Source organism: Homo sapiens, chromosome 10 (assembly GCF_000001405.40).
Source record: "Homo sapiens chromosome 10, GRCh38.p14 Primary Assembly".
In the NCBI taxonomy this organism is placed as follows: Eukaryota; Metazoa; Chordata; class Mammalia; order Primates; family Hominidae; genus Homo; species Homo sapiens.
The window spans coordinates 45,093,111-45,237,289 of record NC_000010.11 but is presented as its reverse complement, the minus strand read 5'-3'; the positions used below and the strand labels follow the sequence as shown (position 1 = coordinate 45,237,289).

The following is a 144,179-nucleotide window of genomic DNA, read 5'->3' as shown; positions in this document are numbered from 1 at the left end:
TGGTTCTATTAAGATAATCGTGGGTAATGGAATTTTGGCACCCAAAGGAAGACAAAGATGACTTCCAATGCTCAAATTTTATCGACGAGGAAATAAAACACCAAGATTAGGCTGGGTGTGGTGTCTCACGCCTATAATCCCTGGGAGGCCAAGGCAGCTGGATCACCTGAAGTCAGGAGTTCCACACCAGCCTAGACCACATGGTGAAACCCTGTCTCCACTAAAAATACAAAAATTAACTGGACATGGTAGTGCATGCCTATAATCCCAGCTACTTGGGAGGCTGAGACTGGAGAATCACTTGAACCTGGGAGATGGAGGCCGTAGTGACCTGAGATCACACCACAGCACTCCAGCCTGCGTGACAGAGCAAGATTCTATCTCAAAAAAACCCACCAAGATTAATGAGTTGCCCAAAATGCTCTGCTAGACTGAGGTGGAGATGGGACTAGACCTCGGTGGTCAAAGGCCCAGCCAGGTGCTCCGTAACTATGACAGCCAGCTTCTTCCTGTCCTGGAGGCGATCTGGATCTCCACAGATATGTAGTCTATATGTAGTCTAAATCATGACAGCCTTCATATACAGATTAACAAATTGAACAAATTAACACCAAAACTTGAAGTATTCGACCTTAAGTATGTCAGTTATTAGGGTGGTAAAGTTACTTTTATAATGAAGTCATTCCTGCCACCACCTACAATCACACACTTCCTCTTGGTTTAGTGCTGAATTTTCCTTCTAATTTTACTTCACTCACATCATTGGCATCAACTCAGGGTAAGCAAAGATCTCCGCACCATCGAAAGCACAGAGGCAACAACTTGATTTTCTCCCACAGTTACTTTATTAAGTTTTTGTTTGTTTGTTTTGTTTTGTTTTTGTTTGTTTGATTGTTTTCCATTCTGCTGTCAACCCCCGATTTTCAAAGTACAGTCCTGGAGGAAGTTGTCCTTGGATCGTGATATGCAGGCAAAGGCATGTGTGTTGAGGATGGAAGAGGTGGTGGTGGCGATGGGAAGAGAGGGGAAGTGAGGAGAAAGGGTGTAGCCCAAAGAAGAGGAACAGGAAAAGCGGTTTCTGCCTCTATTATTCTTGCAGAGTCTCAGCACCTTAAGAAAATGAAGTCTTATTGCCTAACAAGCCAGACTGGATGGCTTATACATTGTTGAATCAAACTTCCTGTCCTGTTTTCCTTGCAGGATGTGGTGGAACTCTTTATGGAGACAGAGGCTCATTCACCAGCCCTGGCTATCCAGGCACCTATCCAAACAACACGAACTGCGAGTGGGCACTGGTAGCTCCTGCTGGAAGGCTTCTCACTGTCAACTTTTACTTCATCAGCATTGACGATCCAGGAGACTGTGTCCAGAACTATCTCACACTCTACGATGGGCCCAACGTCAGCTCTCCATCCTATGGACCATACTGCAGAGGCGTGAGTAGAACAAACATTTTATATTCCCATTTGTTATGTTTAGACAATGAGTCACTTAATGTAGACTTTTTTTTTTTTTTTTGAGACAGAGTCTCGCTCTTGTCACCCAGGCTGGAGTGCAGGGGCACAACCTCAGCTCACTGCAACCTCCGCCTCCCAGGTTCAAGCAATTCTCCTGCCTCAGCCTCGTGAGTAGCTGGGATTACAGGGGCCTGCCACCACGCCCGGCTAATTTTTGTACTTTTAGTAGAGACGGGATTTCGCCATGTTGCCCAGGCTGGTCTTGAACTCCTGACCTCAGGTGATCCGCCCACCTTGGCTTCCCAAAGTGCTGGGATTACAGGCGTGAGCCACTGCGCCCGGCCTGGTGTAGGCTTTTAAAGGCAGACACATGCAGAGTACAAAGCACAGCCTTTAACAAATTGAGCAGTTTTCCGACTTGCCTTTCTATTCTCGGAGCATGAGTGCCATCTGGTGGGCATTGCATTAAATTACTATTAATAGTTACCAAAATCAGCTCTGCTTCAGAATCACCTGTGGAGTTACTTACATTAGACTTCCAGTTCCCACTGAAACCTATTGAATCAGGATTTCCCGGGGAGGAGCCACAGCATGCTGTTTTTTAAAAGCTCCCTCTGTGACGTCAGTGCACCGCCTAGGGTTGAATACCCATGTTTATTTCTGCATAAATAAAACTATAGAACATTTGGACACCTGGCTCTATTTTATCTACTTCTTGCTGAAAATTGCAGGAATTCTTTGAAGAAATGGTGACTGATAGTTTGTTTTTGTAAAGCTCATATCAGGGCTTTACAAACAACAACTCAGAATCTGATGTTGATTCAATATTGCAGGCATCTGTGCTTACGGTCCTCTCATTTTATGTGCAAGTAGATACTTAAAGAGAGTATGGGCTCACACCTGTAATCCCAACACTTTGGGAGGCCCAGGCAGTTGGATCACTTGAGGTCAGGAGTTTAAGATCAGCCTGGCCAACATAGGGAAACCCCATCTCTACTAAAAATACAAAAATTAGCCAGCATAGTGGCACACGCCTATAATCCCAGCTACTCAGTAGGCTGAGGCAGGAGAATCGCTTGAGCCCAGAAGGTGGAGGTTGCAGTGACCCGAGATTGCGCCACTGCACTCCAGCCTGGGCGACAGAGCCAGACTCTGTCTCAAAAAACAAGAGAGTAAGTAAGGGAAAAGTGGCTGCTGGCAAGTGGGTATCTGTTTCTAATTTTTCTGCTCTTTAATCACTTAGGCTTTGTAATCAAACTAGACAGAGAATTATATCAGCTGGAAATCTAGATGGTTTTTTAAAATATATTATTTATAAAATTGATAAATGCTATTTTCAGAAGTATCAGAAAATAGACTAATTTTTCTAACACCCTAGCATTCTCATATATTCTTAACACCTTTCTTTGAATATCTTTGCATATATTTTACATGCATATTTTTTACTGTTTGATGTTGTGTTTTTTCCACTTACCAATACATCATTAATATCTTATCTTAATAAAAACACTGGTGCATCGTATTTAGTTTTTGGAGAGTATTCCATTGCATAAGTGCAGCCTAATTTATTTAACGAAGCCCCTCTAAGTGGACATTTAGGTCTCTTGAACTTTTTGCAACTACAGACAACACTTAATAAACTTTTTGTTAGTGATATCTTTATACACGGAGTTACATTACTTGGTGAGAAATGGTGATCGCAGGACCAGCAGATACTGTATTACGGGGTTGCACAGAAGGCCCACAGACAGAGACCCCAGTAAATGTGCCACACATCAGATTTAGAAGCTAACCAGCTCTTAGACATTGAATTGAAATTTACAAACATTTCAAAAGGGAGGAAAAGAGACAATTTTAACAATATCATGACTTTATATTGACAGGTTTTTTTTTTTTTGTGGGCATGGTTTTCAGTGGCTTGCAAACATATAACCCCATTTGATCCCCACAGTGACAATCCCGTAAGGTGGAAAGAACAAGTATATCCTGGACTTTGCAGATAAAAGAAAACTGAGTCACTGAGAGAAGTGATTGCCATTTAATCCAGTGCCGCGTTAAGCTGTAATATATAGCGAGATACATCAATTTTTAAACTGTTGGTGTTTACAGTATTTTCCCAGTTTTACATTTTCTTTTATAAATGTAGATATAATTTCATGTGTAATTGTTTTTTTCCTTAAAGGTACCACTGATTTAACACTTTATAAATGTTAAACATAAATTTAAAAAAGTAAAACATAAGTATAAAATAGTCAATTTACATAGAGAGGTAGCTCTTATTTTGCTAATATTTACATACTTACAACTTTTTGTAAGTATGTAACTTTTTGTAAGTTGTAATATTTTGCTAATATTTACATACATACAACTTTTACATTTTACATACATACATATTTACATGCATATTCACATACAAAAGTCATATACTTTTTTATATATACTCCTTAAGTATACAATTCAACTTTTGTATGTATGTAAATATGCATGTAAATATGTATGTAAAATGTAAACTTACATTTATATACATACAATTTACATACAGAGGTGGCTCCTTATTTTGCTAATATAAATACAAACCATCCCCTGATTTGGGAGATATTTTGTGTTATGGTAAATACCATTGTTCACAGGGAAATCCTCTATCCCTTGCAACTACAGAATATGAACATCAAGCAAATGAAAGAATAATGGGAAAAACAAGGAGAATCAAAGGAGATTCTAAAACTTCTGTTGACTGTCCATACTAGTTTGTCAATATAAAAGAAGTTGTTGAAATTTGGAAGCAGATTAAAGTGGAGGTAAAAAGTAGACATGCATAGGAATAAAAATATTGCATATACCTTGATATATCTCTTACAGAAAAAAATCTATACTCACTTGAATTAGTGAGTATCTTGGAAATAAGTCTGTGTTTTGATGACTTGGGGTGGGGCTGAGGCAGGAAAACCCAGTAATGTGGGCATCATGAGAGCAGGGCTTTTTGCCTGTTTTGCTCATTTTTTAATATCCCTAGTACTAAAAACAATACCTGCAGTGTGGCAGTGACTTGATCAATATTTGCCAAATGAATGAACAGAAAGTGAGAGAAAACGGGGACCCATCTATTCCCCTCAACACACAGACAAACACACACTGTTCCACAGAAGTATATGAAAATAAATCCCAAGAGGAAGCTATAAACATTGAGGATGAAAATAGCATATTTTACTTAGTGTGATCATTTCACTTACATATGTTTCTTTAAGAAAAATTAAATTTGCAGTAAGAACTTGAATAAGAAGTTCAAATTTTTCGATAACAGTTTTATTGAGGTATAATTTACATACCATACATTTCCATACATACAATTTACATACCATGCAATTCACCTCCTTAAAGTATACAATTCAGTGGTCTTTAGTAGATTCACAGAGTTGTGTGGCCATTATCAGCACAGCCAATTTTGGGACACTTTCATTACTCCCCAAAAGAAACCCTGTACCCACTAGCAGTCCTTCCCCATTTTCCCTTAACTCCCCATGCCCAGAAATATTTCTTTGTAAAGCATTTGCATTCATTCTTTGCAAGGTTACTTCAAGAAATATATGCAGGTTCACTGTAAATTCTATAAAATTTCTTTATGTGGTACTTTGTTACTAGGTTAACATTTCTAGAAAAAGTTTCAAATATGTGAAGTATATAATTTGATACTTTTTTTTCAACTTTAGGATACCAGCATAGCTCCCTTCGTGGCTTCCTCAAATCAGGTCTTCATAAAATTTCATGCTGCTTATGCATGGCATCCATCCACATTGCAATTAACTTGGGACTGCTAAGTGGGTAACTCAGCATGTTCACTCAGCACTTTCCCTCTGCAGCATGCTAGACAGGACTTTGTCATCTTTATACACGACCCCTGCCAATGCCATGGAGAATAAGCTGTACTTTTATGGTTTTCACCAAACCATGGATAGAATCAATATTTGTAGGTTGGGCATGGTGGCTCATGCCTGTAATCTCACCACTCTGGGAGGCTGAGGTGGATGGATCACCTGAGGTCAGGAGTTTGAGACCAGCCTGGCCAACATGGCGAAACCCCGTCTCTACTAAAAATACAAAAATCAGCTGGGTGTGGTGGCAGGCACCTGTAATCCAAGCTACTTGAGAGGATGAACCAGGAGAATTGCTTGAACCTGGGAGGCGGAGGTTGCAGTGAGCCAAGATCACACCACTGCACTCCAGCCTGGGTGACAGAGCAAGACTCCATCACAAAAAGAAAAAAAAATCAATATTTGTACATTTTCTTGAGCATAGAATATACCTTCTTTAGTCTTGAGTGTGCATTTCATTCTAATATTTTCAGCTGAAATTTAAAAAAATATCTTTGAAAGACTTGGAAATGATTATGGCATATGTGACATACATTTTTCAAAGTTAATAACAATAGCCAGGGACAGTGGCTCATACCTGTAATCCCAGCATTTTGGAAGGCCATGGCAGGAGGATTGCTTGAACCTAGGAGTTCGAGACCAGCCTGGGCAACCCAAAGTGAGACCTCATTTGTACCAAAAATACAAAAATTAGCCGGGCATGGTGGCATGGACCTGTGGTACCAGCTACACAGGAAGCTGAAGCAGGAGGATCACTTGAGCCCAGTACGTTAAGGCTGCAGTGAAACCCTGTGAACCACTTTATTCCAGCTTGGGCAACAGACTGAGACCCTGTCTCAAAAACGACAACAACAACAAAAGTTAATGATAATATAGAAGTATAAATTTCATGTGAATGTTCAATTAGGGATAATAAATATTATTGAATTGTACACAATTATGCTGCATTAATTTTTGACATATTAAAACTCTGTCTTTCACTATGGGGCATAAATTTTCAAGTTTAATTTTTACATTTTGGAAAAGAATTTAATATACATATGAATCTTCCAGAGAATCAATTCTGGAGACAAGCTGCCTGAGTTTGAATTTTAACTTTACTAGTTAAGTGCTTACTTAATCTCTCGGTGCTCAGTTTCTTCATTTGTATGAGGGGATTATTTTACCTGTCCCACAGGGTTGCAATAATTATGTACATGTGTAAAGACTCAGAACAATACCTGGAACATATTAAGTAATCAGTAAATGCTAGCTTCTATGTCAATTAGTAGTAGTATGGCTCACCTCCCTAACATACCGATGTACCTGCTTTTCCCCTACTCCAAAGCCAGGCCCAAGTCTCACCTATGTTTAACTTTTGCCATGCCCCTAAGTCAATCTGAGCTTCTCCAAAGACCTTGCCTTGACTACGGAGAAATTTGCTGTAACCTCTGATTCTCTATTTCCCTCCCATTTGCCTCAAACTTCTGTTTCTCCTGGCCACGCTGAACCTTTTCTCCATTTATCCCCAGGACCCTGTGCTCTCCTGGTTATTTAATCTCTCTGAGTATTCTCCACTCTCTTGTAAAATGGTGGCCCTCTTCATACAGCTCCACTAAGCAGTGCCCCAGTGGGAACTCAGTGTGGGGCCTCCAACTCCACATTTCCCTGCTACACTGCCCTAGTAGAGGTTGTCTGCAAGGATTCTGCCCCTGCAGAAGGCTTCTTCCTGGAAACCCAGGCTTTCCCATACTGCCTCTGAAATCTAGGTAGAGGCTGCCAAGAATCTACCACTGTTGTACTCTGTGTGCCTGTAGGTTTAAAACCATGTGGAAGCTGCCAAGGCTTATAGCTCTCATTCTCCAAAATTGCAGCCCAAGCTGTGCCTAGGCCCCTTTGAGACACAGCTGGAGCTGGAGTGACCAGGATGTGGGGAGCAGTGTCTTGAGGCTGTGCAGGGAAGCAGGGCCCTGGGCCTGGCCCATGAAATCATTCTTTCCTCCTAGGCCTCTGGGCCTGTGATGGGAGGGGTTTCAGCAAAGTTTTCTGAAATGCCTTTGGGGCCTTTTCTCCGTTATCTTGGATATTAGCACTTGACTCCCTTTTAGTTATACAACTATCTCTAGCAAGAGGATGCTCCACAGTCTGCTTGAATCCCTCTCCTGAAAAAGCTTTTTCTTTCTCTGCCATATGGCAGAGAATTTTCCATGTACACAAAATTTACATATGGCTGTAAATTTTCCAAAATTTTACTCTCTACTTTCCTTTTTAATATATGTTCCAACTTGAAGTCATTTCTTTGCTCCCACATCTGAGCATATGCTTTTAGAAGCAGCCAGGCCAAATCTTGAACATTTCGCTGCTTAGAAATTTTTTCCACCAGATACCCCGGGTTGCCACTCTTTAGTTCAAACTTCCACAGATCCCTAGGGCATGGACAGAATGCAGCCAAGCTCTTTGCTAATGCATAATATGTGTCACCTTTGCTCCAGTTCCCACTAAGTTCCTCATTACCATCCAAGACCTTGGCAGCCTGGACTTCATTATCCATATCACTATCAGATTTTTAGTCACAACTATTAACCAGTCTGTAAGAAGTTCCAAATTTCCCTCATCTTTCTGTCTTCTGAGCCCTCCAAACTCTTCCAACTTCTCTACCCATTACTTTGTTCCAAAGTCAGTTCCACATTTTCAGGTATCTTTATAACAAAACGCCACTCCTGGTACCAATTTTCTGTATTAGATCATTCTTGCATTGCTATAAATAAATACCTGAGACTGGGTAATTTATAAGGAAAAGAGGTTTAATCTGCTCACAGTTCTGTAGGCTTTATAGGAAACATGGTGCTGATATCTGCTTGGCTTCTGGGGAGGCCTTGGGAAGCTTATAATCATGGAAGAAGGTGAAGGGGAAACGAGCATGTCACATGGTGAAAGCAGGAGCAAGACAGCGAGAGTAGGGGGCAGGTGCCAACACTTTTAAGTAACCAGAACTCATTTGAACTCAGAGTGAGAGCTCACTTATCACCAAGGGGATGGCCCAAGCCATTCATGAGGGATCCACCCTCATGATCTAAACACCTCCCACCAGGCCCACCTCCAACATTGGGTATTACAACTCAACATGAGATTTGGGCGGGGATAAATATCCAAACTATATTATATATTTACTCTCAAGAGTACAAAGTTTCCATAAGCAGCACCACTGCCTATTCCTTAACACAATATATTAAGTTATAAATAAACAATATAGTTTGCCATTTAACAACAAGTAGAAAGTTCAATAGCACATCCTTATCTCCAGTGCTGCCAGACATGTAACTTAGTGAGGTAGTTATCAGCTTCCTTTTTATAAGAACATCCAATGCTTTTATAAAGTTTTTCACTGCCTCTAGAAAAGCAGAAGCCTTTACAAAGGAAATTTGCTTTATGTTAATTATGCAAAATCAAGGGTTATTAAGAACATGAGACCAAGTGAATGAAAGAAGCTGTGGAATATATTACTTCATCTTACTCTAATACTCAAATTTCAGAGAAATTATTCCTGGACAGAGTATGGAGGTACATAAAGAAAATACTCTCACCTTAAAAATTCAGCTACTTGGGAGGCTGAGGCAGGAGAATCGCTTGAACTCAGGGAGGTGGAGGTTTCAGTGAGCCAACACCACGCCACTGCACTCCAGCCTGGGTGACAGAGTGAGACTCCATCTCAAGAAAACAAACAACAAAAAAAATTCCTGCTCCCTTTTTGTATTATGGATAGATATATCAACTTTATGGATGACATTTCTATTGGAAAGGACAGCAAATGCAATGAGTAACACCATCAAATCCAAAGGGTCTTGATAAGCTAGAAAAATGGGCCAATAGTAACAGATGAAATGTGATAGATATAAAATCTTCCTCTTTTATCTAATAAATGAATTGCAAAGGTACAGAATACAGGGAAAGTTTAATAATAACATGAAATGACACAGTACTTTTCTGAAAGCAAGATTAACATGATGTAGCTGTCAAAAAAATGATGCTTGGATCATGGATTGCATCATTAGAGTAATGGTATCATTTCCACTCAGAAGGGCATGCTTTTCTAGGAGGCATATTGGAATATCTGGGAGGGGTGTACATGAAATTGAGGAAAGCATAATCAATATTATTATGTAATTTTAAAATTAAAAATACAGAAAAAAGAGACAAAATGAAGCTTTACAAAATCTTCCAGGCTAACCATCTAGGAAATAAACAGTGATTTTTTAGTGGGTTAGGGGATTGACAGGCTTGGAAGCATGACATTTTCATGTACAGCAAAGGGAAGTAGTTATTGAGCAATTCAGTTTTTGAGTAATTCAGCTGGAAGAAGGAGAAAAGAGTCGACTCTACTCTCATTAGTAAGACCCATCATATATCCTCTGGTTTTGCTTTACATTTAATTCACTCATTTCCAAATGTTTATTGAGCATCAGCTATGTGACATATACTAAGTGCACTGAGGATAAAGCAGAGAACAGACAGCCATACAAGACTATCAGCTGATTTCTCCCAACTTCACAAAGCACACTTCCCAGGTCCATCTTGCTTGATTTCCTGAGCCAGTCCCAAGGCAAAAACCTTAATATTCTTATCTGGTGAAACACACATTGAGTCAACTTCCCAGATCTAGTGGCCAAGGGATGTTTCCTGATTCCACGTTGTGTCACCATGAAGTCTCACTGCTAGCAATCAGGACCCTGGACAGGCTAACCATCACCCTAGCAAATTAATCAAACCCGAGAAGGGGGTGTGGGAATACTGATTTATAGGTGGTCAGAAGTATAGGTGACAGTCAACCTAAAGTAGGGGACAGTCTTGTGGAAATGCACCCTTAACTTGTGGGATTTGACTGTAAGTTGAGGTAGTATCAGAATTAAGTTAAACTGTAGGACACTTAGCTGGTGTCTGCTGGAGAACTGTTTCATGTGTGGGGGAATCTCTGGTGTCAGAAGTGTTGAGCGTGTAAGAGTAGCAAAAACAGTTTGGTTTTTACTATCTCAAACAGGAGTGAAAACAAATTCCTGTGAAGCAGGAGTGAATGGAGGCATGCAGCCCAAAATAACTTTGAGAGAGAAATGCAGGAGGTTTGGGACTCTCTGTTCCAGGTGTTATCTGGATGTGGGGCTGGCAGGTGCAGTGTGAGGAGCTAAAACCAAAGTCATGGAGTTGCCTTAACTGGCACTGACAATCCATCATTTCCCTCCACCAGCAAAGGTAGCCTGGTGATGACCTGCAGGCATAACACTGGGTTCTTGCCTCTAAAGAAATTCAACAATCAGCCCAAGGATCTAGGAGGAAAACAATACACACAAACGAGAGGAAAGAAACCACTCCAGCTATCTAGAAAAACCATTTCAGATCTTCACACTTGAACTCAAAAGGACAACAAAGAATAAACCACCAGAGAGGGGAAGAATTTTTCTTTTCTAGGGGAAAGACTAGATAAACACACATAAGAATGGAGCCTTGAAGAAACATAATTTAGTGAACAGAAGAGAGGTTTAAAAACTATTATCCTCAGTGATACTTGAGAAGAGAGTACATTTATGAAACAAAAACAGGGTGTTATTATAGAGAAACAAGAGTGGGGCTGTCCAATAGGACTGGTGTCCTTATAACAGGAAGAGACACCAAGGGTGTGATTGCACAGAGAAAAATACCCTGGAAGGACACCAAGAGAAGACAGTCATCCACAAGCCAAGGGGAGAGTCCACAGGATAAATCAAATCTGCTGGCACCTTGATCTTGAACTTCCAGAACTGTGAGAAATTTCTGTCGTTTAAGCCATCCGGTCTGTGGTATATTGTAACGACAGCACTAGCCGATTAATACAGGTACTACTGTCTTCAGCCTACACAGTCAAGATTCACTATTAGAAACTGATGGAACAAGAACAATTCTAATTTTTTCAAGAAAGTTCTTTTGCTTTAGAAGAGTTAGTGATTCAAGAAATAAATGTATTAGGAGATTACCAACTAATACATACAGATGAAATTATGAAGTTAGAAAATCATCAGTGGATGCTAAAACTACTAGGTAAAAATTAGATGAGAAAAGGGACGTAATCCAATAGCACCTCCCCCCAGCATTATTTTTAATCATAAAGAAAAAATAGTAACTTTATGGTGAAGAAACCTCGCAGACACCACCTTAACCAAGTGAACATCATCAATACTGGGAGAAACCGATGTTATCTCTACCTTGATAACATGCACTGGAAAAGACACATCACTTAGTGGTGTTTCTCCAAAAATTCATAACCTGAAAGGGAACATCAGACAAACTCACTTTAAAGGATATTCCACACAATACCTGGTCTGTACTCTTAAATAACGTCATTTCAATAAATATAAAAGCCAAGGAACGGTTCCAGATCAAAGAAGACTAATGCAGGAATAACCCTTTCATCTGGAATGTTTTTTAAGCAATAAGTTTCTGCTTTCGAATTTAAGAGTGCAGATCCTTTTTTAATCCAATTGGTTCAGGGCTAGAATTACATTATTTTACATCTCCTTAAAGCTTTGATCCCCGCTACAATCTACAATATATAAATGCATGTGTGGTATCCGTCTATCATCAATTTAGGTGACAATAGGAGAAAAGTGCCTGGTGCCAATCTTTATTCCATAGTATGAAATTGTCTCTCAGGACAGGGTTTTTGGTGAGAGAAGCACAGGATATTGCTGGGTAACAGACTGGGTCAGGAAAGAGGGAGGCAGAGGGCAGCAGTTTTGCTAGAATTTAAAATTTGGTTGCTTTTGGAAGAGAAAGCGGGAGGTTCCTGGGAGCCAGAATGTTATGTTTCACAGATGTAAAAGTCATAGTCGGGAAAGACATCGCTTTAGTGGTGTTTTCAAATGACCTTTAAATGGTAGGGTTTTACTTGTAGCTTCCAGCCCTGAGGGTGGTTCTTGTTGCTTAAGGGCAAAAGGGTCAGGGGTAAAAGCCAGCCTTAGAAACCTGTCAAAAAAGATTTCCAGCGGGGCGCTGGAGAAACGTAGACCACGCCAGAATTCCTGTCTGGAGAAGCTCTTCATAGGGCGAGAGGCTGCGTGCCCCACAAGGTCCTTCAGAGGCACATTGTGGGACTCAGGGTAGCAACTTCTGGCGAGTGGAGCCGCAGTTACAGAAGCGAAACATTCGAAGGCAATTTACTTCCAGCTTTCGCAACACCCACCCTCAGCCATTACCCTCCCTTGCGCAGTCGCGCCATAAACTTCTCTGCTTTCCCCCACAGCCCTCTGGGCTTCGACCCATCAACTGAACACGCGCCAAACATCGCGCGCACGCGCCAAGCTCGGCCCAATCAGAGTTCCAAACCGCGGAGTGTTCGCCACGGCGATAAATTAACCTCAGCGTGGCGCGGGGTCTCGAAGCCGAATAACGTACGTGATTGGCCAGCCTCTTCCATATTCTTTTAAGGGCGGAACCTGGCCCTGGAGCCACGCCTAGCGAGCTGTTCTCTTAATATGGGTAGGTTCGGGCGTGGAGCTGGCAGCTGCGCGGTGTGCCGAGACAGGGCGTGTTAGTTATTTAGTGCAGGTGTAGCAGGGAACGAGGGCATCTGTCGCAGCCGGAGTGCGTCCTGCCGAAGCCTGTGGTTGCACGCCCACCCTCTTAGGGGCTGCCCTCTGCGGTGAGTGTGTGCGGCGTCGCACTTGGGGTTGCTTCTCTCTGCGTGGCCGGACCGGGGCTGGACCCTTCCCAGTCCCCTGCCCTGCCCCATCCCCTCCCTGCACCCGGACGCCCTTCAGGCTGACGTGGCTTTGGTTTAAACCCTCTCCACACTTTTCCAGGTTGTCCGTTACCGACTGTAATGCTCCAGGTTTCTAGGCGTGATGCACAAGGCCTTTCCGAATCTGAACACTACCTTACCCTTCCATGCAGTTGGCATTTCAGCCATTCTGAATTTATTGTCCTTTCTGGACCGGAGCCTACTTGTTCAGATCTTGGTGCTTTTACGAATTCTGTTTTCTCTCACCCTCAGTCTTTTTCACCTGAAATCGTTTTACTTCTAAGAGTCAGCTTAGACATCACCACCTGTGTAAAATCTTCTCTGTCTGCACCAAGCTAACATAGCCACTCCCTGCCCTGTGAAGTTGGACGTGTGCCTTGTTTTGTGACTTCTGTCACGTAGGATTGTAATGATTTTTTTTTTTTTTAATCTAGAAGTCTCCCTTCTCCACTGGGACATTGGGAAGACAAAAGCAGTGCAATGTTCATGCTTGCATTTTTTTTTTTTATAATAGTGCCTGGAGCACAGTAGATGCTCAAAAATAGTTTGAGGAATGAAAAAAAATGAAAGAATGATGGATTAGGCCCATGAGTGTGTGAGATCACGTCCAGGATGTGACGAGAGAAGAAGGGAGATGTTCAGGAGACCCTGAAAGGTGATGGAAAGCCATTGAGACATGGAAAGAATGGCAGAGTCAGGTTTACTGTGAAGCCATGCTTTTCCCGGTTTGAAAACCTGCCTGGGATAGAGATTGGAGTTGATGCCATTAATACGTCTTGGCAGAAGGAAAAGGGAGGAAATGTAGTTGATTTGCGTTTCATAGCCTTTATGAAAATACGTGCCATTAAACTTAGGTTGTGTACTAGTTAGCTTCTCAGCCTTGGTGTGTGTTGGTCTCTTGCATTCCGTAAGGGTCCTCGCTGTCAGCAACAGAACAGATGCCTCTGGAACTGAAGATCTAGGTGTGTCCCTTGCTGCCCCTGCCCAGCTCTGCCATGATCATGGTCATTATTGGGAGCACTGTTGATACAGAGGAGAAAGAGAAGGGGATAGGGAAGATGATGCCTGGCATAGCGGGACCCTTGGCCCCCATGGCTTTCCTCCCTCCAGCACTCGTTCTCACTGGGTAGAAGAGAGAGGCTGCTTTCAGCAGAGGAGCTTTATACCCTTCAGCTTTTGAAGAGGAGACTTTATGTGATATTTATAAATGGGGAGAATGGCTTAGCTATTTCGGTTGAGCTCTATTATCTCTTTGAAGCCATTGCTTTTATTAGGGAAGAAAAGATAGCCACTTGCTTCCTGAAGTAAATTTCAGTATTGGGTACTGAAAAGCAAGATCATTCTTAAATTTTCCTAAAGAAGAAGCTAATGAAGAATAATAGTGCTTTTTGGGAAGCTGGGTGGAAGTGAATTTGGAGATGTCAAGAGTCCACTTCCTCTGGCTTCTGTAACATTGACCCAAGGCTGCTCTCTGCAAACTCCCTGACCTCGGGACTCCTCGGAGCCTACGGGGTTCCAGGATGCTCTTCGGAGCCTCCACTAGGGCTCAGTTCTCAGCAGTGCACACACAGTGACACAGTGCTTAATATATACAAGTATTAAAATATTTCACTTGGCTACATTAATTATAAGTGTAATTTTTTTTTTTTCCTGAAAACAGGGTCTCGCTCTGTCACCCTGGCTGGAATGCAATGGTGCATTCACAGCTCACTGTGGCCTCAACCTCCCAGGCTCAAGTGATCCTCCCACCTCAGCCTCCTGAGTAGCTGGGACTGTAGGTACACACCACCACGCCTGGCTAATGGTTTTATTTTTTTGTAGAGATGGGGTCTTGCTATGCTGCCCAGGCTAGGCCTCAAACTCCTGGGCTCAAGGAGTCCTCCCATCTTGGCCTTCCAACGTGCTGGCATTACAGACTTGAGCCACCACACCTTCCTCCATATTTCTTTACTGATAACATTTTAGCTGTTACCAGGAAGTTTTATATATTAGTATCCAGATTAAACACAGGGAACAATTAACTGGCATGTACAGAGAATAGTTCTTGCATCTCAAGCTTTCCGTTCATTATTTTAATTTATCAAAAGGTAAGAATTAAGCTTTGAAGATAACAGTAAGGTATTGTACTACTAAGCATATGAGATGCCTGTCTTTCTTCTTGGGAGAGTTGTATCTTCTAACGCAGCACTTCCTTAGAGACAGCAAATTACCTTTGAAAGCTGTTTTGAGGAGTTTAGGTACCAAGAGCTTTCTGATGGGGAAAACTTCTTAGGCTGGAGACAGATATTAGACAGGTTCTACAGTTTTCTTATAGTCCAGCCAGATTCTTGAAATGCTCAGTTCCTACCGTAAGAGGCAGAGGAATACAGGGAGCATATGAGGGGAACTTGGATTTGGATAGATGTGGGTTCAAATTCTGCTACTTAGTACTATGTAACCTTAGAGAAGCTACTTAACCTCCCTGATCCTCAAGTTCCTTAACCAATGGTAACCTAAGTAACCACTTCATAAGACTGGTTTAATGGTTCACTTTAAAGGCAATAATGCACATTAAATGTTAGTTATTAACTAGTTAGTGTTAGATGCAATAATGTACATTAAATGTTAACTATTAATGTGAATATCCAGCTACAGGCCCAAATGCCTCAGACATACCCAGTTCCAACATAGTCAATGGCCTGAACTAAGAATTTCGCTTCATTAACTAGACTGGGTAAGGCATTTGTAATGGTGTTGGGATTTTTTGTGTGGCTTATTAGAACCTGTAGTGTTTGGTACTTTTGCCTAGGGTTCTAATTGATATAGATAGCTATTTATTTAAAATTTGTCCTGATTTATTTCTTTTCCTTCTTTTTGTTTTAACATGACATGTAATTTGCACACACATTCTCAAAGCTTCCAAGAAGATCAGTGTGGGCAATAGAGTGAGACCCCATGTCTACAAAAATTTAAAAAAACAAGCTGAGGGTGGTGTGCAAGTCTGCAGTCCTAGCTGTTAGGGAGGCTACAGTGGGAGGATTGCTTGAGCCCAGGAGTTTGAGTTTGTAGTGAGCTATGATCCTGTTACTAGGCAACAGGACAAGACCTTGTCTCTTTAAAAAAAAAAAAAAAAAAGCTTCCAGGCATAATTGTAATGCTGCTGATTTTGTGTATTAAAGAGATTTCACTGTAGAAACTCTTTCCCAAGCAGCAACTGTCTTCAGCTGGTTGATGAAGCTGATTTTTTTTTGAAGGGCCCTGTAATCAGCTTCCATTTCCATAGAGACAGAATCCCAGCTGCAGCCAGAGGAACTTTCTTTCATTTCTCTTGTTTGTTTCCTAATTTTTTAATCTCTTCAAGTTTATTGCCCTCTCTGGGTGGTCAAGCCTTTATTATTTTTTTTCCAGGTTAGACTGACACTTTTCAGATAAATCTTGGAAAACAACCTGCTTTCAAGGAAGTGGTCTTTCTAAAGGACCAGGCAAAATAATAAACAAATATGATCATGGGTTATCTGGAAGAGCTGTCTCAAAATCTTGTTAAGCCTGGAACACATGCCATCCATGTAGACCTTCTTTGGGGGAAAGATAAAAGAGCTGGGGAGAACCTGTAATTTTAGCTATAATCTTTATTAAAATCATTTATTTTTTATTTATTTAGTTTTTTGAGACAGAATCTCGCTCTGTTGCCCAGGCTGGAGTGCAGTGGCATGATCTTGGCTCACTGCAGCCTCCATCCACCTCTTGGGTTCAAGCTATTCTCCTGCCTCAGCCTCCTGAGTAGCTGGGATTACAAGTGTGCACCACCACAGCCAGCTAATTTTTGTATTTTTAGTAGAGACGGGGTTTCACCATGTTGGCCAGGCTGGTCTCGAACTCCTGACCTCAAGTGATCCACCCATCTCGGCCTCCCAAAGTGCTGGGACTACAGGCGTGAGCCACCGTGCCTGGCCTTAAAATCATTTATGTTTTCACTCCTCTAAGTTGTGTGTATGTGCTCACCTTTGTGTTTTTAAACATGCCACATCTTGGCCTGAGAAGCTCTTTTCCTTTTTCTGTCTCCAGCTAGCCCTTGTCCCCTTGTCAGTTAGTGCTTGTTGAAAGAAGGAAGGACTTATTTATTCACATGACTCCATTTCACGTCACCTCTTCTAGGAAGCCCCTTGAGTATACTCAGTTCTGACCCACCATCCCATCCAACCTAACTGAAGTGTCTCTCTACTTGGCGTAGTACTTGGGAAAAATTTATTGAAGAAAGAATGTTACTGCTTTTAGTAAAGAGATTCAGGTTAGTTAATGAAGAAAGCATAGCTCTGGAGGAAGAGCATGTACTCTGTCTCCTTCCTGCAGGCTTCTTCCCGGTTTCCAGAGTGAAGTAGTTTCCAGCTATCAGGAACAAGATGGAACTGACAACTTCTATTTTTGATTGTAGGATAGGGTTAAAACTGGAAATGTTTCACTGAAACAAAAGTTGTAGCCTCTTTGGTATAACTGAGCCAGTAATGACATTTGACTGTTTTTCAGTCCTCTGACATTCCGGCCCCAGTGGCCACGGTGGCTTTTTTGTAAGCATCTTTTTTGTTTGTTACTAGCTGTGTAACCTTGGGCAAGTTGCTTAACCTCTCTGTGCCTCAGGTGCCTCATCTATAAATTGGGAATAATAAGAGCACCTCATAGGGTCGTTGTGAGTTAATATCTATAAGGGCCTAGCATACCACCTGGTACCTATTGGTCTTAATAATACTCGCTATTAGTACAGCCATGCATCACTTAATGATGGGGATATGTTATGAGAAATGCTTAATATGATTTTGTCATTGTGTGATCATCATATAGTGTCCCTAAACACACCTAGCTGGTGTAGCCTACTACACCCCTGGGCTAGATGGTATGCTTGTGACTAAGGCTTTTGCTTTTAGGCTACAAATCTGCACAGCATGTGACTGTACTGAATATCACAGGGAATTGTAACACAGTGGTATTTGTGTCTTTATAGAAAAGATACAGCAAAAATACAGTACCTTATTGTACTCTCATGGGAACACTGTCATATTTGTGGTCTATTGTTTGTTTGTTTGTTTGTTTGAGACAAGGTCTCACTCTGTTGCCCAGGCTGGACTACAGTGGCATGATCTTGCCTCACTGTAGCCTCAGCTTCCTAGGCTCAAGTGATCCTCCCACCTCAGCCTCCCAAGTTGAGACTACAGGCACTTGCCACCACTCCCGGATAATTTTTGTAGAGACTTGGTTTCACTGTGTCTCCCAGGCTGGTCTTGAACTCCTGGACTCAAGCGATCTGCTTGCGCTGGCCTCCCAGGTGGTCCATTGTTGAGTGAAACATAATTAAGCGGTGCATAACTATTTTAAAAACCGTTTTATCTGTGATGATATAACCAATGCAAAACAATATCTCTTTATTTCTAGGAAATCTTAGTGATGGTACTTCTCAGTGGTCTTTGCCCACCTGTCTCATGGTCTCATTGTACCCGCACACCCACTGCCTCATTCTTCATCTAATTCAGAATTCCCAGGAGAAGTTGGGTGGCTGGGCCCAGTGTGCTGGGGTCAAGAGGAACAGCTATGGCCACACACTGGTGAGTTCAGAGCTGTGGATAGCCCAGGGGGTGGCTGGGGGAACAGCAGCAGGATTTTTGTTGGGATGTGCTTGTGGCCAAGTTTCTGTTGAGAATGAAAGACATGCTTTGGAAACTGGTAATTTTTCCAGTAATAATTAAAATACTCTATGTCCTGCAATAACAATTTATTGAATGTATTTTTTATGATAGGCATTATGTAAGCAGAGCCTGGCAGTTTATATTGAATTTTATTATTTCTATTTTTTCAATTTTTTTATTTTTTGAGACAGTCTCTGTTGCCCAGGCTGGAGTACAGTGGTGCGATCTTGGCTCACTGCAACCTCTGTCTCCCGGGTTCAAGTGATTCTCCTGCCTCGGCCTCCCAAGTAGTTGGGATTACAGGTGCCCACCACCATGCCCGGCTAATTTTTGTATTTTTAGTAGAGACGAGGTTTTCCCATGTTGGCCAGGCTGGTCTTGAACTCCTGACCTCAAGTGATCTGCCCACCTTGGCCTCCTGAAGTGCTGGGATTACAGGCATGAACCACTGCACCCAGCCTTATATTGAATTTTAAGATTATCTAGTGACAAAGTATTATTTGCTGTGTTAAGATGACGATAAGGTGTTTATTAGATGTGAAGTAGTTATATTTTCACCATAAGAAACCATAACACCCACTGCTTTGCCATTATAACCAGTGCTACAGTTGGTATGGATAATAATTGAAAACCCTGCCAGCTTGGAAACTTGGATTTACAGGATGGTTGCAGAGCTTCAACTATTGAGGAAAACATAAGAAGCAACTTAATCTCCATCTGATCAGTATTAGCAGAACCCTCCCCACTTTCTTCATGGTTTCCTAAAAAACTATTAATCTTAACAGAATGGAATGAACAGATGTGAGATCTTTTTATACCATATATTAATTCATTTTCTTCTGTCTTCAAACTTAGAACATTAGCTTAAAACAGTACCAAGTATGGTGCTGGAAAAGATTGTGTTGGGGAAATATTGGTTCATGTATCAAACAGAATAAACGCGAATTACATTAAATGGTAGTTTTAGTTATAGTACCCATACCTCATAAATATCCTTTTTATTTCATCTATTTCTCTGCATATACATTAATTATTCCTTTGGACTCTGTGTAGCTTATAATTTTAAGGGTGAGGTCAAATGAAAGGCACACATCAGAACGGGCAATTACTTGCAACGGGGGTTTGGCCTCATGGTTTTTCAGGACATAGTGCAGACCAGAGAATGGTAATATGGTTTGCAATCTCAATATTTGAATGGTAGTCTATGTAACTTGGTTTTCTTAACAGCTGTAAGTGAGGCCGGGTGCAGTGGCTCACACCTGCAATCCCAGCCCTTTGGGAGGCCAAGGTGGGTGGATCACCTGAGGTCAGGAGTTTGAGACCACCCTGACCAACATGGTGAAACCCCGTCTCTACTAATAATATGAGAATTAGCTGTGCATGATGGCCCATGCCTGTAATCCGAGCTGCTTGGGAGGCTGAGACAGGAGAATCACTTGAACCCGAGAGATGGAGGCTACAGTGAGCTAAGATCACGCCATTTCACTCCAACCTGGGTGACAAGAGTGAGACTCTGTTTCAAAATAAATGAACAAATAATAAAACAGCTGTAAGTGCTTAAGTCTTTAGGCCGTGTCAAAGATACCTATATGATTTATTATATATTTGTATTCTATAAAGTTGTTCACCCTTTGTTAGGAGGATGAAAATAATAGATAATATGATCGAAATAACATGCCATATATGCATGGGGTGTATTAATACACACACACATTTACTATGTCCCAGGCATTGTGCTAAGCCCTCTGTATGGATTAATCTTTCAAACCTCACAGTTTAATTGTTATTATCTAATAGGTAAGGAAACAGATTTAGAGAGCTTCATTAACTTGCTCAAAGTCACCCAGAAAATAAGTGGTAGAGCCCAGATTTGAACCCACACCAGCAGACTTCAGAAGCAGTGTTCTTAGCTTATCCTGTTTCGCCTTACTCATTTCTGACAGTCATATACACATACCCTGTGGAAGAGAAGAAGATGAACAGCTAATTCAGCGAGCACGCTGAGTGCCTGTGGCCATCTGGTCATGTTCTAGAAGCTATGGTAGCTACCCTGTCTGGGCTAATGATTCTGTATCAATTTAGGAATGCATTCAGGGACGCAACCTACCTATCTTGATACCATTTGAACCAAGGAAACAGGAACCTTCATCTTCTGAAAATACTTACACATAGTTTTTAAAAAATCCTACTCCAAAAAGCTTTACTGAAGTATTCACATAGATAAGTGCATATATGACAGTACAAGTTGACAGATTTTCAAAGCAAGAAACGTTAGTAGGTTGGGAGCTCCTGCTCTTCCCAATCACTCTCCCTTTAAGTCATGAGACTGCCAGCATCGTGAGCTTATACTGGTAGTTCCAATGGAAATACATAACAGACTGCAAAGCTTTTATTTAACTCCTTCTATGCCTCATCTGGGCCTTCTCCCTTCCTCTCAGAACCCTGCCTCTCACAGATTTTGGTGATGATAGAATTAGAACATCTCACAATCACGTGTTTGGTACCCAACACACAATTAACAATACTAATTTTACTAATGTCAGTATTGCTAAAAACAATTGTTTTATGCATATGCTATCTTCATTCTCCCTCTTTGAAAAAAAATAGGCTTTTTTTTTAAGAGCACTTTTTGATTTACAGAGAACTGGAGCAGGAAGTACAGATTCACATCTCTCCTCCATCTCCCCTTCCTAGTTTTCCATATTAACATCTTGCATTGGTGTGTTACATTTGCTATGATTGCTGAACCAATATTGATGCATTATTGTTTTTATTTTTATTTTTGAAACAGCGTCTCGCTCTGTCACCCAGGCTGGAGCGCAATGGTGCGATCTCGGCTCACTACAACTTCTGCCTCCCAGGTTCCAGTGATTCTCCTGCCTCAGCCTCCCAAGTAGCTGGGATTACAGGTATGCGCTATCACGCCCAGCTCATTTTTTTTTTTGATTTTTAGTAGAGACGGGGTTTCACCATGTTGGCCTGGCTGTTGATGCATTATTATTAACTAAAGTTTATAGCTAACATCAAGATTCACTCTATATAGTATAGTTTTATGGGTTTTGACAAATTAACATCATGTATTCACCATTACAGTATCATATGGAACAGTTTCACTGCCCTAAAAATCCTCTCAGCTCTACCTCTTCATCCCCTCTCCCTCATTATCTACCTCCTAAATCTCAGACAACCACTGAAATATTACAGTTTGCCTTTGTCTCTATAATTTTACCCTTTCCAGAATGTCATATAGTTGGAATCATACAGTATAAGGTCTTTACAGATTGGCTACTTTTGCTTAGCAATATGCATTTAAGATTCCTCCATGCCTTTTGTGGTTTGATAACTCATTTCTTTTTAGCAGTGAATAATACTCAGTTGTCTGGATGTACCACACTGTGCTTATCCATTCACCTGTTGGATGACATTTTGGCAGCTTTTAAATTTGGACAATTATGAATAAAGCTGTTGTAAACATTCTTGTGCAGATTTTGGGTGAATACCTAGGAATGTGATTACTGGATCATGTGATAAGACTATGTTTAGCTTTGGAAGAAACTATCAAACTGTCATCTCAAGTGGCTGTACTATTTTGCATTCTACCAATAAAGAATGAGATTTTCTGTTGTTCCACATCCTCACCAGCATTTGGTGGTGGTGGTGTTTTGGATTTTAGCCATTCTAGTGGGTATGCAGTAGTATCTCATTGTTTCCATTTGCAATTCCCTAGTGACTATATGATGCTGAGCATCTTTTCATATGCTTATTTGCCATATGTATATCTTCTCTGGTGAGATGTTCATTCAGATCTTTTATGTACTTTTTAATTGGGTTCTTTGTTGTTGAGTTTTAAGTCGTCTTTACATATTTTGGATACCAGTTCTTTATCAGGTATGTGTGTTGCGAATATTTTCTCCTTGTTTGAGTTGGTCTTTCTTTTCCCTAATGATATCTTTCACAGAGCAGAAATTTTTAAATATAATGAAGTCCCACTTATCAAGTTTTTCCTTCATAAGTTGTGCCTTTGGTATTGTATCTAAGAAGTCATTGCCAAATCTCAGGTCAACTAGATTTTCTCCTTTGTTATATCTAGAAATTTTGATAGCTTTGTGTTTTATATAATAGGTCTGTGATTTGAGTTTATTTTTGTGAAAGGTGTTAGGTCTTTGTCTAGATTGATTTTTGTGTGTGTTGATGTCCATCTGTTTCAGCATCATTTGTTGAAAAGACTCCTTTTCCCACTGAATTGCCTTTGCACTTCTGCTAAAGATTAGTTGATTGTATTAGTGTGGTCTATTTCTGGGCTATTTTATTCCAGTGATCTATTTGTCTATTGTTTCACCAATACCATACTCTAAGTTTTGAAGTTGGGCAGTGTCAATGCTGCAATTGTATTTTCTTCAATATTGCATTGGCTGTTCTGCCTTTCCATGTAAATTTTAGGATCAGTTTGTTGATATCCATAAACTTTCCGGTATTTTGACTGGAATTGATATGTAGATCAACTTGGGAAGAACTGACATTGTAACAATGTTGGGTCTTCCTATTCATGAACATGGGCTATCTCACAGTTTATTTAGGTCTTTGATTTGTTTCATACTAGTTTTGAAACTTTTCTCATATAGATCTTGTACATATTTTGTTAGCTATATATCTTACTATTTCATTTGTTTGGTGTTAATGTAAATGATATGTTTTTAATTTAAAATTCTAATTATATAGAAAAGCAGTTGTCTTTGTATATAACCTTGTATCCTGCAACCTTGCTGTAGTTGTTTATTAGTTTCAGTTCTTTTTTGTTGATGATTTGGGATTTTCTATGTAGACATCATATTATCTGTGGATAAAGACAGTTTTAATTCATCCTTCCCTATCTGCATACATTTTTCTGCTTTTTCTTACTGCATTAACTAAGACTTCCAATATGATTTTGGCTAAAAGTTGTGACAGGTGACATCCTTGCTTTGTTCCCAACCATAGTAGGAAAGAAACTAGTTCCTTACCATTAAGTATCGTATTAATTGTAGGTTTTTTGTAGATTTTTTTATTAAGTTGAGAAAATTTTCCTCTATTCCTAGTTGGCTAAGAGTTTTTATGGGTGTTGGATTTTGTCCAGTGCTTTTTCTGCATCTATAGATATAATCATATGGATTTTCTTCTTTCGCCTGTTTGAAGTGATGGATTGCTTTTATTTTTGAATTTGAACCACCTTTGCATACCTGGAGTAAGTTCCATTTGGTCATTGTGTATACTCTTAATACATTTTTGAATTAATTTCAAATGCTTTGTTGAGAATTTTTGTATCTATGTTCATGAGAGATGTTCCTCTGTAGTTTCTCCTTTTTGTAATGTCTTTGACTTAATGCTGACCTCATAGAATGAGTTAGGAATTGTTCTCTCTGCTTCTGTTTTCTGAAAGGCATTGTAGAGAATTGGTATAGTTTCTTCCTTAAATGTTTGATAGAATTCATGAGTAAACCTATCTGGGCATGGTGCTTTCTATTTTAGAAGGTTATTAATATTTCTGATTCAATTTATTTAATAGACGTAGGCCTACTAAAAGGATCTATTTCTCCCTGTGTGAGTTTTGGTAGATTATGCCTTTCCAGCAGTTGGTCCATTTTATCTAAGTTATAACATTTTTGGACATAGAGTTGTTCATAATGTTACTTTATTATCCCTTTAACATCCATGAAATCAGTAGTAATGGCCCTTCTTTCATTTCTGTTGTTAGTAATTAGTTCTTTTTTTTTTTTTTTTGGCTAGCCTCCCTAGAGGATTACCAGTTTTACTGATCTTTTCCAAAAACCAGATTTTGGACTCAGACATTTTCTCTATTGATTTCCCCTTTTAAGTATCATTGATTTCTGCCCTAATATTTATTAATTTTTTTTCTGTTTACTTGTAGTTCAATTCATTCTCATTTTTCTTGTTTCCTAGGGTAGAAGTTTGGATTATTGATTTTATAAGGTTGGTGCAGAAGTAATTGCCGTTTAGCCATTACTTTTGCACCAACCTAATAGAACTTTCTTGTTTTGTAATACATGCATTTAATGCTATAAATTTCCTTTACCATTGATTTTGCTGCACTTCACAATTTTTTCTTTTTTTTTTTGAGTCGGAGTCTCCCTCTGTCGCCCAGGCTGGAGTCCAGTGGCGTGATCTCCGCTTACTGCAAGCTCCGCCTGCCGGGTTCATGCCATTCTCCTGCCTCAGCCTCCCAGGTAGCTGGGACTACAGGCGCCCGCCACCATGCCCAGCTAATTTTTTGTATTTTTAGTAGAGATGGGGTTTCACTGTGTTAGCCAGGATGGTCTTGATCTCCTGACCTCGCGATCTGCCTGCCTTGGCCTCCTAAAGTGCTAGGATTACAGGCTTGAGCCACTGCGCCCAGCCCCTGCACTTCACAAATTCTGATAAGTAGTATATTCATTTAATTAAAATATTTTAAAAAATTTTTTGAGATTTCTTTGACGTGTTATTTAGAAATACATTGTTAATGACCAGATGTTTTGGGATTTTTCAGCTATCTTTCTGTTTGATTTCTAGTTTAATTCCAGTGTGGACTGAGAGCTTATATAATTTCTATTCTCTTTAAGGGGTGTTTTATGGCCCAGAATGTGGTCTATGTTGATGAATGTTCTGTGCAAGCTTCAGAAGAATGTGTTTTTTTGTGTTGGATGGAGTAGTCTATAGATGCCAGTTATATCCAGTTGATTGATGGTGGTGTTGTGTTTTTAACTCTGCCCTTACTGATTTTCTGCCTGCTGGATCTGTCAGTTACTAACAGAATGGAGTGTTGAAGTCTCCAAGTATAATAGTGGGTTTGTTTCTTTCTCTTTGCATTTCTGTAAGCTTTTGTCTTGCTATTTTGACACTGTTGTTGGATGCATACACATTAAGGATTACTGTGTCTTCTTGGAAAGTTTACCTTTTAATCATTATATAATATCCCCTTTTATTTCTGATAATCTTCCTTGCTTTGAAGTCAGCTTTGTCTGAAATTAACATGACTACTCCAGCTTTCTTTTGCTTAGTGTTCAGTGTCATGTATCTTTCTCCATCCCTTTACTTTTAATTTGTTTCTATATTTTATATTTAAAGTGGATATCTCATAGATAACATATCGTTAGATCCTGTTTTTTTTCTTTTAGAAAAATCCACCCTGATAGTCTTTTATAGTCTTTTAATTGATATGTTTGGTTATCAACATATAATGTGATCATTGATATTGCTTAGATTAATACCTACATAATAAGTGTTTTCTATTCTTGCCCTTGTTCTTTTTTTTTTTGTCTTCTGCTCTTTTTCTGCTTTCCATGGCTTTAATTGAGCATGTTGTATGATTTCATTTTCTCTACTCAAAACATATTCCATTTTCTCTCCTCTCAGCAAACTTACATGTAAAAATGTATGTATGTATTTATTTATTTATATATATTTTTGAGACAGCGTCTCGCTCTGTCACCCAGGCTGGAGTGCAGTGGTGTGATCTCAGCTCACTGCAAGCTCCGCCTCCCAGGTTCACACCATTCTCCTGCCTCAACCTCCTGAGTAGCTGGGACTACAGGCGCCCACCATGATGCGTGGCTAATTTTTTTTGTATTTTTAGTAGAGACGGGGTTTCACCGTATTAGCCAGGATGGTCTCGATCTCCTGACCTCGTGATCCACCCATCTTGGCCTCCCAAAGTGCTGGGATTACAGGCGTGAACCACTGCGCCCAGCCAAAAATTTATTTTTTTTAGAAGGAGGATAAGGCAAGGAATAAAAACTTCTTAATGATAGCCCTAGAGTTTGCAATATACATTTACAATGAATGTCAACTCACTTTTAAATAACACTGTGCCACTTCAGAGCCAGTGCAGATGCCTTAAAATCAAACATTTCCAGTTCCTTCCTGTTGTCCTTTATAGAACTGCTAACATTCATTTCACTTATCCGTAAACTATAATCAACCAACACATTGCTGCTGTTACTATTTTGAACAATCTGTTATCTGTTAGATTAAGAATAAGAACAATACACCATTTTATATTACTTTTATTCATTCTTTAACACTCTTCCTTTATGTAGACACTATTTTCTGCTGTATTGTTTTTATTCTCTGTGACGAGCTTGTTTTTAGCACATTTTATGTCTCTTCAATTTTTATTTTGGTGAGAAAGTATTTCTTTATATTTGATAGATAATTTCATTGAATACAGGATTCTAGATTGGAGGGTGTTTTTCCCTTCAGCACTTTATATTTTACCCCATTGCTGGCATGGTTTCTTAAGAAAAATCCAATGTGATTTTTATTCTGGTTTCTTTATAGGTAAGGTTTTTTTTTTGTTGTTGTTTTGTTTTTTTCCTCTGACTTCCTTCAATATTTTGTCTTTGTCTTTGACTTTCTACAGTTTGAATGTCATATGTGTAGGTGTAGATTTTTTGGTAATTATCCTTTTTTGTGTTCCCTGAGCTTCTTGGATATGTGGTTTGGTCTCTGTCATTAATTTTGGAATATTCTGAGTTATTTAAATATTTTTTTCTGTTCTTTCTCTCGTTATATTCCCTTTATGTGCATGTTATGCCTTTTGTAATTTTCCCATTTTCTTAGATATTCTGTTTCACTTTTCCACTCTTCTTTTTTCTCTTTGCTTTTCAGTTCAGGAAGTTTCTGTTGACATGTCTTCACGATCACTGATTCTTTCCTTGGCTGTATCCATTCTACTAATGAGCCAGTCAGAGGCTCTCTTTATTTCTGTTACAGTGTTTGTAATCTCTAGTATTTCAGTTCTCTCTTAGGGCTTTTGTCTTTGCTGACATTACCCATCTTTTCTTGCATTTTGTCTACCTTTTCTATTAGAGCTCTTAGCATATCAATCATAGTAATTTTAAAGTACCAGTCAGATAACTTTAAAATATCTGCTATATCCAAGTGTACTTCTTTTGCTTTATTTCTCTCTTCAGCCTGTATTTTTTTCTTTTTAGAGTAGCTTGTAATTTTGTTGTAAGCCAGACATGATGCATTGGGTAAAATGAACTGAGGTAAACAGGCTTTTAGTGTGAGTTCTCACATTTTTGTAGCTGTGGGTGTCAGAGGGTAACATTTTCTCTTTTGTCTTCCTTGTTTTTTCCTCCCCTTTTGTCTTAGAGTTTCCCTGTTGAATCCTTAAATACTGTGTGAGCATTGAAGTTCTGCCATAATTCCATGTTATTTTATAGGAGCCCTTCTGACAAGACAGGATCGGGAAAAGGGAAATGCTCTGTAATCCTGTGCTTAGATCTCTGTCCTTTAGTGAGCCTTGGCTGTGACCTTCACAGCTGTTTCTCAGCTTCCCTGCATGTCCCCCAAGTGAGACAGGAAGGTGTGAGCGGGCTGGAGTTGGGTATTTCCATTACTTCCTATTGGTCAGGCTCTGGTAAAACCCAGGTAGCCTAGGCTCTGCTAAAATCATTTCTCCTTTGTTAAGGAGAGCAGAATACTTTGGCCTTATTTCACAGTGGTTGCTCTTCTCCCCTTCCATGAAGCACAAAGGGATTTTTTTTTCCTATCTAATTTTTTCACCCTGAGAAACCGATAGGGCTCTTGGAGGTAAAACTCAGCAAAGTACAGGAGACCCCTTAAGACCAGGCTCCCAGAAGTTGTTTTTTGTTGTTGTTTTTAATCTCTCAAACTAGTCTACCACTCAGTCTCTGGCAATTAGGCAGTTATCCTTGAAGCATCCTTACCAGTTGCTGGCTCCAGCAGGTATTTCTGCTCCTAGTATGCTGTGATTCTCTGTGTTTGCCTGTCTCTAGTTTTCAGTATGGTGGCTTGCCCTGTGACCTCAATTTTCTGATGAATCTACGGAATAGTTTTTTGTTTTGTTTGCTCAGCCTTTTTCTTACTGTGAGCATGGTAGTGACAACTTCCAGACTCTATTTGCTAACCAGAAATGCGATACATCTCTAATCTGTTTTTAACTGTGGAAATATGGCTCCCTGCTCCTTGGAACTCGAACTGTATCTAGATTTTCAGCACATATAGCCATTTCCTATGATACTTTCTCTCCTTTAGCCCTCACGTAGTCTTAGTTCTACAGGCACCTCTATCTTTTATGCACATCAAGAGTCCTTAGGTCAGTGTATCTCTATTTATTTTGATTGTCTGAAGCTTGTACTCTGAAATATTCCTCAGAAAGGTATCAAGAGAATAATATTCCCAGTTTTTCCTGTGGATAGTACATAAAAATTTGTGTTCTTTTTACATGAAAATCAATTTTACAGGTATACAGACTCAAAGTTTCTTTTCTGGAGTGTTGTCGATGTGTTACTTTATTGCTTCTGGCATAAATTGTCTGAAAGCCTGTTGATACAATTTTATGTCCTGTAATTTTACTGGAGTATGACTTGGTGTAGGGTATAGGTCATTCTGGTCTGATTATTTCCCAGGTATGTAGTATGTTCTTTAAATTTGTAGTTTGAAAATTGTATTAGTCCATTTTCACACTGCTATAAAGAACTGCTCAAGACTGGGTAATTTATGAAGGAAAGAGGTTTAATTGACTCACAGTTCAGCATGGCTGGGGAGGCCTCAGGAAACTTAAAATCATGGCAGAAGGGGAATCAAGGCACCTTTTTCACAAGGCAGCAGGAAGGAGAAGTGCTGAGCAAAGGGGGAAGAGCCCCTTATAAAACCATCCTGTCTCATGAGAGCTCACTAACAGGAGTTATTATTTCTTGAATTTCCTATTTTTCCCAGGATGTCTTTATTATTTTCTTACCGTCCTGTCTATGTTTAGTCACATGGCCCTTTGAGGTGACTTGTCTGCAAAATGAGGAATTCATCACTGTTCTTTTGTCAAGGTAGAGGGAGTTATGTAATTCCATAAACTGTTCATATCTGATGACAGAAATCAAAAAAGAACTGAACAGATGGAGGAGTTATATACATGAATAGAAAAACTCAGTATCATCAGGATGCCAGTTCTCCCCAATGTGTAGATTCAAAGCACTTCTAATCAAAATGGAAGCAAATTATTTTATGGATATAGAAAAGTGAATTCTAAAGCTTATATGGAGAAGAAAAAGACCTTGAATAGCTAACACGATATTGAAGGAGAACAAAGTTGGAGGAAAGACAGGCACTACTCAACTTCAAGAATTACTGTAAAGCTATGGTAATCAAGGCTGTATCATGTTGATGAAAGAAGAGACAGTTTAGTGAAACAAGACAGTTTAGAAATAGAGACATATCAATGTATTTAATCTTTGATGAAAAAGTAAAGGCAACATGATGAAACAAAAATTGGTTTGTTCAGAAAGTGCTGCTGGAACAACTGAATATCTACATGTAAAAAAAAAAATGAATCAGATCTTACCCCCTCACCAAAGTTAAAATGAATCACAGACGTAAATGTCAAATAGACAACTGCAAAACTTCTGGAAAGTAACGGGAGAAAATCTAGACTCTCTTGGGTTTGATGATCTCTAGAGAAAAACGCAAAAGTTACAATACATAAAAGAAATAATATGACAAGCTGGACTTGATTTAAATGCCACATTTTTGTTCTCTTAAAGCCATTGAAAGAGAAGACAAGCCACAGACTGGAAGAAAATATTTGAAAAACATATTTGATTAATGAATTTTATCCAAATTATACCAATCTTATTAAAACTAAACAAACAACCCAATTAAAAAATGAACTAAAGAGTGTAACAGGCATTTCGCCAAATAAAATATAAGCATATGTAATGACGTTCCACATAATATTTTCTTAAATGCAGTAATGAGCTACTACTGCACATCTATGGGAATGACCAAAAGCAAGAACATGGTCACCCACTCTAATCACATGGTCCCTATCACATAATTAGAGGGCGCTGGGGGCTTTAACTCTACAAGTTGATGTGTAAAGAATTCGACTTAGATATGATATAGTGACTAGAATTCTTTTATGTATGTGTGTATGTATGTATGTATGTATGTATTTATTTGTTTTGAAAGAGATTCTCTGTTGCCCAGGCTTGGAGTACAGGGGCATAAATAACCAAACAATAAGCAAAATCCAGAAGAATGAAGACGTCAAATGCTGTCAAGGATGTGGAGCAAAAGGACCTCTCGCCACTTGTTTGTGGCACAATCACAGTTTACTGTACCCACGAACTCCCAGGCCCCAGTGATCCTCCCACAATCAATCTCCCAAGTAGCTGGGGCCACAGGCATGCACCACCATGCCTGGCTGATTTGCTTTATTTTTGTAGAGATGAAGTCTCCCTGTGTTGTCTAATCTGGTCTGAAACTCCTGGGATCAAGTGATCCTCTTATCTTGGTCTCCCAAAGCGCTGGAAGTACAGGCATGAGGCACTGCACCCAGCCTGCAAGTCTTTAAGCAGGATGAGTTCAATCTAACTTTTTCTCCATCTGCTCTACTCAGCTAAGTCTCCTTCTCAGCCCGAGGGAGAGAACCGCAGCTCAGCCCTATCCAGGATGGGGGCAGATTACCCAGCACCACCGCCATACTCCAGATGCGGGTCAACGAGGAAGGGACCCTGAGGCCTGGCAGCAGGTGCAGTCAACAACCTTGAAGCCGTCCAAACGGGACCCGCCATCCGTGCCTGTCTGAGTTGTAGGGGCTGCCTGCATTTGGCGCACAGGCAAAATGGCCAAGCAACCTCAAACTCCCCACTTCCCCTCTGGGCCCAGGCAGCGCGGACTAGAGACAGGTGCCGCTGCTGCACAGAAATCTGTGGATCAACTCTATGTCTGCACCAGGGCAGGAACCGGCTCCTCAGCCCCATCCTGGCGGCTGCACAGTGCCCAGACCCCTCAACCCAGTGCCCTGGGCGCGAGCCAAGGAAGAGCAGGGCTTAGAGAGGGAGGGTGTGTTCCACACGGCGACCCTCTGGCCTTCTGGGTCCAGCCCTGCAGCCACCACCGTGGGCTCAGCTGCAGCTGGCATTTGAAGGTGGCAGCAGCGGTGCCAACCCTAGAACCTGTCCGTGCCACCAGCTGCGGTGAACCCTAGGGTCGGACGCCGCCACTGCGCCTAAGTCAGGCTTTGGGCCCTGGGCTGCAGGAGGGCGGGAACCTGCAGCAAAGCCTCATCCCTGCAGCTGTACAGGGCCCAGAGGTCGCGAGCCTGAGCTGCCAGCATTGGCAAAGGTAGAGCAGATCCCAGGGTGAAAGGCTCATGCACTCGACGGCCCTTAGCTGTCTGGGCCCAACCCTGCAGCCTCCAGTGTGGACTTATCTGTAGCTGCTGCCTGAACATGGCACGCGGCAGCAGGGGCTGCATCCCTGACCCTGCCAATACCACCAGCAGTGCGGATCCTTGGCCAGAAGCCTCCAGGGCGCCCAAGTCACTGGATGGGTTCCCAGCTGCAGGAGGGAGGGAACTGACTGTCAGCGTCATCCAGGATCCTGCAGGGTGCCCAGCTCCAGGGCCCAGCTCCTGGATCGCGGGTCCAGGAAGAGCCGGGGTGGCTCTGTCAAGCGTGCGGTGTGGAAGGGCGCCCCTCACTTTCAAATTATACTAGAGAACCTTCAGAAACCTTTTTTTTTTCTTTTTCTGATATGGAGTCTTGCACTGTTGCCCAGCCTGCCAAGCTGGAGTGCAATGGCGTGATCTCGGCTCACCACAACCTCTGCCTCCCCGGTTCACGGGATTCTCCTGCCTCAGCCTCCTGAGTAGCTTGGAATACAGGCGCACACCACCACACATGGCTAACTTTTTGTATTTTTAGTAGAGACGGGGTTTTACTATGTTGACCAGAGTGTTCTCCAACTCCTGACCTCATACTCTACCAGCCTCTGCCTCCCAAATTGTTGGGATTACAGGCTTGAGCCACAGCGCCCAGAAAACAAATTTTATGGCTTCATACATCAAAATTCAACAATGATGAACAGTGAGAATGACATACAATTAATTTAGGAACACTTACGGATTGATTTATGGTCTTGGACATCCATTATTTCTCCAAAAGTTAAGCTCACGACTCAGTAATTATTTCCTTTTTCATGCGTGGATTTGGTCCTGGTCAGTTTGTGACCCAGAAATTTTTTTTTTCAAGAAAAGAGCACGTATTCTGTCTATTGATCCACAGACAATAGACTCTGCTTACAGATTGAAATATAAACTACTCACCTGATTTCTTTCTGCTGCTGGGACAATGGGCTCAGGTTTATGTTCACAACAGCCATTGAGCGCATAGACGCTGGGATAGGGGCTTGTGATCCTATGAGTTTACTTCCCCAGAGAACTACAATTGTCATCTCACCTGTAGATAAAAGGACAGTACATATTTGATGAGTTATAGTGATTTTTGAATAACTTTGTCTTAGTTTCCAATTACCAAAAAAATGACAACGTTATACCCAAGCACCTTCAAAGACATGAAAATGGGAGAGGCTCTGTTTTTCCGTAATCCCTGGAGGCAGACAGGGGCTCACATGGAGAGAACTGGAAATGCTGAGTCTGAGACATGAAAGACTGACAGCAAAGCACATGTGTCTTACCAGATTCCGTGCTTCCCTGAGATCTGCCTCTGCTGAAAATCTGATTTTCAGTTAACCCCGAAATTCCTGAGCCGAAGTATTAGTGAATTGTAAACAGATGGGACCACACAAAGAGCTTGAAAAGGAGGTGTCAACAGGTTTCCGTGCAGAGAAGAATTTAAAGTCATATATTAAAATGAAAAACAGGAACAAAATTGTGTGATTCAATGCAAATGAGTATTAAAATGTGGCTCATATATAGTCTAGGAATATATAGTTTAAGGTCATTTACCTCATAGAGATAGAGGTGCTAAATTAAGTAGTATTCATAGAAGAAACGGAACGTTTATTTAAGATTAGTTTTGCACAAAAGAAAGCACCATATTTATATTGTCCAGAAGAAAATTTTACTCATGAACTAATTAATATACCAATACTGCTTAAACTATTTAAAAGTTATAAGGTAACCAACATTCCCAATAGTTTTTAGAAAGGATATATAAAAGTGATACAACTTTACTTGTTTGATGCTGTATAGAATATTATAGATAATAAGAACATATTATATGAAAGTAAAATTTTTAAATGTTAAAAAGCATTGTGTCAACCCATTAAAATATTAGATCATTAGGAATTCCATTTATGCCTGAAATGCAAGTGAGAGTCATCGAATTAGGAAATTCATTAACACAATAAATTATGTTAATTGAATTAATGAGACTGTCTTGTGTTCATGTTCATAGATGGAAAACAGATAATGCCAAAATTTCCTGAACAATTATTTTAAATCAATTTGTATGGAATTGTTGCAAAATATTTCTTGAAAACATCAAAATAGATTTGTATAAATGAAAATTATGACATTACATGATTAGGCAGGGTCAACATTATTAAGACATCAAAGGTACTTTAATTAATAAGCTGATTTTTTGGTTGCATAGTATTCCATGGTGTATATGTACCTTTGCAAGGACATGGATGAAGGTGGAGACCAGTATCCTTAGTAAAGGAATGCATTAACAGAAAACCATCTATGGCATGTTCTCACATATAAGTGGGAACTAGATGATGAGAACACATGGGCACATAGAGGGAAACAACACATACTGGGGTCTACTGGAGGGTGGAAGGTGGGGAGAAAGAGAGGATCAGGAAAAATAACTAATGGACACTTGGCTTAATATCTGGGTGGTGAAATAATCTGTGCAACAACCCTTACCCCTGACAGACATTTACCTATGTAACAAACCTGCACATCCTGCACATGTACCCCTAAGGTTAAAATAAAATTTAAATAAATAACGAAAATTAAATAAGTTGAGTTTAACTCCAATGTAGATACCATCTGTGTTCTGAATATAGAAATTTTATTGTATAGAAGAGCAAACAAAATATCCATGAAAAGTCTGAAAATTGAGAGAGTGACTTCCCCTGTAAAATATTGTAGAGACTTGGAAATTAAAATTGTGTCATATTGTTTCATCATTAGTCTGAGAGACCAATGGAATACAACATTCAAAAATGGAATAAAACATATATGAAAATATACTGTGCAATAAAAGCAGGAGTGTAGAAAGAAGAGATGAACAGCTTGCCGAGTCTCATTGGGCACTGAAGCTCACAGATAGGCAGCAGGCTTTGTCTCTCACCACGTGTGCTTTCTGTAAGTCTGGTATTGCCACGTGTGCAGGAAGAACATTTAATATTTGAGCAAGAGGATTTTGGGGCGAATATCTGATTAAAGTGAATTTTTCTTCCTCAATATTTATTGTAACCTGTTCTCATAGCCCACAGTATGTTTCCTGCTGGGTTGAGATGTTACTGCCTTTAATAAAGCTTTATTACCTGCAACTGTCCCCCTCTGTATGTTTGGGAACCTTGAGAACAGTCACACATAATTGTGGTAATTCTTTAGTTGGTCACTTGCCTGGTGAAACACTATCTGGGGGGGCTCCTTTCCACACTGGTCACACAGGGCAAAAGCTTGTGAAGAGTTCTGGGATAGAACACTGCATGGGGCCACTGAGATGGGTCACTTCAAGGTACAGTGCTCTTAACCTATACCTTAAACTGAGGCAGACAGAAAGTTCCACATGGCGTCAGAAAAAGAAAAATAAAAAAACAAGTTTGAAATGTTGAATCATCTTTGGTTGTTAAAAACACTATCTTCTTCAGAGGATGTGCTGAAATAAAAACTAACAGATGATCTTTGCCTGAAATATATAAATATTTGTTAACAAATGCTGGCGAGGCTGCAGACAATAGAAAACTCCTATTCACTGTCACTGGGAATGTAAATCAGGTTAGCCACTATGGAAAGCAGTTTGGAGATTCCTCAAAAAATGTAATATAGAGCTACTAATTGAACTATCAACCTCATTACTGGGTATATACCGAAAGAAAATACAACACTGTACCAAAAAGACACATGCAAACCTGCACACGCAGCACCTCTAATATAAAAGTTGACATTATTTTAAAAAGTGTTTATTTGCGAAAATATTTCACCCATGGTAGGGATAAAGAACTACATTCTCGCTAAGGTCAAGAGGCACACACCCGAAGGTAGCCCTGGGGGCAGGGCCGGGAAAGCCAGGAGCACCAGCATCCTCGGCTACACCAGCAGGTATTGGCTGAAGCAACAGGTGCACTGGGGATATGGAAAGGAGTTACTTAGACACAGTTGCTGATTCATGAATTTCCTATGTTTCCCAGGATCTCTTTATCATTTTCTTACCCACATGTCTATGTTTAGACACATGGCTCTCACAGGTGACTTGTTGGCTGCAGAATGAGGAATTCATCACTGTTCTTTGGTCAAGGTAGAGGAAGTTATGTAATTTCATAAACTGTCCGTATCTGATGACAGAAATCAAAAAAGAACTGAACAGATGGAGAAGATACATTATATTAATGAATAGAAAAACTCAATATTGTCAAGATGTCAGCTCTTCCCAATGTACGGATTCAATGCACTTCTACTCAACATGGAAGTAAATTATTTTATAGATATAGAAAAGCTAATTCTAAAGCTTATATGGAGAAGAAAAAGACCTTGAATAGCTAACACAATATTGAAGGAGAGAACAAAGTTGGAGGAAAGACAGGCACTACCCAACTTCAAGACTTAACTGTAAAGCTATGGTAATCAAGGCTGTATCATGTTGATGAAAGAATAGACAGATTAATGAAACAAGACAGTTTAGAAATAGAGACAAATCAATATATTTAATCTTTGATGGAAAAGTAAAGGCAATATGATGAAACAAAGATTGGTTTCTTCTGAAATTGGTGCTGGAACAACTGAATATCCACAAGTGAAAAAAAATCAGATCTTACCCCCTCACCAAAATTAACTCAAAATGAATCACAGACATAAATGTCGAATACAAAACTATAAAACTTCTGGAAAATAACAGGAGAAAATCTAGACTCTCTTGGGTTTGATGATCTCTAGAAAAACGCCAAAGTTACAGTACCTAAAAGAAATAATATGATAAGTTGGACTTGATTAAAATGTCACTTTTTTGTGTGTGTGAAAGCCATTGAAAGGGAAGACAAGCCACAGACTGGAAGAAAATATTTGCAAAACATATTTGAATAATGAATTTTCTCCAAAATTTACCAATATTCTTAAAATTGAATAATAATAAACAAACAACCCAATTAAAAAGTGAACTAAAGACTGTAACAGGCATCTCACCAAATAAAATATACAAATAAAAAATAAGCATATGTAATGATGGGCCACATAATATTTCCTTAGGGAAATGCAGTAATGAACTACCACTGCATACCTATTGGAATGACCAAAAGCAAGAACGTGGTCACCCACTTTAATCACATGGTCCCTATCACATAATTAGAGGGTGCTGGGAGTTTCAACTCTGCAAGCTTCGTGTGTAAAGAATTCAACATAGATATGATACAGTGACTAGAAGTTATTTATTTATTTATTTAGAGAGCGAGTCTGTGTTGCCTAGGCTTAAAATGCAGGGGCAGAAATAACCAAATAATAACGGAAATCCAGAAGACTGCAAATGTCAAATCTGTCTAGGATGTGGAGCAACAAGGCCTCTCATTGCTTGTTTGTGACACAATCACAGATCACTGTACCCACAAACCTCCGGAACCAAGTGATCCTCCCACAATCAATCTCCCAAGTAGCTGGGGTCACAGGCATGTACCACCATGCCTGGCTGATTCGTTTTATTTTTGTAGAGATGAAGTCTCCCTGTGTTGTCTAATCTGGTCTGAAACTCCCAGGATCAAGTGATCCTCTTATCTCAGTCTCCCAAAGCGCTGGAAGTACAGGCATGAGGCACTGCACCCAGCCTGCAAGTCTTTAAGCAGGATGAGTTCAATCTAACTTTTTCTCCATCTGCTCTACTCAACTAAGTCTCCCTTTCAGCCCAAGGGAGAGAACCGCAGCTCAGCCACATCCAGGATGACTGCAGATTACCCAGCGCCACCGCCATATTCCAGATGCGGGTGAACGAGGAAGGGACTCTGGGGCCGAGCAGGGGGCACACTCAGCAACCTGAAGCCGTCAAACGGACCCGCCATCCGTGCCGCTGTCTGAGCTTTAGCCTCTACCTGCACTTGGGGAACAGGCAAATATGGCCGAGCAACCCTAAACTTCCTTCTTCTCCATGGGCCCAGTCAGCGCGGACCAGGGACAGATGCTGCTACAGCGTTGATGTCAGTCGGTCCGCCCCATATCTGCACCAGGACAGGAACCCGCCGCTCTGCCCCATCCTGGCGTCTGCAGTGTCCAGAGCCCGCAACCCAGTGCTCTGGGCGCGAGCCAAGGAAGTGCAGGGCCTGGAGAGGGAGGGCGTGTGCCACACGGCGACCCTCAGGCCCTCTGGGCCCAGCCGTGCAGCCTCCGCCTTGGGCTCAGCTGCAGCTGGTATTCGAACGTGGCAGCAGCAGTGGCAACCCCAGAACCTGTCCTTGTCACCAGCAGCGGCACACCCTAGGGTCGGACGGCGTCACTGCGCCTAAGTCAGGCGGTGGGACGTCAGCTGCAGGAGGGCGGGAATCTGCCTCAGTGCCTCATCTCGGCAGCTGTACGGGGCTCAGAGGTCGTGAGCCTGAGCTGCCAGCGCCGGCCAAGAAAGAGCAGAGCCCAGGGTGGTAGGGCGGTTCACTCGACGACCCTCAGCGGTCTGGGCCCAGCCCTGCAGCCTCCACCGTGGACTCAGGTGCAGCTCTCATCTGAACATGGCACGCGGCAGCAGGGGCTCCAACCCGGACCCTGTCAGCGCCACCAGCAGCGCGGATCCCTGGGCCAGAAGCGTCCAGGGATTCTAAGTCAGGGGTGGGTCCCCAGCTGCAGGAGGGCGGGAACCGCCACTCAGCGCCATCGAGGAGGCTGCACGGTGCCCAGCGCCAGGGCCCAGCTCCTGGATCGCGGGTCGAGGAGGGGCCAGGGGCGGCTATGTCAAGCGGACCGTGTGGCAGGGTGTCTCCCACGTTCTGCTCCAGGGAGGCCAGCCCGACAGCGCCTCAGCGGCAGGTGCCACCTGCATGCGGTGCCCGGGGGAGGGCGGCCAGGGCGCGTGTCTCCTCAGCCTGCTGAGCTGCGCATGCACTGCTGCCTAATGGCTTTGCTCAGCGAATTTCTCCCAGGAGAAGCCGTAGTGTCCAAGAGCTTGGCCAGACAGCAAGTTTTACTGGTGTTGGAGCGGGTGTGGGGACTCAAGAAGGGCGAGGGCGAGCGGCGGGGGCTGGGGAAGGGCGAGCGGGAGGCACAGGCTCTCTCTAGGAGGTGGCCGCAGCCATGAAGAAGCTCTCTGCCGCAGCTGGCAAGGGCGTGAAGGGCCCGGAGCGCCGGAGCCCCTTCAGTCAGCTGGTCTATACCAACAAGGACTCTTGCGTGATCCACTATGGGGATCTCAGGAAGATCCACAAAGTTGTCTCCCTGGGCCAAGCCTGGAATCTGGAGGGGATAACCATGAGGAAGACCATCGACCTGAACAAAAGAGATGTGACGAAGAGATACCAGGCCCTGCCTGAGCCGGGGCTGCAGGAGGAGGAGGCGGCTGTAGGAGGATCGCCCCTTAAGAATGAGGTGCTGGGAGGCCTGGGGACGAGGGGAGCAGGTGGAGGAGTGGCGAGCGGTAGGTCGGCCGTCCTGGGCCCTGGGGTCTAGGCCTTCTTCCCGGGTAGGCCCCCCAGGCCTGGGATGGGGGCGTCCTGCAGGTCAGAGGGCCCAGGCCACCTTAAAATCAACCCCAAACTTTCGCTGCTTTCTCCTTCACTTCCACTTCCTCTCACAGAGCACTGTGTAGAAAATTTTAAAGTGATTTAACTCACAAAATTAAGTACATACAGGGTTTTACTTTTAATGTACAGGTTTTAAAAGATAATGTTAGATACATTATGAAATGGTGCATAATGAAATAATTCCTATAATATATGGACTTCTTGGCTAAAAGTTCTTTGGATGAAGTCCAATATCCATTTTGATATCAATGAATGTCTATGTAAATATGTTCTTTGCTGAGGGGTCTTAGAAAGGAAACTTTGAGGTGGGAAGATGGTTTATATTCTTGAATTTAAGAAGACTCATTTTTCTCAAGATGCGAGTTCTTTATCAGTTTTACATAAACCAAATAAAGTTATCAACGTTTTAACATTTTTTTAAAAAATTACACAGGCTGTCTTTTACTACTGTGATGACATTTTAAATATTTTGTAATTGAGTAGAAAAGTCTTGCCCTTCTAGATGTCAAAATGTGCTATCAATTTGCACAAGATGGGCCAGCAGCAGTGGCTCACGTCTGTAGTTCCAGCGCTTTGGGCGGCCGAGGCAGATGGATCACCTGAGGTCAGGGGTTTAAGACCAGCCTGGCCAATATGGTGAAACACCGTCTCTACAAAAATACAAAAATTAGCCGGGCATGATGTCGGGTGCCTGTAATCCCAGCTACTCGGGAGGCTGAGGCGGGAGAATTGCTTGAACCCGGTGGGCAGAGGTTGCAGTGAGCCGAGATCCCACCACTGCAATCCAGCCTAGGCGACAGAGTGAGACTCTGTCTCAAAAAATAAATAAATGAGATAAATAAAATCACAAACTGTTTGCTAACAGGTAAATGGATACAATAGAATAGAAAATCCAGAAACACCCAAATATATGTAAGAATTTAGATCTTGATAATGGTCACACTTTGTACTAGTAGGAAAATAACTAATTTCATAAGTGAAATGCCTGCTTTTTGGAGAAAACTAGATTTTTATGCCACAAAATTCCAAAGTTTTTAATATACAAAATGATAAAAATACCAGAAGAAAACAAAATGCCTGTTCACACAGATACATTTTTATGTTGACAAAACCTTTCTAAGAAGCTCAGAAGCAAGCATTCTGAAGGTTAATTTAGTAAAACAAAAATTAAATCACCGTGCACATGAGAAAAAATAAAAGGCAGCATACTTGTAAAATATTTACTACATATGTATATGCGTGTGTGTATACATATTAGATTTAAAAATCTTCATTTTATAGAGAATTCACTCAAATCAACAAAAAAACCCTCTAATTTAAAATTGGGCAACATAAATTAGAGGTCTAAATTGCAGATCTAAAAAAACTACTTGACCTCTAATTTAAAATTGGGCAAAGTCCTTTTTTAAGATCTGTAAGTGGCCTATGCACACAGGAAACAATATTTAGTGTTCCTGGTTAGAGAAGGCATTTAAGTTAAAAGAGGACTCAAATACTGTTTCCTGTCCACAAAGTTTGTGAGGATAAAAAGCAGTGATATTTATAGTGCTCCTTAAAGTTTAAGTTGCAGATGACTTTTCAATAGACAATTTGATGGTAAGTACCATATTTAAAAACTGTTTATGCCTGTTAGTGATCAATTCTATTATACTAAAATGTTTTTACAAAATAATGAAACATACACACAATTTCTTTTCTGAGCACTGCTTAAAATATCAATGTATTAAGAAGAATCGATATAATGGCTTTTATAAATACACTTCAGTGAGTTTACAGCATGGGATAATATGTGACCACTCAAGGTAGAAATATATACAGAAGTATGTTGACATTTGAAAATATATTTTGGTGTATCAAGTGAAGGTAAAGTTCAGTTTGATTACACATACAGACTATGGTCTTGTGTTATCTGAAATTATGTATGAAATATGATAAAATTTATTATTTGAGGGCATTTGTTTAAATTTAAATGTTTTTCCTTTTTATTATCTTTGATTTCTGCATTGAGCATGTACAATGCTGTTAGTAAAAGTTTGTTATTAATGAAATAATTTTTGAGAAGTGCAGGAATATGAATTTTTCACAGATAAAAATAATTTCTCATGTTCTATAATTTTTTTATGGATTAGTATATTCTGTGAACTTTTAGCATCTTCAGAAGAGAATCTTTTATCTGTGGTTATTGATTTACATATACATTTTATTAGACACATATATAGACTTATGTATGTGCCAATAATTATAGATTAATCATTTTAGTGTAATTATTAGAAAAATAAAATAGCAAATATAAGTGCTTTATTTATAGCAGTTTTTTAAGATATTGAACTTCCCAACTGTATTGATCCATTCTTTTAATCCATTTATCACATGTAAGCTGAATGCCTATTATGTAGAAGAGACATCCTATTAACTCTGAAGACCTTTTCATCCTTAAAAATTTCACATTTACCTGCTCAGCCTGAGGAAAGTGAGAGATTTAAAATTGGAGTATTAGGACTGAATCTCAGTTGAAGCTTTCCCTCTCATCTTTAAAACAAAAACAATTCTGAAGTGGGAAACTAGTAAGTGATAACTACCACCCACGATGTTGGACATTTATAACAGCTTTAAAGAGTAATATTAATCATTGGAAATATCTAATTTACATGGGTTCTATAAATTTAAATATGAATTTACATAGTCTGTAAATCTAAATACAGAATAAAATGAGCCATACCTATTTATTTGAATCCCAAGTTTTCTTTGGCTTGAAGTTTTTAAAATATTAAAGAAGTTATTAAATATTAATTTAATTTAATATTAAATATTAAACAGTTGTTTTTATTTCAACTCTCTTTTTGCGTAGTACTCTTAAAAGTTAAAATTTCTTTCAGTGTTAATCCTGCGACTGGGACTGCCATCGTCCTGTTGTATATACCGTATTCCACTTCTTGGAAGGCACTGTGAATTGTGTGATGCTTCCTTATTTTATGCACCAATAAAAGATTGTTTAAATTTCTGCTAAATATAGTTGTAATAAATAATGAATTATAAGTGGCATTTCAATGTCAGAAATGTTAAAATATGAGAAATTGAGCATCTTAGAATCATTAAAATACCGTGTTATCTCTAACCTTTAAAGCACACCACAAAACAGGCATAATTGCACCTTTTACTTAAAATGTTGCCTTTGTTAAGTAGTAGTCATAATTATATCTAACAACTACTGAGCTGTTACATGTGCTAAGAACTCTCCAAAATACTTTGCATAGATTCTCATTGAGGCATCACAGTGATGTCCTGTGAGATAACTGCTGTATTCATCTTCATTTTATTGATGAGAAAATCGAGGTGCAGAAAGTTTAAGTGACAGCTAGAAAGTGAAACTTCTTAAAGTAATATTCAAGCCCAAGTTGAACTGAATCCAAAGGCCAAACTCTTTCTATTCAAATAGGCCACTCTTTCATTAATGCAGTGAGTAATAAGAGTGAACAAATGTTGTACTTTCTTCAGGAGAATATTAAATATTTCTTTTGAAGGCAGAGAAAGAGCATGGTATTTAATGTTTACAATTACATAAATCGTTGTATGTTTTGAGACAGTGGACTATACTTTGCCTAAAAGTCCTCTCACTCTCGTAGGACTGCTCTACACTGGGCCTGTGTCAACGGCCATGCGGAAGTAGTAACATTTCTGGTAGACAGAAAGTGCCAGCTTGACGTCCTGATGGCGAAAACTGGACACCTCTGATGAAGGTAAATCGTAGCCAGTTTTTTCAGCAGGAGATGGATTTGGTTTAAATACATAGAATAAAAATGAATTTATCTCATTGAAATACAACTAGTTTGTGAAACCTGTGGAATATTTATTTTGATTTCCTATAATTTATAATTTACTTCTTGTTTTAATACTGACAGGCTCTACAATGCCAGAGGGAGGCTTGTGCAAATATTCTCACAGATTCTGGTGCCGATCTAAATATTGTAGATGTGTATGGCAACACGGCTCTCCATTATACTGTTTATAGTGAGAATTTGTCAATGGTGGCAAAACTGCTGTCCCATGGTGCAGTCATCAAAGTGCAAAACAAGGTGGACGTTAACCAAGGTTATTTTCAAAATATTTGAAATCCATTTGTTTTAACATTAACATATGTAAGGTTTTTTATATTTGGAAGCTCAAACATTCCTTGAATGAAAATGGTTTGAAAGAACTTAATTTTCTAAGATTTTACTTTAAATATTAATATTTTTACAAGAATTACCAGAGAGTGTGGCTTTTCTATGCATTTATGATAAATATTTGAATTTGTTAAAGGTAAAACTTTTTCAAATATTCTTTCCTACCCAAGTTTTTTTTCTTTCCAATTAGTGTGAAACTACAGGAAAGCAAAATTTGCCTGCATAAATTGAGTCAACATGTAAAATGTAGGAGACATGCAGAAATCTGGATTTCCTCTTAAAGGATTGAATCTGGTGTCTCTTGAGCCCATATGACTGTTTGGTATGCTATGAAGACGTTCTAACTTTACACAAAGCATATGTTTCCAGTTTGCTACTGTGCCCACCTAGTTACATCACTTCCTCAACTTACCTCTTTTGCCTCTGTAAATATTTCAGTTATCAATTCCTCTCTCATAGTATATTTTGGTAGAGATTTCAAGGTATTCAAGACAGTTGATAGCTGTTTATAATATATAGTTTATATTTTACATTAATTCATTAATAATGGGCTACTTCTAGAATTTAGATTTTTTAAACAATGATTTTTCTGTATATAAACCATAAATAATCATCTTCTATTAGAATGACTTTAAGCCTTTTTGTATTAATCATGGTTGTATTTGAATAGGTTGTGCATATTGTAGAAAATATTATATCCTTCTCCTCAGAATCGTCCCTTAAAATTCAAGTGATTTAGTGGCTTATATTATGCTAATCCACATAGATGAGTTAGAACTTTAATTAATAAGCCATTTTATTAATATTGTTGATATTTTGTCAAAAATTAAGTAGCAGCTAATAGAAATCAGAATAAAAATGGATTATTGCATTTTAAAAAGATATGCATTAGGATCCTAGGATGATTATTATAATTGAGAATAAAGTTTTATACTGAATTTCTAATAGCTGAGATAAAATTCTGTTGTCTTGTAATAGGAGAAACCCCATTATTATTTAATAATAAGCAATCAAAGTTCATTTGAAGCCAAACTCTTTTAATTTAGAGCCACTTCCTTAGTGACCCATTTAGAGCAGGTGTGCCTGACATTGGCATCTGGGATCTTGGGATTATTGGTAGAAGAGAATCAAGTGAGTTTGTATCACCCAGAGGAAACCTCCATTTTTCTTGCAAAGCTTTCAAAACTGTATCCCTGAAATTCTAATTTGTCAAATGTTAATGTCTGCCACAAAAATATATTGTCAAATAAGGATTAGGCAAAGTTCAAGTCATTTATTGAATAATGGACATTTAATTCACAGTTTTATAATATTTCTTCAACATAGATAATGGTGGAATCTGTTGGGGTACATTACTTCTGGTAAGGTAATTATCTTTTAGAATATAGTTTAAGAAACACTGCTCTAGAGGTAATAATTTAGATTACTAATTTAGTCAAAAACAAAATATTTACTACTATGTCTTAGGGTTTAAGGATATAGAGATAAAGGATACAGCCCTTGCCCTCAAGAAGCTCTTGGTTTAGAAGAGAAACCATAAAATCATTACAATATAATGATTTTTGGAGATAACCAGAGTTAATTTGGTGATGCAGAGGCTGAAACAAGGTAAGGTGCAGTGCATGAGAAAGCACAGAAAAGGGAGAAGGAAGGGATTGCTATTGATTGACTTTATATTTTATGTGTTTAAGTTCATAGGATATTATATAAAGTATTCAGTTCAGCTGAGAAATATGTAATTTCATGAATTATAAATCGTTTTACTGTTTTACAGGCTAGCCTCACACCACTTTTACTGGCCATAATGAAAAGACGTGAGCAAATTGTGGAATTTTTACAGACAAAAAAAATGCAAATGCAGTTAATAAGTTTAAATGGTATAGTAGTTCTTTTTTTTTATTAAAAAACACTTGAGTAGTGTTCTAGAGAAATAAGACTCAAGTCAGAAATATTAAATTAATATTTACTTAAAATTATTAGATTATAGTGAAACATATCAACACAAATTATCAGAAGTAAAGCAATTATTTGGACTGATCAACATAAAGAGCAGTATGTAGTAGGACTTCTCTTATTATATTGATTGATTCTTATGTGTAATCTGATGTTTTTGGTTGCATTATCTTCCATAAGCTAAAGTGGTTCTGTATTAGTTTTAAGAAGTATGATTTTTTAGTTTACTTTGTAATTCAATATTGAATGATTAACACTTTTATAGTATTTTTCTAACTTCCGTTTTTTTATACACTTTTAAAAAAATGCAATATTTGCTGGACACGGTAGCTGTTGCCTGTTATCCCAGCACTTCGGGAGGCCAAGGTGGTTGGATCACTTGAGGCCAGGAGTTTGAGACTAGCCTAGCCAACATGGTGAAACCCCATCTCTACTAAAAATACAAAAATTAGCCGGGAATGGTGGCACATGCCTGTAGTCCCAGCTACTTGGGGGGCTGAGGCACAAGAATCGCTTGAACCCGGGAGGCAGAGGTTGCAGTGAGCTGAGATCGTGCCACCACACTCTAGCCTGGGTAACAGAGTGAGATAGATTCTGTCTCATAGAAAAAGCAATATTAAATAGAAATAGGAGTTTAAAATCATTTTGTCTTTAGGATGATTGTTTGCTTTGTTTTCTTTGAAGAGTATTAATTTTAGGTTATCCCTACGTGACTATTAATTGCTATCACCAGATACTGTGAATTTATTATTTTTTTCTTTTTTATTCATAGTGTATTTTTATTTTTAATTTGTATGGGTAGAGGGAAGAAAGACATCTTTAATTGGATTAACATTTTAGTTAATTAAGATAAGCCATAGGTGAGTGATAAAGAGAAAAGAGATAGGCTTTTGATTCACACAATACTAAATTTAATTTCTAGCTTCCTCACTTGATAGGTGTGACCTTGCAAACATTAGTTAATACCAACTATGATTTTCTATATGAAAAGGAGAATAATAATATGTCCTTTAAGGACGATTGTGTTGAAGTAACATTATAAATATCAACAGCATTTAATTCAGTGTTTCATACATTCTTATCAGCATCATTAAGTAAACTTACTGTAACTACTACTAATATCATTATTCCTAATACTGTTTTAAGCCTTCAGATTGCTCTTATTTGTCTGACTTCTAGCTGATTTTGAAGTACAAAATATTATATCAGAGTAAGGAAGAAATAGATAATTCTTCACTTAAATCTTTGCCTCTTTTAGGTTAGTGAACAAAGCATAAGTCTTTGCCCCTCAAAGGACTTTATGTTAGCCAATTCTAGTATGCCATATTCCAGTGGGACATGAGTCTTTTTGCCCCTTCCTTTTAGCCTTGGTGGTGATTTACAAGGATAAACACTTGAGCACTCAAGATAGTTATGTTTGTTAGTACATGTAAATGGTTAATTCTACACTGACAGGCACATATTAAATTGGTTCTGTTCCTAACAATGAAGTTAACTCTTTGTTATTTTAGCACAGCCCTCATGCTTGCCATATGTCATGGAGCATGAGAGATAGTTGGCATGGTTCTTCAGCAAAATGTTGACATCTGTGCTGAAGATACATGTGGAATGACTGCAGAACGTTATGCTGTTGCTTGTGGACTTAATCGGTGTTTACATTTAAAGACTAGGTGAGATTTTATAGTTTGTTTCAGGTAATTTTTGAATGACAGTGAGTTAGTTCACTTCATCGGCCAGAAACTAGTCAAAAAGCTAGACTAGTTAGAAGGAATAATGGGTCCAGGATTCTTTATTTTAGGACTTTCAACAGCTTTATCCCTAGGGATCCTAATGTTGTGTACTTGATTTTAAGTATAACCCCTATGCATGGGATAAACATAGTGTCACAATTTTGATTTTTCTAATTAGTTATTTGGGTCTTGAAATGTCCACTTTACCAGAAAACCTGATAGTGTCCCCTGGGGGCTGTCTTCCATACCTTAATACTTGAATTTTTAAAAAGAATCTAACGGGTTCCTTAAGTACAAGGAAGAGATTCATTTTGTGTAAGTCAGAAGGATTGGGGGGGAAAATGGCCATTCTCTTCATTTTGTTGTTTCCATTGATTCTGTTGCTGCATCGTTGCCATTGAAACTGTTCCTGCAGTCTGGTAATGATTGACCTTTGTGACCAGGTGCCCTTACTAACACAGATTTTATGGTGATCCATATGTAGACTTCAAATTTATTACAGTTTTTTAAAGTTCACATATATATTCTCAGCCATTGTTTCCAAAGTACCAGCACCCTGCTCTGGCAGCTAGGACTTTTATCTTTTGCCACACACATAGTGAGCAAATTGACCCTTCTCCCACTCAAAACCTGATGTGAAACCCACATCTTGCCTGAACTTGGCCTAGACCTTCATAAGTTATCCTTTAAGTGACTTTTCTGTTTTCTCTAGCAAATATTAGTTGCGACAGTTTAAAACTGTAAGTCAGGTTGAAATAATGTTACAGGAAGGAATTAGAGTTCCATTTTTATTTTGTTACCAGATGTATATCCCTGGCACTTTATATCCCGTGTAGCACCATTTTGTAGGTAGTGGAAGGTCTCATCTTATTCTGTAAGATCCCATGTCATCTTTCCAAAGTTGTAGTGGGTTCCAACTTGTGGTTGTCCCCTCAAGTGATTCTTTTTTTCCCAAAAGTTAAAAATCTCCCGTGCTACTTGCATCTCTATCTCGAGTTTTTAAAATATTTTCAAATTCTGCATTACCATGAAGCCATTCAATAGACTTCACTCTATCTCAAGGAGGTTGCTTAGATTAAACAGAGCTAAGCCTCATCCATCACTGATGAGTCTTCACATATAAAAGTAGGGATTTGTGCTGGCTTCAGGGGTACATATACTAAAATTGAAACAATGTCGAGAAGATCAGCATGGTCCCTGCACAAGGATGACACAGAAATCTGTGAAGTGTTGCATATTTCTTGCAGTCCCCAAAAGGACATTTGACTACTTTCTAACTAGCTCCAAGGAAATGGTGTGAGTCAAAGCAAAATGGGTGACAGCCAGTATTGCAATTGTGATTTTCATATGAAAAATATTTATGTAAGGTGATCTATGAAATGAGATATGGTAACACATAGGATCTTGTGTGCAATATGTTGTTAGTAGGCCAATGAGAAAATACCAACTGGCATCTTCTTTGTGGAACTTACAAAAAATAAAGGTAGGTTTTTGTCTTCCACAGCAGCTGGAAATGAACATAGTGACTAAGCATCATTCTAAGAAAGATTTGTTGGTTCAGAGTTTAGGGAGGTAGAGAAAGATTAGTAGTAGTCCAAGCCAGATGCTGACATCTATAGTTTTCTTCCCTTGGTGTGATTGATGAGCTCAGTAATAGAGGATAATCAGATTGTCCAATTTAATAATTAATATATTCATAAATTTCATTACAAATTATAAAATAGCTTAGATGCCTTGAATTACAAGCCACAAAGAATAGAACATCTAATAATAACCAAAAGTAGGAATTAATAACAGAAAACTGTAACATTTGAACATTATAACCTATGAATAAACAGTTTTTTAAAAAAAAAATTTATTTTTTGTAGACACAGGGTCTCCCTATGTTGCCCAGGCTGGTCTTGAACTTCTGGGCTCAAGTGATCCCCCTGTCTCAGCATCCCAAAGTGCTTGCATCACAGGCATGAGCCACTGCACCAGGCCAACACATTGGGTTTTATTGGGAATTTTAAAATAGTTTCAGCAATAAGGTTCAAGAACAAATTATTTCATTGCTTCACTATTTCTCAGAGTATTTTAAAAATGTTCTCTTGTTAAATTCTTATAATAACCTAGTGAAATAAGGCTCTAAAATCCTCATTTTTAGAAGACATTGCGCCTAAGAGAAGCAAGTTGTTCAAGAAAAAATACCTGTTGGTTACCATGCTAGGAGTTTTTCTGAGTTAGGGGCATTTTCCGTTATACCAAGCTAACTCTAGTTAATTTACTGAGTTAGACTGCCCTCAATTCATGAGTATTTCATCTTACTTTATTTCTTCTTTAATTAAAAGCTTAGTAAGTTCATAGAGCTTACAAACTCAAAGTCTATGAAATAAGTAATGTTCTGATGTTAGCTCTGATATTATCTGAAATACCCTAATAATAAATTTGGTAAATGTTTTTTATATCAGTGTTAAAATAGTAATTTTATTTATTACATTTTTATACATAGCATTCATCAACAACTTTTGGAATATATATGAAAGATATCTAAAAATCCTCAAAATAGCAATCCAGGTAAGACCTCTGATAGTAAACTACTCTTGGTGGTGCTATCATAAGATTATGGAACTATTGATCACAAAAAAGCAATTCAAAAAGCAATGTGTAAATAGCATGTGTTTACATATATACATATATATATATAGCTTTGATTTAAATTTTTTAGTTTATAATTCAGAATTAGTTAAGAATTTAGTTGTAGGTAGCTTATAATCTCAAAAAATATTATCTGAAAAAATATTTGTTTAATTATGGTCCCTAAAATCCTACATAATACTTTTGTATAAATAAGTAATGCAATGTTTAAGTTTGTATATTGTATGTTTCTTCAATTGTCATAACAACTTAGGCTTGTTACAAAATGTATAACCCTTAGTGTGATTGATGAGCTCAGTAATAGGGGATGATCAGGTTATCCAATTTAATGAATTAATATATTTATAAATAAATTTTATTACAAATTTTAAAGTAGCTTACATGCCCTGAATTAGAAGCCACAAAGAATTGACCATCTAATAATGAAAAGTAGGAATTAATAACAGAAAACCGTAACATTTGAATATTTTAACTTGCGGTGGTCTGTCCCACAGACCCCGGCTGCATGACGGATGAGACACATACCCAGACACCAATATTCAGTGAAAGAGCAGCAAGGGTTCTGAGCCGATTACAGGCACCAAGGAAGGTGCTGTAAAGAGTCAGCAGCCACAGCCCTGGCTAGCTGGCCCTGTGGGCATTTATTAGCAAAGTTTTAATGATAAAGGCTTTGAGCCAACACACCTGTGGGTAATTAATCTGGGTGCCCCTACCCCAGGAGAGCCATCTTGCCTGTGGGTGATCAAAGGGTAGTCTTAAGACCACATGAGTAAACAAGCTATTTGGATAAACTACTCTACCTTTCTTTGTACCCACTTTAAGCTACTTACTCAAGGTAAGGATTAGGCTGCTTTCAGCCATAACCCTATCTTGAGACTTTTACAAAACCTTTGGCATTCCAAGAAGATTTGTGTCTATGTCCTATAACTTCATCTTAAAATGTTTCCCACCAGCCTGACTGAACTCCCACAATAACCTATGAAGAAACATGGTTTTATTTATTTATGTATTTTAGAGACAGGGTCTCCTTATGTTGCCCAGGCTGGTATTGAACTTCTGGGCTCTATTTAATTTTTACAATAAACGGTTTGCATTTAGTAAATGAGAATTAATTACAATGGAGTCTTGTGCAATATGAGAGTTAGGGTGCTGATCCCCCATGCAGCTGAAAATCTGCTTCATATGAAAATCTGTTTCTTTTGACTCCTCCAAACCTTTACTAATAGTCCACTGTTGACCTGGAGCCTTACTGAAAGCATAGTCAATTAACACATAGTTTCGATTTTATATGTACTATATACTGTATTCTTACAATAAAGTGAACTCGAGGAAAACTGTTACAAGGAGGAAAAAATATATTCACTATTTATTAAGTGGAAGTGAATTATTATACATAAAGGTTTTCATTCTTATTGCCTTCACATTGAGTAGTCTGATGAGGAGGCAGAGGAGAGATTTGTCTTGCTATCTTGCAGTGCCAAAGGAAAAGAAAAATCTGTCTGTTAGTGGGCTCCTACAGTGAAAACCCTTATTCAAGGATCAACTTTGTGACATAGTGACTTGTGTCACTAAGAAAGTAACTATCTTGGCCAGGCGCAGTGGCTCACGCCTGTAATCCCAGGACTTTGGAAGGCCGAGGTGGGTGGATCACAAGGTTAGGAGATTGAGACCATCCTGGCTAACATGGTGAAACCCTGTCTCTACTAAAAATACAAAAAAATTAGCTGGGCTTGGTGGTGGGTACCTGTAGTTCCAGCTACTCGGGAGGCTGAGACAGGAGAATGGCATGAACCCGGGAGGTGGAGCTTGCAGTGAGCCGAGATTATGCCACTGCACTCCAGCCTGGGTGACAGAGCGAGACTCTGTCTTAAAGAAAAGTAACTATCTTTAGAATAGTTAATAATACTTAATAATACTTTTCTGGCACCACGAACAAATGTCAACAAGAATTACAAAACTTAGCCAGGGTGCCTCAGTACCAATAGGAGATTATTTTCCAAAGATACCTACTGAGTGCAGAAGTCAGAAAAGCAATTTTTTGTTGAGAAGTGCAGGTTGTGTTACATAGTCTTGTACCAACAAGGTCTCACTATTATCAACTTCATTCCAAGCTGAAACCAAATAAGATATATTTACTTCATTAGAACAAGATATGTTGTTCTATCTGCTGGATAATTAGCGTGTTAATAGTAATTTTGTTACAACAAGATACTCTGTTTCTAATAGCCAAAATATTATCATTATAAGTATTCAAATAGCTTAACTCTAGGCTCAACAAATTATAATAAAATTACAAACATTTTTCACAATAACAAAAATGCTACTGTGATATCTAAATGTGACACAATGCATGGTACAATATGAACTGTATGAGCACATCTTTATTATATATTTATCAAAGGATAAATTATCAAACGATAAGTTAGGTTTTGCAAGTTGCAGGAGACAAAGATGGAATACACATAGTCTGGGTCTTTAAGGTGCTCATAATACAGTAGAGCTGTCCCTATTGAATTTCTGCATTTTTTCCAACAGAATTTCCTAAAAAATGTTTTTTATTTATTTATCCACTTGTCCACTTAACAAATAACTGTCAGGTATCTTTAAGGTACTAAGCATCTTCCTTGTTATTATCATTGTCATTTTTTATTATTTACTACTTTATTAAGGTACTAAGCATTTTTCTTGTTTTTATTATTTATTTATTTAGCGCTCATTCTGTGCTAGAACCCCTTTGGGAGCTTCTAATTACTTATTATGTCATGTCGTTACCATATTCAGCATGTGTCAGACGTTTTATATCCCTATGGATTTGAAGTGGGGTGCGTGGCACTCACTGAGTCTTCAAAGACCAGGTTTTAGGTGCAACTCATTTGGCAACTACAAACTTAGGTCACTGTTTGTATGTTACTTGCAGGATTCATGTACTTAGTTTTTAACTATTTATACTACTTTAAGTCTCTAAAAATTCATATATTGAAAAAATTGAAAATTTTAAGTTTCTACTCCTCATTACTTTTTGTGATATTTGATCTCCCCTAATACTTGATTATAAATCAGCCAGTGATCAATAAAGAGTCTCTCCCACTTTTCAAATCATTATATTTTTAAGTCATGCAATAAAATAGGTCAGGTGGTGAACATTGTTTATCATTAGAGATACCACTGTGATGTCACTAGGATTCGTGAGGAGATGACACCTGAGAAGAAGGATCTGCATAAGAGGCCTCACCTCTGCCCTCCTGTGTTTTTTTGGAAATTGAGCATGGTAAAAAGAACCTGCTAAACCTGGCTGGACACAGTGACTCAAACCTGGAATCCCAGCACTTTGAGAGGCCGAGGCAGGAGGATGGCTTTAGGCCAGGAGTTTGAGACCAGCCTAGGCAACAGAGTGAGGCCCCATCTCTGCAAAAGCATTAACAATTAGCCAAGTGTGGTGGCATGTGCTTGTGGTCCCAGCTGCTCGGAAGGCTGAGATGGGAGGATTGCCTGAGCCCAGGAGTTTGAGGCTACTGCACTCCAGCCTGGGCAACTGAGTAAGACCCTGCCCCTAACAAAAAAAGATAAAGAATCAGCTAAACCTAATAGAATCATTGACCCTTGCCACCAAGCAAGCTTACATCTTTCTCATAGAAGGAGGAGACTGTCGAGTTATTTTGCTCACATAATATGGCCATTGGAAAATATTTTGGCTATTATAGCTAAAACAATATTTTATTAATAACAGTTTATTAATCATTTACTTGTAAACAATAAAAGCTTGGCTCTCTTTGTACTGCTCATGGCTTTAGGTGGATCTTGGAACGTAACCACTTGTGAGAAGCTAGTAGTATTTGCTGCTTCCCTTAAAGCTCCTGAAAGGCAGAGAGGAAATCTTAGATTTTTCATTGCTATGAACCACTGCAAGTATTGAGGAAATATTCACTACTTCCAACGTCGTAATCCTGCAGCCATTTGGCACCTGTGAGTCAGGTGCCAGAAACTGGGCAGTGCAGAAGGCAGTGCGCTGTGTTCCACAGTTGCTTGCTATCTAGAACTTCTAGAACTTCTGCTTTTCTAGAACTTCTGCTGTTCATTCTCAACTCCAAGAGTTTTGTTGTTGTTTTGTTTTATGGGAAGTTTGTTAGAAGTAGGTTTATATATTTTCTTTCAGAATTAACAGAAGAATTATAATTAATATCACTTCCTGGTGTGACCGAAAGCCTCTAATCCTTTACTGTTATTTGTTTATGAGCACATTTCTTTTAACAGCTATGATAATTACTACATCTTGTGTGGTTTCTCAAAAATACATTTGTTTCTTATTTCAAAGAGTTTCTGTAATGGAGCCCTTCAGATTTGGTGCTAATAACATGAAGTAAGAATTTAAGAAAGAAGATCTTTTATTTTATTTATATTTATATTTTTTGAGATGGAGTCTTGCTCTTGTCACCCAGGCTGGAGCAGTGGCGCCATCTTGGCTCACTGCAGACTCCGCCTCCCGGGCTCAAGTAATTCTCCTGCAGGGTTTCACCATGTTGACCAGGCTGGTCTTGAACTCCTGACCTCAGGTGGTCCACCTGCCTTCGCCTCCCAGAGTGCTGGGATTACAGGCATGGGCCATCGTGCCTGGCCAGTTGCAAAATATTTAAATGTTACATACAGAGGTGCGAGGGAGATCCATATAGTACCATGTAAATTGCTTGAATCTTTTCAGAGTACTGTTTGTATGTGGTTTCAAAGCAGGGATTAATATATTTATTTTTATCTTTTAATTACAATTTGTATACCTATTCAAAAGTAGAGAAAATAGTAAAAGTAACACTAAAATACCCATTATTCAATTTCTGTGATCAAGATTGTCCTACATTTTGTTCATCTATCTGTTCATCTATCTTTACAGGAATATTATAAAGCAAATCACAAGGCCATTTTTTCTGTTCAGTGTGCATCCCTGGACAGCACTAAAGTTTCTTTATTTTTTTTTTCTTCAGCTTTTAAGTTCTGGGGTCCATGTACAGGATGTGCAGGTTCATTACATAGGTAAACGTGTGTCATAGTGGTTTGCTGCACAGATCAACCCATCACTCAGATATTACGCCCAGTATTGATTAGCTATTCTTCCTGATGCTCTCCCTCCTCCTGCCCCCACAACAGGTCCCATTGTGTGTTGTTACCCCTCATGGATCTGTGTGTTCTCATCATTCAGCTCCCACTTATAAGTGAGAATACGTGTTGTTTGATTTTCTGTTCCTGCATTAGTTTTCTGAGGATCATGGCTTCCAGCTCCATCCATGTCTTTGCAGAGGACATGATCTTGTTTCTTTTTAGGCCTGCATGATAGTCCATCGTGCACATGTACCAAATTTTCTTTATCCAGTCTAACATTGATGGGCATTTTGGTAGATTTCATGTCTTTGCTGTTGTGAATAGTGCTGCAGTGAACATACATGTGCATGTCTCTTTATAATATAATGATTTATATTATTTTGGATATATACCTAGCAATGGGATTGCTGGGTCAATGGTCTTTCTGCTTCTAGATCTTTGAGGAGTCAACACACTTCCTTCCTCGATGGTTGAACTAATTCTTGGCAAGCCTCCTAGCAAGCCTCTGTGTCAGCCTCCTAGCCAGCCAGCCTGAAGACTGGCCTCCCATGCAGCCAGCATTCCGAACAGCATTCCAGCAACCCTCTTCCCCTGCCAGAAGACTCGTGATTTGATTAGCCTCCCATGCAGCCAGGCTCTAGGCCAGCCTCCAAAAAACCGGCCTGCCACCAGGCCTCCAAGTCACATTCATCTTGCCGGACTCTTCAGCAAGCGTTTTAGGAAGCATTTAAGGCAGCCTCTCACACAGCCTCTCCCGCAGGCTCTTGGCCAGCCTCCTAGACAGCCAGCCTCCGATCCAGCCTTTCAGAAAGTCTCTAAGCGAATCTCCCAGACAATCAGCTTCCAGACCAACCTCCCATGCAGCCAGCGTTTTTAACAGCCATCCAGCAAGCCTCTTGCACAGCCAGACAATCTGCCACTCTGCCAGTTTCCTCGCCAGCCTCTTGGTTAGCCTCCCATGCAGCCAGCTTCTAGGCCAGCCTCCTAACAAGCCAGACTTGCATTCCGACTCTTAGCCAGATTCAGCCTGCCAGGATCTCAGCAGGCCTTTTAGCAAGCGTTTATGGCAGCCTCTCAGACAGAAAGCCTCTCCCACAGGCTCTAGGCCAGCCTCCCAGTGAGCCAGCCTCTCAGCAAGCCTCTATGCTACTTTTCAAGAGAGTCCTTCAGTACACCAGCCTCCCATGCAGCCCGCGCCTTGGCCAGCCTTCCAGCCAGCCTCTAGGTAAGTCTGTTAGCCAGCCGCTTAGCCAACCAGCTTCAGAATCAGCCTCCCATGCCACCAATGGCGTGGCCAGCCTCCCAGTACGCCTCTTAGAGAGCCTCTTAGGCGGCCTCCTGACTAGCCAGCCTCAAAACCAGCCTCCCTTGCAGCCAGCGTTTCCAACAGCCTCAGTGGGAGTGAAGGAGAAGGCAGCCAAAGTTTGAGGTTGATTTTAAGGTGGCCTTGTCCCTCTGCCCTGCAGGCCTTGTCCCTGTGCCCTGCAGGGCGCCCCCATCCCAGGACTGGGGGCCTGCCCAGGAAGAAGGCCCAGATACCGGGGCCCAAGATTTCTGCCCCGCTGCCGACCCACTCTTCCACCTGCTGCCTTTGTCCCGGGGACACCCACCACACCCCACGCTGAAGGGGCGATCCTCCCACAGCTGTCACCTCCTCCTGCAGCCCCAGCTCAGGCAGGGCACGGCGCCTCTTCTTCGCATCTTTTATGTTCAGGTCGATGGTCCTCGTCTTCACATCATCCCCTGCAAGCTTCCAGGCGTGGCCCCGGGAGGCAGCTCTGTGCATCTTTCTGATATCCCTATAGTGGATGACTTAAGAGTCTTTGGTGGTAGACCAGCTGAGTGAAGGCTCTCTGGCACTCCAGGCTTGTCACGCCCTTGACAGCAGTGGCAGAAAGCCTCTGCATGGCTGCAGCCACCTTTTAAGAGAGAGGCCGCTCCTCTCACTCGCCCTTCCCCAGCCCCAGCCCCAGCCCCAGCCCCAGCCCCCGCCGCTCGCCCTTGCCCTTAATCGCCACCACATCCGGCCCAACATCAGTAAAAAGTGTGGTCTAGTGAAGCCCTTGTACACTCCGGCCTCTTTCTAGAGAAATTTGTTGAGTAGAGCCGTGAGGCTTTCACGGGATCTTGTAGCCAGCCTCCTAACAAGCGAGCCTGGTACAACCAGGCTCTTAGCCGGACTCAGCCTACCAGGCCCTCAGCAAGCAAAATTAGCAAGAATTTGAGGTACCCTCTCACACGGACTCTCCGCCAGCCTCCTAGTCGGCCGCCTCTCACCCGGGTTCTTGGCAAATCTCCCAGCAAGCCTCTATGTCAGCCTCCTAGCCAGCCAGCCAGCCTGAAGACCGGCCTTCCATGCAGCCAGCATTTCGATCAGCGTTCCAGCAAGCCTCTCCCCCTGCCAGAAGACTTGTCATTCGACCAGACTCCCATGCAGGCAGGCTCTAGGCCGGCCTCCAAAAAACCGGCCTGCCACCCAGCCTCCAAGTCATATTCATCTTGCCGGACTTTTCAGCAAGCATTTTAGGAAGTATTTAAGGCAGCCTCTCAGACAGATAATTTTCTGGAATATTCCATTAAACATTCTTCTCTGATTAAATAACGCTTGCCTCACCATGGCAACATAAATCACTGAAAAATACTGTTTATCCGAAGAATAGTCTCTCAACTTGTGGGATAAATGATGTATAATTTTTAACCTTCTTGAGGGCAGATATTATGAGAAAATTTTTAATCATAAGAAAAACATTGCAGAATTATAGCCACAGTTTTAAAAATAAGCACATTATAATGATAATAAAATTGTAATACAACTAATTATAATGAACATATAAAAGAAGTCTCCCCATGGAGATTAGTATCATAAAACAATTTATATAATTTCACCAGCTATAGATTCACTGTTGGCATGTTACTTTTAATACATACTTGACTTTCAATTCGAAATCATTTTTTCATTAAATCCTGTACCTCAACTTTGAGATTAATGTGGTAATGTGATGCAGCTTCTAGTGAAGCCTCAGACACACATTGTTTATTGAGATCAGCCAATTTTTTTTGAAGTTGTCTCACAGTGACCTGACATGTTTGTTATTGATTTGTAAATCACCTTATCAAATTAACAATATTTACTTTCAAAAATATCACCAAATATATTGGTTCAGCTTATTTTCTTTATGTGTACACATTCCTGCTTATTACTGAATCCACTTAAGGACACAAGAAGGTATTATCTTCCTGCCAAACTGGTACTCTCTTACTAGACACCAGATTCATCCCACTAGTCATTTGTCCCCTAATGAATCTGTAATGCTTCACAACTTACTGAAGTCTCAAGAAAATATGTGGGCAGGACTAGTGGTGGTAAATTCTATGCTGTGGAATGCTTTCCTTCTTTTTTATTGAAGCACAAATCAACATCAAAGTTCCTCACATACTCAATCACCTGGTGAAATTTTTCCAACAGGTTTCTATCTCAGAATAAAAGTATTTTTGTTTCAAAGGCTTTAGAGGCCCTAGGTAACCTGGTCTCCACATCCCTCCTGACCGCAGCTGCTAAGTTTCTCTCCTCTACTCACTTTTTTTGTACTATACATGAACCCTGCCACCCCCCATGAATTGAAAAATGGGGATCCAATGCAAAGCTAATAAATCACAGATAGCTACAATGATCTTTCTCTGGGACAAAGTTCTATCCACATGACAGTCTTTGAGCCTTGAAATAGAAATTATGAGCAAATTATTTGTAACAATATTCAAAGTAAATTATAAATACCAGTGGGATGATTAAATCAAATTTGATATTGCTAAAATCCACTACATTTGTCCTAAGCTATTATTTAATAAAACACAGATGGCTTTAAAAAATTAAGTTGTCATAACAATACATAATTTGAGATTCAGATATGTTCAGATTTAAGTCAAATTGACATAAATGAAAATAAAATTCTACCAACTAAAATATACAAAAAGTTACTGAAAAAGTAGTATTACAAGATGCAGAAATGTACACTTCAAAATATACTTCAAATACACTTCAGTTCCTCTGGAAAATTTAGAATTAACTGTCAAAGTAAATTGTTGAATCAATTTCAAAATACTCATTGCTGATATGGGCATTCCCATTTATCTGTTTCATCGTGGTCATAAAATGTGGCCACAAAGAGATATTAAAACCTTTATTGGCCGGGTGCGGTGGCTCACGCCTGTAATCCCAGCACTTTGGGAGGCCGAGGCGGGTGGATCATGAGGTCAGGAGATCGAGACCATCCTGGCTAACAAGGTGAAACCCCGTCTCTACTAAAAATACAAAAAATTAGCCGGGCGCGGTGGCGGGCGCCTGTAGTCCCAGCTACTCGGGAGGCTGAGGCAGGAGAATGGCGTGAACCCGGGAAGCGGAGCTTGCACTGAGCCGAGATTGCGCCACTGCAGTCCACAGTCCGGCCTGGGCGACAGAGCGAGACTCCGTCTCAAAAAAAAAAAAAAAAAAAAAAAAACCTTTATTTCAGCAGTATAAGCCAATGTCATTAATGTTAATCTATTAAAAACCTTTAACTTAAATTCTTAAAATTTCATAAGTGACACAATGTCTTAAAGTAAAACATCTCTCAGCTTTAACTTGCATTTGGTGGAAATAAGCCATGTTTCTAAGCTGACATGGTAAATATATTTATTATCTATATTAAACTAGATTCAGCATTTATCTAAGGCCAAATATGACTTTAAATTTTCTTTCAGGAAGGTTGAAAAATATTTATTTTTTTTGATACTTCTCTTTCAGCTTTCTGTTTTTCATATTGGTATAAACATTATTTTAAATGGTTACAGTTATTAAATATCTCCTCATTTTTCTCTTTTAGGAGGTGATGTTGCGTTTTCCTCTCAAAACTGAATATTATTATCTTGCTTTTGTTATCAGCTTTCTTATGCACCTGAACTAATTGCTGTGGAAGCCACATGTTTTTGCTTTGTAGTTGAAATAATTTCTGCTCCAGACTCCTGCTGTTCAGTGTGCTTGGTCACATTATCTTGTTTGTTTTGATACATGTGTTCAGCTTTCTTCATTTGACACTATGTTTCACTTAGGTCTCTTTGTGCATGTTCTAAAACCTATGTATTTTCTCTTTGAGCGTCTCCTGCATAATTGAAATTAATTTTTAGACTTTTGGATTCCCTTTGAGCTTCAGAAAGTGGTTGATGAAGCTTCTCATTGTTATATATTATTCACATCAACATTCATTTTTCCTTGCAAATGAGCACTGTGGAAAGCAAGTTCTTGGTTTTTTCTTGATGTCACACTTTATCTTGGTCTTGTATAGCAGAAGCTAGTCTAGAATGGTATGATTCAATTTCTTTCTCCAGTATTTCTTTGTCTTGTTTTTCCTTCAATTTAGAAGTGAGCATTGTGTTCTTAGCTATCAGAACTTTAAGCTGCCCACTATACTGAGGTGCCCTTTTTGTTAATGTTTTCTCTTTCAGTTTTAGGGTCATTTGAAGTTCAGCATTCTTTTCTCTTAAAATCTTAATGTCCTCAAAGTATTTATTTTCCTTCTCCTGGTGCTGATGTTTTAGTATGTCCAATTTGCAGTTTTAGCATGGCAATTTCCTTTTTCAACATGCCATTTTCATGTAAGAGATCATTTTCATTTTCATAAGCATGAGAAACCTAAATAAAATAAATTTTTAGCTAGCACTCAATAAAATGGGATATCATGGTTCCTCTTAAAGAATAATTTTTACATTTATCCACTGAAAGGGTTTCTGTAAGTAGGTATCAGTTGAAGAACCATTGAATCAAAACTTCAAATGCTATAGAGCATAAATTCCCCAAAGTTCAAACATTTATTTGAACACAATGAATTCATGAAAGTAAAAAAGAAATGACTAGAGAATTTTTAAGAGCTTCAGAATTGAAACAAACTTTCCCTGGATTACAACACATGCAAAAGCATAAAATAAAAGATTAATCACTTTGACTACATACAAAAATTTGATTTACACCCTGATGTCTAACCTATACAAGACCCCATACTAGAAGCCTTAGTGTGTAGGGAGACCCCTTGAAACTATTGCTTTGGAATAAAAGGTGAAATACTCCTGATTATTGTAAATACAAAATTGCATGCAGGATTGTGTAAAGACAATGCCAGGTTGGACTGCCAGAATAAGCCAACAGTGCGTGATACGCTTCCCCCTGCAGAGAGCCTATGAACGGATATGCAGTCAGGGAGGTTTCACATCACCATGATTCCTATCCCAGAAAAGCAGATGTTCATAGCTCTGGGAATGGAATGTGACTCTTGTGGAGAGCCTATAAGCGAACGCATGAGGGGCGCCTGTTTATATGGATAAGATGGGGCTATAAATGCCCTTATCTTGCCTCGGCTCTTCTAGGCCTCTTTAGGGTTAAAGCATACTCCCTTCTGAGAATTTGTGGTCTAACCAGTTGTCTAGCTTCACGTCCTGTTTCTATGGATTGTTTGCAACCAGCTTTTGCTGCAACTGTTACTGCTGATTAATATCTTGCTAATCATAGGTTATGGAAAGACTGTGTTTCTGTTTTAAGGCTCTGTTAGAAATTGCTGATGCACACACTATATTGTAAATTCTTATCTCTGTATGCTGTACTTCTGCATACTGATGTTATGTTAAATTACTTCACCCTCGTGACCATCTCACCTCATAATCAAATGACCATAAATCCCTCACTAACCTATCCCCACCCTCACTAAACTTAATAATAAATGCTGGTATATCCAGTGCATTGGCGGCATCACAGGACCAGAAGGTGGTGACCCCCCTGGACACAGCTTTCACTATCTTGTGTGTGTCTTTTATTTCTCAACCTGCCAATCCGCCTGGGAACAAAGAAGGAGCCCTGTTGCATTGCGGGCTGCTGGCCAGTTCCCCCAATATTAGTGCTGCTTATATTTAGACAGATAAAATTTCCCAAAGCCCTTTCATTTCCTTTTTCCTGAGAATATTCTATAGATATTCTATTTTTAAAAATATAATTTTAAGAATTATATTTATAAATTATAAGTTGAGACATTGTAACAAGCACTTTTAGTTATCACAGTTCTGAAAGGAAAAGATTAAAAATATAAACAAGTATTTTCCTTATATTCCATACACATTAAGATTAAAAGTGTACAATTAAAGGAAATTGATTCTTGGGGGGAGAGGAATGGCCGTTTCACACTCTCTTTGTTGAACTGTAAATGAATATAAATTTTCTTGAGAACAATTTGGAAGTAATGAACAAAGAACTTTTTAAAACTTCCTATAATTTAACCAAATATTTTTATATTGAAGAATTTATTCCAAATCAATAATTAGAAAGGTAGAAAAATATTTACTTGCAGTTATGCCTTGCAGCACTTATAATACAAAAAATTAAAAATCAAAAAAATTAATTTGTTAAGTAAATAATGGGATTTCCAAATAATGGCCTTCTATATAGTCATTAAAATTGTGATTTAAATAAATATGCATTTAATTATCAGTAGAAGTATTCAAAGTTAAGAACTTGTATTATTTAAAGGAATTTGACACTCTACAAGACAGGTTTTTTTCTGCAGTTAAACCTCAGAAGGTAAGTCAGCTATTACAAAAAGTATCCTACATAATTTTAGTATAAATAGTTGAAATATTTATTTAAAACTAGGATGTCATACCTCACACTGCAGAGCTCTTGTTCCCATTTAACCTTTTGATTCACTTACTGCAATTTTATTTTTGCTTCTGATAGTTCCTTTTGTAGTACCCAAAACTTATTTTTCATTTGTTTTATTTTTGCTGTAAGTTGTTCACAGTGATATTTTTTAAGTTCCCTTGCTCTTTCATGAGAAGGAACTGCACCCAAGAATATTGATAGGCTAGTTGAATCTGTCTTGAGGAGGAGATAGAAATAAAATATATTAGTACTTTGGGATATAAAGGACAGCATATTTTAACAATCACTAATTCATACACTGAACAAATATATATTGATTGCCTACCACACCTGGCTAATTTTTTTGTATTTTTAATAGAGACAGGGTTTCACCATGTTGGCCAGGTGGGTCTCAAACTCCTGACCTGAAGTGATCCACCCACCTTTCCCTCCCAAAATACTGGGATTACAGGCATAAGCCACCACATTCTGCCTCAATAAATAATTTTGATTTAAAAATAATGACAAGCATCAATATTTTTTATTTCAAATCTTTTTTAAAACACATTTCCTTACTTTAAAGGCAATTAGATTTCAGGCTGTTCACATATTGAAAACCAAGACATTTCAAGAGAAAACCTTGCATATGCTCTGTAGAACACGCTTATCTTTTATCTTCATGTGGCTATTGACTGGGTTACTGAGCATGAAAAATAAATCATATTCACAAAAAAATTCACGTGTGTATATTTCAAAAGGAATTAACTTCAAAGTATCTGCCTTACACTGTAGTCCTCACCAAAAATAATAGGGCATTGCAAACAAAATACAATATGATTAAACATTTGACATATGCATAATTACAGAATTTTTGTTAAAAACTATGCATGGCACGAGAATTTTCAGAGTATGTCATGCGGAGTAGGAAAAGAACTCTAAATCTGTTTCATTTAGGAAAACAAAGGCTTAAGAATAATTTTGATAAGTTTTTGCTGATAACTGCTTGAATAAAATGAAAGATTCATAAGGAAAATATATATTTGTTATTTTTAAATGAAAACAATCATTAGATAAAGTATGCAATTGATTCTTAAGACATAACTTCAGAAAAGTAGAGCAAGCCTTCACAAAAAGAGAAAAATAAAAACATGTATTCGTGAAACATCTAACATGTGCCAGACACATATGTGCAGATTTTTCTTCACCTTAGAATAATGAGGATGATGATGATGTTGGTGGTTACCCCACTTTCTGCTTCCTAGTCATTCTAGGTTGTTAAGAACAAAATGATGAACAAATATGGTCCACTGTTCTCTGTTCAGAATGTCTTCCTCCTAGACTTTCATATGGCTTACTCCTCATCTTTGAGACAGGAGATTGAATGGCAGTCGCAGAAAGATCTACTCTGACCATAGAATTCCACTGCCACTCCCATACCCATGCTAATTATAAAGTTCTTCAATTTTCTCTAACCAAACATTCTCTGTTTTGTTTTTAAGAAAAAGTTACAGTGATTTATAAGTGTTTTTCATTTGTTATTATCTTCCTACTACTGCAGCATAATCCCTCATCTTGGATATTCAGAGACTCACTGCCTAGCACACAGTTGGTACTTAGAAAGAAATTACTCCAGGTCAAAACATTGAAAATCTCAACAGGAAAGTCTAATTTTCCAAACTGCTATATTTCTATGGAAAATCTGCAGTGGTAGCCTGCTGAAAGTTACCATCCTCTTACCCAAAATTAGAAATCCACATGCCTGTTCTTACTCCCTATTCTTGTGCTAACAATTCTGCTTTCACATAAATGCCACTTTGATCGTTTTGTCTTACATTTGGATACAGACTTCCCAGTTTACAGAATGTTTTCACATTTGTTACAACATTATTTCATCTCATGTACCTAAGAGGTAGATATGAGCACTATTTTTATATACAAGGTTACTAGTATTTGATTAGGTTAAATGATTTTTTCCAAGTTCCCATAGCTAGTAAGTGACAGAATCAAAATACAGACTTACCTTTTGACATCCACTCATTGCTGTTACCACTATGCAGCTGCTGCTTCTATCTTAAGTGGTGAGGCCTTTCCTATCTCTTCCACATCCATAGCTGTGACCTTGGAATACATCATTATTATCTGATACCTATGTGGTTGCAAACATGGCTGCCACAAAGGGACTCAAAGAGTTCTATTTGTGAAAAGAATGTCTACTTATTAAAATACTACTCAACCAAATTGTTGTGTTATAGTTTTACAGGTGTCCTATTTCTCATGTTTATCCAACTCCTGAAATGTTCCTTCAGATCTATACTGGATAATCGAAATATACTAATACTTTCAAGTCCCAGGCATTATCTTTTCAAGTTCCAAGTTGAGCAACACTAAGACTACAGTTTAAACTCTTTCTCCCTGAATCCAAGTAAAGCTTTCATACATCTAGATATACACAGAATCATGTATTTGCCCATAAATGAATGCAGAGAAATTATTTTGTTTTTAGACAAACTTATCTTCAGAACTCAGATTCCTGGTTTCTTCTATGCCTTATTTTCTTTTGCTCTATTCTACACTGGCTTTGTAAATTAATCCTGCAAATTAGCAGAATTGCACTATGCAGCTGTTATCTACTTGGCATATGATTATAAAGTATGTTCTGATAAATGTCAGAAAATTTCTTATGGCTTATGGACACATGCAGACGTGAGACAAAGTCATCTTTTTATGTTTTAAGATTACTCATTACTTAAGTTTTAAAATAACAACAATACACGGTACCTCAGAAACTGAAGGTGATTTCGTATCTTCTTTTTGTCCTGACTCTGATGTGGGCATCTTATCTACAGAATGGTATTCACAGACACACATATGAGAACATTTATTACTGTAAATTATAAAAACATACACAAATCTATTTCCATTTATGAATATTTCAAAAAGTAATAGCAAATATAGAATTTCAGAATCAAAGCAGGTTCAGAAAATTGATAGTATGATGAAAGATAGCAAAAAGTATTTTTTAAGGTAGACATTGTATTTCAGTCTATAAAATTGTTTTCTAAATAATAGCATTTAAGCATAGAAAAATTTTCAGAGATACTAACTTACCACTTCTATTATTTTGGTATAAAAAAAGAAAATTGTCATTACTTGTTAGATCTTATGGCGCTCATTCAATAATTCCAATATCATTTTCTTGTTGTTCAGTTGCTGTCTTTGTTGCTTCCTTCTATTACAAACAAAAACCAAAAAGCACCAAAAAACAACTTCAGAAAAAACTTTATTTATTCACTCATTCACTCAATTTGTCAGTAAGACAAAACAAAACACAAACAAAAAAACCCATACATTGTATCTATCGAATCACAGGCACTATCCTGGGAGAAGCAGGAAATATACACAGAAGATAGATTCTGGCCTATATTCAAGAAATGTTAGAGACGTGAAAACAAATAAGAACAGAAAAGTATAATTCACCAGTTCTACAATTTAAGTCAATATAATACATAAGGGCACAAAGGAGAGAACAATCAGTTTTATCTGAAAAGCATAGAAAATGCTGCCATAATGGGGCCATATTGGGAAGGACAGACAAAGTGCAGAGTCAGGATACAAAGACTCTAGGTGCAATAGCATGTGTAAAATAATAAGGCATGAAACAACATGGCAATTGAGGGGTGCCAAGGTGATGTCGTAAAACTGGAACACAGAGGAAAGAGATGAAGAGATAAAATGGGGCCAAACCATATAAGATATGTGTCACGCTAGAATGTGAACTTACCCCTTCGTGTAATGGGTATTCACTCAATATGCAGATGAGTTACATCATTACAAATACATTTTAGAAAGGTGACCCTTCCAGCGATGTAAAGATAGATGAACATGGGGAGATGGGGCAAAACTAGAAAGGAGTACTTCAAAATTATAGGTAGAGAGTTAATTATGGTAATAAGATATGGAAAATTATAAGAAGGTAGAAAATACAAAATTAGGTGTGTGACTGGATGGGTGACATGGAAAAGGGTTGAAGTTTAGGATGTGGGGGAGGGTTGAAGTGCAGGTTTAAGTGCTTGAGTGTTTCACCGCTACTTCCTAGGTGTTATTTCCTAGGATGGGGAAACCAGATGACAGAGTAGATTACGAAGAGTCAGAAAACAGGAACAGAATAAAAATGATGCTTTCAGTTTGAGACCTATAAGATTTGGGGCACCCAAGGGGCTTGGAAGAAAGATCTGGATAAATACATTTGGAGTATGAGTAGATGACCTACATGAGGAAAATTACATAGTGATAAGATAAATATTTATAAGATAGGCTAAATGGGTAGAATTAAGTAACCTATGCAGACTGTTGAATTTTTGAAAGTGAAATCGGGCCAGGTGCAGTGGCTTACGCCTGTAGTCCCAGCATTTTAGGAGGCCGAGGCGGGTGGATCATGAGGTCAGGAGTTTGAGCCCAGCCTGGGCAACATGGTGAAACTCCGTCTCTACTAAAAATACAAAAATTAGCTGGGCGTGGAGGCGCATGCCTGTACTCCCAGATACTCGGGAGGCTGAGGCAGGAGAATCGCTTGAACCTGGGAGGTGGAGGTTGCAGTGAGCCGAGATCGTGCCATTGCATTCCAGCCTGGGTGACAGGGTGAGACTCTGTCTCAAAAAAAAAAAAAAAAAAAAAAAAAAGAAAATCAAAGGAGAGACAAAAACATGGGATTAAGTTTCTCAGTTATATATTTCCAAATTTGTTTCAAGAAAATAATTTTATTTATATAGGTAAATATTTCTGAAATATTGCAATATGCATCTTTGAATTGAATGAAAACATTTAATTCTAAAACACCAAGATTCTGCAAAAGAACCTTTATAAAAATTAACTTTGAAATTTTTAATTGTACAAGAGAAATGCTTACCTAATTATAGAATTATGAGGCATTTTTAATTACCATTATAAAGTGAGATAGAAATGTGAAACCCTGTTTTAAAATTCACATGTTTTTCTTATGTTCCTGTAAACAATAGAATGCTAGCTCACATTGCCTATTTACACCATATAGGATGGTAGTTTAAAATTGGAGAAAAGATCTCATATAAAGAAAATTAACCAATAATTATTCAAGTTGAAGATTTAATAGTTTTTACATACATCTATGATTGTCAAGCAGGATCCAGTATTTACAGGAGAAGTGAAGAAAGAAACTACAAAATTCAAGTCGACAGGATTCCTGAGTTTTAGAAATAAACAAATATATGTGCAAGGTTTAATAATTATGAAGACTAAGTTAAGGCTTCCTGGAAATAATATAAAATATCCCGATTGCAAGAGATATTTTTAAGAGCAAAAAAATTCTTCCAATGATAAGTTTGTTTACTCTGTTAACAATTTTCCTTACATATGATTCTATAATAATAGGTACTTTACTTTAAAAAATTCACAAAGATTGATTACATTCATTTGATGTGTGCATATAATACCATTACATACAGATATTATGAGCAAAAGATGTCAGAATATTTCTAGAGATTAATTTCTACATTTATTTCTTTGAGAGTGTTGTAGCTTAAAAGTGATTCTTCTTTTTTTTTTTTTTTTTTTTTTTTTTTTTTTTGAGATGGAGTCTCGCTCTGTGGCCCAGGCTGGAGTGCGGTGGCGCGATCTCAGCTTACTGCAAGCTCCGCCTCCCAGGTTCACGCCATTCTCCTGCCTCAGCCTCCCGAGTAGCTGGGACTACAGGCGCCCGCCACCACGCCCAGCTAATTTTTTGTATTTTTAGTAGAGACGGGGCTTCACCATGTTAGCCATGATGGTCTCAAGAAAAAAGATTTTTCTCTTTTAAGAGATATAGATTAAAAACCTTGTTCATATGATCAGAAAATTTAATTTTAATAAGATTAAATAAAATGCTTATTTATTTATACTCTATTAACAAAAATATTCAAAACAGCTACCAAGGTTATATCAAAGAGTAGGATAAATTAGTTAAATAACCTAAGAATATGTCAAACATTAAGTTAGAAATCTTAAACCAGAAACCAAAGAGTCAAAAATTAATAATTCACAATAAAGCTGACAAGGCCTAAAACCAATTTAACTTTGCATTCTGCATTAATATAAGTATGACTAGATTAAATATAAAACATAAAGTTACTAAAAGAAGTGAGAATTCTTTCCTTGTTAATAATTTTTTTGTTCACACAATATAAATGTATATGTTTCGAGGGTACATATAATAACTTAATACATTCACATAATGAAATCAGAATAGTTGAGATATTAATCACCTTAAGTATTTATCTTTCCTTTATGCTAGAAACATTCAAACTATTCTCTACTAGGTATTTTAAAGAGTACAACAAATTGCTCTTACCTATACTCGTCCTTATATTTTCTTTCAGCTTTTTGTTAAAATCAGCTATAAGTCAGTCAAAAACACCTGAGCAGTGTTTTATTACCTGGCTATGTTTTCTTAATTTTTATTTTAAATAATTTATATTATATCTTTTATTCTAGAGAGTTCCTGCTCTCATTTAAACCACTATTTTTGCTGTGTTTTTATAATAGTCTGTCTCATCTTCACTCTCTCATGTAGTCTCTATGTTTATCTTACCCTTCTTCAATGAATAATTTCCTTTCATCCCCCTTCATCTAATTTATTATTATACAAATATGGTGGTATCCATTAGATTTTTTTTTAACCAAAATAACCTAGGACAAAAATTTACCATTACATAGATTATAGAATTGTAGAAATAATTAAAATGTTAAATTACATGTTATATTTTGAAATATCTCTTCACAATTTACAGTTGTATTAATTACCTCTTGTATGGAAAAGTGTGAGAGCTTAGTTTTTAATAGTACCTTATTTAACTGGGTTTGCATTGAAATAGCATAGGTTGTTTCTATTCTGTGTGGCAAAAAGCTAAGTATAAATAATTGTATAAATTCTGCTTCTTCCAAGAAACAGAGAAAAAAAGAATAAATCATGGGGGGCGGCAATGATTGATTAATGAAAATAATACATAGCAACTAAATAGAAACCTGTAAATAAATATGCTGACAATTGAGACAGAGATGCCCTAAAAAGCAGACACTGAAGAAATGTATTCTGTGAGAAAAAAGTCTGGGGTAAATCATTTTTAAAAAGGTGAAGGAGGAGGGAGAAACAAACAAGAGACATAACCAGTCAATCAAGTATGAGCTTCAGTCATGAAAGAAAAGGAAAAACAACTACTATATAAGACATGTGATGAAATACGTAAAATACAGACTTCTGTTCATAATATATTCCTATAATGCTGGTCAGTATTTGCATTACAATTAGTTATTTTGTTAATACCTGTGTAATAAAGATTTTAATTTCATTATTATATAATAAGACACTCAATTAGTTAAACATGGTCTTCAGCCAATACCTAAAAGCTAGAACATTTTTACTACAGAGAGACAAAATTTAAAAAGGAATGTTTCGTAAACTTTTCACCTGAAGAAAGTTTTGGTAATCAGAATTCTAAAGAGTAATGTATTCCTTGAAATGATATGTTTAATAGAACATGAGTTTCGGCTGGGTGCGGTGGCTCACGCCTGTAATCCCAGCAGTTTGGGAGGCCGAGGCTGGTAGATCATGAGGTCAAGAGATCAAGACCATCCTGGCCAACATGGTGAAACACTGTTTCTACTAAAAATACAAAAATTAGCTGGGTGTGATGGCACACGCCTGTAGTCCCAGCTACGCAGGAGGATGAGGCAGGAGAATTGTTTGAACCCAGAAGGCGGAGGTTGCAGTGAGCCGAGATCATGCCACCTGCACACCTGCACCCCAGCCTGGGCAACAGAGAGACTCTGTCTCAAAAAAAAAAAAAAAAAAAAAAAAAAAATGAGTTGAGACTAAAATATATTTAAATATATTAAAATTTTTTTAATCTAAACTCCACTTGGAGGATATAGTGTAACCTTCTTTCCTGTTTACTACATACCTCTGATTTATTGTCTTATTTAAGACATATTTTCTCAAGATAACTCACATGAATTTATGCATTCTAAATATTAAAAGAAAATATACATTTAAGCCATATTTTGGAAATGCATTAGATTTTATTATAAGATATATTATGCATATTATCTTACTTGTAACATTTCATTACATAAAAATTCATTTTTCTGCTTATTTATTCACATTGAAAACTTTTAAAACTCTTTTTATAGGCAAGACTGTATTCTGGGTACACTAGGCTGCACACAAGTATGTTTTCTAACCTGCAGTATCTTATAGTGATGCAAGAACTTCAAAACGATTATTTAAACAACTCAATACAAAATCTTCCAAAATTTAAAATTTTCAAATGTGATAAAAAATCTTTTAACAATATGTTTAAAAATTGCAATTTAAAAATTCTGAAATTAAAATTCTACCATATGCTTAGTAAGATTCTCTGCTTCCATACACTGGTTGTTTACTTGGGGTAAAACCTGCATTCTTCATTGAGATGAAGAGTGTAAAATATACTTTTAATGAAATAATTTAGAAAACACACTGGCATGCCTTAATAATACAGACTCTGAGAAAGAGAATTTACATTTCTAAATTTCTACAATTATTTTTTAAAATTAGAGATAGGCCGGGCATGGTGGCTCATGCCTGTAATCCCAGCATTTTGGGAGGCCGAGGAGGGTGGATTACGAGGTCAGGAGATCGAGACTGTCCTGACTAACAAGGTGAAACCCCATCTCTACTAAAAATACAAAATAAATAAATAAATAAATAAATAAAATAAATTAGCCGGGCATGGTGGTGGGCACCTGTAGTCCCAGCTACTCAGGAGGCTGAGGCAGGAGAATGGCATGAACCCAGGAGGCGGAGGTTGCAGTGAGCCATGACCGTGCCACTGCACTCCAGCCTGGGTGACAGAGCGAGACTCCATCTCAAAAAAATAAATAAAAAATAAAATTAGAGATAAGGTCTCGCTATGTTGCCCACACTGGTCTCAAACTCTTGGGCTCAAGCAATCCTCCTGCATCAGCCTCCTTGGTAGCCGGAACTACAGGCATGTACCACCATGCCCCCAAAATTTTCACAATTTCTAATATTATTTTGGTGTAATTAAAGAACCAAGAAGAGAAACTGAGAAAAAGCTCTCTCCTAAAAACTACATGATATCAAAATAATACGTGCAAAAAAAACCCTATATGCTATGTGGCACAGTTTTGGAACTGAACAGTATCAGAGAGATTCCTTGATTACTATAGTAAGTAACTGGATCCATTAAATATAAATTTAAGCATGAGTTTTTTAAGTGACAATAGAATAATTTTAAAAGTCACAGTAAGTACACTTATCCAAATAAACCTTTACCAGATTTTATATATTCTGTATTGTGGAAAAGTTTTTTCTAATATAATGTTCCTATCACTATGTATTCTCCAGTCCATTCCTTTTGTTGGCACTCACACCCTCAAAATATTTACCAATCATTTGTTATTTACTAAAGTAAAAAAAAAAAAACGTTAAATCAACTACTCATATTTCCATAAAATGTTTTTATCTGACCAACTTTATATTACCAACATGAAATAATGGTAATTACACCACTGCTAAACATGAAAAGTAAATACTATACAGAACTAGATTCCAACTGAGAAAATCAACTTCACAAGAGACCATTTTACATTGGTAGCAAGATTAAAGTCTTCCTTAAGTTTTGTAGACTGTGAATTTTCAATAGTCAGTTTGCTGAACAGATTTTAGAGAAAAAAAGATACAACAAAAATAAGCAAATTCATATATTTAAAAAGAAAATCTGCTAGTTCATATCTTGGTGCTCACTCCAAAAAATGAAAACAAAAACCAAAATCTGGGAAAAATCAGTCTTTGTATATTAAATCATGCTTCTTGGTATAATTAAAATATGCCCTCTGTTTTTAAAAAAGATTTTAGTTACCTATTTTTGACTCTACCTCCCCAACCTATAACATCCAATGAAGACTGACTCTTAGTTCCATAATAAGTAGTGACAGCCAATATAATTGGCATACCCTGAGTATAATTCGTCCTCACAAACTGTCCTTAATGATTAACTGAAAATCTACTTAATGGCTGACATAACTTTTGATATCTAAACTGGAACAAACTTGATAACCTAAAATGAGGTAGAAAGATACATTTACCTTGTTTCTTCTCCATTATCTATCTCTGATTCAAAGACTAATCTGTGTCACTGGAAAATGACATTCTTTGTTTTTCAGCATAAAAACCACTTAAGAAGGCCCTGTTGCTTCCCTTCACCCTAAAACACTGCAGAGAGTGCCCTGAAATATTTGAAATGTTGAAAAGCTGAACCTACAAATGTCAAAACACAAATGTATATTTGTTATTGGGAATGTTTTTCTCAACAAAAATTGAAACATTAAAAATAATAAAATCTAATTACTTATTTTGTACTTGTCTTTCCTTATTCAGGTCTACATAAACTAGAAAAGCCTTAAAAATCTTCATAGGTACTTATACCCAAGGAGAGAGACTGCTAGAAAAACTGAGTCCTGATAGTTGGATTTCTCTAAATACTATATTTACACAGAGAGAAAGATCTGGAAGTGGGAGCCACTATATATAGTAAAAGTGTCTCCCACTTCCAGATCTTTCTTCTGCAGAGCTTCATGGCAGTCTCCAACCTTTAAATATTCTGCTCATCAAAGCACAGATTACTGAAAAGATAAACTCAATGACCAACCTAGAAGCTCTGTATTTACCTGTTCCTGGAAAACAACTAAATGGAGTCTCAGTCAGTCATTCACCTCCAGCGTAAGCATGTTATCAAAAACCCAACTGAACCATGACTTATTTGACAGCCAATCTTACCCCTGCTTTACATGTACATGGGTAAGACATCAGAGGCTTGGAAAAAGAGGCAAAGGGGAGGGGACACCTGCCCTGGGCCACAGATCTATGTAATTCAGCAACCTTCAATCCCCTAGCACTCAAGGGGCTCTAAGCCACTCCTGTGAGATTTGGGGTGAAAGAACACAATAGGACATTTCTATCTGCTTGCAGAGAATTTTTGCAGTGGCTTTTTTTTTTAATCTTTCAATAGAAAGCATGAAGTGTGTCCATTTCTCCAATTAAAGAAGCGAAAAAGCAGCGACCTATTCAGGACTTCCTTTGAACCCTATTTTAGTATGAGTTTCTAGATAACTCCCAATGTCATCTGTGTTTTTGTTCCTCTAATTTATCTTCATCAAACTTGTCATAAGATCCAATATTCTGATCTCTTTGGTAAAATCCTTACTCCTACCAGTCCTGGGATTGTTTCTCTTCAAACTTGGCCTTTCCCTGGTAATTCCATTCTTATCTACTTCCACTGGGTTCTCCAGCTAATTCCATTCTTATCCCTTTCCATTTGTTTAATTAGACCCATTCCCTTTTCTTTCTATTATTCAAACACTCACTCACATGATGTTATAAAAACAAGAGTAATGGGCTTTGAAATGAGTTTAAATATTACTTCTGCTACCTCTGATATTTAAATAAGTCACTTTGAGTTTCAGATTCTCCATCTGAACAACCATTTTTCCAGGATATTAAATACAGATTGAAATATGAAAGTATTTTGATTAGTCTCCAAGAGTCCTTACAATCCTAAAATTCCATGTGCTTTTAATTTTAGCTATAGAAAAATGGGGCTGGTGGAAAGAATAAAATCATACACGAAAAGAACACCGAGGAAAGCAGAGAAGAAAGTAACCAGGAAAAGACTATAGAAAAGTCATGGAAGAAGAAAAAAGACTCTAAAAAAAAATGAAGAGTGCATGCAACTAGGCAGGGTACTGCTTTGAAGAAAAACTAAACTGGGAAGTCAGTAAATAGAGAAATCTATAAGAAATAGCCTCTAAATATGATTAATATAACATATCTATATGTAGATATTCTCCACTAAGAGTAAAATAATTCATCTATAGGATTCACCAGGTCTTGCTTATGAAACAAAAACCTATGTCTTGTGGCCACAGCTAAGTAAGGTCTGCTCTAAAAACTTTGGTAATAAAAACAAGGTACTGGTTATCACTTTGACTATTAAACATATTAGAACAAAGTCTTGGATTAACCAGTGTTCTAAGGGAAAACTCTAAAAAGAGGTAACATATAACAAAATGTGACTTTGTGAATTGATCCCATCTGGACCTGTACCTTGATTCTAGTGATGCACAGGTCTCCATCAATCTATGCCTTGGGGCAAGAGAAGGGATTTGGGAGCAAGGTAGGCTGATGGCAAACTCAAGGGTCAGCTACTTTTTAGCTGTGAAATCATAGGCCAATTAATCAACCTCTCTGAACCACATTTGCCTGGTTAATACAAAGTAGGTGATAGTAGCACAGATGCTTTGCAAAACTGTGTGATGACTATGTGAGATAATACATATTAAGCACATGTTGTCTATCCCAGAGTAGAACACTCAAAAGATACTGGTTTCTTTATATTTTCTGAGTTAACATACATGTTTTAAAAAACTGGAAAGTCTTACCTGAATATAGACTCTACAGAACTCACATCCACTATTAAAGAAAAAAAGTAAAATATATTAAATCAACAAATATAAATAAAAAATACAGAATATTAAAAACATAAGAGGGCATGATGGCACATGCCTGTAATCCCAGCTACTTGGGAAGGTGAGGCAGGAGGATCACCTGAGAAGCCCAGGAGTCTGAAAGCAGCCTGGGAGACATCATGAGACTTCAACTTAATTTAAAAGAATCATGCACACTTTCGTGCATGATTCAGGTCTTGTTTAAAAAAGCATAATACTCCAATACTTTGTTACAAAGACTCAGATGATTTGTCATAAAGCATTCATTTGAGACCATACATTGAGACTATAGTAAAATTATTATTAAGCATTATATTGGTAGGAAATTAATGCATTAACAACTCTTATTTCCACTCCTTTATAGTTCTCAAGTGCAAGCAAAGATAGAATTTATCACAATTTGGTATCTACAAGTGAACTACAGTATACAATAGTCATAATCCAAACAGAACCCTATAAGACTGACAGAAAATTGTATTATTAGCAGAATTAGTGTAAGTGGACAGTGTCAATCTTAGAAACTACAATTTCTAGACAAATGAACTAGAAGCAGTTAGAACAGAGTATACAGTAGTCACTCTTTATCTGCTCTATGTGTAGAAAGAAACACACACAACATGATTTCCCTCTGCTCTCACACCACAACAATCATCAAAACAGAAGACTTCTGCGACCAAATGTGTGGAGGATTTTCTCCACCAACAAGTAAGCAACCAATTCTGTAGCAGAAACCAGCTGGTTGTCCTTTATTTAATTCCAACACTGTCTATCTAGAAATAGTCTCAGATCCCACAGGCGGAGGGCTCAGTCTCACAAGACTGCCCTCCCATAACAGTTGCAAATCTGGGTCTCTGAAACATCTAACCAGCTGGTTTCAAGTTGGGGTTCTCATGACTCCCTCTTTGGGTTTGATTAACATGCTAGAGTGCCCCAAATACTAAGGGAAACACATTTAACAGTTTATTATGAAGGGTATCACAAAGCAGACACATGAAGAGATGCATAGGGCAAGATATAGGGGAAGGGGCATGGGGCTTCCTTGCCCTCCCAGGGCACATCGGCCTCCAAACACTTCCATACATTCAACTATCTGGAAGGTCTCTGATCCCAGTCCTTCTGTGTTCTTAAGAAAGCTTTATTACATAGGCATGAATGAACAAATCTGTGGCTATTGGTAATTGACCTAACTTTCATCTCCTCTCACCTCCTAGGAGGTTGAGGGGTGGGGCTGAAAGTCCCAACACTCTAATCATGCCTTGTTCTTTTTTGTGACCAGCTCCTATCCTGAAGCTACCTAGGGACCGCCAGCCATCACTCAATTATTAGCATACAAAGACATCACTTTGGAGATTCTAAACATTTTATGAGTTTTATGCCAGAAAACAGTGTTGAAGACCAAACATATGTTTCACAATATAATAGCCATGGTTTTGATTTCCATGATTTCAGTTACTCATGGTCAACCATAGTCCAAAAATATTAAATGGGGAATTCCAGAAATATACAAGTCATAAGTTCTAAATAATGTGTCATTCTAAAGAGTACGATGAAGTATTAAGACATCATGTTCCATCTCACCCAGGTCATGAATCATCCCTTTGTATATGCTATCTGCCCATTAGTCATCAAAATGGTCTGTTCCTGAACCCCAACCATCAACATTATCATGGCTCAATGATCCACATGAAGCAGATGATCCACCTTCTGATATGTAGTCAGATAGCCAGAAATAATTAATAGCTTAACACCACATGACAACTCCTACCTCATTCACCTGACTTCATCTCATCACACAGGCATTATATCATCTCACAGTCATCACAAGAAAAAGAAGAGTGAGTACAATACAAGACACTTTGAGAGACCACATTCACCTAACTTTGATTACAATATATTGTTATTGTTTTATCATAAGTTATTGTTAATTTCTTACTGTGCCTAATTTATAAATTAGACTTTATCATAAATAAGCATAAATAGAAAAAACATGTATATATAGGGTTTCATACTATCCACAATTTCAGACATTCACTGGGTGTCTTAGAAAATACTCCCCATGGATAAGGGTGAATTACTGTACTTATTTGTGTACGTGGGTGTGTGTGTTCGTGTGAGAGACACACACAACACAGATCTCCACTATCCACAAGAAACAGATAAAAAAGACAACACTTTTCCTCACACATGACGCTTAGGTTTTGACAATTCTGGAAAAATGTTGGCAGGTGTACTCACCAGTCTAGATAATTTCCCAGACCCTGTGTATGTATGCTGCTTTAGTTACAAAAAGTTAGGTAGGATCTTGGGAGATTTCTTCTTGGACAACAGAAATATCAACCACATCAACAGTATACCTAACAACTCTAAAATAATTCTTTTGAACAGATTACCACTGAAGAACTTGTAAGTTAAATCCAATTCACTTTTCAGTAATCTTACTGCTTGAAATTCTCACATTTAAAAAAAATTTGCAACATCACTTTCTCTGACTCCTCTCCTACTTTTCTTTAGCCACTGCTCAGTCTCCTTTACCAAGTCCTTTGACTCTGTGAAATGTTGATATTCCCAGGGTTTTGTCAATGGCTTTCTTCTTATTCTATATCTTCTGCATCACGGATAAGCTCATTGAGATCTATGGCTTTGCCCAATAATTATAATAAAATTATCCTAAGCCTACATCTCCAACCAGAGTTCTATCTCCAGCTAGAAATGCCTATAATCCAATTACCTACTGAAAATATCCCACATGAATGTTTCATTAAACTCATTATGTAAAGAAAACTGCTGGTCTGTCCCATGACTGTTTGCTCTTCTCTGTTAACCTGACAATTTCCTACTCCTTCCCCATGAGCATTGTAAATGCTCATGCACAATCTGGAAACTTATGAATGACCTGAGATTGTATCTGTCCCCTAGCTTTTTAAACTCAATAATCACTAAACCATATTAACTGTACATCTTTTCTGCCTTTGCTTTATCTTTCCAGTGCCACTGGAAATACAAACTATTTTATATTTATATTGCCTAGTTAGACATGGCCCCTTAACTGATGGCTTTCACAGGGAAAAAGAAACCCTAACAGTTACTACTGTTATTTTTTAAGTTAAAAAAATTTCAGTAAAACAAATCAAAATAAAATAATGGCAAAGAAAGACTTACATATTTAAATGTGTAAACTGAGCTTCTGAACTTGATTCATTTTATCCTGGATGGGTCAAACTTTCATAATAGATTGATACTAGGCCACAGATTGGTGACAAAAAAACAAAAAGGAGACTATAGCATGAACTACTACACAAGCTTACTTTGTCTTTAAATCTTTTTATGTAATTACCCTCCATCTATCTTTTATATGAAGGGCCAGCAAACTATAGGCCACAGGCCAAATTCAGCTTACCAAATGGTTTTTTATACAAAGTTTTATTGGAGTACAATCATGCCTATTTGCTCACACATTATCTATGACTGCTTTCACCCTACAATGCAGAGTTCAATAGCTGTTATAGAGACCACATGGCCTAATATATTTCTTTTTCTTTTTTTTTTTTTTTTGAGATGGAGTGTTGCTCTGTCACCCAGGCTGTAGTGCGGTGGTGCAATCTCAGCCCACTGAAGCCTCCGCCTCCTGGGTTCAAGCAATCCTCCTGCCTCAGCCTCCTGAGTAGCTGGGATTTCAGGTGCATGCCACCACACCTGGCTAATTTTTGTATTTTTAGTAGAGACAGGGTTTCACCATGTTGGCCAGGCTGTTCTTGAACTCCTGACCTCATGCTCCACGTGCCTTGGCCTCCCAAAGTGCTGGGATAACAGGCGTGAGCCACCATGTCCGGCAGCCTAACGTATTTCCTATCTGGCACTTTACAAGAAAAGTTTGCCAATCTCTGCCTTATACCATGACCAGTATGCCCTGATACTCAAATCTAATCTTGTGACTCCCTTGCTTAAACTTTTCCAATGAATCCCTACAGAAAACATTGCTGGCTTCCTATGCAAAGACATTATTCTTTCTTGCTGCAGAAACACAAGCTTATTTAGATATTCATTATTCCACTACCCCATCCCATCTCAAAAAGAGAAATCATTATTCTAAGCTAATCACAGTAATTACATTTGCTTTGCTAGTGACTGGTTTAGAAATGAGCATGTGGTATAATCCAGCCAATAAAATGTCACAGGAAGATTACTGCAAGCTTCCAAGTTTTCTCCCTATTTAAAAGAAACATGTGAACAAAAGCAGCCCTTCCAGCCTTTAAATATTGTCTTGAGAGAGCATGATGATTGGAGCTGTTGCTAATTAGCCAACCAAAAGTGGAGTCCTGGCTGGGCACGGTGGCTCATGGCTGAATTCCCAGCAGTTTTGGAGGCCAAGGCAGGCATATCATGAGGTCAGGAGTTCGAGTCTGGCCAATATAGTGAAACCCCATCTCTACTAAAAATACAAAAAATTATCCGGAGTGGTGGCGGGCACCTGTAATCCTAGCTACTTGGGAGGCTAAGGCAGGAGAATCACCAGGAGGCAGAGGTTGCAGTGAGCCGAGATTGCTCTTGCCATTGCACTCCAGCCCAGACAACACTGTGAGACTCTGTCTCAAATGAAAAACAAACAAAAAAATGTGGGATCCTATAATATCCCTGTACCACCAAAACAACTTTGGTTCCTATGGTTTTAGCCATTGTTAGTTAGTTCACTTAGTATTTACAGCCAGAAGTATTGTGAGAATTTTTCCAGGGCCTACGGAATAATATCTACTTATTTCTATACTATGAAAAAGTGTTGCCTAAGCTTGCCTTATTTAGATATTCAAGTCATTCCCAGCTACTCCCATATCACACTTTTTTCACTAAGAAACCTGAAATGCCAATAAACCTTACAAAGTTCACTCAAGCATCTTACCATTTGTACTTGCTTTTGTAGATGTTTCTTTTGTAGGACACGTGAGCATCTTAGATGTTCCTTTTTCCAAAACTTCAGTTTTATTAGGTATTACTCCTGCCACGCATTCAGTCTTTACAGATGTTTATTTTTCCTCCCATGTGATCTTCCTAGGTCTTTCTTTTGCTGGCCATGCAAATTTCTTAGATGTTTCTTTTGCAGTCCTCATAATTTTCTTAGGTGTTTCTTCTGCTGACTGTTCAAACTTTCCAGATGTTGCTTTCCCCAAACATTGAATTTTGTCAGCTGTTCCCTCCACCAAGGGTGCAGCCTCATCAGGTGGTTTTTCCACCAAGCTTTCAGCCATGTCAGGTGTTCTTTCCGCCAAGGGTGCAGCCTCATCAGGTGTTCCTTCAGATGTTCCTTCTGCCAAACACACAATCTGGTTAAATTTTCCTTCTGCTAAATATCATCCTCCTGACTCTTCACCTGGCAAACTTCTACTCACTCTGTATGCTTTCCTTAAATACTACCAAAGTTCTCTTTTCTCGCGTTTTTTTTTTTTAGACTGAGTCTTGCTCTGTCACCCAGGCTGGAGTGCAGTGGTGCAAACTCAGCTTAATGCAATTCAAGCAATTCTCCTATCTCAGCCTCCCAAGTAGCTGGAATTACAGGTACGGGCCACATCGCCTGGCTAACTTTTCGTATTTAGTAGAGACAGGTTTCACCATATTAGTCAGGCTGGCCTCAAACTCCTGAGCTCAAGCAATCCATCTGCCTTGGCCTCCCAAAGTGCTAGGATTACAGGAGTGAGCCACTGTGCCTGGACACTACCAAACTTTTTAAAGCTCTAATCCTTCACCTTGGATGTTTTTTACTGTGCTACAGTAAGAGGAAAAATGTCAGTCAGCACTGCTTCGTGGAAAATAAAAGGATGATGAGTTCAGCGAGCCTCAAGGCTGAGGTGTGATGGTGCTCAGTGAGACCTCTCCAATATGGTCATGTTTAAACTGTGACACAAATAGAAAGGAGAGGCACAGAAAGCCCTAAAGAAAGAGCATTCCACAAACACCACCCCTCAGCATGACAGTGCAGGAGGCTGTGACTTGAGAGGAAGAAAGGTACACAGACCACCATGGTGGCTGGCACAGAGCAAGCAATCCACAGAGGGGATGATGGGATGACAGAGGAACAGCAGGGCACAGCTCACCCGCGCCCCTACAGGCCCGATCAGGGGCTGTGAGGTTATTCCAGGTACAGTGGGAAGCCACTACAGATGGCAGACCAGAGAATGACAGGCTTCACCTCCTACTTCCAATGAAACTAACCTGGCTGCTCTGTGGCATGGCTTTGACTGAGCGCTGGAAGGCAGTGAAGGAAGATGGGGTATGGTCTGGGATTTGTATTCAGGGCGGAATCAGCAAGCCTTGCTAGGCTGGATGTGGGAAGGGAGAAAAGTAACACCTCAAGGTAACTCTTGGGTGTCTGGCCAGGTAGACTCAAAGACAAGTGCATTGGAGGAAAATGGGGACTCTTCCTGGGACAGGTCAGGTCCCAGAAGGGGTCAAACAAGTGGATGAATACAAAGGTCCAGTGTGAGGAGAATTTTAAGGGCCAGGAATGAGAGTCATGAAGATACGGACAATATATTTTTTTAAGATGTGGGCAGAGTGGGATTATTTTATTTTATTTTTTGAGATAGCATCTTTCTCTGTCACCTACGCTGGAGTGCAGTAGTGTGATAAGTACTCACTGCAGCCTCAACCTTCTGAGCTCAAGCAATCTTCCCGCCAAGTTTTTATTTTGTTTAAGAAACGTGGTTTTGACCTAGTATTGTGGCTTGTGCCTGTAATCCCAGCATTTGGGGAGGCTTTGAAGGGTGGATTGCTCGAGGCTGGGAGTTGGAGATCAGCCTGGGCAGCAAAAAAAGGAAGAGGATGAATTCATGGAAGATAATTTTTCCACAGACCATGGATGGAGAGGATAAATTCAGTATGATTCAAGTGCATTACATTTATTGTGCACTTTATTTCTATTATTATTACTTTCTAATACATAATGAAATAATTATACAACTTACCATAATGTAGAATCAGTGGGAAGCCCAAGATTGTTTTTCTGCCACTATACAGTCTCAACTGAGGATGATGGGAGACAGTGACAGATCATCAGGCAATAGATTCTCATAAGGGCAACACAACCTACTTCCTTGGCATGGGCAGTTCACAATAGGGTTCACACTCTTATGAGAATCTAATGTTGCCTCTGATCTGACAGGAGGAAGAGCTCAGATGGTAATGCCAGCGATGGGGAGGGACTGTAAATACACATGAAGCTTCACTCACTGGCCACTGCTCACCTCCTGCTGTGCGTTCCACAAGCTGGGCATCCCAGCTCAGGTACATTTGAAAGGATCCATCCCCCGCCAGTCTTTATAGTCATCTTTACTGCCATAGTAGTGAAGTATAGCTGCCACTTAGCTCCCAAGGCATGTGCCTCAGCATGCATTTCATCACAATCAACAAACAGGAGCTTGGGTCATTGTGAGGTCACTTCCTATAAATTACCAGCATTCCATTTCCCATTGGCAAGAAGCTAAGCACTGCTACTTGAATAACCAAACCTATGCCCAAATCCCATCTTTGTGGGGCTATCTCCTGGTACTCTTCCTAGCATTTTTCTCTTTGTCAGAGTCCAATCAGGAGACATAAATCACTTAAATACAAACTGGTAACATTTAATGTAAGTATTACAACAGGGGAACAGCATAATGAGGGATTGGCCAGCACAAGGTAAAGAAATGCACCACAACATAACCTGTTTCACTTTATGGAAAGCACTGATGTTTATAAAATAGTCATGGTAAATTTATAAAACTAATAGCTAATTATTTTTACTCAGAATAGTACTAAATTAAGAATATAGGCCAGGCGTGGTGGCTCATGCCTGTAATCCCAGCACTTTGGGAGGCCGAGGTGGGTGGATCACCTGAGGTCAGTTGTTCAAGACCAGCCTGACCAACATGGTGAAACTCCATCTCTATTAAAAAATACAAAAATTAGCCAGGCATGGTGGCAAGTGCCTGTAATCCCAGCTACTCAGGAGGCTGAGGCAGGAGAACTGCTTGAACCCGGGAGGCGGAGGTTGCAGTGAGCCAAGATAAAGTGGAAGCATTTATTATGTATTTATATGCCAGGAATTAATGTGAAGCACTTTACTATCTTATCCAATCTTCAGGATAGATCTTCAGTTCTCATGACCACAAAAGACCAAGTTTCAGACAGGAGAAGAGACGTGGCCCGGCAGTGTGTCCCTAGAGCCTATGATCTTGTCACTAGGTTACAGTGCTTCCAGGTAGCACACGGTATGAGATTTTGCTTTAAACAAACCAATAAAAAACACAGGCAAAAAAGGCGTAAACTATTAAAAAGTGAAAGAAACATTAAGAGAACCTTAACCAAATAACTAAAAATATTATGGAAAAGTTATTGAATTCATGAGCAAATTTACTCTAACTTTAGATTTTCATTGAGTGGTAGGTTGTATTACTCATGATGAATAAAACATGTTCATTTTAAGTGTATTAAATATCATTAATATGGCTTATCATATTTAAATGTTCACTTAAAGCAATCCAGTTAAAGTTCTGCATATCATACAATTTTATACCTTGCTAGTTGATTGCAAAGTAAATAGTTATCCAAATAAAAACAGTAAAACGTGAAGTTTTTCACTGGTTGATGCTATTGTGAGGTGAGCATTTGATATATACAAACAGATGATAATAACAGATTGCTTACTTCTTTCATCAGTATATAAAGGTGGCTTCAGGATAGAATAGTATTAAGGGCAAAGAAGAATTTGAAATTTAACGTCAACTCAGTGATGCATTAAGATAAAAACAGAGACAACAGGGGCATCCTGGTGAATACTGATTTTAACAAAGCAGATTCAGAGAAACTATTAGTTTAAAAAATCTTCAATTAAATCTCTGTAATCCAGGGCTTTGCAATAAATATGTAAATAAATCCCCAAATATCCATGCTAAAAGTTTAAAAGAAATGCTAGCTGATAATTAAGGAAATATAGCTTTTCCTTAGCTTTGCAGTAATCTAGAAACAAAGAATGTTTCTAGTACTTAGACAGACACTGCAAAGCACCTTACAAAGAGAGACGTGTAAGGATGACTCGATTCACTGGCAGCCCTGGGCTTGTCCACAGTACCCCCAAAATTAACAGTAACTCCACTGTGTAAATGCTCATGAACAAAGTATTACAGGACTTTTCCAGTTTAAACATACCATATTTTCTTTCAGACAATTCTTCAATTGTTTACGTAGATAAGTGATGCAACCATTCCATTTCTCTGAAAATTGAGCAAAAGTTGATTCTCAGTAATAGGTCCCTATGTCAGAGCACCACTAACATATAATGACTTATATCCTATGTTTTACATCCTAACAGTCCATATCATTTTACTGCTTTCCAAATAATTTTTCCAAAGAACTTTTCCCTTTTTTGGTGGTTCTTACAATTAGTTTAATGGGAGACTAAAAGAGAAGTTTTAAAGTTTAGGTCCTCTTTTTAGCCTTTAAATTTCTGAAAAGCAGGAGGGCAGAAAAGATCAATCAAATTAACACGACAAAAGGGAGACCACAATAAGGAGGTCTCCAGGGGTATTTTAGCAGACTTCCTAAAACATGTCTTAGCTGTGTGGAAATAAGACTTTAGAGTGGCCAGGTATGGTGGTGCAGGCGTGTAATCCTAGCATTTTGGGAGGCTGAGGCGGGCGGATCGCTTTGAGCTCAGGGCAACAAAGTGAAACCCCCATCTCTACCAAAAATACAAAAATTTGCCAGGCCTGATGGAGTGAACCTGTAGTCTCAGCTACTTGGGAGACTGAGGCCGGGGGATGGCTTGAGCACAGGAGGCAGAGGGTGCAGAGAGCAGAGGTAGCGCCACTACACTCCAGCCTGGGCAAAAGAGCGAGACCCTGCCTCAAAAAACAAAACAACAACAACAACAACAAAAGCTGCAAGGTACCTGGGGCCTCTTCTCCTTCGCTGACTTCGGGTCTGCACGGGGGCAGCTGCATGGGCCTCCCGGGCCAGGAGGCCTCCTGGGCCAAGTCCCCATTGCACTACTACACGACTGGTGGCAGTATGACGCAGAGCTGCACCAGGAGCTGTGCTGCAAGATCGCTGCTGGCGGCTGAGGCTCACTGCCAGGCCTCACTGGTGGCTCGGGCAAAGAGGTGCAGCTCTGAAGAGAATGAGGGAGACAATGCCAATGCTACCAGTGCCAACGATGTGGAAAAAGTGCGGTAGCTGCTGGAAAATGGCACGGATCCCTGTGCAGCTGACAAGGGCCACACAGCTCTACACTCTGTCTCCTGCAATGGTAATGACCACATTCTGGCCTGTACCAACCACAACTCTGTCATCACCATACTGCTGCGACGAGGGGCCTGGTGGATGCCCTGGACCAAGCTGGCCATATGCCTCCATACCTGGCCAAGTCGAAGCTGAACATCCTGCAGGAGGACCACTCCCAGTGCCTGGAAGCTGTGTGACTGGAGGTGAAGCAGATCATCCCAATGCTCAAGAAGTACCCGGTGCACCTATGGTGACGTGAACAACTGGAATGGCTGGACCACCTCTGCACCCACCTCCAGATGACCAGTACCAAAGAGCAGGTGGATAAAGTGCCCGACCTCCCAGCCAGCTCCACCTCCCTCAGTCTTTGGATACAGAGCATGGAGGAGGTTGCAAGAGAGGCTCCCTGGCTTCCTGTCACTGCCCCCACTAGTCTCCGAGTACAAAGAAAAAGCCCAGCATCTGGGACTTGGAAGCTGCCCTTGTCAGGTGAGGAAATTGCCGTCACCCCCAGATGCTGTGGGGTAGAGATGCTCTCCCCACAGCCTCAGGGCTACTCCTAGTGCCACAGTCTCCAGCATCTCTGTGGACCGGGACGATAGCCCCCAGCTGCTTCCTCCGGCTCCTGTGGCACTAGGCCAGGCTCTACAGCCTCACTTCAGCTCCGCAGACCTGCACTGTCCTAGCAGACCTCGCTCACCCCATGGCCTCCATGGTGCCCTCACCAGGCCCTAGACCCTTCTCTATGTTCCTTCCCAGCCATGAGCTTGTTTCAGTCACTTGGTTTGGCCTACGTGGGCACCCTCTGGCCAAGGGGGCTGCCGTGGGGGCTGCTGGTTGGCCCTGTGCCTCTCATCAGAACTTAGATTTAGACATGTCACCAGACTTTCAAGGAAACACTGCAGTGGGTGTCTCTGGTTGGAAGAGAGGGTTGATGAGGGCTAGACCTTAAAAATACAAGTTTAAGAGGTACCCTAGACCTTAAAAATTCAAAGTTAAGAAGTACCCCAAAGCAAAAAATCCCAACTGTTTTTCTCCCAATCATTAAAACACCAGAGGGTGTAATGGTTTTGCAGTCTACTTGTAGTATTTTGCAGCCTAGCTGTATTAGGCTTATAAGTGGCCCCTCAATATGCCCATATCCTGATCCAGGAACCTGTGAACATTACCTTATATGGTAAAAGAAGCTTTGCAGATGTAATGAAGTTAAGGACCTTTGGCAGGGAAGATTATCCCGGCTTCTTTAGGTGGCAAGTTGATGTACTCACTGATCCTTGTAAGAGCAGAGCAGGTGATGGGAGAGTGGTGGGAGGTGTAGTGATGGAAGCGAGAAATTGGAGTCATTCAAGGAGGGCATCAAAAGTCGAGGAGTGCAGGCTGCCTCCAGAGCCAGGAAATGGATTCTCCCACAGAGCCTCCGAAGGCACTTGCCCTGCTCCCACCTTGACTCAGTGGGAGGGAATTTAGAATTCTGGCCTCCAGAACTGTGAGAGAATACATATATGTTGTTTAAAGACACTAAGTGTGTGGCTCACGCCTGTAATCCCAGAACTTTGGGAGGCCAAGACAGGTGAATCACTAGGTCAGGAGACCGAGACCATCCTGGCTAACACGATGAAACCCCACCTCTACTAAAAATACGAAACATTAGCCAGGTGTGGTGGCGGGTTCCTGTAGTCCCAGCTACTTGGGAGGCTGAGGCACGAGAATGGCATGAACCCACAAGGCGGAGCTTGCAACGAGCTGAGATCGCACCACTGCACTCCAGCCTGAGTGACAGAGCGAGACTCCATCTGAAAATAATAATAATAATAATAATAATAATAATAATAATAATTTGTTGCAGCAGCAACAGGAAGCTAGTATTGCAGTGAAGCCTCAAAATCCACCTGAAGAAGGTTTCCCCATGACACATCACTTGGCTGTCTCCCTTGCAACCTCCAGACTCTAGGTCACAAGCCCTCACATTAAGCCCAAACGTTCAATATCCTTTGTAACATGGCCTGGCCCCAATAGCGACTGGACAATGGTAGTCAATGGCTTTAAAATGGAATCTTTGACTTTCAAATTCAACGAAATCTTGAAAATTTTATCCACTGCAATGGCAAGTGGTCCAAGGTTTCCTATATTCAAGCTTTCACTTACCTCCGCTACTAACCTTACCTTTGTCAATCTTGCACTTCTTACCAGGCTCTTAACAAACCTGTTATCAGAAGGAAACTCATTAGCTGGTTCTGCAGCTAAACAGTCAGCCCTTAAGCCCCATCCCATACTACCTGTTTCCCAGCTCAACAGCCCTCATACTCACAAGGAGAAAGCCTCAATCTTTCTTTGGCTGGGGCCACAAAAACGGAGGGCTGGTTCTTTCTAGACAATAAGCTCGTTTTGCCCATGTCCCAGAAAAAATCCAAACTCACTCACATTCACAGCCTCTTTCACACCAGCTATCGTCCTCTGCTTCAGTTTTTATAACCTCACCTGCAGTCTCCTGCCATGGCCACCACCTTTCAACAACTCACGCAGGCCCGTACCATCTGCAAACAAGTTTCTTTCCAGGGAGCACTCAGACCACCCACTTAGCCGAGAAATCAAGCTAAAGGGCACCTTCCAGTGTTCAGAGGCCACTACAAACCTGGAAAATTGATTTCATTCATATGCCCCCTCTCAAGAAACATGACTATATCCTCACCCCTGTTGACCACTTTCAACAGGCAGATTGAAGCCTTTCCCACCACCACCAAGAGGGCAAAAGAGGTTACCTCAATCTTCCTACAACAAATTATCCCAAGGTTTGGACTGCCCACAACCAGTCTGGGCAGAGAGTGAGCTCCTGTCTCAAAACAACAACAGCAGCCACAACAACAAAAAGATAAAAAGAATATTGTAGATAAATGGGAGAATGTGTTCTTAGAACTCACCCACTCGAAACTCAAGGACATCAAATTGACAGTCTTGGTGACTTTCTAGGTAAAAATCTTCAAAATGAATATAAATAGATGAATTTCCCTGATTTGGATTGCTGAGAGTCCATTCACAGTTTAGGTTTCTCGAGTAATTCCTGACTCCATCATAGCCAGGAGAAGTAAAGTTTCCTTCAGGAGTATTTGGAAGAGACCCACCACACACTAAGAAAACAGAAGGCAACAGAAAGTAGTAGTAAGATTCAGGCCACAACAGAAGAGATAAACAATATAGGAACAGTAACTAAAACATCAACATTACTGCTTTGATTTGTTTTTCTAGATGCAATCAGGATTATGGGTAAAAGGCATGCAAATTATGGAAGTTTCTGCAAGTTTAAAAAGGAAAAATGTGCAAAAATCAACAACTTCTCTATTTTCCTGTTGGTGTAGATCAGGTGGCTGGGGTTTGGCTCTGTATCAATTTGTCCAAATATTGAGGCCCTGTGCTCATTAATATTTAATTTAGAGGAATACCCAAATATAACGGTGGCAGGTCCTAATGGCTTGATTAGCAATTCTCCACTTGATCTAATAATTTAATTTAAATCAGACAGATAATAGGACCTTGGCCTACCAATGAATTTGCCCCCTTTTAATAAAGGAACAGATGCTTCCTGTACCAGTGAAATAACTTAGTGGGTTTTTTTAAATATTCACTCCCACTTCTAAATTTTAAAACCCTTAGATAATAGCACCAATCCAGGAAATAGGAGGATATTTATAATTAGAGGCCATATCTTGCTTAATTTTGAAATATTCTATATCAAATCAAACCTCCCATTTATTTTCACTGGAAATACGTGTGTGAATAGACGACCAGAAACAATAAAGCCTGTTCTGTCCCCAGCAAAATTAATTACTCTCCGAGACTAAGTTACCTTCTAGGAGGTAGATGGTCTCTTTCAGCACCAAATAATGGACCACGGAATATGGAACAGGTCACACCAATCCTCATGGTAACATGACTGAAACTGTGCTAGAAGCTCATCTAATGGCATTACAAGTTTTAAATTCACCATAGCAGCTTCTTCCTGAAATCAGAAAGCTTTTTTTCTGTCTGCAGTAAGTTTTTGATCTGCTTATATGTGTTTGTCTTATGTCAAAGATTCCAAGTGAACTTTGATCACTAAAGGGAAAATGGATGGCTCTGCTGCCATTGGCAGTAGCTGGGGGGCATCTGCAATGCACCTGATTAAAATGAAGTACATTTACAACATCCCACTTTATCTGCATCTTCACTGGAGGTATGAGAAGCAGTGAATCCTCCATACGGCCTAGATCCATCTGTGAAAAAAATGACTTTCATTGTGTTTCCTGAAGATTTAATCTCACTGCTTACATTCACACTACTACACAGTTTCTCTAGCTGGGGTGAGTTACTTCTAATGCCATTGAATACCTGTTGGAAAAAGAGTTTAACCTTTAGACACACAATCCATCTTACTGCATATTTCCTAGGAGGTGATATTCCCAGCCCAGACCTACTTCCTTCTATGGGAACCCTCCCCTAAAATGAATGACCTAACAATGCAGGTTTCTATCCCAGTGCCACAAGCCACTATGTTACCCTGAACACATTTTGTGACCTCAGGGTGATTTCACTAGAATGAAAGTATTGCAGTAATGCCTTCCTGCCATGTGGTCATAGATTAAAAGCTGCTATACAGTTTGGAACTGGAAACCGAGCTCCCAATGTAAAGGAGATAAGCCATCGTGCTTACAATGTGGTGTGCAGAGCTCACTGATGGGCAGTTTTTCTTAACAATGCATCAGGACTTTCGTTATTTGGAAAGGAAGCTTAAATGTTAGTTTCTGATTATTTGATGTATATAATAAAGCAGATGTTTTTGTTTATTTTAATTTTTATTTATTTATTTATTTATTTATTTATTGAGATGCAGTTTTGCTCTTGTTGCCCAGGCTGGAGTGCGATGGCATGATCTCGGCTCACTGCAACCTCTGCCTCCCAGGTTCAAGCGTTTCTCCTGCCTCACCCTCCCAAGTAGCTGGGATTGCAGGCATGCACCACTGTGCCCAGGTAATTTTGTATTTTTAGTAGAGATGGGGTTTCACCATGTTGGTCAGGCTGGTCTCGAACTCCTGACCTCAAGCTATCCACCTGCCTCGGCTTCCCAAAGTGCTGGGATTACAGGTGTGAGCCACCATGACCAGCAAGCAGATATTTTTAAATACCTTGAAAAGTAATTTGAAAAATCAATCTCCATATGCAATTAAACATAATAGTTCTTTCCTTATTAGTTATGGATTCAAAGCTTCAATTTTCTTACTCAGTTGAGTTTTTAAGAATGGATTATTATTGACTCCAAAATATTAAATAATAACTGTAGTCATTCACATAGTTACAATAATTGGCAAACATTGTTCCAATGCTGTACAAAATCAAAAAAAACATTTAGATGAAATAACTAAACAATAATTCATTGATTGAGTGATTGATATTCCAGTGTTTAAAAGGATTTGAATGACTCAAGATTAGAAATAATGACTCAGACTATGGCACTAAAAGTTATGCAGTAGGAGAATGCACTCCACAACAAAAGATGTCAGCTTTTAAAATTTACTATAATTAATTAAATTTAGCTGTCTGGAGGCTTCTGGTCTAAAGTGTCTTCCGGCTCATGGGACCAGAAGAAGAGTTTGCTATCATTTACTGAGCAGGCAAAAATGCCAGTCTTTGCTCATCATCTACTCAGTCTGTCTTATCTAATCAGCACAACACCCTCCCAGGCAGATAATAGTATCCCTGTTTTCCAGATTAAGATACCAGAATTCAGAAAGATGATGTAATTTGCTGAAGTTCAAATAATTAGTAATAATAGAACTGGGATTCAAACCATCCTTCTGATTCCAAACCATGAAGTAGTGTATAAAGAAACAGATGAGGACAAATATTTCTATAATGCTGAAAACAGGAATGGGCATCACATTGCCAAAATCAAAAGGTATTAGAACCAACTGCAAGGTTAACAGTACATGTTGGAAACCATGATCAATGGCTGTTATCCTGCCTCTGAGTCTGCCTTTGGCGTAGAATCACAATGACTGAACATGTTATAGTCATCCATTTATCACATGGACTTCTGCTGTTAGAAGCAACCAGAATGCAATTCCCATCATTGTCCTCTAATCCCTTTTGTACTCAGAAACTACAACTCTCAGAATACAAATGGATAGGCTGTAGGTACGTGAGATTTAGGACAGGCTATAAAATTTGCTATGAACGGGACAAAATCAGATATAGGTCATATTGTAGGTCACACCGGGTGGCATAGCTTTTCATTTTCTCTGTCTGTACAGAGAGTCAGATAGGCAGGTGGCTTTGGAGAAATTTTAGGCTCAGACCAGCTGGATAAGGCATTAGCCACGAAGCAGTGCAATGAAAGTTAAAGCTGCCTCTGCACCAGCAGATCTTCTTTCTTCTTTACTCTTTTTTTTTCTTCTCCTTCTTCTTTTCTCTTTCTCCCTCTCCTTCTCAGTCTCCTCTTCCTTCTCTTTCTCCTTCTTCTTCTTCCCCTTTTCTCCTTCTCCTTTTTTTCTCCTTCCCCTTCTCCCTCTGTCTCCTTCTCCCTCTCCTTCTCCCTCTTCTTCTCCTCCTTCTCATCCTGCTTCTCCTTCTTCTCCCTCTTTCATCTTTCTTCTTCCTTTTTTTGGCAAGTTCTCAATCAAATAGAGTGGGGGCAAAGGCCAACCCACATGCCCTTGTTTGGAGCAGAGTAAAGAGGAACCAAAATAAACATTGAACATATAAAAATATATTTTAGAAAAAGGAATGTGGACATTATGCTAAAGATTCAGAAAAAAATTAGTTCTTAGAGTGATTCCTTGCTGGAGTTTTAACCTCCCCAAGAGAAAAGACCTGTGGATATGAGATTTGTAGGTTTGTAGGTTTCCCTATTTAAAGAGTCAAGGCACCCTCATGCATACAGAGATGCCAGTCATCCTTTCAGTAATTCATTCTTAAATATGAATGAATAGCCAAGGATCAGCAGATATTTAGGGAAGTGACTAATGTAAAAGGCAGAGACCAATATAAGTAAACACGAGATAGGAACATGAAGAAAACTGACCCCAGATAAGCCACACAAAACTTCAAAATTATTAATATATTCATGGATATATTAATATAGTGAACATATAAAATATTTAAATATATATTTTTCGAAGAACGATGGTAAAATAAAGATAATTTCAGGTATATCATTTCTTAAAATATGTATTGCCCTTGCCCATTTCCTTGGGGAGTTACAAGAGGGTATGCCTCACAAAAGAGGAAATTAACCAAGAAAGGGATGTACATAGCAACACAAAGCCAGCTTTCTAGCCCAGGAGCAGAATGAAGGAACTTGCAAATCTGATGGCAAAGGGAAATTCTGAAATGACAGCTATCATCAGGCTTGCAGCTGATGGACAAAGGCTCAAGGAAGGATATTACTGAGGAAAAGAAATGGAACTGACATGTTTTACTACAGAAGGTTAAGATGCACACCTAGGGTGGAAAGGGTGTGGAAGAATTAGTGATCAATGCGTAAAACCCAAGAAAATGTAAAGAGGGCACAATTATTATTATTCCTTGGGAAAACAAAAGCAAATGTTGCCATAGTACACTACTTGGCTCAGTTGTGAATGGTGTTTACATAATCATGGTAATGTCAACTGAATGACAATTTCAGCAAAAGCTGTGACATATGTATTTTGGGGGACTTTTGGGAAAGTATATAAACTGTGTATACCCCATGTGCATTTGTGGTGGCAGAGGGCTAATTCTCATCTTCCAGAGTAGGATGTGGATAGATAATGTCCAAAAAAAGCAAGGAGTAGTAGAATAGGAATATTATTTAGAAATAAGGACATAAAACCCACCAGCAGTAGCTGCAAGAGTTATAAGTTGATAATTAAGGTATAGAGAGATGACAAGTAAGATCTGCTTTGGAATTTGTGGTTGTGGCTATAACTTTTATCTTTATTTGAGTTCCAAAACTATGACTGTTCGTATTCTCTTTCCTAAAGGACATGTTAATACTCTGCTTGTAAAATTCCTAATAATCATTATATTCAGTATGATTTAAACTATAAAAATAATTTCAAAGGTAAAAAACAACTGTTAGCATATATATCTAAATTTTAGTAATAGATGAGTAGAATTAAAAATATCTTTATATTTTTTATTTTCTGAACTCTCCAAATATTGCTCAATAAGCATCCATGATATTTATAACCAGAAAAATAGACTAAAATTAGAATTCAAGTGGATTTATATCACATGATTACAAGTACCTAAAATATGCTTTGCCAAGAAGAGATGAGAAAATGCATCAAAATATGGTATAGTGGGAGTGGTTAGTATTTTTTCTACTTCATCTTTCTTTATATATATTCAATCAATAATAGGAAACAAAGTTTCTTTATAATAAACAACCTTAGTCCAAAATTTCCTGGCTCTCAAATAAAAGAAAACACACTTGGTTTCTTATTTTCAAGATCTGAAAGACAATAGTTCCGTCCTTCAGATATTAGAACTTGGAAATAAAATCTGAAGGTTGAATGAGATCATTTTAGGGTGATACAAAGTGGTCATAAGTTACAAATATATTTCATATTTTTGAGATTCACCACCCAACAGGAGACAATTAAACTGAAAACAAAAGTGGCTTCTTATTAAAGGGATAATGATAGTACCTCTACTATCCATTCATTCAACAATTATTTATCTCTATTATATACAGGCATTGGGGATTCAGTGAGTCCCCAGCAGTGAATGAAACTATGGCTTGAGCTCAAGGAGCTTACATTCTAGTGGGGGAAGCAGACAATAAACTGATGAACAAATCAAAATGATGTATGGCAGCAGTTGTAAAGTGCTATAAAACAACATGGCAGAGAAGTGTCAGGCTAGGGTGGGGTCTGTAATATAAGATACTTACACCCTATGGATTAAAAGGCATTCAAGCAGAGACCTGAATGAAGTGAGGGTGTGGAGCGGGCTGCCATCTGAACAGGGGCATTCCAGATGAAGGCAACAGCTGGACAGGGAGCATCTCAGCACATTCAAGGAACGGAATGGAGGCCAGGTGCCTGGACCCCAGCGAGCAGAGAAGAGGGGAGTTTGAGATAACACAGACAGGTAGAAGAGGGAGGGGCAGCAGATAATGTTGGCCAGGTGGGCCACAGGTGCAATTTGGGATTTTCCTCTGAGTGAGATGAGAAGCCATTAGAGGATTTTCAAAGGGAGCAACATGATCTGATTGAGGTTTAAAACCATCACATGCTGCTGTGTTGAGAATGTAGGGAGATGAGAATGGAGGCAGGGGCACCAGAGGGAACTTATAAAATAATCCAAGTGAACGGTGGGGGTGGCAGTAGTAGATATAACAAGTAGTTTGTGAATATTTTTAAAGATACTTGCTTATAGATGCCATATAGGGTGTGAGAGGACTTGCTTGTAGATGCCATATAGGGTGTGAGAGGAAGTATTCCAAAATAGACATCAAGATTTTTGACCTTAGCAACCAGAAGTTTGGAATTATTTACTGAGATAGCATATACTGCAGAAGGGGCAAGTTGGGTGGAGAAATGTACTAATATTAATCCAGTCTACCTATCTACACACACATATGTATGTATAGCACTTCACAGTTAACAATCTATTTGTTATTCACACTCAGGGATCTCATTTGCTTTCTTTCACTGCAGGAAGCTGAGAGTGCTGAGGGCACATCTGAAACCACTGGAGGTTGGCGACATGGAGGTCAGGTAGTAGTGCTCTCCCACCAGGAGTCCCTCTGCACCCCTGGAAAGAGCAGTCATTATGCAGGACAACCCATCTGCTCAGAACTTTCGGTGGTGGCTTGTGCTGTGACTCTGGTCCCATTCATCTATGTGCTCCTGTAGGCTTAGCTTCCCACAGCCTCCCCGGTTTTGCCATTTGTCATTATCATTCACTCTTAAAATGTATTCTATCTATGACCCTCATGCATGGAGTGATAGCTGATAGTCTCTTAAAACAATGTTTACAATTATTTTGACAGTTTACCGTGTTTTGTTCTCTCAACAATACTTAGAATTTGTCTGAGTTATAGTTGCATAGACAGCAATTTTCCTGACCTAGTTTTCTGACTATGATTTATGGGTCAGTAAACTCCTTAAATGATGGAATATAACATCTCAGGCCACAGGGAACGCTTACTATCACATGCTCACTGTTGCAGGACAGATGCGTGGCCAGCCTCAGGTTGCTAAACGTTAGGGTGATCTGCCTTCCTTCTGGGGCGGTGATTCTCCACTCGTAGATCCGGCCATGAGGATTTAGGTTCGGGTAGTTGGGAGAAGTAGATGTTCCAGCAGAGCCCTGAGATCCCCACCACACTCTGGTGTGGGGGAAAAAAAGCCAAGAAAACTTCCAATCAAATCAAAATATCTCCTTCCATCGGGAAAGCTCTCAAAATTCAGGTATTTAAAAATTACCCTTCTAGACAAAATTATTCTCCATATTTATGTGTGTGAGGATTTTAGTGAATATATACATTCATTTCCTATCTCTATTAATATTTAACCCTGGCTTCCATGGATGATAGTCCACAGACAGCAATTTAATTATCATCATGACCCAAGAAATATAAGAGACCAATGAATATAATGAACTTAAGAATCAGGAAAATCGGGTCGGGTGTGGTGGCTCACACCTGTAATCCCAGCACTTTGAGAGCCCAAGGCGGGCAGATCACTAGGTCAGGAGTTCAAGACCAGCCTGACCAACATGGTAAAATCCCGTCTCTACTAAAAATACAAAAATTAGCCGGGCGTGGTGGCGGGCACCTATAATCCCAGCTACTCAGGAGGCTGAGGCAGGAGAATCGCTTGAACCCGGGAGGCAGAGGTTGCAGTGAGCTGACATCGCACCATTGCACTCCAGCCTGGGTGACAGAGTGAGACTCCATCTCAAAAAAAAAAAAAAAAAAAAAAGAATCAGGGCAATCAGCCAGGAGTGGTGACTCAAGCCTGTAACCCCAACACTTTGGGAGGCCAAGGCAAGACCCTATTTTTACAAAAAAAAAAAATCAGGAAAATCAGGAGGTTAATGTAAGTATCCAGTTTTTCCAAACAAGATCTTTATTTCATCTGAGTTTGTTGGATTTGCAGTAAAGCAAATTCTGAGTAACTACAGGACTTTCTTAAGGCAAGCATTGCAGTATAACTCTCATCCTCTTATTATAACTAGTTTTCCCTTATAGCATTGATCACAGCTGTAATTTTTCATTTGTCAGTGTAACTTTTTGATTAAGGTCCAAGAAGATAGAGGTCATGTTTTATTTTGCTTTTCAAACTATTGTAACACCAGTGCCTAGCATAGTGTCTGTCCAATGCAGGTGCTCAATGTTGTTTTGAATTAATCAATGAAATCACCTTCCATGCTGGATTCAAATTGCAGTCTGAATCCTGAGGCAGTCAGAGAGCCGTCTATGACAAACCTGACCACGGCAGTATTGCTAGAAGTGTCTATGCTGTCAGGAATGGTGTTTGCACAGTATCTTCCCAAGATGTTTCCTGTGAGAGACAAATAATTAAATATATATGTCCAGGTGATTGATTTCTTTTAACCTCTATTCGAGGTGTCCTGCGTATACAAAGAAAATAATAAAAAACAAGACCTTGCCCATGAAGAAAAGTTACTCTCTGTCAAGAAAACAGGAAAACATGAATGAAAATTAACATGTTCAAATATATGAAGAAGTGAAAAAAATGCAACCAGTTAGGGGAAGGATATCTCAGGACAATGAGGAAGGCTTGCTTATCTGGTTGAAAAAGTGGTCTGAGACAAACAGAGTGACAAATATCTGCCTTATGCTACTGCCAGGAGACATGCATGACCCTCTGTCTGCCTCAAGCTATAGAACACCCCTCAAATAATGGCATGTGGCAATGGGATGCCTCAGCAGCAACAGGTTGCCTTCCCACTACCATTGCTCTCCCCAGGTGGCCTCCAGGGTAGGCTATATGACACCTGGGCTCTGGACATCCATTGTAATGGTAGAATTGAGGTAGAGAATCACTGGTACTGCCCAAAGCTCATTAATCTGCACTTCTCTGCAGAGTATAGACATGCTTTTGCCTTTCTCGGAAGTGCAGAAACTTCAGAGGCTGAATAAGTACATGCGAAAATAAACACCCCAAAGAGAGCAGATATATTTCACTAACCAGAAGTATGATAGTCCCAGATCTCCACAAAGTCTTTTTCACAGCCAGAGGAATTCTGAAGGTTAAAATCTTCGAAAGAGTTGGTGAGATAGTGTCTGGAGAGCCCCTGGAGATGCCACTCACAGAATAAGTTGTCTCTATATGGAAGCGTTAGATGGCCAATGCTTTCAACAACACCACTTTGCCCTGTTACTCTTCCCCCCACACTGAGCTGGAAAAAGAAAGAAAGAAAGAAAAAGAAAAGAAAGAAAAGAAAGAAAAAGAAAGAAAGAAAGAAAGAAACACAGAAAGAAAGAAAGAAAGATTCTATTACAAATTTTGTTTTTTTTTTTTTTTCATTTCACCAGCACATGTGAAAACTTAGGTGCCAAGTGACTATGAATTGAAGTTTTTAAAATTCTGAAAATGGTTAGTGCTTTCCTCATTATTTGAATTCTAGGGTTGATATAAACAGAAATGATACCACAAGTCCAATCCAATAATGGGAAACAAGATGACGGCCAAATGGCATATTCTGTAATGTCACATTAATTCTTTTGGGACACTATATAAGAGCTATTAGTTGCAAGCAAGTTTCATCTCAAGAACAAACTGGTAGACTCATCTGACCTGCCTAGAACCCTGTGTTGATTCTAAAGACTGAACCCAAGCTTAGCTGGAAGGGGGGACACCTGCCATTTCTAGTTTTACTATCAATTAAACTGTTCACTACAATAACTGATATCTCAAGGCCTTGAAAATTACTATTCAATTATGTCTTATTAGCTGGATGTGATAGCTAATTGAATTATATGCAGCTTGACTCGGGATATAACATGATCTATGGTGTAGCTAAATATTGTTACAACTAGGCTTTCTGAACTTTTGCTATATTAAATATTTGTTTGGTTTGTGTCTAGACCTATTAGATACTAAATTCTGTGCTATTGTGACCATACTATAGTGAATCTTCAACAAGCAAAGTTACTGCTCAATTTTTAAATAAGGAAATCAAAATCCTGAAGAGATATATTTGCTTTTTATCCAGTGACTGATTTGGCACTAGAGACTCAGAGAAAAAAAAAAAGCTTAATTATTTTATATATGATGAGGAATTCAAAGACATTGTTCTAAATATAGTTATCTGGTTCTTAAATAGTTGTATTACTTAAAGTAATAAACACACTGTAGTTCTTCCTTTTCCTTGGGGGATACATTCCAAGTCCCCCAGTGAGTGCCTAAAACCTCAGATATTACCAAACCCTATATAGACATATAGACGATTTTTTTCTATATATATGTGCCTATGATAAAGTTTACTTTGTAAATTAAACATAGTAAGAGATTAACAACAATAACTAATAATAAAATAGAACAATCATAACAATATACTGTAAGAAAAGTTACGTAAATGTGGTCTCTCAAAATATCTTGGTGTACTGTACTCACCTATTTTTTGGGCCTCTGTTTACCAAGTGCATTGAAACCATGGAACATGAAACCATGGATAAGAGAGAACTACTGAATTTCATAGTAAGCAGGAGAAACAGGAGTTTGATTTAACTACACATATTTCTTCCCAGATAAGTTAGAAAAAATATAAAATATTCAGGTTTACTAAGATTACATTTTAAAATAAAAATTAAAAGAGAAATTAAAGTTGATGACTGTGGTTTTAAACATTTACACTCCTTATTTCTAGCATTAAAATATTTTTAAAATTAGGCAGATAGAATGACTTCTTTTTAAAAAGTCATGGTTTAAAAAAAAGTTTTAACATATTCATTCTATAACCACTCTTTTATTTAACATAAAAATGTTTTCCAGGGTTCTTATAGTTTTATGTTTTACAGTTACGTCTTTAATCCATCTTGAATTGATTTTTGTATATGGTATAAGGAAGGGGTCCAGTTTCAATCTTCCACATATTGCTAGCCAGTTCTCCCAGCATCATTTATTGGATAGGGAGTCTTTTCCCCATTGCTTGCTTTTGTCAGCTTTGTTGAAGATCAGATGCCTGTAGGTGTGAGGCCCTATTTCTGAGCTCTCTATTCCATTTTATTGGTCTATGTGTCTATTTTTGTACCAGTACCATGCTGTTTTCGTTACTGTACCCCTGTAGTATAGTTTCAAGTCAGGTATTGTGATGGCTCCAGCTTTGTTCTTTTAGTTTAGGACTGCCTTGGTTATTTGGGTTTTTCTGGGGTCCATAGGAGTTTTAAAATAGTTTTTTTCTAGTTCTGTGAAGAATGTCATGGTAGTTTGATAGGAATAGCATTGAATCTGTAAATTTGGGGGGGCAGTATGGCCATTTTAATGATATTGATTCTTCCGATCTATGAGCATGGGATGTTGTTTTCATTTGATAGGGTGGAGGGTGGGAGAAGAGAGAGGAGCAGAAAAAATAACTATTAGATACTAGGCTTAGTACCTGGGTGATGAAATAATCTTTATAACCAGCCCCATGGCACAAGTTTACCTATATAACAAACCTGCACATGTACCCCTGAACCTAAAATAAAAGTTAAAAAATATATATAATCTATAGAATACTTGACCTTGAATCCCATATGATTGGGGCTGTTGTCAGATCGAAATCTCAAATACATAACCTCTCCTAAGGACCACTGACTGCTGGGCAAAGATGTCCCACAAAATTTGGAAAGTATTGGTGCATCTGAATCCACTCCATCCCACAACTAGAGGTAGTTAGAAGTACAGTTAAAGCGGAAACAAAATTATGTTAAATTTACATGGTCAATTGCCTTGACTTATTTTGATAATGACAACTTCACTTACTTTCTTTGACGATATTATTAAATCATCATTTCTTAGCATAAAAGACTATGATAGAATCAGCGTAAGCCACGTGTCACATTAAAATGCTGTATGACATTTTTCATAGTAATACATTCTTTCATTAGCAGCTCAAAAAGACAGGGTTTACATGTCCTACATTGAAGAATATTTACTTCCCTTCCATATTCTGTATTGCTTTTACAAATATAAATGTTGTTTTCAAATTAATCCCTACGAATTTCAAAAAACAACGAGTATTTTGTTCCACACAGTGATTTGATACATTTCACATGACAAAGATAAATTCTCTAACAGCTCTGTAATTGGGACTAACGGAGAGTCCCAACCGGAATTTTCTGTGTCCGTAAAAGTAGACAAGCATGTATCTAGCGTTTCTCGAGGAAGTTACATCAGCTAATTAATGCTCCATGAGTGGAAGAGTAGTATTAAATCCAGTGCCAGAAATAGCAACAAAAGCTCTTATATCTAAGTTTTGCACCACAGCTGCATTCATGCAAACGTATACACACTTTGTTAAAGGAAAGAGAAAAACAGTTTTTTTACAATCTATATAGTTTTCCTTTCTCTTCAATATAGTAAGAGTTACTCTCTGTTTTGTAATACTTTCAGAACTCTTATTAAATAAAGACTGGGAAATTATACTGTAAGTGCTTTAGTACTGTTCTGACACTGGTGACCCCTGGTGACATACCACACAAATTCCCATTTGTTAAACAGACATTTTATCATTTGTGACACTGAATACGAGGCTGGGCAAATAAATATTCATCTCTCAGAAACACGATATATTTCCTGTGGGAGGAAGAATGGATAAACATCAATCTCAAGTAGCCACCCTCAGCGTCCCTTGCAGGAAGTGTCTAGGTTCACAAAGGACAGTACCCATGTACATAACCTGCTCAGCTGATGAGAGAGTTGCTGGCAGACTGTTTTCAGGCCTGAGTTATTAAGCATTTCCCTTTTTCCCTAGATTTGCTTGCAGTATGTGCTACTGAAAGAAATGAATTGTTCTGAGACATGACAGTTAAAAAATACTAACTTCGGGTAGGAAAAAAATGAAAATGGAAGTGACATACTTGGGTGTTACTTCAATATCGAATTGACCTTCAAATTGCAGCCGTATGCGTGTTTCCGGTGGAACCGCTAAGATCCAAATGCAATCAGCGTGCAGGGGGATAATTATCAGGGTGGCTGGGGGAGGTCACATACCCAGCAGAATCAGCTTCATGGATGTAGATGTTGCCCCCACAGGCTGTCAGCAAACACAGTTAAATCAGTCTACGATCTGGTGAAGGAGATGCATTTAATGGACACAAATCATCTTTTAAAGTCGAATTCTCTGTAACTTGTCTCAATTTCCTTTCATCTGTTATGATCCTCATTTTTTTCCCAGCAAATGAATTCTCTATTTGCTATGGAGGGAGCTACCAGGTGTGACACTTTTTAATTTGCCAGACCATCTATCTATTCTCATTGGAAATTTCATTCTTTCTTAAAACCAACCAAATGATTATGGCACATGTGCATGGGGCAGAACATCACAGAAGCATGAATAAATATCCAGCACTTCGATAAGCATGTAAGTATGCTAGCAGTTACCGCTTCCCACTGAGCGTTCAGTACAGCAGAATGATGCAGAGCTATGATCTTGGTATATTTAAAAGACTAAGCAGATATATCTTTGCACAACTCTGGGAGCATTCATTCATTACATTTCTTCGGGATTTAGATGCATTTGAGAAACAAGATCAATGGCATCAGACAATTTATTAGCCATGTTTTGCCAGAAGATAAAGGAGCTTTTTAATACTTCTTTTCTAAAAAAAAACAAAGTATTATCAAAAAATACTTTTCTATTATCAATAAATATTCTTTGGCATTTTCAACAAACAAACCAGACAGGAGTAAATGTACTTACAATGCCAGTGAAATTAACCTGTCCAATCACTTAGCCACACAGATACTTGATCTGCTCAACTCTAGCAACATTTATGTCCACTGTCACTCATCCACTTACAGTCACATCCTGAATTCTGTCAATACCTCCAACTCCCCCATCTCTGAAACTCTAAATTGCAAATCCCTTTGATGACCTCCAGCTCCCTTGCTTCATGTCTTTCCTTCAGACTTCCCTTGCAAAATACCAACTCCGTGGTTGTGTTCAAGTCAATCCATTCATTCATGGAAACTGATGCCTCTGCAAATATACGTTCTCCCATCTCAACACTGCGAAGCAATTCACCCATTTCTTTTCATATAAACTACAACAGCCTTTTGTAACTTTACTCCATAAACCCTTGACTTTCCCCAATTCCTTTTGGTTCTCAGCACACTACATTAGGCTCCACTTTACAAAGAAAATAGAAGAAATTACATAATAATCCCTTCCATTTTTTAGCCTTCATTTGTTACTATCCTTAATAAATTCATCCACATCTCTACACTCTATTTTCTCCTCTGTATATTATCTTCCTGTATCTCTGGATCAAGTTCCCATCCTATTGTCTCCTCCGGGATCCTGGTCTATTTAATCTCTCTGTCTGTCTGTCTGTCTCTCTCTTTCTCTCTTTTCGCCCTTCTTTCTTCAACCCTATGAAAGCACTCATGTTCTCCCAAGTCACCTCGCAGTTATATGCCCAAATGACTTTTTAAATTATTATTTTATATCCACAGCATTTAACATTGTTGATCACGTTGTCTTTCTTTACATTTTTGTCGCTTGGCTTCTGTGACACCAAGCTCTTCTCCTCCTTTTACTCCTCGCATCATTCTGCCTCTGGTTCTTGGGCGCCTCTCTTCAGGGCTTCCCTGACATTGCTGAAGGCCCTCAGGAATCCTCCTGTAGGCCTTTCTTCTCACTCTAAATAATTCCCCAATTGCTGTTATACATCCTAATGACTTAAACTGTAAGCAGTCTATTGATAATTCCAAATTCTGGATAATTCAAATTCTGTTGATATTTACAGATTCAGTCTAGACCCCTGTTCTGTCCTCCAAACTCCTGTTCCGACCACTTACTGGGCATCTCCAATGGGGGTAATTCAGAAGTTTCAAACTGAAGATGTCTCAAATGAACACTCTCATTTGCTCATCATCCAGAGTTCCATACCTGAGTCTGCTGATGACAGCATCAGCCCCTCTTCCTATGGACACTCTGTATCCACCCTTACTGCCTTATTTTTCTCCTGGATACCTTTCACCATATGGCATGTTATATATTTTACTTATTTATTGTCTACGTCTTAACACTAGGATTAGGCTCCATGAGGACATGGATTTTGTTTGTTTACTGCTATATCCCCGGGACCTAATACAGTGTCTGTCCCATGGAAAGTTCTTAATAAATGTCTGTGGGATGAATGGATCCACCCAGCCAAAAACCTAACAACTGCTCCTAAGGCTCCTCCCATCCCTTCCCTCCTGCCTCACATCCAGCTGACCTCCAAATTCACTCCATCCCGTGTTGATAATATATTTGATATGCCCTCTCTCCTACTTTCTTACTGGCATTGCCTTAGTTCAGGGAGTAATATTTTTTCCTAAATTACTCTTTCATCTGGTCTCTCTCTCTTTAGTCTTCCCTGCCTCCAATGTTTTCAGTGTTGCAGCCACATTAGTGTTTTTAATCTGATCACACTGTTCAGGCTTTGGAGTAAAATCTTCCAATGCCTCCCATTACTTTTTGATTAACATCTAACTAACTTACGGTGGCATCCATGGCCCTGAGCACAGTGATTCCTGCCTGCTTCATCACTATTATGTTTACCTCTTTTTGACTCTATTCCAAAGCAGTGGTGAATTCTTTCAAATTATTAAATATGACTTTTAACATTGAGACTTTCTATGCACTCACATCTTTTTATCACTGATTGGCAAATCTCTTCATCTACTTCCTCTGGAGCCCTCTCTGATGTCCTGGGCTGAAGTAGGTGTTTCTGTTCTGTACGTAGCGCTTATTATACCATATACCATATACCATGTTCTTTTTTTTTTTTTTTTTTTTTTGAGACAGGGTCTTGCTCTGTCACCCAGGCTGGAGTGCCATGGTATGATCATGGCTCACTGCAGCCTCAATTGCCCGGGCTCAAGTGATCCTCCCAACTCAGCTTACTGAGTAGCTGGCACCACAGAAGTGTGCCACCATGCCCAGCTACTTTAAAAAATTTTTTGGTAGAGACAAGGTCTTTCTGTGTTGCCCAGGTTGGTCTCAAACTCCTAAGCTTAAGTGATCCTCCTGCCTTGGCTTCCTGAAGTGCTGGGATTACAGGCATGAACCACCGTGTCCAGCCCTACATCATGTTCTAACTGTGCCTTTGCTTGTCTGTCTCGTCTACCAAGCTGTGAACTCCTTGCCAGAACTCTAGTAGTTTTCATGATGTGAAACACTTTGTAAATGTTTGATTGATTAATTAATAGGCCTATTAATCTGGTGAGAATAAAAGGCATCTACCACAGGATCCTAGAAATCTCAATCAACCATAGCGAAGGAGTGTCTCTGGAGAAAAACGGTATAAAACTAGGTGATTCAGTGTCGAAAGATGTTCACAAAAGGACCTATGTTAAAGGCTGAGAAATAGGAGTGGCATGGAAGTAGATATGGTGGGAAGATAGCCAGATAGATGTGGGAAGTAGAAGGCTGACTATAGTTATGGAACATGATTGAGTTGGTAAGTAGAGAGAAATAAGAGTGATGCTGTTGTTTCAGGTTGCCAACAATAGGTTGTGAAATCAAAATACTTTTGTTTAAGTCTGATGTTAACGGCAGTCATAACAAGCTTCAAGAAAGATAGGGAGAAAGCAACAGCCATGACCATACTTGCATGAACAGTGAGTCCACAAAGAAATAGAAGAGGTGCAATGTCAAATAGTGTATCTGAATTACCATTAAATGTTGACTTTAAAAATTTAAATCAAGACTAAGTCTATTGGCTGGGCACAATGGCTCACTCCAGTAATCACAGCACTTTGGGAGGCTGAGGCAGCTGGCTTACCTGAGCTCAGGAGTTCAAGACTAGCCTGGGCAACATGATGAAACCCCATCTCTACCAAAAATACAAAAATTAGCTGGGCGTGATGATACATACCTGTAATCCCAGCTTCTAGGGAGGCTGAGTAAGGAGAATCACTTGAGCCTGGGAGGCAGAGGTTGCAGTGAGCTGAGATTGCACCACTGCACTCCAGCCTGGGTGACAGAGCAAGACCCTGTCTCAAGAAAGAAAAAAAGACTGAGTTTATCATAAATAAAAATAGAAAAGTAGAGTCCTATAGGATGGGCTGACATCTACTCACTAGACTCAAGACACTGCTACTCTTGAAATGCTTTGGTACCAGGTGAAAACCTGCCAATTCATGACTCAGCTGCAAAGCTCAGCATGGAGAGAGGGAGGGATGAGAAGGTCCCAGCCTAGAAAGCCATAGTGCAGATGCCCACAGAGCTGCATTAAAGCTCCCTCCTTGTGCCACAGCTCTGTGCACTGGGAAGTGACCAAAGCCCCTTCTCTGGTGTTTTGGACCTTACTCCAGCTATTCGATTATTTTTGTGTGTCAGTTGGTAAACACTCTTACTCATTTCTTTTAGCAAAATGAAGAAATGATGTTGACTTTAAATTTCATACAATGTGCAATAAAACATGATTTCACTGATATATATATATATATATAAATGCATTTAGGAATCTGGGATACAAGTAATAGGATCATTTTGAAATCTATATTATCTAACTTCTGGTGGGACAGAGCAAAAATTTATTATTATATTGCTTTCTACTGACATTACTCCGTTTTTTGGAAGTGATGCCTATTTATTTATTTATTTATTTATTCAATTAAACATTACTAAAAAGTAAATGTCCCCAAAATCAAATCATTACAGTAAAATTAAATGCAATTATAATCAAGTGTAATTAAGTACAAGCAATTAAGTAAAGATCTTAGGTAATATATAATTAAATCAGTAATAATAGAATCAAAAGATTATGTATTCTTTTAAAAACAGCATACACATTATTACAAAATAGGGCAAATGTAATTCTTATAATGTTTCTATAACTAGATTTAACTTACAATTAGACATCTTATAATGGAAAGGTCTAAGGAATTTCAGGGATCAAGAAGAATAGCGTATCTTATACTCATGGAACATTTCACTTTGGTCACTAATTAGATATGTGGCCTTGGAAAAGTCCAAGCCTCATTTTACTTATCTTTAAAATCGAAATAATGATACTTTACTTGAAAAGTAGTCACGATGAGATATTGAATGTATCAAACATAATAAGTACTTGAGAGTAGGCATTCTTATTAATTCTATTACTGTTAGTTCAGAAAAGAAAACTTTATATGTTTTTTCTCAAATCTATTTAATCAAAGAAGACCAAGCAATTGCAGGAAAAGTATATATAATTCTCAGTGAAAATACTTACGTAAACTCTTTTCCCCATATTTGATCTGAAATCCTTGCCCTTCATTACTCTAATCAGAAATAAACTGAACAAACATTTGATTATCCGAGGTGAACAGAGTCGATGAAGCACGACTGCCACAAAAATGAACATTTCCTCCACAGGGTCCGAAGGGTGGAGGATAGATATCAGGACCATTTCTTAGCTGGAAAGACAAATTAAAATTGCATCAACTCCTTTACATTGCAAAAGAAAGAGTACATAATTCTTATCCATTTATGTCCCAGGAGAGAAAAATTATCATTTTGTTTTCTGAATGAAGTCTATGGAAAACGTAATTAGAAAGGGTAGCAAGCAAGACCTACCACCAAGTAATCCCCCTGGTTGCAAGAAGAATCTCGGAAAGGCTGTTCAAAATGGACAGCAATGGTCAGGCCACTTTGGACCAGGACGTGCCAAGAACAGTTGAGGTTGGATGGGTAGGTCTCCGGATACTTGGGGGACGTAATGATCCCGTGTCTGCATGCAAATATCCGCCGCAGCCTTCCCACAAAGAAACAAAGGTAGATTATTTAAATAGGATTGGCAACTGGATTTTTATGCTTTCTTAGTTTTCTTGGGGGGTTTTCAAAGTGTAGGCAATAAAAATTCTTGAAAATAAAGCCAGAGTGTAGGAAATGATTAGTATAACAAGCATGTATTGAGCATATGCTATTGGCTACTCAGTTTGTGGTGGTTGACTGAGATATGGGATATAGAGGTAAGTAATGAAGACAAATTACCTACTTTCATAAAGATTTCTTTATAGATGGGGAAGACATAAAATAAACAAATACATAATATGTGAGATGGTGATAAATTCTATAAAGAAAAATGGACGGGAGGAGGGAGAAGGGTACTTTATTGTCAGAGTTAAGTTGGAAAAGCCACGTCATTGGAGTAACATCTTAGCAGAGACATTAATGAAATAAAAGAATCAAGCCAGATGGATATGTGGGAGAAAACATTCCAGTTCAGAAAACAGTTAGTGTAAAGGCTTGATGTGGTAGAGGTACATCATGGAAGTCAGAATGGATGAGGCAGAATGAGAGATTCCAAAGGTAGCAGCATGTCTAGGTCATGCTGGAAACTGAAAAGACTTACTCTGAGTAAGAAGAGGAAGACAAAGTGTTTTGGGCCTCAGAATGGCATGATCTCACTTACATTTGAAAATATCACTCTATGTGCAGTCCTTAAACTGTAAGGAGTGGAGGGCAGCAAAGGGCAGGAGCAGAGTGTCCAATAAAAAGGGGACTGCCTGAGGCCAAGGAGAGATGATAGGCGCATGGGCTAGGCTGGTAGCAACAGAAATGGAGGGGCGTGGTTGAAATCTAGATACATTGTGAGGGTAGAGCCAGTGTGATTTGTTGATGGTTAAGTATGAGACCAACAGAAACATCAAAAATAACATCAAGATTTTTGCCTTAAATAATGAGAAAAATGTACTTTCCATTTGCTAACATTGTGAGGAGTGTAGAACTGGGGGCGGGGGTAGTGGCATGGAAAAGGGTGGGAATTAAGTGTTCAGTTTTCAAAGGTTAATTTTTTTTGTTATGAATTATCTATCTATCTATCTATCTATCCATCTATCTATCTATCTATCTAATTGGGGTACAAGTGGTTTTTGGTTACACGGATGAATTGCATACTGGTGAAGTCTCAGGTTTTAGTGCACTAGTTACCTGACTAGTATACATTACACCCAACATATAGTTTTTTATCTCTCATACCCCACCCATCCTCCTTGCTTATGAGTCTCCAAAGTCCATTATATCACAGGTTAAATTTGAAATATATTCTAGACCATGAGCTGCCATGTATATATATATATATACACACACATATATACACACACACACTCATAGATACACACACATATTTATATATATTATATACATACATACACACACATATATACACACATACAAATAAATTACAATGGTTCTACCATCACTATATACATATACATATGTATGTATGTATAATGAACTGCCATACATATTAATATATACATGAGAGTGAGAGGGCAGGAGATGAAGGAAGAGGATGAAAGGAGCAGGCATTAATTCTCCAGTTTTCAGGGACTAGAAGCTCATCAGCAAGGAAAGGTAGACAGCTCACAGAGCTAGTTAAATTGCAGAGGTGAAAATTTATCTTAGGTCTAATTCCAAAGCCCATGCTCTTAAGCCACTATGCAGCCTTCCTCTGTTGAGCGTGAGGAACACAATTTATCGTCAGTTGCTCCCTACTTTATAAAAGGTATATATAAGCATGGAGGAAATATTAGATTAATTTTTAATGTTAGATTGAGAATCTACTTTAAAATTATGTTTTACAGTTAAAAACATGGGAGTCTTTCACTCTTCCATGGACTACTTTATTACTTTTCATTTGATTTGGATTTAAGGCTGTTACTGGACTTCACATGTCAAGTTTTAAAAGTCTCAATCATATTGTGCATGATGGCATCCCATATATGGTGCCTGTTTTTGACTCATCAAGTTCATATTTCAAGAGCAACAAACTCTTCCTGCCAACCCTCAAATGGATGACTTTAACCAAGTAATTTATAAGGATAAATGATGATGTTTTGCTCCTTCGATGAGTTATGGATATGAGCTGTGCTCTAGTTCCAGCCCTTAGTTAGGCTGAAAAATTGCTTTAAAGCTCTCTCTCATGCATTCCATGGACACACCTCCTCTGGAGTGAAGATGCCCCACCCAGAGACCTTAAGGCAGGACACTTTTGTACTACTTGGCCACAGTGCTTTGGATCAGGACTCAGCATTGACATAAGGGGAGCCAGCCATCCAGAACCTGGGCAGAGACCCATGTCCTCTGACTTGCCTTGCGTCCTGGTGCCCAGAAAACTATATTAAGAAGAGAGAAAGAGAGAGGAAAGGAGAGGAGATGGGATAACATGGGATTAAAAAAATATTTAAACTCATTACTCTTGTGAAAGGATGCATTGAAGCCTGCCCTGGTTACACTGGAGTCCAAGGTGAAGCGGATGAATGTGTACTCTCAGTAGACCGGATGGGCCCAGGGATCTCTCTGCCACAGAGAACTGCTAGCTGCTGGGCCAAGTCATTGTCTCCTACATTGAAAGAAAGGAAACAGCATGAAAATACAGTCCTGAGAATCTACTCTACCATCATTTGCAACTTAGCCAAGCAGCTCACACATTTTTTTCAGAACATCAGGATTCATAGGAGATAATGGGATTCTCAAAAAGGAGGACCCATCAGGGGTGATATCATTTTGGCTCCAGCTTGCAATGGTGCTACCTGTCCTTGCAATGGTGCTGCCTGTCCTTTTCTTTACCACCCTGCCTTTTTTTTTTTTTTTTTTTTTTTGTGAGATGAAGTCTCCCTCTGTTGCCCAGCTTGCCCAGGCTGGTCTCGAACTCCAGAGCACCCGCCTCGGCCTCCCAGAGTGCTAGGATTCCAGACATGAGCCACTGTGCCTGCCCCGAGACCTCAGTATTTTTTAAGGAGCACTTCTGAGTTCTTCCACATTGGCCACTGACAAATTGCACACGGTGAGAATCTGGGTTTTAACATTCAATGCATTGAATAGCATTGAATCTGTAAATCTGGGGGAGAAGTATGGCCATTTTAATAATATTGATTCTTCCTATCTATGAGCATGGAATGTTCTTTTCATTTAATAGGGTGGAGGGTGGCAGAAGGGAGAGGAGCAGAAATCACTGGCAATTGGGCATGTGTTGCTATTTTTGTCTTTAGTGAGTGAGCTCCTGAGATTGTCCCATGGGAGGATCTGTTGACCCAGGGACCCAGAACCAGTGCAACCCAAGGCCAGCGGGTGAAGTTGAAGAAGTGTCCGCCCGATGGCATCTTATCTATTCTCAGCTTGTAGACTGTGGCCACCCCCTTGCCCCCATTCTCTTTGTTCTCGGCCCCACCAACCAAAATGTACCTGTTCCAGAATCCTTTTTCTTGAGGTCCTGTACTGTGCTAAGTGGCAGCTAGCTAACATGCTAATTCCTCCACAGTATATTTTTAAATGGAACCACCCCAATCGTGAGAACTTCAGAACGGTGGCAGGCTGTGGAGAAAATAAGATGGGGGAGTGTAAGTCTGTCACTTTCCAACTCCTAGTTAGCCCATGTGCACGGCTGATCCTGAAAAAGATTTCTTTTGCTATTGATGATAGAATGTCTATCAAACAGAATTGATGTAATAGCAAAATATTATACATAGATTTTCAGTTGATGCACTCTCTCCTAAATAACTTGGTGTGTGTGTACATGTGAGTGTATGTACAGGATGTTAGAGGAGATACACTAAGAAGTGCGATACTTAGGTACATACATTCTTCTAGAGCATCTCTTCTCTTTTTTTATGTTTTTATTTTTTAGAGATAGTGTCTTTATCACCCAGGCTGGAGTGCAGTGGCATGATCCTAGCCCACTGTAACCTGAAACTCCTGGGCTCAAGCAAGCCTCCTAGATGGATGTGCACCACCACGCCTGGCTAATTTGCCCAGGCTGGACTCGATCTCCTGGGCTCAAGTGATCCTCCTTCTTCGGCCTCCCAAAGTATTGGAATTACAGGCCACTGTGAGCCACTGTGCCTGGCCTTCTTAACTTTTCTTAAGTCACTGACTTTTTTAAATAATAGAGTGAAAACTACAACCCTGATCCATAGAGAAGTGCACGTGATGGTTCTAATTTCAGCAGGCTTATGGATCCCATTGTGTTCATCCATGAATTTTTTAGAGGTCTACGTAGCTCAGATTTAGAAACTCCAGAGTTGGGTGAAGATAACACTAGTATGTTTGTACGCAGTGTGGACATAGTGATGCTATTTTTTTTTTTTTTTTTGAGACAGGGTCTCACTCTGTCATCCAGGTTGGAATGCAGTGGCATGATTTCGGCTCACTGCAACCTCCGTCTCCCAGGTTCAAGTGATTCTTCTGCCTCAGCCTCCCTAGTAGCTGGGACTACAGGCATGCATCACCATGCCCAGCTAGTTTTTGTTTTTGGTAGAGACGGCTTTCACCATGTTGGCCAGGCTGGTCTTGAACTCCTGGCCTCAAGCTATCTATCTGCCTTGGCCTAGTGATGCTATTTCTTAAAGGAGATGCTTCTTGGAAATTTGTTTAAAACTTTAGATAATTTTTAATGCATCACAGAACTCATTCTTAATGGCTTCTTAAAAATTGTTGATAAGTGCCACCTTATTTATCTGCTTAAATTTACATTTGGTTAAATAAGAATTTGTAATCTTTAGCTCCCAGGCTTGAATGGAACATGGTGTGGACACATGCAGATACTTTTAAATGGAATACCTTTCCCATTTCCATTTTTCGCTTTCTTCGTCAGTCAGCCTCATAGGCCAAAACCACTTGAATACAATTGATAACCAGTTAACAAACTAATGGACCTTGCATTTTGCTGTTTTCAGTCTGAACCCTCTTTTGTCTAATTTTTTGCTATTTCTTTAGCTTCTTTTCCCCTGCCTATATATTTTTTGTTCTAGTTACCTGTTTTTTTCTAAAATCTTAAGTTCCTACCCCTCTCTCTGAATTTTGCTCATCCTTCAGAAAGTTGAGATGAATGCTCATCTTTCTCTGTGAAGCCCTCCTTTTCATCCAACTGAACCAGCAATGTGTGGAAAGAAATACAAGGTACCCCACAGCCTGGGGACCATCAAGAACAACACCTATGTAATAACTTCAGCAGGAGATGAAAGGGAAAAGAGCAAATTTGTTGAACCCCCACTCTATATCACGTGGAGGAAACAGGTGTAAAGTGGTTAAGTGACCAGAACGAGGGAACGACAGAGCTTTCTGCATGGCTTCCAAGTGGCTGCTCCACCATGTCCCCTGCTGTCTCTGCAAGTGATGTGTGTGTGCACTTGTGCACTTGAGATGCCCCATCAGGTCAATCTAGGAACGCCATGGACAAAGTGTTCCTGTGGCTCTGGATCCTTACTCATTCCATTAGAAGAACAGGGACATTTCCTAAGGTTAAAAGCCATAGCTGTGTTAGTTCAAAGGGGAAGATCAAAGCTCCCATGTGGATTTGGTGGATTTTCCCAGCCCTGGGCCTCTTCCTTTCCCTCCCATTCCTGCCCTCCTCATGCAGTGACCCTAAAGATAAGGTCCAGTAGGAAAAGAAGCAGTCCAGTTTTGGCCTCTTGCTGGATTAATTCCTTTTTTTTTTTTTTTTTTTTTTGAGACAGGGCCTTACTTTGTTGCCCAGGCTGGAGTGCAGTGGTGCAATCTCGGCTCACTGCAGCCTTAACCTCCAGGTTCAAGTGATCTTTCCACCTTAGGCTCCTGAGTAGCTGGGACTACAGGCATGCACCACCATGCCAAGCTAATTTTTTGTAGAGGTGGGGTTTTGCCCTGTTGCCCAGGCTGGTCTGAAACTCCTGGGCTCAAGCAACCCACCCATCTCAGCTTCCCAAAGTGCTGGGATTACAAGTGTGAGCCACTGCACCCAGCCTAGATTAATTCTTAATTGTAAAAGAAGACAGAAACTAATGACAAAACATGCTTTTTATGTGTGCGTGTAAGAGAGTGCAAGATAGAATGTGACTTGCTTACTGTCTACCTCGTAATGTTAATAATCGAGGCTTACATATAGATATACATTCATATATATTATACATAATAAAGACATGTACTCATATAAAAGAGCCTAGATCACTCCTTTTATAACACTGAGCTTGTTATTCTCCATTGATGGGTTGAAGTTTTTTTTCATATTCTCTTTCTCTCTCTTCCCGGTGTTTTGGAATTTCCTGGGCATTTTTCCTACCCTTCCTTTTCTTACCCTTCGCTGGATGTCACTTCCTCCCCAGGCCACTGAATGCCATTGAATGCCACTTCCTTTCCTCTCAGCGCTGCTTCTCCCTCCCAGCTCCCCAATTAAAGCTCTTTATTCATGTATGGCTTTGCTGGAGGGGTAGCGCATCAGAACTGGAGTGCAATTTAGAAGCGGTGTTCCTGCAAGAATTCAGAGTTCATATGTCCTCCTGAAGATGCTTTGGAAGTTAACACAAGATTCAGAAATTAACTAATTTTTATATGCTCAGAGGAGAAGAAATCTATGCTTGTCAGTTTTTTAGGAGATTTGTTTGGTTATGCATACACCTTTTTATAGCTCAGGAACATATATTTTTGCACGTTTGGCTTTATACACTAAAATCTACCTTATTACTTGCTTATACCTTTTTTCTCTAATTTTCATGCAATTCATTTTCACATTGCTGCTGAAAGAGTAGGACCATTGTGTTGCAGTGAGTTAAGCCAGGGACATTTTTGTTTACTAAATAACTTAGGCTATAGAATCCTGAGGCGGCTCATAATAGCATAGAGTGAGCATGTGCTTTCGGGGCACAGGTTCTCAGTAAATACTTGTTGTTTATTAACTGAAAGTAGCATTGCCTTTGTTATTTATAAAACTAATAATATTTGGAGAACTTTGTTATTTATAAAGCTAATAATATTTGTTGGCCTTTCTTGGGGTAGATGCTTCGATATTTTGCTATTTTATGTTTACCTTGAGGAACATGTAGAACCTTTTAAATGAGAATTTGTTTCACTGTTTCATAAACTTTAAATAACCTAGAACTACTGTAATTCACTGCTTTAATAGCTGCTTTGGGTGAAATTCCGTAAAATCTGTGAAGCCAGTTATCATTAGTATACTTTCGAATTTCAAACTCTTATGGTAATATGTAATAAGTTCATTATCCACCTTGTGTTTTTGGCCAGAAAACAAAGGTAATTAATCACTATGACTACAAATGACCTTTTTTTGCATATAAAGTGCTTAGGAGGACTTGAAGGTAATTAATCAGTATAACTACAAATGACCTTTTTTGCATATAAAGTGCTGAATAGTTTAATTATTCCTACGCGAGAGTGAGAAGATTCTTCTTTATGTAAAATCATTAAAATGGCATCGAGAACTATGATTTGCTGAAAGACTTGGCATGTCTATAATTAGTCTAGACACCACCTTTGTGCTGTGAATGGACTAATGTTCTCCAGTTATTATGGCTAGAGATTAAAAAGCCTGTGCTTTCACTTTGACCACGGATGCCCCAAGTCATATTTCATCACGTTTCTGCTAATTTGTTTTTTTTCTCCCTTGCTTCATTCAGGCCAAAGAGGGGCACTTGTTTTTCAGTATCATATTCATCAAATGCTGGGGCAAGGAAATGTTTACTTTCACCATTTTCTCATAAGTGGTCCTTCCCTCTCCCGTATATATAATGAATAATCTCACTCATTTTCATCTATTCTCAGGTTTTTAGTGGTTTTTCTAGTAACTTAATTGTAGTAATGTAACATACTAAGTTATCTAAGTGACAAGCTCATTTTAATATCCTCTACCATCCTCTATCCTTCTATGCTTTATTTTAAAAAGCTGTAGAAATATACGACATTGTGAACATCTGACCAGGCATTTTCATTTGTTACGGCAACAGACAAAAACCTCCTTTTTTTAAAATAGCAGTATGTCAGGTTTTTAGAAGCAATGCTACTCAGCTTCATTTTGCTGTGACTCATTCCATGTGGTTTCTTTGGGGACCCTTTGGCCTGAGGGTAGGTGGCATTTTTGCATCCTGGAAATGGGCACAGCACAGTATGTTGCCTCCATTGCAGCACAAGGGCGGGCATGCCCCTGTGCCACCTGCTGTCCTAGCCCTGGCTGTGAGCAATTGCCTGCCCTAAGTCCTCCTCTTCATTCCCTTGCTGTAATTCACCATCCATCACTGGAAGCAGAGGTTCAGACATCAGTTCACTTTTTTCAAAGAGGCTTTGTCCCCTGGCTTTCATGCTCTGGGCCAGCCCTAGCTCAGGAATCACTAGCTCTAAAAACATCCTTTGGTGCTTCTGCAAAAACAGTTGGGTGTAGTGCAGCCCCCAACTCCCCAGAAGTTTGGTGGAGATGGTGGGTGGAGGTCACCGCCAGATTTCATGCCCGTGCTGTGGATGGAAAGTGCCATGTGTTTGGAGCAGCTTCTGGCTTCCTGGCAGCCGTGGGTATGCGTTATCATGGTGCAGGGTCTAGTGCTGCCCTTCTGGAGCTGAAGAGAACCTGACTGTTGCTGGTAACCATATGACTCTAAAGACCAAAGTGTGACCCCCTCACCCTCCCGTGGGCTGCACCCAAGCAGACCTCCTGTCCTTATGTTTTTGCATTGTGCCTGCTGCTCCCAGAGTCTGTCGCTCCTTACAGCTTTGTTTCTTTGCCTCAAGGGCCACAAGATGCTTTTGCTCAAAAAGCCCCCTAATCAGCTGCACCCAAGCCGGTCTGTCTGTGCCATCACTACCACCCAGCATCCTGCCGTTAAGGTTCAGTGTTTTGAAGCTGAGCAGTATAGCAGGTGACATCTCTTTGTATGGCCACCCTTGGTCATGATGAATTTGCCACCAAGTGACTTAATTCAGTGTGCTAGGGAATTCAAGGCTTTTCTCCTCTGGAACATTGTCCATCTTAAGCAATACTGATCTTACCATAAAATCCTGTGTGGGGAAGCAGAAGTTGACTAGAAAGGGTTTGATTGTGGCACCCACGTTGAACGTGTTAGCTATCTAGAGTATCATTTGTTTCACTTCTCATCAATCCCCAGGCTCAGTAGGCGTCTTCATTTGGATAAGATTGATTATTATACTCATCGCATTATTGCATGGGGTAAGGGACATATGTGTTGGATCGATAATCGTGATGCTGCCAATGAATTAAAAGTTTTCTGAGCCATAATATGGTTCCCAGAACAGCAACATCAGCATCCCCTGAGAAGTTGCTGGAAATTCAGATTCTCAGGCTTTACCCCAAACCTACTACTAAATCAGAAACTCTGGGATACCCCTCCATCTGTGTTTTAGCAAGGCCTCTGGTGATTCCGATGTCTCCGTGGTTTGAGACCCACTGCCATAGAGCAGGGCTGTCTAATAGAACGTTCTGTGGTGATGAAACGGTCAGTATCCCTGCCATGCAGTAGTGAAGCCACTAGACACCACATGTGGCTATTGAGCTCTTTAAATGTGGCTGCTGTGACCAAACAATAGCATTCATCATTTTATTTTTGATTAATCTAGGTTTAAATTCAAATAGCTGCATATAGCTAGTGGCTGTCCATCAGATAGCCCAGCCCCAGAACACACCCTGCTAATTATTATTGTGTAAACTCCTAAAATGCTTTAAGTTGTTGGTTGTGGAATTATTAATTTTAGATCATAGAACAGAATTTTCCTTACTCAATTCAACAGAATTGAAACTATTGTTATAACAGTAGTTGATTTTGATTCTTCGTGTGGAGGGGAGATAGTTTGCGGGCTGCTGGCTGGTTGGGGGAAGCCTATTCTTGAGCTGATTGATTGTTGATTTTGTGAATGTGCATCAACTGTGCAGTGCCGGGTGGCTCATGCCTGTTGCAGATATAACCAATGGCCGTAGATACATGTCCTTTTAGGAGTAAAGCTGTTGCTCAGGAAGGGGCTGTGCCAGTGTTTCGCACAGATGGACTGTGGTTTCTCCAGCCTGTCCAGCAAAGTGGAGGTGCTTCCAGCCAAAGAGAAGTTAATGAGCCCTTCAGGCACTTTGGGCTGCTTGTGGAACCTTCCAGAAACTGTGCTGCAGGAGTCAGGGGTGCTGAATTGCCAAGTCTAGGGCTGGCACATCAGATGGACAAAACTCTTGAATCACATTCAGGTTCTTCAGTTTAGGAGAACTTGAAGGAAAAAAGGTCATGCCAGGTGTGTTAGGTGGAACTGCTGCAGAGCCTAGAAGAAACTTTGAGATTTGTCTCTGGGGTGATGTGACCACATCCTTGTCACCTTTCCAAAACACCAGCAGATGCTCTGGGACGAGAGCATCCCCAGCAGTCCTGTGATCCTGCGGCTAGAGCAAAATGTGACATTGAGGAGCCAGGGAATGTCTGAGTCCTTTGGGACTGTTCCCCCAAACCTAGCAACTGAAGTCTCAAACTTAAAGCAACCGTCTTTGGCTAGGCAGAAAATGATACTCAATTCTTTGTCAAAAGCAAAGTTCTACATGACTAAGCTTCCTAATTGAGGGCCCCATTTGTTGAATTATTTAAAGCCATATCATTGATTTTCATAATCCATCTCCTTTTAGAATCCTAGAATGTTAAAACAAAGTGGAAGAGACCTTGGAAATGGTCATAATCCAGTCTTCTTATTTTACAGAGGCCCAGAGAGGTTATGAGTTGAGTAAGGGCACACACAGCACTGTAGGGCCAAGGACCACATTGCTCTTCAGTTTCTTTGATGTCATAGGTCAGCTGGGGTCATAGGTCAGAAGCTGGATAGATTGATGAAAAAGGAACGTTTCAAAGACATGATAAGAAATATACTGATGCACGCTATTAGGTTTTAAATGCTTCTTGCTCATGCATCCTATAGCTATTTGGAAAATTCCAATAAAATATTTTGACTGGTAAGATATCGCAGTGGCCTTTTTGAAATAGCTAAAATTGTTCCTGCCACATATGTATATGATTTAGTCATGACACAATTCATATTGCTAACTGGTTATTTTTTCTGGACAACTAGTTTGGTTGGGAGTAGTTTATATTCCAAGCACTAGGCCTGTTTCAGTTTATTGACTTTGATACCCTATCTTTTGTAACTTACTTTCCTTAAGTAACATTCCTCTCCTACTTTATCCCCAAAGTATTGAGATGCTATGTGTAAAAAGTATGGTGCTGTGCACCTAATCAGCATTCTCTAAGTATTGGTTCAAAGAGTGAATACCATCCCATCCAGATGGGTCTGCATGTTAATTTCTTTAGATTTTCACTATGACTGGGGGTTTAAAAAATTCTGTATATTAGGGAGAATATTAGCTGTGTAATTTTTTTTCTCATCTAGCTTGAATGGAGTCTTAAGCAAAAAATTCACATGCTCACCAAAAGGCTGGGAGAGGTTTTGTAAATTGAATATGAGGTTATTGTTTGCATCCACAAGACAAAGCCCTAAACCACATTTAGCATAATTTGTGGTTTTAAATTGGACTGATTTAGCAAGGAGAGTGAAATAATCTCTCATCCTGTCAAAAAGGCGATACCTTTAGACGAGCATTTAATTCAACTGGCAGAGTAACTTTGGGAAGATGACAGTAATTCTGGCTGCATTATTCTTGGTTTGTGGCTAATTTGAGATCATCGTTTTCTCCTGATTTCACTAACTTTTGTTATTACTCTTCAAACTAATCAGATGAAGGCTTAGTGGTAGCTGGAGGGTGGACAGGGGAGGGATGAGGTCTGTGGGCAGCTGCACTGTATATACTTTATGATCTGGGGGGAGGAGATGACATCCAGTGACCTAGAAGACACAGCCTGGTGATTTTCTTTTCCTTTGAGATAGAGTTTCACTCTTGTCACCCAGACTGGAGTGCAATGGCATGATCTTAGCTCACTGCCACCTCTGCCTCCTGGGTTCAAGTGATTCTCCTGCCTCAGCCTCCCGAGTAGCTGGGATTACAGGCACCTGCCACCATGCCCGGCTAATTTTTGTATTTTGAGTAGAGTCGGGGTTTCACCGTGTTGGTCAGGCTAGTCTCAAACTCCTGGCCTCAGGTAATCCACCTGCCTCGGCCTCCCAAAGTGCTGGGATTATAGGCATAAGGCACCACTCCTGGCCCTGGTGATTTTCTTGATAATTGCTTACACAAGGTGAATACCATTCATTTCCACAGAAGTGTTCCATGGAGTGTGCACCTAAGAATGTGCATTTGTGTCCATATTGTACAGGTAGGATTCCTTTCAATTCCTGCAGGTATCCAAGAGGGAGGGTTCTGGAGGAACTTCCAGCTGTCTAGATTACCCCATGAAAACCTGTTCTTTTATCAACAGCCACTTCAGGAGCTCACCCAGGGACTGCTCACTAGACCACTGCTCCCTGCCCATGTGCCCTAGTTCAGAGTAATCCGTATTCTTCACAGTCCCTTCTTCCAGTGAAAACATTTCTTTTACCTTTCACCAAGCATTCACTCTAAAAGAAATCAGGTCAGCGATACTGTAGACATTTCAGAAAGCTGAAAATGATTACTCAAAACTATAATTAGCAATGTGCCTGTCCTTTTAATTTTGTTGCCCTAGGAGTTATCAATTGGTGTCCTTGAAATGGCTAGCTGCTTAAATATTTTAGATGTATGTTTGGCATTTTACACTCACCTTTGTGCTGGTTCTGATCACAAGTGCTCTTGGGTCTGAGTTTAGGTCTGACTGCAGGCAAGCAGGTTGGTTTTCTGGCCTCCTGGGGCACCCCTGGAGGAAGCAGATGGGATGGGAAGTAAACCTGACTGATATGAGATATCACACTTTTTCAGACTGGGCTCCAGGTCCCTGTTCATGTTTTTAGTTACCTGGATAGTCTTGGTATCAGAGTTTACATGAACCATGGCCAAGCTTATCGCCCATACAAATGTTTGTAGAATGATTGAATAGCAAATGGGATAGATGAATTACAGCCTATGGAAAGTCCTTCTACTGCCAATTTATAGTTTGTACTTTTGAGATAAAGATGCCTTTGGCTTTTACATTTGTATTTTCAAGTATATATATGCTAGGGAAGGAGGAACCTTTCAGGTCCCCAGTGGTTGATTTTCACCTTTGATCTGCACACTAGTGTTCATAGCATGTTACTGAGTTGACTTTTTTATTTCCATATAATAACAGTATATCGATGTGTTGCTAATCTGATGTAACATTTGTGTGTGTGTGTATGTGTATGTATGTGTGTATGTTTGTATGTGTGTGTGGTATTGTTCAAGATACATTACTCCAGAGGCCAAAATCAGAAACTAGGGAGATTGAATATTTCATTATTTAAAATTGAGCTAATATAATGCAATGTTAAGAGGACAGCTGTTCAGATACTGGGTTAAACAGCTTCAATGTATGTCACCCAGGAAGGGATTTGGAGGTTGCTGTCTTTCTTCTGGTGGCAATGCAAGAAAACCGAAAGAAAAAAACAATTGCACTTAAAAGATCCTATATGACAGCTATAAGTGTATATGCTTCGTAATATTCACTTTTATAGGCTGCTATGGTACAGAAATTCTCTTTTGTGCCTTTTTGCTCTGTTTCCCTCTTCATTGTCTGTCTGAAACAAACTATGCCAAACACTTAGCTAATGATATACGAAGGAGCATTTCAGCGGCCACTCAGAAGTGAGTGACTGCTTATGAAAAACCCATAAAAAATAAGTAAGACCGATAGGTGAATTCGATGGTCCTTTTGGAGTTATATGTTTCTTAGCTTTGAAGAAAAACAAAGTGTGCTGCTGCCATCCCTTGCTAGGAGTTCCGTTCCCAGATTCACACTCAGCATTTATGTTTCCATGGTGGTGCCACCAAACACAGCAGAACTGAAGAATTTGGAAGTGCTCAAATTTTTAAATAACCAGATCGAGGAGCTGCCAACACAGATCAGCAGGCTTCAAAAACTCAAACACCTGAACCTTGGGTGAGTATCAGTGGAGAGGAAAGGATGGAGAGAAAGAGAGTGGAAGGGGCGTGCTGGGTAGGGCCAGGGGAGGGATTCCATTTATATCATTACACAGAAGTGGATTTCTGATTTCTTTTTGTGTTTTGGGTTTTAAAAAAAGTTTTATTGTTTTAATATGTCCTTTTGGTGGCCTACATTAGTGAAGATTTGAGAGCTAATTGAGAAGCTAATAGTTGGCACAATAAGGAAGTTAAATTTTTACTGTATTTTGTGTCCAGTAAAATTTTATCTCAGTTCTGTTGACCAAGAAGGGACTTATTTGCATAACGTGAACTGACAGACAAGTTGTAGTATGGTTGATTTTTTTTCTGTCTGTGTTAAATAGGAATAGTTTATAAAGCACCTTCATGCCATGGAGGGAAGAATATATTCCCTAATGCTGCTTCATTCATTTTTGCAATTCTTCTCTGTAGTTGAGAGGTGACAATCCTCTGTCTTTCTTTATGCAAAGGTGAAGAGAGGAGTTTTGGTTCAACTGAGGTTGCAGAACCGGGGAGCGGTAAATAATAATAATGATAACCTGTCTTCGTGTATTGCTTTGCAGCACTTGATCCTCTTAACATTTGTGAGGTAGGGAAAGCAGGTTTTAGTGCTTTCATTTTATACAGAGGAAGCCAAGCCTTTTCAAAGGGGCTAAGGGACTGGGTCCTGGTCACCCCTGAGGTTAGTGGCCAAGCTGGGAAGAGAACCCCATGGTTCTGGGTCTAAAGGCTCCATCAGACTCCATTGATATGGTCTGGATCTGTGTCCCCACCAAATCTCATGTGGAATTGTAATCCCCATTGTTGGAGGTGGGGCCTGGTGGGAGGTGATTAGATCTGCGGGCGGAGCTCTCATGAATGGTTTAGCACCATCCCCTCTTGGTACTGTCCTTATGATAGTGAGTGAGTTATTGCAAGACCCCTCGTGCTCTCCTTCTCCTGCCATGTAATACACATGCTCCTGCATTGCCTTCCACCACGAGTAAAAGCTCCCTGAGGCCTCCCCACAAGCAGTAGCTGCCATGCTTCTTATACAGCCGGTAGAACCATGAGTCAGTTAAACCTCTTTTCTTGTAAGTTACCTAGCCTCAGGCATTCCTTTATAGCAATGGGAGAACAGACGAATACATCCATAGACCCCAAGCGGAACTGCAGCATCAGAATTCCATCTTCATTGGCACAGCTATTAGATGAAACTGCCCACTCATGCTTCAGTCTCTGTGCAAAGTCGTATACTCATTAAATTGTAGCCACTAAATGCTCTGGTTAAATTAGTGATTGACGTGGAGTGGCAATAGATGCTGGACAGATATTTGCCAATTTTTTTATTTTTATTTTTATTTTTGAGACGGAGTCTTGCTTTGTCGCCAGGCCGGAGTGCAGTGATACGATCGCAGCTCACTGCAACCTCTGCCTCTCAGGGTTAAGCGATTTTCCTGTCTCAGCCTCCCAAGTAGCTGGGACTACAGGTGCACACCACCACACCCAGCTAACTTTTGTATTTTTAGTATAGACGGGGTTTTACCATGTTGGCCAGGATGGTCTCAATCAATCTCTTGACCTCATGATCCACACTCCTCGGCCTCCCAAAGTGCTGGGGTTATAGGCATGAGCCACCACGCCCAGCCGCGAATGACATATTTAAACACTCACAGCACTGCCTGCCTGGGGCCTAGGAATTGTCGGTTTTTTGGCACTGTTGAGTATAAAGTGTGAGGCAGGTGGCTGTAAGGTCAGAGGTCAGGCTAGACAGGGAATCCTGGATATCTGCTGTTCAGTGAATGAGGATTTACCAAGTTCCCAATCGTGTACCAGGCATTATTCTAGCTACTGGCCATCCAGCCCTGATGGAGCTTCCATTACAGTTGAGGAAACCAACTATAAACAAATAAATGTTTATAATAATGGCAGGGAATCAAAAGTGCTAATGAAAGTCCTCTGTGCTAAATAAACAAGCTCCTCCCAGGCGTGGTGGCTCACGCCTGTAGCCTCAGCACTTTGGGAGGCTGAGGCTGGAGGGTCAGCTGAGGCCAGGAGTTCAAGAACAGCCTTGTCAAGATGGCGAAACCTTGTCTCTACTAAAAATACAAAAATTAGCTAAGTGTGGTGGTGTGCACCTATGATCCCAGGTATTCTACCCAGGAGGCTCAGGCAGGAGAGACATTTGAACCCAGGAGGCAGAGGTTTCAGTGAGCTGAGATCATACCACTGCACTCCAGCCTATGTGACAGAGTGATACTGCATCTCAAAAATACATAAGTAAATAAATAAACGAGCTCCAATTTTATCATGCTGACCATTGAGAAATTTGCATAGCCAAGTGGTGGATATGAGATATGGTCAGATTTTCCTATGAAAGATCAGTGTGGAGAAGAGGGTGGAGGGATGGAAACTAGAGGTTAGGAGACCAGTAAGAACATGAGCTTCATGTCCCATGTGAACTAGGACAGTGACAGTGGAGACAGGGAGGGATTTTATATGAAAAATATACAGGTGGTAACATTGACAGACAGTAACTGATGGGATGGAATGATACCTACGTTTCTGTGTCGGACAGCTGAAAAATAGAACAGATGGAGACAGGTTTGGGAAGAAAATAATAAGCTCAGGTTTTTTTCTGTTTGGTTTGAGGCACCATAGGACAGAGCCATAAACTTTTCTTTTTCTTTTCCTTTTTTTTTTTTTTAGACAGAGTTTTGCTCTTGTTGCCCAGGCTCCAGTGCAATGGCACGATCTCAGCTCACTGCAATCTCCACCTCCTAGGTTCAATCGATTCTCCTGCCTCAGCCTCCCGAGTAGCTGGGATTACAGGTGCATACCACCACACCCAGCTACTTTTGTATTTTTAGTAGAGATGCCGTTTTACCATGTTGGTCATGCCGATCTCGAACTCCTGACCTCAGGTGATCCACACGCCTTGGCCTCCCAAAGTGCTGGGATTACAGGCGTGAGCCACTGCACCCAGCCCTAAACTTTTCTTTTTCAATGAATGCATCTTAGTTGCCTTCTTGTTCTCTTTGGAGTTGTTTGCATTTGGGGCTATTGGTGCTTTATTGATTGTGTAAAGCTTTTTGTATTTAACTACACAGCTACATAGACGGAGTTGTCAAAGTTTGAAAAAACCTCCCAGTTCTTTGGGAAAGGAGCTAAGATGGGTTTCACTAAAGGATACCTCTGTCCTCAAATGGCATAAAGAATTATACTCACACAGTAAGGCAAGTTATAGGGAGGACCTCCATGAGGTACAGGGTGCTTCCAGACACATGTCACCTTCATCAGTCACTTCTGAAATCTTTGCTCCTTACTCTCTCTTAGGCTTTTTTTTCATCTCAAGATAGCATTAATTACAAGCTCCATCTTGCCTGTATTACAAGGTAATACAACAAGCCAAGTACTTGCCATAATGTGCTTCACAAATTTGTGACTTCATGGAGAATGTTCGTTGTTGCTGTCATTGCAGTAGATAGTCGTGGAGGTAGTTTTGCTGGGTGTAGTCTGTCTGGGTCGTTTTCTGCCTGAGAGGGGGAACCCACGTTTCCATTTTGGTTTCCCCCTGCTGTCTGCTGTTTCTGGTGAGGCCCACTTGGTAGGACTGGACCGAGCTGGATCTGTTATGAGAAGCATCGATGACTAGAATGATTTTTATTGTCACAGTCCCTTCCACCTTTCAATATCTGTCAACTTTTATTAAAGTTTAATTTTTAATTGGCTTTTAAGTGTGCTCAAAGGGAACGGCATTAAGAAAAATAAGGGGCTTAAAGAAAAGGATAAAAGATAGTGTAGAAAAAAAATTCCCTTAACATCACACACCGGGGCCTGTCAGGGGGTGGGGGGCTGGGGGAGGGATAGCATTAGGAGAACTACCTAATGTAAATGACGAGTTGATGGGTGCAGCAAACCAACATGGTGCATGTATACCTATGTAACAAACCTGCACGTTGTGCACATGTACCTCAGAACTTAAAGTATAATAAAAAAAAAGAAAAGAAAAAAATTCCCTTAGACTTCATCGGAGACACACACACAGACACAAACACGCACACACACCCACACACACACCACACACACATACTGCGTAAACACACACACCCCCACACCCCCACACACACCCCATACACATACCACACCATACCACATCCATACCCCCACACACACCACACATACAACACACACCACCACACCACACCCTCCACACACACCACAACACACACACCCCATGCCCACCCACACACATCACACACACACCACACCCCCTCCACACACCACACACACAGCACACCCCCCACACACCACACATAACACCCCCGTACACACACACATAACACTACACACAACACCAGATACACACCCACACACACCACACACCCCCGCACCCACCCAAACACAATTGACCCTTCAGCAACACATGGGTTGAGGGAGCACCACACTGACCCCCCATGGAGTCGAAAATCCACACATAACTTTTGACTCTGAATAAACTTAATTACAAATAGCCTACAGTTGACCGGAAGCCTTACCAAAACATAAATGTCGATTAACACATATTTTGTGTGTTATATGTATTCTATTCTGCATTCTTACAATAAAGTCAGCTAAGGAACAGAAAATGTTATCAGGAAAGTCATAAGGAAAACAAAGTGCATTTACTGTTCTTCAGGTGGAAGTAGATCATCTTAAAGGTCTTCATCCTCTTCTTCATGTTGAGTGGGCTGAGGAGGAAGAGGAGGGTTGGTCTTCTTGTCTCAGGGGTAGCAGAGGCAGAAGAAAAATATCCATGTGTCATTGGACCCAGGCAGTTCAAACCCATGTTGCTCAAGAGTCAATTGTACGATTTAAAAAATTTTTAAGTTGTGATAAAGTGCACATAAAATGTACTGTCTGGCCAAGCAGTGGCTCACGCCTGTAATCCCAGCACTTTGGGAGGCTGAGGCAGGAGGATCACGAGGTCAAGAGATCAAGACCATCCTGGCCAACATGGTGAAACCTTTCTCTACTAAAAATGCAAAAATTAGCCGGGCATGGTGGCACATGCCTGTAGTCCCAGCTATTCAGGAGGCTGAGGCAGGAGAATTGCTTGAACCGGGGAGGTGGAGGTTGCAGCAAGCTGAGATCTCACCACTGCACTCCAGCCTGGACGACAGAGCGAGACTCTGTCTCAAAAAAAAAAAAAAATTACTGTCTTTGTAGTATACAGTTCAATGGTGTTAAGCGTATTCACATTGTTGTTCAGTCAATCTCCAGAACTTTCTCATCTTGCAAACCTGAATCCTACACCCACTAAAATACATCTCTCCATTGCCCCTCCCTCCAGCCCCTGGCCATCACCATTCTAATTGAAGATAACTTTGAATTTTAACAGTTGTAGAAAAAAAAAAACATGATTTTCCCTCCTAAAAGGAAAAAATGAAATGAAATAAAGCAAAAATCTGAAAACTACAAAGCTTCATGTGTGTAGTTTCAGATATTATTACTACATTCATCAGGAAGTTTTTCTTTACAAGGACAGATATTTTGTGATGGTTTGAGTTTTTGTGTAAAAGAATGATTAAATTTCACCACTGGAGAAAAATGACAACTAAGAAATTTCCAAATGTTTCAGGAATATATAAGCTCTCTAAAATTATTAGTTTAAATAGGACAACATACCACATCATCCCACTTATATGTGGAATGTAAAAAAGTAAACCTCATTGAAACAGGGAATAAAATGGTCACCAGAGGCTGGAGGGAGAGGGGAATTGTGGAGATGTTAGCCAAAGGACACGAAATTTTAGTTAGACGGGAGAAGTAAGTTCAAGAGATGGATTGTACATCATGGTGACTGCAGTCAATAACAATATGTAGTATATTTGAAAATTGCTAAGAGAGTGAATTTTAAGCGTTCTCACCACAAAAGACAAAAAAATGACAAGCATATGATATGAGGCAATGCATATATAAATAGTGTGATTTAAGGCATTCCACGATGGATGATACATATATCAGAAATATCATGTTGTACATCATAGGTATGTACAATCTTCATTTGTCAATGTAAATATTAAATAAATACTTTTTTTAATTAAAAAAAATAGGATGGGCATGGCGGCTCACACCTATACTCCCAGCATTCTGGGAGGCTGAGGTAGGAGGATGGCTCGAGCTCAGGAGTTTGAGACCAGCTTGGGCAACCTGGCAAAAACCCATCTCTGCAAAAAATGCAAACATTAGTGGGGTGTGATGGTGTGCACCTGTGGTCCCAGCTACTTGGGAGGCTGAAGTGGGAGGATTGCTTGAGCCCATGGAGGTCGAGGCTGCAGTGAGCCAAGATCGTGCCACTGCACTCCAGCCTGGGCAACAGAGCAAGGCCCCATCTCAAAAAAATAAAAAATAAAAATAAAGTGACTCTAGGATCATGGCACTCTCTTACACTTTCAGCCTGTGAAACAGAGGTGCTCTTGATAGTCTGTATAAATGTGTCTTTGGTGTCCTGATGTAGATTTTTGTCCCCCTGCAACAGCATGAACAGGCTGAACACTTTGCCACGAGGCTTCTGCTCTCTGCCAGCTCTTGAGGTTCTGGACTTGACTTACAACTTGAACGGAAATTCTCTTCCTGGAAACTTCTTCTTTTTTTTTTTTTTTTTTAAGATGGAGTTTCACTCTTGTCCCCCAGGCTGGAGTGCAATGGCGTGATCTCGGCTCACTGCAGCCTCTGCCTCCTCCTACCTCAGCCTCCCGAGTAGCTGGGACTACAGGCGTGCACCACCATGCCTGGCTAATTTTTGTATCTTTAGTAGAGACGGGGTTTCACCTTGTTAGCCAGACTGGTCTCGAACTCCTGACCTCATGATCCGCCCACCTCGGCCTCCCAAAGTGTTGGGATTACAGGCGTGAGCCACCGCGCCCGGCCCCCTGGAAACTTCTACCTGAGTAAGAAACTTTCAGTTCTATAAATCTCCTCAACACTATACTTTGCCTTCTCAGAGTGAAATTTATTTGCCAGGACCTAAACTCCAAGAGAAATTATTGGACAGAGATAATTTTTTCTTTAGAGACTCCTTTTGAATATTCCTTAGTAGCTCAGCAGTATGTGCATTTGATATATCGTTATGTGACACCGTTGGGCTGAAGTGGACTTAGTAACATCATATTAACATTCTGAGAGAGATTATATACCTAAATGAGATCAAGCCTCACATTTAGCTAAGAGACTTGACTTTCTTTTTAAATAGCATGCCAAAAAAAAGTATCCTCCCATGTTGGTATTAATTCTTTGCAGGATATTTGCCCAGGAAGTCCGAATCAGTTATTTATAAAAATATTTATTAATAAATCACTAACAGAATTCTTAAATTTTCTAGCCAGGATTCTTATTTCCAGCCTTTTAAAAAGTACTCTTATTGACCTATTTATCCAGTACACAGGCATTAAGAAATTATTGGCCATAGGTGAACACACTTTATTCTTTTATATGCCAACAAATTTCTTGCTGAAGATGCTTCTGAAAATTAAAAAATGGTTTCCTCTGGGAACTCATGCACTATTTCAGACAAAGTTTGCTTCTCTTAAATGAGTGTTCTATTTCTTCAATTAGTAATTTATGTGGCATTCAGAAAATCTGAATTTTCTGAGCTGGTCTCTAAAATTTCACTTTTTACCTTATATACATTATCTCTATGACTTTCTCAAGCACATGAAACCAACTGTAAAATATTTTCTTGGGCAGTGGAACACCTGTTTTTATTATGTTACATTAACATACAGTTCTGGAGTCTGAGCTCCAAAGATCACTTGAGGCTAGGAGTTTAAGACCAGCCTGGGCAACATAGAGAGACCCTGTCTCTAGAAACAAAAATTAAAAAATTAACCAGGCATAGTAGCATGTGCCTGTAATCTTAGCTAATCGGGAGGCTGAGGTAGGAAGATTGCTTGAGGCCAGGAATTTGAGGCTGCAGTGACCCACTGCACTCCAGTCTGGGTGACAGAACGAGACTCTGTCTCTAAAAAATAAATAAATACTGATAAACAAAACATACCTCTAATTATACTCAGCTTTTTTGGTTGAGGATAAACAGATGCTTTAGAATTTTAGCCTTCAGTAGTTTGTAATCATATTATCATTGTGTAGTAATTGTGAACAAATTTCTGACTACTGATATTCTGCTTAATTTCTGACTACTGATATTACTGCTTAAGTTAGGATTTCTGACTGCTGATATTCCGCTGAAGTTAGGATTTACTCTGTTAACTTCATGCCATTATTTTAGCCCCTTTTTCTTCATTTACTTTTGGCCTTAAGGCTGTAGAAACAAGTAGTAATAATTAGTCAGATTATGGAACTGATGAGCTGTGGTTATAGCCTCCATCACCAGAAAGCCTTTCATTAATTTTTAACACAGTGCTATTTACATAGGAAAAGGTCTATTTTAACATAGTTGTATTCCCTCGAAAGAAACTTTTTGCCCTAGGTATCCATAAAAGTGGCACAGTAGTTTTCTTTGTTTTACTTTGGATGAAAATGGAGAAATAAATGTGAATCAAAAGTAATCTGTGAGAAAAATAGCAATCTTTTTTGAAAATGTGTTGAAACTCTGTGCCCCAAAATGCTAGTGCCCACGTTGTTAATTGTATCAGTCCTCTTGGATATAGATGTTTTCCTGGACACACCAGCTACACAATAAGCCAGTAAATGTAAGTTTGACCTGCTTGTTATTATTGGGAGCCCTAGGTATGTCAAAGGCTTTTCACCAAGCCAGGGTTATTAATCAAAGCTGACTCCCTCGTATTGATCAGACCTCAAATGGTTGGGTTCCATGCCACCCTGTTTATATATTGCTGTTTAATTTGCAGCCACCCTGTGTGCACTCTATCTAAGTGACAACGGTTTTGAAATCCTGCCACCAGATATTGGGAAGCTCACAAAGTTGCAGATAGTAAGTAAGTTATCTAAATTCTTAGAAAATCAATTCACTGCTGCAGCCTTGTAGGGGTAGAATCAAGTAAATCTGAGCAGAAGTAAGGTTTGTTTTGCAGGAATAAACCACTACTTCTGATAGTGTTTCTTGATTATCCGCCAGCACTTGTAAATAAATGGAAAGGACTGAGCTGTGGTAGAAGAGAGGACGTGGAGGAGGATGAGAGTTTCTGTGGAGCACCTTTTAATGTGAAAATGTGTTGACAACTCCTTGTTTTCTTCTGTTTAGCTCAGCAATAGGGATAAAGACCTGATCTCACTGCTTAAGGAAATTGGGGAGCTTACCCAGCTTAAAGAGCTCCACATTCAGAGGAACCGCCTCACTGTTCTACGCCCAGAACTAGGTAAAGTTGCTGATGAATGAACTTAGTTCTGGGTTTCATGAATAACAATTATCCCAATGTAGCAATTCTGAACAACCTCCCTCCTCTTCTTGGCAACTACTCTCCACCTAGACACCCAATGTCTCAACAATGACAAATGTTGAGAAACATTTGTCATTGACCAGAGTTCAGCTGTTATAGGTTTGACCTTCCCCGATGCTGTGTTCTGCAGCTGTAGTGTCCCGTGTCTTAGAAACTGCTGATGAAAGATGACCCTGCTCAGCTCCCTGCATAATGTAGTGGAAAAAGCATGGGGTTAGTAGTAACAGCCTTATGCATGGGTCCTCGTTGACTAGCTGGGTAAGCTTTCTGGGTCTTGGTTGTTATTGATAACTTTATCGAAGTATCACTCTTACTTTTTAACCCCTTACTTTTTTATTGACCTAGAAAAACTTTTACCAAAGAATTAAAGTAGTTGTTACGGCTACTTGAAGTTGTTGATACCTCTGCTGGTCGTGAATTTGCCTCTCTCCTGATCCCATTTCTAGTAGGAATTGTTAAATATGTTCTTGCTGGGAATAGGTCCTACTTCTGGCCACTGAATCCTAATTCTCTGCCAGGTCGTTCCTATTTGCAGAGTGGGTTTATGTCCCCTGCCGGAAATAATCTCCAAGCCAGTCATTCTGTTACTGCTTCATTCCACTGCAAAAGGTTCCCAAGTTCCCTTATCTTTTCCTGTGCAGACCCTCAATAGCCTCTAATTTCTTTAATCCTTTGAACCACATTGTTTTCTCAAACTGCGGTTATTTGCTTTTCTGCCCCAAAATACCATCATTTTTAAGAAACACATAGAGGAAGCAGTTCTTTAAACAAGTCTGGCCGTTTCAAGAGGCCATTTGTTAGAAATTAAAATGCAAGCACCAGGAGGGCAGGGGCGTTTTCGCATTTGTTCCCTGGGGTGCAGTACTTGCTCAGAAAACATTGACTGAATGAATGAAAGAAGCAAGGACCTTGGATGGCAAGAGGTTAGGAAGGTTATGAGGAGGCCGATGGGGCTAATGGTTACGCATAGGAAGACTGAGACACAGAGCACACCCATCAGCACCCAGAGTTCTGCTGGCAGCCTTATTAGGCTAAAGAGAAGGCAGTCACGTGATTTCCTGGAACAGATGGAAAATCCCACCTCCTCCCTTCCCATTTCCCTTAACTCTCTTGTTAGTGTTAAAAGACCAGATGATTATTTAATGATTTTTAAGGGCTGAGGAGCAACTCAACATTTCTCTTTACTGAGTTGCAAGCAGTCAAGTTTTGTTTTGGGAGCAGGGTTACAAAATCAAGAAACGCTTTTTGCAAACAATTTCAAGGCAAAAAACTTCTTGTCAAAGGAGAGATCTTGGGCTGGACACCATGGCTCACACTTGTAATCCCAGCACTTTGGGAGGCCGAAGAGGGTGATCGCTTGAGCCCAGGAGTTTGAGACCAGTGCCTGGGCAACGTGGTGAAACCCCATCTCTACAAAAAGTACAAAAAATTAGCTGAGCATTGTGGTGCATGCCTGTAGTCCCAGCTACTCAGGAGGCTGAGGTGAGAGGATCACCTAAGCCTGGGAGGTCAAAGCTGCAGTGAGCCGTGATTGTGCCACTGCACTCCAGCCTGGGTGACAGAACAAGACCCTGTCGAAAGGGGGAAAAAAAAAAGAGAGAGAGAGATCTTGCACAGTGGTTAATAACCACAGATGTTATCATTAGTAATAGCTGCGGAGCTTCTACAGAACTCCAATACTTGCTTCCTCCCCAGCCTACTAAATCAGGATCTCCAGGTGTGAGGTGAATTCTTGTGTAACTTGGTGTAAAGCTCATTTAATGCCTCTGACATGTGTCCTTGGTTAGCATGGTTAGTAGAAACAGAAAAATAAATGTATATTTTGACGTCATTTGATCTTATTTCATTTTTCAAGCAATGAGGCAACGTAGGATATTAAACAATTATTTTATCAGACAATAATTTGCCACCAAAATGTCTAGTTGAACCTACACTTGCCTATGTATATATTTTAAAATCTTACTCATTTTGCTTATCTTATTTAAATACTATATGAGGTCATCTTTGTTCAACATTTCTGTTAAGCTTTCCATTAACAAATCATGTATATTTTTATTCAGGTGTAGAATTGAGGGGGCAGGCTTTAAATGACTTTATTTTTGACAGCCATATGTAGAAAAGCTTAATCTTAACATTTGCCTGATAGCAGTTTTTCCTGATTATAGGCAAACACTTAGTTGTAAGTAAATGATAAACCTTTAGAAGTCACTGTTACAAGCTAAACTCAAGATGAAGACAAATGTACTATTTATTTTTGAATGGTGATTTTTTTAAAAAGTCAACATTAATATAATACTAATATAGTAACAGCTATTATAATAATAGGTAGTATGTATTAAGGCCTGGAATTGCAAGGCAGTAAGATAAGTGTTTTTCCTGCAATATCGCCTACAACTACCATAAGAATTACAAGCAGACTTTTTAGAGGTGAGGACATTGAGGTGTAGACAGGGTTGGTTGGTGACATGTCTGTGGGGGACACACAGCTAGTGAGTCACAGAGGTGAGATCCGAACCTGGCAGTCCCTCCTCTGGGTCCAGCTTCCTGATCATGGTGAGGTCCTCTTTCCCACCCATATGCTGGTAAAAGGATTCCTAGAATTGCAGTTTTAAAGTTTGAACAAAACACAACCCCAGCACACCCCCCTAAAAAAAGCAGGCAGAGAGACGTTGCTGGATGGTGAGTTGGCATGGGCTTTGCCGGTGTGTGAGGAAGGCTAGCATAACACTTTGCAAAATGCAACTGAGATGGCCTCTGGAAGACAAATTGCTGTCCCATTCCAAGTCAGTTGCATTGTCCCCATGTCTCTTTCCCCTCAACAAACATGACCCCCAATGGGAACGTCTTTTGTTTGTTTGTGTCCCCAACACCTGAGGTGACCATCTGGATGCTGCTCTGGGCTGGCTGATGGGCAGTGCCGGGCACTGATGATGCACATGAAGCTTATGCTACAGGTTTGCTTCTGGGGGTGTTTTAAAGCATGGATGATGATCTCTCCCTGTATATTTTTTATGTATCTGAATATACAAGATAAATGCTTTTGAGATTTCTGTGAAATTTCCTTTCATAATAAATCCAGAGTTTATTAACTTGTAACCTTTTTGGTACTAGTATTTCAGCCAAGCAAGAGAATCTAGATGAGTTCTGATTTGTCAGGTCTGAGAACATGCAGGGACACAGCAAAATAAAGTCAGGGGCTTAGCTGGAGTTTTAATATGTGATTGTGTTACTTTCCCTTTATTGTATGTCCTTGAATAAGCTACTTAAACCGTTATGTCTGATTTCTAAGTAGTAAAGCACTTGCTTTCATATTAGTCTTTATACCTATCAAAAATGAGATGTAAGTTGAGTCTCTTGTGTAGCCGTTCATTCATTTATTTATTCAGGTTAAGTTCCTACTTTAGGGCAGACCTTTGAGTCCAAGGAACTTTCTTTTCCAGTAAACTAAGATTCACTTATTCAACAACTGTTTGTTGAGCCCCTGGTATTTGCTAAGGGTTATGACAAGAGACAGAACACCCGTTATTGATGATGTTCTAGTGGGAGAGGACAGAAAAAAGGAAGAGAGAATATGAATGACAGACACGTGATATTAAGAGTTCTGGGAAAAAATTGAGCATGGAAGGGAGTGTCCGGCTGGGGAAGGGGTAATCAGAGAAACCCTCACTCATACGGTGGTGCCCTTTATGCAGAGACTTAAAGGAAGAAGAGAGGTCTCCTGATGGAGAGAACAGTAAGTGCAAAGGTCCTGGGTGGGCTTGTGTTGAGGAAGAGCAAGGCCAGTGTAGCTGGAACACAGTGAGTGAAGGGGAGAGAGTTGTAACCAATGAGCTTATACAGGAAGTGGGGTCTGGTTCACCTGGGAACTAGTAGGACATTGTCAGGACTTGGGCTTTTACTCTGTGTGAAATGGACACCCCCATAGATGCTCCCATCCTAATCACCAGTATATGAGAATTTGTTACCTTATGTAGGGAAACAGACTTTGCTTATGGGCTTTGGAATCTTGAGATGGGGAGAGTATCCTGGATTGCCCAGGTGAGCCCAATGTAATCACAGGGGTCCTCATAAGAGGGAGGAAGGAGGGTCAGAGGTAGGAGTAGAAGACGTGGTGACAGGAGCAAGAGGCTTGAGTCACTCGTGAAAGGGGCCACGAGCTGAGGCAGGCAGCCTCCAGAAACTGGAAGGGCATGCAGCCAGATTTCTGCTCCCAACCCTGAAACTTCCAGAAGGAATGCAGCCCTATTGGCACCTCAATTTTAGTTCCATAAAATCCAATTTTTGGACTTGTGCACTGTAGAACATTAAGAGACTAGATTTCTGTTGTTTTAAGCCACCACTTGTGGTCATTGGTTAGAGCAGCAAAAGGAAACTGATACAAATGGGAAGACATTGAAGGGTTTTGAGCAAAGGCATAGCATGATCTGACTTTCTTATTTAGACACAGAGTCTTATGTGATCACACAGGTTAGAGTGCAGCAGTGCAATCATAGCTCACTACAGCTTCCATCTGCCAGGCTCAAGTGATCCTCCCACCTCAGCCTCCCAAGTAGCTGGGACTACAGGCATGTGCCACTATGCCCCACTGATTTTCTCATTTTTTGTGTGTGGAGATGGGGTCTTGCTATGTTGCCCAGGCTGGTCTCAAACTCCTGGGCTTGAGTGATCCTCCTGCCTCAGCCTCCCAAAGTACTGGGATTACAGGCATGAGCCATGGTGTGCAGCCCTTGACTATTTTTTGGAGGAGTTCTTTGGCTGCTGTGTTGAAAATAGGCTGGAGGGCAGAGGGAAAGGGTGGAAGCAGAGAGTCTGAGAGACAGGAGACTATTGTAGCAATCCTGGTGGGAGTAGATACTGGCTTCATCCAAATGGTAATGGCAGTGATACAAGTAATGGTCGGATACCGGATCTGCTTCAAAGGCAGATCTAACAGGAATTGGTAACAGTTTAGATGAGGGGTGAGAAAGTTAAGGTTAACTGTGAGGTTTTAGTCTAAGCAACTGGAAGGCTAGGAAAGGTTATAGGAAGAGTAGAAAGGTTATAGGAAGAGTAGATTAGGAGTAGGAAGAGTAGATTAGGAGAGGGATTGAGGAGAGGAGGTCGTACTGAACTGAGTTTCAATATGTTAAGTTTGAGATGCCTTTGGGGTATCTCATTGAGAAGGCAATGGGGTATAAGAATCTGGAGCCCAGAAGAGACATCTAGGCTGCATATATAATTTGGGGCATTATCAGCATACATTTAAGGCTACAAATTGGATGAGATCCTATGGGTGTGACTGCAGAGAATGAAAGATTGAGCCATAAAGCACTGTGGTTCCTAAACACTGAAGCCAGAAGGATTGAGGATGTTTATGGGTTGGGCTGACTCGCAGGCAGACATCTGTGGCCAGTCAGGGACTGTGGCCCCCTCGGTTGGCACCACAAATGGCTCCCCATTGCTGGGGCTGTGTGGTGTGTTTTTGCTTCGTAGGAAAAAGGGGTTCTTTTAGGAGGCAGATAGGGGCTATTCTCTTTTTCCTGACATCTGCAGTTAACGCTGCCAGGGCAGGACAATGGAATGCATATAATTGAAATATCATCTGGAGCCTGCCTGAATGCAGAAGTCTCTTTTTGGCCAGTATTTTCAGCCAGCTTCCAGTCTCCTAAAAATCAGCCAGCCATGTGGCTAACTGAAATTTCACCCTTTTTTTGTTCCTTTATATATTATTTCCTGGAAGAATTAATTAGTAGAGAGGATAAAGACCTTCATTGGTAGTGGAGAAAGGAAACTCAATATATGCCTTGACCAATCCTCAGAATAGGTCAGCAGCCCCGGAGAAAAAACAAAAAGGTAATTTGGGAGCTGGCGGCATCACCTGGGGTTTGCAAGCAGTTCTCTGTCCCACTTCTGCATTTTCTCACCCGCCGATGAGACCACTGTCATGTGAGCTGAATATTTGGATTATGTGTTTTGCATCATTCTCTTTGCTAAGCATTCCATGGTTTCTGCTGCTTGTTCTGAATTGGAATTGTTTCTGGTTTCTTGGCTTCTAGGCAATGATGGGACCTCTTCTCCTGCATTTGTTACCCAGATAATTTTGCCTTTGGAGAAGAGAAGAAAATCACATTGGTCTGCTCGGAATGCAACAAAACAAAGTGTTATTGACACCAAAACCTTATTTGCACCAATCCAAACAGCCTATGGGACATATGTCTGCAATGCTGCACACACCTGGGGCTAGCCAGCTTAGTGCCCTACGATATGTGCCAATAATCGATAGCATTTTTTACTACAGTAATTATGAGAAGCATAGTATTTTCTAGCATGCTTGTGAAGAGTGGAAACAAATATTAATCCCCTTCAGAGAGTAAAGGACATTATGAATTGAGAATTTCCTCCCAATTTATTCTCCAGAATGAACAGAATTAACAGTGAGTGGATGTACGTCCAAAATTTCTTCTGTTATATCTCTTAATCCTTTTCCTGCGGACATCGAGAAACTAAAGAAAAATAACTTTCTTTACTGAGGCAGGCAAGAAGGAAATCCAGTATTCTTTGTTTGATCAATTAAGTCTCTGTAAGTGTCTCATTTATCTTCTCTTTTGTTATTGTCACTCTGTCAACTGGTTCCCAATTATTTTATCCAGAGGTTTAAAACTTTTTTAAATGTAAACAGTAGAGAATAGAGGTTAAGTGCTGCACTCTTCATCACTAGGCTTGGGTTCAAACCTCACTCTCCCACTCCCTTGTTCTGTGACCTTCAGATACTGATATGGTTTGAAAGGAAAGGAAAGGAAAAAACAGATCAAAATGTTTCAATAATCATGAACGTATATGTATCTGATAATGTACCCTTTATTTATGCTCAATGAGATTTAACATGTTCATCTCAGAAAGGGATAGATCAAGCTGCAAAAAGTTTGCATACATAGAAGATCTAAATAGCATGACTAACAAGTTTAAAATATTAATGTAGAATCATAAAAATATAATTTTTTCAAGCACACATATAATATTTGTAAAAATTGACCAGGTACAAATCACATAGTAATTCTCAATAAATTTTAGAAAAAGGAATAGCATTGTATAAACTGTGTTTATTTATCACAATGAGGTAGAAGTAGAAATTATTAACAATTATTAACAAAAGTAGAAATTATCAAAAATGTTAGCTAATAAAAAATTAAAAGTCCATATGTCCTGAAACAAAAACACATGCCACTAAATACATCTTATCTGATTAAGAAATTATAATTTTGAAATATTAAAACTGAACATCAATAAAAAGTACTTTATGTCAGAACTTTAGGGTAAATATGGTCAAATGTAATTTATGGGTTTTTTTTTTTAACTTCCATAGGTTTTTGGGGAACAGGCAGTGTTTGGCCATATGAATAAGTTCTTTAGTGGTGATTTCTGAGATTTTGGTGCACCCATCACCCAAGCAGTATACACTGTACCCAATTTGTAGTCTTTTATCTCACATCCCCTACCCTTTCCCTCGAGTCCCCAAAGTTCACTGTATCATTCTTTGCCTTTGCATCCTCATATATGCATCCTCATATCATTCTTTGCCTTTGCATCCTCATATATGCATCCTCATATCATTCTTTGCCTTTGCATCCTCATAGCTTAGCTCCCACTTATGAGTGAGAACATACAATGTTTGGTTTTTCATTCCTGAGTTACTTCACTTAGAATAATAGTCCCCAGTTCCATTCAGGTTGCTGTGAATGCCATTATTTCATTCCTTTTCATGGCTGAGTAGTATTCCATGGTGTATATGTATGCCACAATTTCTTTATCCACTTGTTGACTGATGGGCATTTGGGCTGGTTCCATATTTTTGGAATTGTGAACTGTGCTGCTATAAACATGCATGTGCATTTACCTTTTTCATATTATGACTTCTTTTCCTTTGGGTAGATACCCAGTAGTGGGATTGCTGGATCAAATGGTAGTTCTACTTTTAGTTAAGGAATCCCCACACTGTTTTCCATAGTGGTTGTACTAGCTTATGTTCCCACCAGCAGTGTAATATAGTATATTTTTTCTTTTTCTTTTCTTTTCTTTTTTTTTTTTTGAGATGGAGTTTTGCTCTTGTCGCCCAGGCTGGAGTGCAACGGTGTGATCTCAGCTCACTACAACCTCAGCCTCCTGGGTTCAAGCAATTCTCCTGCCTCAGCGTCCCAAATAGCTGGGTTTACAGGCTCCCACCACCTTGCCTGGCTAATTTCTGTATTTTTAGTAGAGATGGTGTTTCACCACGTTGGCCAGGCTGGTCTCAAACTCCTAACCTCAGGCGATCTGCCTGCCTCAGCCTCCCAAAGTGGTGGAATTACAAGCATGAGCCACTGTGCCCAGCCAATATGGTATATTTTTAAAAGGCTAGAAGAGAGGATTTTGAATGTTCACAACAAAAAGAAAGAATAAATGTTTGAGGGGATAGATATGCTAATTATCCTGATGTAATCATTACACAATGTATACACATTGAAATATTCTGTATCCCATAAATATGTACAATTACTATATGTCAAATAAAAATAAAGGGGAAAAATACTTCATGACAATATGTATGTGATAAAACAAATGCAGTACTCAGAAGGAAATTTATAATTCCAGATATATTTATCAGAAAACATGTGAGATCAAAAACAAATCACCTAAGCCTGTGCCTAAATGCAGAGCTTATCTGCACTGAAAGCTTTTCTCTGTAGCTTTAATTCAGTGCAGGAAGATTTGAGGAGGCATGCTGCCTCCTTACTTTCTCCTTATTAAAGATATCCATTTATATTCTTCTAGGAACTGGCAGAATCATGTTGCTGGGAATATATATTTTCCACCATTCTATCAGGGCTCAGTGATACACTGATTTCACCGGCACCCCACATCCACTCAGTGACATAGCAGCAGCTGCTCATTTCAGTGCCAGCCCACAGCTTTCCACTGCTGACTCCGCCGGGTCCTTTCCCCCAGGCATCTGTGTCAGACCCTGAGTGCAATCACCTGCCTCCCTTCTTCCCAGGCAGCCCCAGACAAGCAAGACCTACAGAGACTCCTCAGGCCTTTCTATTCTCCTGGTCCTGAATCTTTTCATTTCCCCTCACTTATTCCAAATGTTGATTTGGAAATACAGATGCTCCTTGGCTTACAATGGGGTAACCCCCCGCCCCGATAAACTCATTTTAAGTTGAAAATATAGTAAGTCAAAACGCGTTTAATACACCTAAGCTACTGAACAGCATGGCTTAGCCTAGCTAGCCTACCTTAAACGTGCTCAGAAAACTTACAGTAGCCTGCAGTTGGGCAAAATCATCTCACACAGAGCCTATTTTATACTGAAGTGTTGAATATCTCATATAATTTATTGAATATTGTGTTGAAAGTAAAAAAACAAAGTGGTTGTGTGGGTACTTGAACAGTTTCTGCTATATTGACAATTAGCAGAATAAATTAGTTACCATTTATGTGAAATTTCCTTATTTAAGAATTAAAAAGGGCAGGTATGGTGGCTTATGCCTATAATCCCAGTACTTTGGGAGGCCAAGGTGGGCAGATCACTGGAGGTCAGAAGTTTGAGACCAGCTTGGTCAACATGGCGAAACCCTGTCTCTACTAAAAATACAAAAAGTAGCCAGGCGTGGTGGCGGGCACCTGTAATCCCAGCTACTCGGGAGGCTGAAGCACGAGTATTGCTTGAACTTGGGAGGTAGAGATTGCAGCGAGCCGACACTGCACTCCAGCCTGGGTGACAAGAGCAAAACTTTGTCTCAAAAAAAAAAAGATATATGAAATATAAAACAGGACTAACTGCTCTGGCTATATATACACACATATATTATATACATATATATGCTATACATACATATGCATACACACAGAGAACACTTAGTCCTGTTTTGCTCCAGGTTCTGAGGATACAGCAATGAACCAAAATGACAAATAGCCCTGCCTTGGGACCTTACAATCTAGTTGAGGGAAAGGCAATAAAACAAATAAATATATTGCATGATGATGCTGAGGAGAAAAGTAAAGCAAGTAATGGACAAAAGGAGAGTGGGAGGTGGGTGTTAATGATTAAAGGATGGATTCAGAGCCTACATCTGACTCCAATCAGGAAAAGGAGATGGTATCACCATTTCCTAGTCTACAATTACTGGAATGTTTTTCACTTCCTTTTCTTCATCCCTGATCCTATCAAAGTAGCCACCAATTTCTTTAGTGTCTTCATTCCCAAAGTCTCTGTCATCCACGGCTCCTCCCCATTCCTGTATGAAGACATCCTCATCCTGCCTCCTCTCGCCAAGGTCCTGTTCACACCTTTCCCCTTCCAGGAAGCCTCCCAAGCTCCTTGGCCTGAACTGCATTCCGTGTTATTTAATTCTCAGCAATTCTCTGTGGGCCACTTAGCACTGGCTGCCATAGCTGTGTAAGTTCAAATGAAAATCCCAATTATAATGCTTGTGGGATGAAACTTTCTCTGTATCAAATCACATTTATGATTAGAAAAAAACTGCAGAAACTGTTGAAGCTGTGCTGCAAAGGCCTGCAGCTGGCATGACAAAATGCTGCAAGGAGCTTCCTGGGGATTGGAGGAATTTCACTGTGTAGCCTCCTGAAGGCTCAGCTTCCTTGTCAATAAAATGGGAGTGAATAATCCCTACTTCATAGCATTGTTGAAAGAACTAATTGCAATTAAGTAGTCAGCTTGTGCCTTGCACATAGTAAACCAATAAGCCTTCGTAGGGCCGTTGAGGGAAACTGAGGACCGGAGAGACTGATATGGAGAACAGGAGGATTGTTTATTTTAGGCATGCACCGGCTCAGTGGATTTGCATCCAAAAAGCTGAGCCTTGAACAAAGACAGAGCAGGGTTTTTATAAGCAGACTTACAGAAGCAAAACAAAAGCAGTTAATCATACAGTGATAGGTCCCATAATCTATAGCATAACATAACTTGTGACCTTGCGTAGCTGGTGGCCTTGTAGCTGCATCAAAAGAAAAACAAGAACTGGCTAAATACAGACATTTGTAAAACATACTCATGCCTAAGAAGCCAGGAAAAGGAGTAACAGTAAAATAATTTGTCTTTCTCTTCTTTTTCCTTCAACCTTGCTCTGGAAGTGGGGCGGGGGTGTCTGGAGCCCATTCCTTTGGCCTTGGCTTCTCAAACAGCGTTATAACTGTCCTTCAAGTGAGCTTGCTAGGCAGAGGAAAACTTGTTCTTTTCTTTTTAACCCTTGCCTTGCCTCTTTATTTATTTTTAAATTTCTGCCTCAGGGCCATCATCACAGCAAATGTGAGGTTTCTCTTCTGCTTCTCCTCTTGGTGTTCCCTCTCCCTGAGTTCCGACTCCCATAGCTACCCCAAGCTCCCTCCCTCCACCCTTCCCTATCTTAAAGTTTACAAAGCAAGTCTGCTATTTGTCTTTTATACTTGACCAGCAGTGTGATTTTATTTAGTGGGCATAAATTCTAGTGTGTCACCTCAACCAGGATTTGCATTTTAAAACTTCAGTCTGATTTGGGAAAAGCTCCCAGCCTCACCCAGTAGGCTGGGAGAAGTGTGGGCAATTAGGGGGTTTTGGAGTCTGCTTCCAGAACGTCTCCTTCCGGCTTTGCTGAGATGAATTAATTAACAGCTTGCTCAATTGCAGCTGTGGAAAACTGCCTTCATGGTCAATGACATTTTCCAGAATCTAACATTCACCCTCCCCGACTCCAAACTCCTCTCACTTCTCCCTTCCCGCCATGATTCAACTGAATGCAAGTTTCAGCTCACAGCCTCCCAGGAGAAGCCTCAGCACCCTGAAGAGAGGTGCTCCCTTTTGAGAAATGCCACACAGAGATGCACATTCTTTCCCCAGGAAGGACCGCCTACAAGGCAAGTGTCTCTATATAGGGCTGTTATAAATAGAATCCCAATCTCCACAGTTAAGTTTCTCAGCATAAATGTTTAGCATCAAGTTCATCAATCCCCTTTTTGTTGTGAATTTGGGTCACTTGAACCGAAGACCCAGAAGCCAACAACTCCCACTGGAGCAACTACCAAGGGAGGCCTTTAATCTGCTCATGGTCGCAGCCAGCCCCTGGATGGGCCTTCAGGGATGCCAGCAATGAGCACCGAATCTTGCCTGGACCCCCTATTCTTACTACGACAGTAAGATGATGAAATCCATTTTGGATCCATTACCTAACAGAGTCTTATCTCCCCACTCCGAATACAAGCTCCTTCCAGGAAAAACGAATTCTCTATTAAAAGGTGCATTCTGTCAGTTCTAGCATTTTCTACACGACATGGATTTCTTTCTCACATTAATTAATCAAACACACCAAGTACAAAAGCAGGCTTTCCCCACGCTCCACATTTCATCATGCGTTGCCTGTGGATGGGCCCCTGGTGGGAGGGCAGTGATCTCATGGCATCTCCAACCCTGTAGATTTAGAGTCCTACATGTAATTGAAATCGGACAACATCACCCCATGGCTGACTGGGGGGGATTTGAATGTCAACAACACCAAAAAAACAAAACAAACAAACAAAAAATGTACAATAAAGTTCTGAGATTTTCATGTCTAGTGTGTTTTGTAAAAAGGGACAAGACTTTCCTGAAAAGTGTCCATCATTCCTGCAAGCTTTCCCTTGTACATGACTGATTGGAAACATGAGGTTGTAAATTAAATTACTTCAAGCTGGTGGGGACTGTTCTTAGGGATGCCAATTAGCATGGACTCTGAATTGACAAGGATGAGACCTTGTGTGAGCCATTCAACTCTGCGAAGCTACCAGTGATGAAACCGATGCTCTGAGGCAAAGTCCTTCATCAATGGGATTATTAGCAACATGGGCAAGAAAACGAGAATGCTTAGTGAAAACGAAGAAAAAAATGTTTTTTAAGAAAAATCACCTAAGCAAAAGAATTTCTTGTTTTGGCAGTTTTAATGATGACTGTTAACAAGCAGCCAGCCACCATGCCGTGTTCTTTTCAGCTGCATCTAATCTCACACCTGCGTCTAATACTCATTAATCCTTAACATCTGATAGCATTTCCATAATTTCCATGGAAGGGGGCATTTTCTCCTCATCTCAGTAATTAACTGTGTGGTGCATGCAGCTGAAGAGAAAACCTAGCAAGTGCTCAGGATTGATAAGCAGGGTCCTGAGTTACAGGGTCCAAGCTGGGCATGGGGTGGGTGCTGTGGTCTGTGGGACACCCAGAGGCAGAAAGGCCTGTTCTCTCCCTGGGCCCCCCCGAGGCTGCAGGTCAGCAGCACTGCTCACTGAGCCAACACCAGGAGCTCTCTCTTCATCTAATCAAATGCATTCTTATCACAGGTTTGATATTATTTACAGATACACAATGTATTAGTCTGTTCTCATGCTGCTAATAAAAACATAATTGAGACTAGGTAATTTATAAAGGAAAGAGATTTAATGGA

At 39.7% G+C, this 144,179-nt stretch overlaps 1 long non-coding RNA gene, 1 other non-coding gene and 6 pseudogenes across 4 annotated transcripts, besides 1 other annotated feature; 5 read left to right on the top strand and 3 right to left on the bottom strand.

The window, feature by feature from the left end:
- Positions 1-5,272, top strand: part of CUBNP2 (cubilin pseudogene 2) — a 15,298-nt pseudogene extending 10,026 nt beyond the window's left edge.
- A 7,507-nt stretch (positions 5,273-12,779) lies between these two features.
- On the top strand, positions 12,780-45,805 carry LOC105378283 (uncharacterized). The gene is made up of 6 exons (XR_001747443.2): positions 12,780-12,971; positions 18,474-18,643; positions 21,516-21,633; positions 43,036-43,149; positions 43,312-43,501; positions 45,350-45,805. It is a non-coding gene; the product is annotated as an uncharacterized LOC105378283 (long non-coding RNA).
- RNU6-1207P (RNA, U6 small nuclear 1207, pseudogene) lies at positions 48,394-48,500 on the top strand (annotated as a pseudogene).
- Positions 51,249-82,628, bottom strand: ANKRD30BP3 (ankyrin repeat domain 30B pseudogene 3; annotated as a pseudogene). The gene is made up of 8 exons (NR_033891.1): positions 82,432-82,628; positions 80,108-80,512; positions 65,746-65,866; positions 65,416-65,477; positions 64,658-64,755; positions 62,660-62,874; positions 51,906-52,006; positions 51,249-51,363 (listed from the first exon to the last, which is right to left on the bottom strand). The product of NR_033891.1 is annotated as an ankyrin repeat domain 30B pseudogene 3 (transcript).
- On the bottom strand, positions 73,202-73,276 carry MIR3156-1 (microRNA 3156-1). Its single transcript, NR_036112.1, has one exon. It is a non-coding gene; the product is annotated as a microRNA 3156-1 (primary transcript).
- Positions 82,629-82,693: 65 nt separating the features above from the next.
- Positions 82,694-137,814, top strand: RSU1P2 (Ras suppressor protein 1 pseudogene 2; annotated as a pseudogene). Its single transcript, NR_024472.1, has 9 exons — positions 82,694-82,828; positions 83,324-83,450; positions 90,345-90,462; positions 95,136-95,195; positions 110,891-110,969; positions 121,250-121,352; positions 130,207-130,289; positions 130,560-130,674; positions 136,791-137,814. The product of NR_024472.1 is annotated as a Ras suppressor protein 1 pseudogene 2 (transcript).
- Positions 85,133-86,048, top strand: ANKRD54P1 (ankyrin repeat domain 54 pseudogene 1; annotated as a pseudogene).
- On the bottom strand, positions 88,376-109,973 carry CUBNP3 (cubilin pseudogene 3; annotated as a pseudogene).
- Positions 102,443-102,643: a silencer, noted in NCBI's record as "peak939 fragment used in MPRA reporter construct". NCBI's record gives its function as "represses an SCP1 promoter by STARR-seq MPRAs in K562 erythroleukemia cells {active_cell/tissue: K562}" and the evidence as "EXISTENCE:reporter gene assay evidence [ECO:0000049][PMID:32103011]".
- Positions 137,815-144,179: the final 6,365 nt, after the last annotated feature.